Genomic DNA, 126831 nt, shown 5'->3' with positions numbered 1-126831 from the left:
GTTATTGGAGCGAACTAGACTGAAGCAGAGGCAGACCCGGAGAGTTTCCACAGCTCCCACAGGACCAAATCTAACTCCAAAAAATGCGTGTTGAGGGGCAAATGTGTCATGTCATCCCTGATGCTGCTGTGCTGGTGCTCACTGTGGTGACCAGCAGGGAGGAAACTCCTGTTGCTTTGCCGTGGGACCTACAGCAAGAGTTTATCAGACAGTGTTTACACACCAAAACGTGCAGGGAACATTTATACAGGGCAGTTCCTCTGGAAGCACACAATGGCACAAACTAAGACAGAGAAAATGTCTGGCTAGATCTGTCCCACGCGTTTCTGACCATTTCCAGTGCTCGCTTGTGCAGCTGTGGGCAGCCCGCAGGACGGCCCTCAGCCCGAGAGGGTTCTGCAGGGTGCAGCTGCCCAAGGACACGGACCAAACTGCTCCCGGGATGCTTTATGCCATGCCAAGTCTGGGACTATACCTGCACTGCAGAAAACCAGTGAGCTGTAACTGCCTGCTAACCCACGGGCGGTCACTGACCAAAGGTGACGACTGGCTTGAGGTCTGGTCTCTCATCTGTGGGTGAGGGACCCAGGGCTTGCCATGGTACAGCACTTGCATCCCCTCATTGCCAGAGCCTGTATGGGCGCGTTGCACGCTTGTGAACACTTGCACAGCCTCGGGCAAGCCCCTGTCTCCGCCTTTCCCTAAAGAATGATTTAAATTCTGAAGCGATATTTCTTAGTTTCCAAGACATTGCATCAATGCAACTCCGATACATCCTTTTTTTATTGTATTAGCGATGGTGAGGCTTTGAACAGCTGTGAACGACTGAGGGGGAGGCAGAGGCAATCCTGGAAAGCACTATGCTTTGGAGATGCTTCTCAAATCCAATCCCACCTCCTCAGTCTGGGAAAAGAAAAAAAAAGACCATAGGCCTGATAGAGGCATGTGGTCATGTCACAACAAATCACAGTATTCCACTGCACCACCTGGGCAATGCTTTTTGTTGTATTTATCTCTTCTCCAGGGGAAATAAGAAAGGCAGAGGAAATAAAAAATACGGACACCCTGGATTAGGAGACTAAAGAAACAGGCAATCAAAGAACAGGTTAATCCTGTATTTTATTTTTTTTCGCTTTGTAAAGAATCTTGAACATGACAGCGGGAATATTTTTTTTTTTTACATAAACTAACGCTGAACCTTAATGAATCTTGGAGCTTTTAAATGTTCTTTTCAACAGTTACCCAGGTTCCGCCGCTTCGTCCCCAGTGTCCGTGCAGCAGCTCAGTTAATGCAGTCAGTGTCCTGCCTGGTGGCACTCAAGGGGGTGACTTGGCTGCCGTTTCTTTCAAGTTTCCAACTCTAGCCTGAATGACCGGTATTATTTTACTCTTGTGCTGGATTTTGGCCAAAGTCCTGAATTGCTCTTGAACTTGGATTTTTTGAATTGCGGTTGAGGGAGTAAGATCAGGACTTGGCGAGAAGTGCCCGTGGGACGGCGCTTGGCTGGTTGGCATTAGGACTTTGTGTTGCAGGATTTCTTCGGTTGCTTGTCTTATCCTTGTTTTTTTCTTTATAGTTACATTAACAGTTCCTTAGAGAGTAAGGTAGGTTTATAGATTTCCTTCTTAAAAGGGTAATTGAGGGAAGGGTTCAAAGAAGATGGTTTATTGAAGAGCTGCTTGGCTGATGGATTCAGGAGGATGCTAAAGGTACAGAAGAACATGTGGAAAGAGCTACTGAAATGGGAGCAAGAAGGTAAAAAAGGGATTGTGAGCAGAACTGGGTGAGTCCGGAGAGGTGATGCTCATTACCAGTGAGGGGACCTGTCCTTCCCTCCTATAAATTAATGGTAGGGTGAAGTTGTCTTTATTAAATCAAACTTAAAGGATGGATCATAAATATCCAACTTCCACTAGAAAGAGGTGATGAAAATTACCTGAAAGAATTCCAGTAGAATTCTCATTTACTGGGAGGCTTGTACATGGAGGAGGCTTGGATGGGGGTTTACATAGATAATTTTAATATAAGTAAGTACTGCATTCCTGCATTTTGCCATTCCTGTGCCCAGAGAGTCAGCGGGAAATAGGGTCAGTCTGCAGAACTTTGAATTCACGCCTTGGGGTGAAAAAGGATGAGGAAAAAAAATGGGGGGAAAAAAAAAATCAACAGCTGGAATGGTCTCCGTCAAGTAAAGAATCAATTACTAGCGAGGATAAGAACAATATTCTGTAGTTTAAATGAGTGCAGTTATTCGAACACCAGCAAATACTCTAAAAACTAAAGACAGTAAATGTTCGCTTTCTGCAGGTGGCCAATAAAATAATTTCATCAAAGTATCTTTTAAATTAATTTCTTTTGTTATAAATCTTGCTAAATAATAAATGCGGCCAAACAACCCTTCTCATAAATGAGTGCCTTACGCCGTAGATCTTCAGCTTGCCATTGTCCATTACTGGTATCATTATTATGTTTCAAAAGAGAAGTATATTAAATACATGCAAAATGTTTGCCAGGTCTCAGTTACTGGCGGTCATTTAGAACAGTGATGATGGACTACTACATAAATTATTCAATAATTTGGTATACTGTAAATGCTGTCATATTTAACTTAGTCGTATGGACTACATCTGGAAACAATTTAAACAATGTTATTACTGGTTTTTTCTAAAGTAAAACAAGTCTTCATGCTTTAAACTTAGTTTAGCAGCATTTCGTTCAGATTTTCTTCAACATAAAAGCGCATCAGTTGTAACAAATGGAAGATGCCCTAAATCCTCTCCAGAGGAAAAAAAAAAACTGATTAAAAACTCAGAGGAAAAATCTTGATCTAAAAATATGAAAAGAGCCAATAATTTTTAAGAGAAAAGGACTATGAGGAAGTGAGAGAAGGGAGTAGTTAAAAGGGAAAGAGCAACCAATATATGGGGGAAGGGAGCAAAGGAAAAGTGAAACATTAGAAAAATGAAAGAAAAATTAATGCTGAGGCAGGAGCTGAAGGACGGCAATGGGAGCTATGTAAGAAAAGACTAACAGCTTGGGGTTGGCAGTGCGTGCGTTTGTACGTGCTAATGTAGCCCCTGACAGTTATTCCAGGAGCTCTGTAAGTTTATGCGAGAGGTTGCTTTGGGAAAATGCATTTTCCTGTTTTATGCTGCTAGGCAGGCCTGCGGTAGGTAATGCCTTTCCTTGAATTCCAGACTGTTCTTTGAAACAGAGTATAAAAAAATAAATAAATAATAATAATGAAAAGCAGTCAGAGCAAAAGAGAAGCAGAATAGACCGGGGCTAATCTGCCAGCACTCAGAGGAAAAAAACATTTTTCCCTGCCACAAAGAGCCCTATTGTTCCTATGTTGAGTATTTAATTTTGCCTGCATTTAAACCGGGCTGTCTTAAAGTCTGTTTTCTTACAATGGTAAAGCATGTGCCAGTTACCATGGCGGAGTACGGTGGCACAGCTCCAGCGAGGGGATGGATGACCTCTGCCTTTCCCAGGGCTGTTTGGTTTTTCTCAGCCTGCTTACGTTGATTTCGGTGGAGGGGACCATGACCAGCCCTTCGCAGTTGGGAGATCTCACCACGTGAGAGCTGATGGGAAATAAGCCTGTGATAAATCTGAGCACTTTGGGAAATGTTGGATATTAACGACTGATATCTACATTTGTCCTTCTGGTAAATCTTATTAATGAATCTTCAGTATATACACTTTCATATAGGCCTTGTCTCTTAAGCGTTGAAACTCAAAACTTCATTTTTCTTTGAGTTAGGAAACTTTTGTGTCCGTGGCTTTCTTTTCATAGCTAACGCAAGTTAGGGAAGTATCACTATGCGGTGTATTTCCCTGGTTGGGCATCAAGTCAGGGAGATGCTCTCTACAAATATTAGGAGAATTTCTCCTTTATTTAGCAGAAATGAAGCTGTTATTAATATAAGCAAGCTGTTATTAACAGAGAACTGCTCACACAGTACTTTAAATTATTTCCTTCTACAGACACACTCACACACTTGCACTCGTCACCCAGTGAGGAGATGGAGAGGGCTGGGATGCTACTATGCTTTGCTTCAGCAGACCAGCTTGGCATATTTATAAGAGAAGAAACCAAAAGAGGAACACGGGAGGGACTGTCAGTACAAAAATAGGATTTAACAGGACCAAGCAATGTGGATTTTTGACCCCATAACACTCTTGCTGAGATCACTTTTGCCTGTGACTAAAGCCTGAGGACTTGAAGTTACGAGGCATGTACCAACAAACATGGGACTCTGGAGAAATTACTGCCTTCTTCAGTTCAGGCTCAAACTGTCACTTGGGATTTCTGCTCTTAATATTGCAAATTAAATTTTTAACGGTGGATTCTTGTCTTGAAAGCAAGTAGAAAACTCTGTTTTCATTGAGTCAAGCTCAGTTCGTAAAGATGGTGTGCTTAAAGTTCCTGTACATCTTTGCATGTCTGCGATTTTCTTTGGTCATATGGAGTACAAATCTGGAAAAGAAAAAAAACCCAAATTGTTCCAAAGGAACATAGTTTAACAGTACTTCAGTTTAGCCCATAAGAGGATAAAACATCTGAAATCTCCAAAGCGTACTGACCTGGTATATTTTTACACTGTGTGGTATTGTTGCTTGGAGAAGTTCCTTGATGCTAAAAATAATCATTTCTACACTGTTTTTTATCTCCAAGGTTACGAAATCTTTGTAACCTAGGCATAATTAAGATTACACCTATGAGATATTTTTAGCATGTTAGATTTTTGTGTGATGTAGCGTTGTTCCAGTAGACACAGCTGAGTTCAAAGGAAGTCTGTTCCACGTAAGAGTGATGAGTAGAAGTGAAATCAACAGGCAGTTGTTCCCTTTTGCAGCTTTCAGCGTTGGCCCAAAAATTTTGCTTAATGACCCCCAGGTCTTTAAAGACCAGCTATCAATTTAAAGAAAGAAGCTCCATGTAAACATTAAATAAGAAATTTGAAATCTGAGTTAAGACGTTGGAAATTTGATGTTCCCTACCAGGTTTGAAACTAGAATTATTCCTCAACTTAGGGTTTTAGACTATTTTCTTTCTTCAAAGTCTTTTTAGTAGACTGAAAACCATAAAATGAATGGAACTGATGTGCCTCTCAGTTCAGATAGTTTCACAGAAGGCTAAAAACGTGAGGGTTTTTTTTTCTTTTTTGGCATGTTGTACTTTAACGTTTAACTACTTAATTCCATAAAGGCTAGGTCACAGGAAGGCCTGCTGAAAGCCTCTCATCCAGATAACAAAACCGCTACCCTGAAAGTATGACGGTAAGACCGTGGCACCTGTCAGATGGCTGTTCTGCAGGGTTTTTAAATCAGTGTCTGCTCGCAAATGACTCTCTTGTCCGTCAGCAGTCACCCACCCCTCGCCGGGTGCAGCGGTGCTCGGGCTGAGCTGGGAGGCAGCGGCTGATGTTCTGCCTCCCGCTCTGCAGCCCTTCCCGAGTGGGGACGCTCCGGTCCTGCTCCAGCCGAGTGTCACCCTCCTCACCCAAGTGTCACCCAGGGCTGCCGATGACGGCACAAGCTTTTTTGCTTCGTGAATGCAGTTACTGCCATAGAATGAAGTATCTGCTGGAAATACCACCAGCAGGATCTGAATAGGTTGTGAATTCCATATTCCAGGTGTAGCAAGCGTGCTTGGGAAAGGCTGGCACTGTACAAATAGGGTCTTGTCTGCGAATGAGAACTGATTTCAGAGCCTGATAATTTGTAAATAAGCTAGTTAAGGTACCTAATTTGTGAGTGCCAGAAAGCAGGTTGCGCGGGAGCATTTGGAATGTGGTAGTTTCCATGTAAAAGAAACTCTCAAAAGACAGTCAAGCATGTTTGTCTAGTCCTTCATGAATCTTTTTGGTTGGGAATATTTTTCAGACCGAAATCTTTCCTTCTGCATACCCATCTGCAGAATTTCATCTCCCTTGTAACTTCCTTTTTGCAAAGGATGCTTGGGGGAAATACTGAAACAACTATTTCATATATACTGAAATAATACTGAAATAACTGAAAAACTGAAAGAACTATTGTAGAAAATAGTTTGTTAAATAAACCAAATTCTATTAAATCAATTATCTATTGGTGCTTTCATAGTCAGACAGGTTGAAGATCTGAAGAGTTCGTGATTTAATGACAGAATGAGGGATACTGAGAAATTTAACTTCACGAAGAAATACTTCCAATTTGAAAATACTCAGCCATATGATGATGCCGAGAGATGTAGAAAGGCTATTCCTAGAACCAAGACTGTTGGAGAAGAATATACTTACACGTTTAAGTAGGTGAAGACACTGTTGAGATTATACAGGAAAACACTGGCAATACAAATGACAGTTTAAACTGGATGCCAAGTGGGAGATGTGTTCATGGAAAAAGCGGATGAAGGATGCTTCCTGAGTGCCGAATGATTAAAGCATACGTTTCACTCTATAGAACAGCTCAAGGAGAAAAAGGTAAATGTGATTTGAATTTATATAGGTTTATTTAGTAAGGGGGCAGATCTGTACCTTCATTACAGATACAGGCTGTATAAAGAATGTAGTGTTGGAGTTAATCACTTGGAGTCGGTGGTGGAAAAGGCAAGTCCACTGAGAGAAACGAAGGATTGGAAAGCCGTGTCTGTGATGCAGTGGCTACACATGAATCTGTGGAGCCCAAACTGATTCTCCTTTGTTAATATATGCACAAATTCCGTATTTCGTAAAATTACAAGTCAGCTTCCCAATTTAGGATTGATGCAGCTGGAAATAATCAGACTTAGCCTTTTTCCCAAATTTATAAATCAATTCAAGTACAGAAAAAATTTGTTTTGCTTTAAACTTAATTAGTTACTTAATTCTTTCTGCTAATTTGAAGAGAACTGAAATGGGGTGAGGAAGACTTTATATAAAGCAAAAATACTACAGCCTGTGGAAGTAATTAATGTCAATCACCAGTAAATGGAGATATACCACTTTCCAAAATTCAGGATGACTCTGAAGTCTCTGTCCTTTCTCTCCCCATTTTTGTCAGTCTACTGAGGAGCAAAACTAAAAAAGAGAACACAAAACCAGAGACTAAATAAAGGCGACCACACTGAAATGGTTGTATCCAAGTCACGTAAGGCATACACAAACTCACACGGAGGAAAATCTCAGTGAGAACTGGAAAGCAAGTCTGGAAATATCTGAGAACTCCCATCTCTGTAGATAGTCCTCCGCGGTGCTCGTGGATGTACGTAAACTCGGCGCAGGCATGGACTGAAATGAGGTGGGGTGTAAAGAGGGCAGCAGGTTTTTACAGTTATAAAGATCTAGTGGTTTCCCTTTTGGTAAAGGGTTTCCCTTTTGGTAAAGCACACAAAGTGGTGCTTAGTTATTTCCCAAAGCAAAGCCTACCTTCTGTAGCTCTGTTGGAAGGGAGAACATGTTATGCTTCTAGGAGATAGCAAAGCAGGTGGGCTGAATTATCGTGGGTATATTTATGGCTATGGGTAACAAACATATGCAAATTAGAGATGCTTGGGATTTTTGAGAGATCTCCCTTTTTGCCACTGTCTTCAGACAGTCCCTCTGGAGGGATGCAGTCAACGTCTCCCCTGCTATTGACTGAGTGACATCTGATGGACAATGTGCCTATGCGCTGCCACCGGTTTTCCTCTGCGGATGCTCACTTATTAAAGAACAAATCGCTTAACAGAGGGTGAGTGGGTAGTGGGTAGTCAGGCTGAATTCAGACATTGCAAAAAGTATTTATTTTAAAGTAATTCTTTTTCATTTTATGCATATTTTCCGCATTCTGTCTAGTTTTATCCTTTTGAAGAAATATTAAAATTGAGTGACTTAATCTGATCTAAATATGTACAGTTCTTTTTTGAAAGTGGCTGCTTTGGGGTGATTGTATATTTATTTTTGTCTTAGCTACCAATGTGTTGCATGATAAATTAAGATTTAACAGGATAAAAATTAATTTTGGTCATAAATCCCTACAGAGGAGCTAGTAATAAAACTGTCTCCTTTCTTCAGCGTTAAGATAACAGTTATCCAAGGCCTGTATGCATGTTGCTAATTTATTTTTCTTATTTTCTTTCTCTAATTTACTAAGTCTGGGAGGTATTTTGAAATTCTGTTTGTTAGACAGGGCAACTGGTACTCACTGTCTTCCTTTATCAATTCATGGTGTATTTACTACTGACTTTTCTAATAATTCTATTATTTTTTTTCTTGTTATATCCTCTTAGGGCTTTGAGGTTATTTTTTTCTGTGTTTTTCTTCATTTTTATTTTTTCATTCTTTTAGCAGAATCCCTTTTTGTAAGCCTCGCCCATTTCACTTTACAGGGCTCCTTTCTTTGCTTGTTGGAATTGGTGGCCCCTTAACAGGAAAAGTGAGATGCAAGAGACAAAGGTGGCCATTGGCTGCTGCTGAGAGCTCTGTCCTGTGTAGCCTGCTCTGCGGGAGCATCAGAAAGTTGGGAATTTTGCTTTGGTAAGCCATTATTAGGGGACTGTCTGCCGCTCCTGCCAGGTAAAACAATAGAGAGATACTGAAAGATGCAAACCATAAGAATAAAAGATCAAAGGAATCAGAAATACCACCAACACTAGTGTATTTGCCGCAAACCAATAATGATAGTTATGCCTAGCTCTATTCCCAGTTGCTTGGAAGGAAAAAAAAAAAGGGGTTTTTTTTGCCAGCAGGGGAGTACCAATGTGCTGTATAAATATGGTGACTAACGATCTGAGAAGCAGGCTTACAGGGCAGGGTGTTGCCTATTTTCGGGATTGTGACGGTTTCATTAATATTACCAAACAAAGTGAATAGCCTCTGGAGTTTGGTTTCGAATATTTACAGCTGACATGGGTAAAATATCAGGTGCATGAAATAACCCTCAGCAGAAGGAGCCACTGGTGTTTTATTAACTAGGTACTTGGATAACGAACAATATGAAATGTTTCAGGATATGCTTTTTTTTTTTTTAACACTGACTTGTAGAGCTTATGAAGACTATTTGGGTTTACTTTTAGTATATTAATGTATCTCTTAAAGATAATTAAACATAGTAATAGAATCTTTAAGGGTATTACAAGGTAATAGCATTGAAAGTATGTTGAACCTATAGAATATGGTATTGAAATCCTGTTACGGAGTTACACCTAATAGAAAATTTGCTAACAAATATGTAAACTAGGTTGGCATTTTAAGGTGTTAGAGGCTGGGCCTGTGGTACGGCTCCTTTCTAGTGACATTGCAGTGCCCATCATTCATGTTGCGTCTGTTATTCTGAGGCTGAGCGTGGGAACTTGTTTGCATGTTTTGCTGAAGCTTTGTGGATTTTTAACAATAAGGTTGTTAACTTTGATTCATTTATTTTGTAAAAATACAATTTATCTTCAAGAGCTGTGGGTGTTCAGAGGAACAAATCTAACAAATTAGCTAGAAAACTGATTCACCTCTACAAATAAAAACAGGAACTCTTCTTTTTTTCTTCTTTTTGCCAGTTTCAATGAACTTCCTTGCCTCTGTGTTATCAGTTTTGTAGTGATCACACAAAACCATTAAATGACTAATTAACAGGTTGGTCTGCAAATGGGTCATCCAAGCACTATGATCCCTATAATCACAAAAATAATAAACAGAGATGGGCAAGGACTATGAAACTTGGCTGTGACTGGAGAAGAAAACAGCTGGCAGAGATGATGACAGGGTAGTGGCCGAGTAACAGACAAGCTACATGGTTTTCTCTACATGGTTTTTCTCTGTTTTGCTTCAAAGCAAAATAGCATCAGGATCTGTGAGGAAATTACGTCACAATGGAAGAGGAACCAGCAATATAGACACGGTCTGATGCAAGAAGCAGCAAAGAAATGAAAGGGACGTGTACTGGGGCTGAACAATAGAGGATACAGACGTTTTTACTGATGACTAAAAAAAGGTGGAGAAGAAATGCAGTAAAAAAAAAAGGTGTTATCTTAGAGATTATACACAGGTCTGGGGTGACGAGATCTGTGAATATCAGTATAAAGACAGCATAGTGGCATCCTCTGAGAAAAGGGTTACAAATATTTAAACGAAGACAAGGAACTAAGATGAAGGAAAGAAACTTCAGTAATTTTTATCAATAATGCATAAGTTTAAGGCTAAGGAGCAATACTTGTTTGCAGCAAAATGAAGCTGAAGATCATCTCATCTTTTTACCTAAATACCAAAAGTAATTTTTCCTCTCTCAGCAAATTGCACTCTTTAAAAATAATGCTCAGTGCACACAGAAAAATATTGTATAGCTTGTTGCTTTTTTGTCTGCTTCTTCAGGAGTCATCCAAGAGGCTTCCTTTTCGTAAAGGAAGTGTTTTGGGTGTCTAAATTAAGCATTTGAACTTCAGCTATTGCAGAGGATCCTGGAGGTGTGGGGAGGACTTGGCCTACTGTGTTGTGAAAGCTGTGAAGTCTGAGGTGATGGCAATGTGGGATGAGAGGGCCAAGGTGCCAGGAGCTGTTAAAAAAAAAAAAAAAAAAAAAAATCTTGGCACCATTAGTGCTTTTGGTTATTTGCCTTTTTCTAATGCCTGGCCCCTCTTCTCTGCCTTCCTTTCCAGAAGGAAGCTATCCTAATCGCTTGGATCAGCCTCTCTTTGTAGGGAATTCTGCTCCCTCTGGTCCCATTTAACGTGTCTTTCTGGAGACCTTCACTGTTTATCGTCTGCTGCAGAGATGCTGGGGATGGAGGGCTGGGTACCTGCTGCTCCCCTTCCGAGGGCTGCCGGCGGGTAGGTGGTGACATGAACCAGCGCACTGGGACTAAAATGTCTAGGAAAGCCTGAGGAATATTCAGCCTGCCTCTGCTAAGGCCAATGTTTACACACAAAGTTTTTTGAAGCTGCCACTCCACTCTGTTGCTTAAACATACAGAGAGTGATCTGTCGTCATCTAAATACATCCCACCAGGCCATGCCCCTAAGCAAACACAGACATGGATGACTTTGATTTTGTTCTTCAGATCGGTGATGGGATGGCCTGTTTCTTTTTAAAATATTTCAGATGTTTTCATACCAATTCTTCCTGTCGAAACAAGCTACTCGTGTTTCTAATGCCTGTAGGTTTGTTCCCAGGCCCCCTGACTCTCTTTTCTATGGCTGTTTCCTTCCCTCATCCCAAAGCCCAAAGGTTCTGGCCCTGGATTCCAGCGTTATCGCCTTGGTTCCTTCTGTCTCCTGTTTGGAAATGGAGCTAACGTGTGCCAGTGCTTGCTCACTCTTGCTCCTTTTCCCAGTCCCAAAGGCATTCATCTGCAAAACAGCAAATTCTAGATGTCTATAAAGTTTCACGGTTTTAGACACATGCAAACACACACACACAACTTGTGTAAACTTAAAGGAACAAGATGACTGAGATTAAGCTCTTACTATGGCTAGGAAGAAGATGGATTTTTTTAAGATATATTTTGTTCCTTCAAAGTTGCACGGGATGCTTGTTTTTGTCCTAGGAGTAGGAGAGTGGCACTCCTCTGTTGTTTTGCTATTCTTACCCCCAGCTCAAGATGTGTGGAAACTACATCCTGAGCTCTCTGGTTTCCTCTTTTTTTATTTCTGTGTTTTCAAGCTTCCTCCTCTCACTGTCTGGAGCCTTATCTGAGTACAAATGTCTGCCTCCGGGACTGCTTTTTTTTTTTTTTTTCCCCTCGTTTTGTTTTCTTATGGAAATGACTGCGACACAGAAGCTGCTGTTGCCTTTTGCTGGTTTGTGGATTGGAGTGAGAGGTTTGCCCCAAGGCAGAAGGACCAGCAGGCAGAACCAAACTGCTCCGGATCTGCAAATCTGGATCTGACCCTCTGTGGAAGAGGAAGTCTGCATCTCATGTCACATGAGGCAGGCGACAAAGTCCACCCTTCCCCTCTTCTGTCACAGCCAAAGGGGGAAGGTTTGTCTCATCACTTTCTCTTACATCTAAACTGAGCGGCTGCGAAATAGCGTGCAACGTTGTTCTCTGCTCCTGTAGCTGTGAGTACTACACACGTGTTTATCAGTCCATCACTTAAAAGTAGATAATCTTCAACTCAAAAACCTCTTTCCCGCAGCTCTGTGAAGGACCTGGATGTTTTTAGGTGTAGAAAACCACAACTGTCTGTCACAGTTCACAGCAGCTCTTCCCCACGGGGCTCTTACGCTCCAGGTGACAACTTCCTCTCGTGTGAGAACGCCGCTGCGTGTTTCACGGTCACCGACTGATGAAGGCCCGTCCTTCTCCATAAAGGCTTCATCTGTCTCAGTCTGAAGCTGAACTTCCTCAGACAAAAAAAACCAACCCTGTCACTGGCCAACTTATATAAAAGGGCTTATGGTAGATTTTCAGTTACATGTATGATTTTAAAGGATATGAAGTAGGTCAATTTGAGCACCCATAAGAGGTAGTAGATGTGGCTTGGAGTCATGTCTATTGGTCTTCTATTGGTCTTGGCGGGGGGGCGCTGTATATATCTTCCACTTGTTAAATTTGGACTCCTCAGCCTTGGGTGAGCTCTTTGATACATTCATCTGACTGATCTTCTTGAGTTTCTAGCTGTTGAGACAGTGGGTCTAAACACAGCCATCTGAAAATCAGTCCTAAATTCCAACTGTATGTTTTTAAAAACTACCTTTCAGTGGGAATTAATTCATTTAAGGGGTGGCATTTTTTTATATAACTGTTTTATTTCCTGTGATGACACTCTATCAGCAGGTATTCTTTGAAGAAGTCAGTGTGTGACTGGTACACAAGTGCTGGTACTTTTATGAGTCAATCTTGTTTAAAAAAAAAAAAAAGTCAATAGCATTTCTTAATTATAAATCTGTACAGTTGCTATTTATTACATTCAACACTTTCAAAGTTGTATTTATCAACTGCACTCTTATTTTCACAAGAACTGGTGTCTGGGTGACCAACACAATTACTTCTGCTATGCTAAACTCTTTAAAAATGTTGGCCTGTTGTCACTGGAGGTAAGGTCAGTTCGCCCTTACTTGGGCTGCCCAGGCCAATTTTTCTGAGTAAGATGACAAACACTTAACAGTGTTTGAACCAAAGCTGACAATAATTCAGAAAGAATTTAACTCACTAAAGCCTTAATTAGGTAGATTGTTTTATTTTGTAGATCCCTATTTTCCTGTTCCCAGTAAGATTATAAACAGGAGCGCTGTCTTACCAGATTGCAGTAATACAGGCTAGGTCAATGTTTGTGGAAGAGAAAGAACTGGTCTTTGTGATGGGGCTGCAGTAATGAAAGGGATTTGAAATCCATGTCCAGATGTGGTTCTCCAGGTCCTACCACCAGCCTGCAGGACCCTGCTCTTCCTGCCTCCCCTCAGGGCAAGATCTTTGGAAGCTGGTGGTGGGCACAGAGCTGGATGGTGTCCAGCTGCAGGGCAGCGTGTCCCCTTGTCTGGCTGCAGAGAGAAGCCCCAGGAGCAGGAGGGTGAACTGGTAAAAGTGATGCCTCTGAAAGAAGACTGGGCTTTGGCACAGGCAGAGCATGGAAGCTGGATGTAGGTGGTGGTGGCCTGTGTTCCAGTGACTTCATCCTCTGGGTGACCAGTGGGAAAGGCTCATGGGGAGGGGGAAGAGCCCCAGGGGCTGGGAAGCTGGTGGCCACCACTCTGAGAAGGAAGTGAAAGAGCCAACTTCCTTTGGAGTGGGAGGCTGACAGATCCGTAGGCAGGAGCATGGGGGATGCATGGTGCCTGGAAATGTTAGAGGCTATACAGAAAAGTTGCTGAGACTCCTCCACTGCTGTCCTGTATTTCTTATTTGCGTGGAGTCAACCTGGGAGGTGTGCAGGGGCTCAGCAGGGATAAAAGGTGGGAGGTGGGGGTATCCCTTCAGACCTTCCTGGTAAGTAGCCAAAAATTGGCTCTTTCCTGAAGTTCCCCAAGAGACGCAGCCAGATGTGCGAGCTCTTTCATGGGGCAGGCAGGTGCAGGAGGTGACTTGTCAGCAGTTACTGCAAATTTATCTCCTTTCATGGTTTGGGGTTTCTTTTGTGGGCTGGACCTCATATCTGGAAACAAAGAAGGTCATCTTTTCTCAGGACAGTTCTTCTCTTTGTGTACCTCAGTGGTGCAAAGAGTATCTGCTCAGTCTTATGCAACCTAAAATAATAATAATAACAAACAATAACAACCCAAAAACCTAACAAAACACTTTCTCTCTGCAGCCAAAATGACATCTCCCCCGCGGAGCCAGCGATGTAACCCTGCTTCACGCCACGGCCCCAGCAGTGGTCCTTCCCTGGGGTAGCCCCCCGGGTCCCCCCCACCCCCGGCCGTGCGGGACCCTGCGACCCGGTGGAGGAGCCCAAGGCGCTGGTAACGGCAAGCGTGAGGTAATCTGCGCTTAGAGGAAAGCAGGAGGTCAGCCTGCAAGTTAGATGGATTGAGTCATGTAGAGTTAAACTAACCCCTCCCACAGCCATGGACCACTAAAGCGCCCATTTTCATGAGCACCTCTCACTAAGGCGGCTCGGAGCCGGCAGAGGCTGAGAAAGGAAGAGGGGGAGAGAGAGAAGAAGGAGGAGGGAGCGAGCACCGGCACTGATGGACGAGCCAAAGGGTGAGGAGAGAAGCGAACCGCCGGTCACCAAAAGCGGCCGGGACCCCCGGCGAGCGGGCTGGGGGTTGGGGCAGGGTCGGGGGTGGGGTACGGGGGGGGAGGCAGGGCTCGGCGGGGCACCCCCGGGCTGACGGCATCCCCAATTCATGAGGAGCTCCTTCAGATGTTGCCGGCTGCGGCATCCCCGGGCGGGCGCGTCCCTCCCTCCGCGCCCGCGGAGCGCTGCCGGCGGTGGGCGACGGCTCGGCGGCGGGGGCTCGCCTGGGGTGGGCGCAGCCTTGCCGCAGTCCTCCCCCCTCCCCGCGGGCGGACATCAGCTTTCAAGCCTTTGGACCCCTGGCCCGTTTCCGAAGGGACAATGTCAACTTGTGGCTGGGGTGGCCGGGAGGAGAGGGGGCGGCGGGCCGGCGGGTCCCCGGGCGGTGCGGGGGCGGCGCGGGGGCGAGAGGAGGTTCCGCGCCAGCGTCTGCCAGAAGTTTGGCCGCGTCAGTGCGAGGGATTCCCTTCCCTGGCCGGGCAGGGGAAGAGCCGGCGGTGAGTCCCCGGCTCCAGCCCCCGGGGCCGGTGCCGAGCTCCCCCGGCGCCCGTGAACCGCACTCAAAGGACGAAGAGGCGGTGGGGGGCGGACGGGACACACCAAAAAACAACCTCCCAAACTCGTTGGGAGTGCTGGCTATTAGGAAACGGCGGTGGGAAGCGATAGCTGTGGGGTTGGGAGAATTGCTGTGGTGGGTAACGGGGGGCTCGGGGCCAGACCTGGCCCGGGAGATCCCAAGGGAAAGGGGGATTCCCCCTTGGCAGCCGGCGAGCCCGCTCCCCTTCACTGCGGTCCGAGGGACCGGGGGAGGGACTCGGCGTGGGCTGGAGATGCTTATTGCACAGCAGTTCTCCTACGAGATATGGCTTGTACCAGGGTTTGCCTTTTATAATCAGCTGGCGTGCGGTGCACGTAGCAGCACTAGTCATCCTCAACGTTTGGCAGAAACATTTCCTAGTTTAGTATCAGCTTTTGTCTATCTGTGTGTCTTACCCGCTGTTCACAGCAACTTCTGCAATACGGTCCGTCTTCTCTACAGCTGACAGTGTGCGGGGCTCTAAAACACAAAGCAGGAACTTGGACAAATAGGCAAGAAGCAGTAAACTGGAAAAAGACCTGGGCAGAAACTTAGCCATTAAATTGACTGAGCATCTTAGGAATTCCCGCTATTTTCCCACTACTTTGATTTTTTTCTCGTTCAGGATCAGGTGGAAGTCTCTCATTTATCATTATTATGACAACAGGGAATCAAAATGTGATTCTTTTTTTTTTTCTTGGAATAAATAAAATGGTAAGCTACACCTCTCCATGTTTTTAACTTCATAGAATGTAACAAATGGCATTTGAGTGGAATAAGCATTTTCTCAGTCTGACGTACATCAAAATTGAAAGCGAAGACTGGCAGAAGGAGAAGGTTAGCTCATTAGTTTATGCAGTCATGTGTGAAGCTGGAAATTTAGAAATAATTTGCCTCTGCTGAGGAGGGAGATAAGAATAGCTTTGAAACCAGTCTTTAAAAAGTTTCATTCCAAAAATGAAATGTAATGCATGAACAGAGATGCTTTTCTAGTGAGGTGTGGAATCACAGGGAAGAAACTTAGATGATGAGAACTGATTTAGCAAAGAGGACCAAATGAGCCTTCTTTTAGAAAGTGGGATTTTAAAAAGACAGAAGGAAACTGAAGAAAACAGACAGTTAGCGCTCGAGCTGATTGCAGAAGAGGTGGTGGTGGTGCCAGAACAGGCTGACCTGCAGAAAATGCAAGTCGTCTTGCAAGTGCCTAATGAAAATTGGTGCAATGAATAGCAAGAAACCGCATTTCGTGTGTGTGGGAGAAGAAAACACGAGGCAGTGTTTTTGAAAACGCCTCTCGCAGTATGTCTTCCAGAGGCAGCAATCAATAGTTTCAACACGGGGGAGTCCAGGACGGGCAGCATCTCTCAGCTGCTGGGAAAGTCTCCACCTTGAGATGAGGCACGAATGCACACAGAGGGCATGTCCTTTCATCAGAAAGGAATTATTAGGGAGTGTTGCAGTGTCCTGGGAGTCTTGCCCACAGGGGCTGTAACAAACAGGTTTGAAATGCGACTCTTCAGTTTTAAGAAGCCAGTATTTTGAATATTGATACTGTCAGCTCTACCTTGAAATTTGGATTAATATGCTAACACAGCCAAGGAAGAAATTCTGCTTGGGGTGCTACAGAGCAACAGATTGTATCAGCGATCAGTACAAACGCCTTCTTGGGCAGAAAGTGTGGAAGTCTGAAAAAGATGGAGGGGGGGCTTCAGTCTAGGGAAAGCATGATACTGATCTCATGCAGACAGCAGTAAAAAGCAGTAAACCTTCTAAAACATATCAATTTTAACATAAAATATAGTGAACTGAACAAGAGGTAATAACTCTGGTTTGGAGCTCTATATACATGGCGAATTAATCACAGCTGTCAGACGACTGCTCTCTTCGGACCAGTGATTGTTCCAGTATAGAAGGGTAATAAAGCAAAATCTAATTGGGAAAAAAAAAAAAGGGAATGTGAATGAAGATTGCAAATTTAAAGAATACATACCGACCAGCGCTCCAAAAACAAGAATGAGGATGACGGGCTAGTTCATTCAGGCGGTGAAGGCGACAAATAGAAGTTAACACAAATAAATGGAAAGGAAATGGAGAAAGAGGAAATGGAGAACATCTGATAGAAAATGCAGGCTGTGAGTTGCAGAAGATTATTTAGAGATGGTAAAGATGTCAGGAGAAAGTCTAAAGTTAGCAGGACCAAGCACAATTCAAAGGAGACATTCTGTGTGCCTTAGGAACAAAATGATGCATATCTAGCAATTGCATAATCATTATGGAGGTGGAGAGGGTAAGATTTTAATGATGATGCAGAAAAAAACCCCACAAAAGTGCTGGTTAAATAATTTTCAACATTTGGGGGAAAAATAAATTCTGATATGAAGGAATATTTCATGGAAGTATTATCATGAAGTAGCCCGTTTTGTAGATTTATGGTTTTTTGGTGAAAAAAGTTTTATAACAATTTGAAATTAAATGTGCCAAATACTTAGTGAGAAGACCTATGCTCAACAATGTTAATTTTCAACAAACCAGAGAAGAACACGAGGGATAGCCCAGGCAATGGGAAGGATGTTTTTGTTGACCCAATATCCCAGCAGTATGATGGTCGGTAGCCTGGAGAACTGTTGCCAGTTTAGTTTGACATCAGTTCTATCTAAATTACTGGATAGATCTCCCCAGTAATCAAGCCTTAATAGCCAGTTTGATCATATTCTTTTGTTTTTGTAGAGGATAAGACTTAACAAAGTAGCTTTCAGAACAATGTTGTTGTAGAAATGGATAGTACTGCCTAAACAGGTAATGGGAACAAATACATCAAAAAGGAAATCCCAGATGGAAGCAAGCCTGTGAGTTCATGCGGTCCCCTCAAGCGAGTTTATTAATCTGCATCCTAGAACGGAGATAGTCCCACCTGCAAGAGTCTGCAGCAAGAACTTCAAGGAATGTGTTCCTTATGGTTTTGGAACTCGGCTAGAGAATGCATTAATAAGGGAGGGGCAGGGGTGAATATTTCAAGTACTGACGGACCTCTTCATGTGTCCTTGCTTTCTTGAAGGCTTTTTCTGTTTACAAAGTCAGTCAGCTGACTTAACAAAACAGATGTCAGACAAGCCTGACGTGATTCTCATTTGGGAAAAAACAGGCTGCATTTTGTCTTATGCGTGTTATCACTATTAACGTGCTCTTCTTGATTTATTTCTTCAAATGAGGCTGGAGGCTCATCAAAGTTTGGGGCGGGTGGGGGGGGGGATGATGACTATTCTTAAAAATTGAGTGAATATTGAATAAATCTGGGCTGTAAGTTAAGGGACTCCTAAAGCCTGACTTCCCTGATGGTTAGGAACCACCTCACAAAAGGGGAACTGGAAGAACTAATCTCCCTGTTTGGTACTTGATAGCCACGGGGTGGATTACGAGTGTAGGACTGGGAAGGCAACAGGTCCTTTATCTGATCTGTTTTCCAGCTCATTATTTGCACTTGTTTTATTTTTCAGAGATGACAAATGTGGTTGAAAACAGTAAATATTCATATCTCCCATGTTTAAACTTCTCCACAGCAATAGATGCGTTACAGCTGTTGTTCTGATTACAGAAGCCTCCCTATGACTCTCCGGCATCCACTAATGGATTAAGACCTGGATAACAACAGACCTCAAAAATAGTTATCAAAGGAAACAATCATTAAACAGCTGTGTTTTCAGAGGTATTCTGGAAGAGGCCTGATGGCATTAGGCAGTTTCAATAATGATCTAAAAAGTATAAAATCATTGCTGATTTACAGATGGAGTTTGTCAGCGCTAGGAGGACCAGTACAAATACCAATTAAGTCAGAGGAAAAAGTCTAAGGAAGCCAAGAGTGGTTGGAAACATAAAGAGCAAATAATAGGCTTCAAGCCAAGCTTGTAAAAGCACAGCTAATGCAGCTTCGGGAGGAAAATTGGACATTCAAATCCTGAATAGGCTAGAAAAATGTCCAGAAAAAATATGCAGAGAGGTATGCGTGTGTGTATGTATGTGACAACCGTAACTCATAGTTTGTTTGCTTTATAAAGCAAACTTTTTTTTGTTTGGGAGAAAGTTGTCTTCTAGTCAACCCTATTGTGACCACTGCAACCTGTGTGTGCTTCTTGACTTGTAATTACCAGAAATACATATAAAACCCTCAAGGAATTTTTCAAGGAGAAAGAATGAACGTAAGAGGCTGGACACCTGAAAAGGGGAAGGGTTACAAAAGCTGTAATAATGGCTAATCCTTTCGGCCTTTCCTAAGTTGTATAATTGGCTTAGTATGGTGCAAAAATATCAAGCTTGGTCACACTTCTTCTTTTCCTAAGACGTCTTTGCACCTTTAGCACCTGTGGAGTTGGGAGCAACTAGCAAACCCTATTGCGGGGTTAACCACCCCCGGGCTGGGTATTTTGTACCTTCTTATTAGCCCAGTGTTTAGTGACAGTGTTCCATGGAGCTGGATCTGGTTTGAAATGCGAGATAAGAACCAGGTCCTCAGCTTGGAAATGATCTGTTCAGGGTGGCTAGGATGTGGTTACTGACAGAAGTGTTTAGGCTGAACTTTGGGGTGACGTGAATGATACTGAGGTGACTTTGGAGAGTCAACCCATAAGGGATTAGGATTGCTTGAGACCGATCAAACTTAAACTTGTAAAATTCCAGATCATCTTCACAAGAGAAGCACCCCTGTTGGTTTTCTGAAAGAGGAGTTAGGTGGGACCATTTCTTAAATTGTGTTTTCTTATGGTATCGTCAGCTAGATGTGAGAAGTGGCTTCATCTCTCAGCTCAGTGGAAACTTCCCTTCCCTGAGGAGAGCTGGAGTTTTATCTATCGCAGGTGCTTCCATCAGCATTTCTTAGCCACAGAGCTGCTGCCAGTATGCTTGCATGGAGAGCAGCAGAGCCTAAGGGTGTGCTGCTACAGCCGGTGTAATTTCACATAAATCTGTGCTGCTGAAAGAGAAGAGAAAAGGCGCCTGTCCTTGTCCCCAGCCTTGTTCTTTTTTTTTTGCGGTAACTTTCAGCTTGTCTGGCTTGAAAGCCAACACCAGCCCAAGTGAGAGAACAGAAGGAGGAGAGGGTAAAAGTCACTCGGATTAAAGTTATTGGGGAGGGCTTCACTGTAAGGCAAGGAAAGACACAAAAACAGCCCTGTGCTCTGAAACAGTGCTGCATTAGCAGTACAAATGAAGAAATGAGTTAAGGGAAAAAGTGTGAGAGACCAGATGGGAGGGAACAGAGTCGGCTAAGTGCACACTGAACAAATTCATCTGCTCACGTCCTCTCGTGCGTTCGCTCCCCCCAAATGCGGCTGGAAAGATCTGTTTCCCAGCCTGCTCTTTGGGCTCCTCGTCCCTCTGTCCCTTGTGCAGCGCTGGCTGTTCTCGTTCAAGGGCGGTGTAGGCAGTGTAGCGGTCACTGCTGTCACTACTCTGTCCGTGCTCAGCCACCACCAGCAATGCTACAGCTCTGCCTGTTACAGTTCGTGTCTGAACCCTTTTGGGCTCTTCACTGTTCCCTTCCAGCTTGGGAAGAGCTTCCCGTGAGGATCTGCACGGGATCTGCAGAGATCACTCTCTGCCTTCACACCGCCTTTCGAATTCCCCTTGTAATGTCAACATCCTTTGTAGGCAGTGATTAATCTTCTGGTATGAGGAGACACGTGCCCATCAGTCTGACCCGCACTGTCCCATGCTCCCTTGTGACCTTCATCCAGCTGTACGCGACGTCTCTTCTGCCCAAGAAGTAACCCGTACGGGGTGGCTGGATGGTTTACAGGCTGGCACTCGCACCTCTGAGCGAGCGTTTCCATTTTGCATAAGTAGAAGTCAAAGGCTCCTAGTTCGGTTTGTATTCTCCCCTCTGTTTCTCGTCCTCCTGAGAATGCTTGCCCTGATCGTATAGGGTGGTGAATGCCAGATTGTTCCTGGGGAGGAGGATAAAAAGAAAACAGACCTATTTTTACAAGGGAATGAGAATTAGCTTGTTTGGGGTTTTTTTTCATTAACTATCTGCAATCTCTCAGCCAAAGCTCAAACTGGAACTGGCCTTTGAGCTGCCTGAAAAGGTGAATCAGCAGCTCAGGACACAGAAACCACTTCAACCCCTCAGTCAGCTCTCAGCGCTTTTGCACTGGGCTCGGCGGGCTCTTGAGACAGCGGTGGAGCGGCAGGAACTGCCACTACAGCTGCTGTGGTTTCTAACGTTCACTAATGGTGACACTGCAGCTGGGGGCAGGGGAGGCACCAGACTCTGTACCTTCCTGCCCGGGCTGTTGCGAGAAGGGGGAAGATTTCTCCCAAAAGTGAGGGGTGGAGGGAATTTGGAGACCCTGCAGCACAGCCGATGGGAGGGGAGCATCCCTGGTGGATGGCAAAGCCCAGGGAGCAGGCATGCAGAAGATGGAGCTCCTATACGGAGCGTGGGCTTGGTGGTGGGGACAGGTAATGGAGCGGGATGTGTTCCTCTGCTGAAAACTGTCCCTTCCTCCTACCTGCTCCTTGCCAGAATGGCCAGCTCTTGCCAGGGAGCACATCTGCTCTTGGCCAGCCTGTAGCTGCCGGCTCCAGCTGCTTTGTGGGAAACACACTGGAAATCTGCAATTTTGCCTTGTATTGAGTGTGCCCAGTAAGTTGATCTACAGCTTCTATAGATTTTAGTCTTGCTTTCCTGAAATAGTATAGGAAGCTTGCTGTTTGTCAGCTTTGTCTGCGACTGCAGTAAACGCAATACCAGCTGAAGCTGAAAAGAACTTTATTCTGGTAAATCTAGCGGTCAGGTTCTTGTTTACAAGACCTAGAAATACTGTTGTGACAAAAAGCATGAAAGCCATAAAGAAAACAAGAAAAGAATGTTCCAGCAGTGTTGTTTAGGATTTATTCTGTCATTAGCCAGAGACAATTAAGACCTAATTTTGAAATGAATCAGTCGCAAGTTTAATTTAGCAAGTGGTTTTAACACATGAAGCCGGGTTGAGCTACATCTGCCCTGCCTGGTGAAAAGGACAGTCAGTCCTTTCCCACACTGCACTCGTGATTGTGTCAGCCTGACCAGAGAACTTAACCCATCAAATGTAGCCCGGTTAAAAAAAAAAAAAAAAAGAAGAAGAAGAAAAAAATATATATATAAAAATTAGAAAAGGAATCTGCATTTGTACAAGCTCAAGGTAGAACTATGGCAAAAGACAGAGAGACAAAGTTAGGATAGTCCCTTTTTGTGGCAGAGCAAACAGAGTTAAGCCAACCGGGAAGCTAAACCTTTGCACTTCATCTTAAAAATAGTGGTTTACAACAGAAGCTGGCCCCATGCTATGAACTCCTTGTTAAAGACAGTAATTTTGCAGTTGCTTTTTAGGTTACAAATCATGTCTCAGCTCCAGAGACTAGTAATTTCTCTACCAATTTAAGGACCTTCTAGTGTTGCGGCCACTTGGTGTCTCTGAGAATGCTAACTGCATCCTATAAGCCTTGCTGGGAATAGATGCCCTTCTCTAAATAGGGATCTCAGAGAGCCTCTTCTGCCCATTTACTTCTGGGGAGACTGCAAGCGTAAATTTACATTGTAATCTACTCTAAATCGCATCTCTCAATTTTTGTGTGGTGTAGCAGTTAGTCTTTATGTTTACTGGCATTTCATAGAGATTATATATAACGCAGCAGGACTGCTGTTAGGTAATTCCTAGCTCCTTCATAAAAAGTAGGAAACTCTTACTTTACTGGTTTCTCCTACCTCCACCCCTGAAGTCAGACTGCAGGGAGGAAACACAAGGAATGCCTTCTTTCCTGCTACGGAGCTCCGCTGCCTCTGTTCCTCTTTTCCAGCATGTTTCTCCTAACCTAAATGACATTTTCCATTTTTCCCACATTTTTAAAGTGGTAGCAGAACTGGATGGATCTTGTAGTATGAGTTGCGTGTGTACTTTACTAGACCAATAATCTCCAAGTTGCTATGAGTCTGGCAGAACATGAGAAAACATAACAAAATGACGAAAGATGCATTTAAGAGTAGTTGTAGCCAAAGCATGCTGCTTTTTCCTTGGACCCTGGGAACGCTGCCTCTCTGCGGGAGGGAACGTGCTGCGGGCCCTGGTTCCTGAGAGCTTCCCAGGCGAGCGGATGAGGTGGTCCAGGGGACAGAGCATCAGGCTGGCTATTTGCTGCTGTCTTGTGCTTTTCCATCACCTGGGGAAACGGGGCTGATGGTGCTGACCTCTGTAAACTGCTTGGCAGTACATGGCGGGGGAAAGCACTGTGACAAATATAAACGTTACGATTTGTTATTAGGGAAAGGCTGATGTTCAACAGACAGAAAAGTATGATGGTTGGCTCCAGCATTACCTGTTTGGTATGAGCTCCCCGTATGTTGTGGGCAGACAGCGCTGCTGGGAGCTGGAGTCAGCTGTGAAAGCCACAGAGTCGCGGGGAGCCTGGGAGTAGCGGGGAAGTGGTGAGACGGTCCTGGCCTTGCTCGGTGTCTGTGTGCTGAGAGGAGGCTGCCACATAAACATGGGAAAATGCGTGCGCACAAAAGCCTCCTTGTGCGTCTTGTGGTTCTGCTGTGGGATAATCGCAGCGCTCCTGTCTCACCAGGAGCTTCATGGGGGAAGCTGAGGTTAATGCCAGCCTTGCCCTGCGAGCCTGGGTGTACGAATGCTACCAGGTCTGCACTACACTGGTGACAGTGGTCTCAGCCCCTGCTGTGACAGGGAGCTGCTCAGCACGTGACAGGCTGAAAACAGCTCCAGCTCTAACATTGTCACAGAGATCTTGGGTGTAAACTGTTTAAAGTCCCTCGTGGTGAGTCTGGTAGTGACACCCAGGGACAGGCTGCATTGTTCCTCTCTGGGACATCAGCATCCTCTCATTGCCAGCAGACGGCTGCTGGTGCTGCGCTCGTGTGTGATGTGCCCAGAGCTCTCTGCAGGAGACCCGGCTGCATCCAAGCAGCAGAGCTGCATGCAGGAGCAGACCCCAGACCAGCCCTAAAATCTGCTTTCTTTGCCGTTGTTAGGGTCCCCCGTAACCTAACCAAGCCACCTAACCTAACCTTTTCACAGCCACAGTGACAGCCCGTGAAACAAAGGGCCATGAACACTGTGCCCGTGGCAGGCATGCAGCTGAAGAAGCAGAAACACTACAATTGGCCTGAAGGAAATACGGATGGAAGTGTGTGTGTGTGAGAGAGAGAGAGAGAGGACTAGAAGAAGCAACAGAGCAAGTGTTAAAAGAAATGGTCTGTATTGATAACCAAGGATGTGACCAACCACACTAAAACTGAGTAAACGCTGACAAATGTGGTGTTTGTGACAAGCCAGTCAGCCTGCGCCCTGATAAGCCTCACCCGGATGGCTTGTCAGAAGAAGGCATGGGTGCTGATAAAGCCCCTGTGCAGATGACTCCTTGGGGAAAAAACTGTGCTCCAATAACAGAAGGATGACAGCGAGGTCGCAGCACATCCCGTGTGCAAGTCTTCCTCCTCCTCCTCTCCCAGCAGGAAGGCAGGCCGTGGGAACTAAGGCACTCAAAATGAGGAGAAAAAAAAGGAACTGAGCAGCCACCTGTCTTAGGGCTCTTGGGGGACGAGGTAAGAGAGGTTTCAAGGCAAAGGAATCATGCTGTAGTAACTGCTAGCTCCTAAAGATGGCAAAAGACTTGCTCAAAAATTGATAGCTTGCCATTGAAGGGGAACCCAAGAGATGCGATGAGGACTTGGCATCTGGCACCCGTGGTCCCACCTCACACAGGATCCTGCCGGAGCACCTGGGCGAGCTCGGTGCCTGTGAGTATGAGGGGAGTGAGCGTGGGTGAGAAAATGAGTGCAATGAAACACTTACTACCTTCCTGTTGCATAAGGTCTTGCGCTGTTGCTACATTAATTTCCGGTATCATAGCTACGTTACAAGCTACTCCATTCTTAAATGAGAAAAAGATGCGAAACCTTTGTTTATAACTGGTAAGCTCAGCAGAGTTTAAGAAGTTTTTGCGTTGGCATCATCAGTGGTACAAAAATGTAATGGGGTCCAAATCGAGCTGCAGGAGCTGTGTGAAAATTATTGGGCAAAAGTATCGGACAAAACAAAACAGGAGGGCTAGGAAAGTTGTTGGATGCCTTCAGTGATGGAAAGTGCAAAGCAGAAACTACTCACCAGCCTTGTGCCTTTGCCGTTGCCACCCAAAATAAGTTGACTTCCCGTGTGTCTGTGTAAAGGGTGAGCAGATCGTGGCCCGGGAGGAGACCCACTGATGAGAGTCATCTGAACAAGAGGGATGTGGGAGCCCAGCCAGTTTATAAATGGATTTTAAAGCTAGGGCTGCCACATCTGCTCTGAGGAGACAGCCCCACAGATTTCTCTCTGCAGATTTACTGTACAGCTCCTATTTCTCCTTCAGCCTGCTAAGCCCTCACTTCCATACTTCACATCTCTTTAAGTGAGCCCCCACCTCTTTGGGATCAAATCCTGCTTTCAATTAGCGTTATTGTCCTTACGAGTATCTGAAGTTTCAGTTATTTTTCTCATGTTTGTCTTTTTCCAAATTTTATTGTTTCCTGTGTAGGATGGTGGTTTCCATAGATACCCTGGACATTATTTATCTATCCTCCCTGGATGTGCAGTTCCTCCCAATGAATTACAGTGCAGTTTGCCACTTCTGCGTGAGGCCTTTGCTCCTTCGTCCTTATCAGTGCAACACTGAGCATTTTAATGCTGCTGTTCTAACATGTCTTGTCATCTTGATATGTTGCCTTGTGCTCTTATATGGCTTTCAGTCCACATGATAGAGCTCCTATCCCAGCCAGTTTTAAATTAAAAAACGGTACATTGCGTGTCTATTTTAGGATTTTGTACTGATAATTGTTGGAAACTTTAGCTCAGCTTTTCTCTGCTATGGGTAACTGTTAAACAGAACAGCGTTTTGTTATTTTTGTTCTCCTTCCCCCCTTGAGAAATGTTATCAAAGGAAAAAGTCTGGCAAAGTATTCAGGATTGGTATGGTCCTGCCTGAGAGGTCAGCTAGCACCGACTGGTATTGTTTGAGACAGCTCTTGCATGAGTTTTCTCTTTATCCTGTTTCTACCTTCTCCCAGAGGAAAACATATGTCCTGGATTGTAGAGGTGGATGCTAATGTGAGTCACTGTTTGGTATTTAGTGGTGAGAAAGTTCACCACTATCACTCTTCCCAAATCCTAGCAGAAGCCAAGAAAAATCTGGCCGCAGCGTAAGTTAGAGCTTTCTTCTTCAGGGCTATTCTGCCCTTATCAGGCTATTTACTGCACAAGTGGGGCTGTTCAGCTGATTCAGCATCAGAAGCAGCAATGCCAGGCCACACTTAAGGAATTACAAAGGAGACTATTAGAGTCACAAGTTTTCTCTTTAGCTGATTTATAAATGGATTTGTTTTCTTTCTTGCTCCTTTGTCCCAGAGCTGTTAATAAATAACCTTTTCAATGCCCAGCTCCTGCAGGAGACATGAGGAAAGAAGCCTGTGCTCGTGCGAACTCGCTGCAAGCGCCGCAGCTGGGCTGGGGATCCTGCGGTTGGAAGGTGGGCTCTGGCTTGAACTTGGGACCTCCTGTAGCCAGAGGGAGAACGGCGCTCAGAGAGGCCGGGAAATGCTGCAGTGGCAGGGAAGCAGCAGAACCTGTAGCTGCTTTTTGCCTGGGCCCAGGTTTGCTGCCCATTCCTGCTGCTGAGGGGCTGTGCTCATCTTAACAGAGACAGCCGGCGGCTCTTTTCCATGCGAGAAATCCATCCCCTTTGCTGGAGTGGCTGTATCACAAGCTTGTCACTTCTTCAGCTGAAGTCGGCTTTTGTTGGCTTTTGACAGTGGAGGGTGATTTCTGTGACCCGGTAAGCCTCTTTGGACACACGGGTTAGAGCCTGGAGCAGAAGGCTGGAGGCAAGCGTTATAGAAGAGCTTGGGACTTCCGTGCTTGCACCTCCGTGCTGGGAAGGGAGAGCAGCTCCTGCTCTTGCTCCTCTGGGGGAGATCTGTAATGTCCCTGGGCTGGGTCCAGTCCTGGGTGCAGCCTCTGCAGATGCCTGGGGGCTGCTCGGTCACCCAGGAATGACGGTGGTTTAATGCCTCCGCAGCAGCCCCATGTGCACACAGACGGGGTGGCTCGGGCACTTGACAGGAGGACAGGTTGCTGTAACCATCCCTTGTCCTTGTTACCACTCTGTGCTACCGCTTCCCGCAGCAGCTTGCCGTGGATTTCAAGTTGTAGGAACTGCAGCTGTAACTGCGACTCTTATACTGGAGGCTGTGTTTTGATACTGTATTTTTCTACCAGTTTTTGAGAAGTATTGGTAAAGAGTTTCCTTTTTTATATATGTATAAAAGCTGCCTTATCGAAAATGTTTTGTGTTTGTATTTTGAACTATTTGAGGCAAGGACTTTTGGGGGGGTGGAAGGGGGCAGAGAGTAATGAAGACGTACAAATCGAAGGCCAAACTACAGTTTGATTATAAATGGGTTTCCTTTTCTGAGCTTAATTCTCCCCGGGATTCACTGCACGTCCTGGTAATAAGTAATGTGAACTTTAGAGATTAATAACATGCTGTGCCAGCCCATTCATCCAGCAAAACTCCTTTGCTCTTTTGTTCCATGTCCGCATGAGGCTCCAGCCTTTGCAAGGTGATCTTCTGACCGTGCAAATTTATATTCCTATTTAACTTATTACCTTTGTAACCTCCAAGAAGTATTTCTTCTCTTACACTCGGGAACTTTGTCAAGGCCTGTGCCCCGCGACAGGCTTTGGTCCCATGTTCCTTCCCATTGGTTGTCCCGAAAAATACCACAGGGTAATTTGTTTCCTGCTATTTGAAATGGAAATTGTAGCAGCATGAGGAACAGAGCGTGATATTCATGCCAAATATCATGAGCTGAATTCTCCTCATGGTTTGTGGGAATCCTGGTTATGAAAGCTGACCTCTGAGAAATCAGTATATTTTTCCGCAAAGCCTAGACAGTGGATGCGCTCCTCAGCAGGAGACAGAAACCATTCCAGCTCTTCCTTGTCCAGTGCTCTGCAGTGAGGAAGGGAGACATCGGTGCTGACAGCTGGAGGTACGGGGGCAGATCTGGAAACGTTTTAACTAGAGAGCTATCTTTTTTATACATGCAGTCTTAACCTTGGCTTACTGAAAGGAGGCAGCGGGGCTGCTGCCCTGCCTAGATAGCAAGAGGCCCTTCGCTTCAGCTGCTAGAATTAGTTGCAAAGGGAAGGTCCCTACAGTTTTCTCTGCGGCAAGTGGGTGCTATGCATGTTAAGGGAAGAAAAACTCACTGGGCATCTTGCAGGCCTGAGATACGCTCCTTTAAAAGAGCAAACACCGGGGCTGGAAATCATATTTGCAAGGGGTGTCAAAATCCAGGTGCGGGCAAAATCCCAGGCACAGGTGAGCACCGCGGCGGTCCCCAGCATACGTGCTCGCACGGGGGGCTGCCGGGGAATGGGCATCTCCTCTCCCTCCGCATCCATGGCCTCGTCGTCCGGGGGCTTTGCCTGTGGCTTCGCTGATGCTGCACCAGCCCGGGACAGTGTTTGTGCTTCTGCAGTCGGTCTCCAATGGGAAGTGAAACTTCAGGAGAAAAGCTGGTTGCTTTGCTGTGCAGAAATAGGCAGGAAGGTCGGGTTCCCCCTGGCCACGGCAGCGCGGGCGGATGCTCTGTTTGCTCACATGCGGCCCTTTGGGCAGCCATGTTGTAATGTGGAAGCTGGGGAAGTGAGCCCCTGAAAGCAGCAGTGTTGCTCAACGTACAAGGCAATCCCAGGAATCTACGATTCAGAGAAAAATGTCCTTGAGACATGGCAAGGGGCTTGCCGCCTCCTTCAAGGCAGGAGATGTCAGCGGAGAGGGCATATGGGGATGAAGGGATTGAAAGCAGCCCTGCTGAGAAGGACTTGAGGGTACTGGTGGATGAGAAGCTCAACATGAGACAACAACATGTACTCGCAGCCCAGAAAGCCAACCGTATCCCAGCCTGCATCGAAAGCAGTGTGGCCAGCAGGTCGAGGGAGGTGATTCTCCCCCTCTGCTCCGCTCTGGTGAGATCCAGCCTGGAGTACTGCATCCAGCTCTGGAGCTCTCAGCACAGGAAAGACATGGACCTGTTGGAGCGAGTCCAGAGGAAGGCCACGAAGATGATCAGAGGGCTGGAGCACTTCTGCTATGAGGACAGGCTGAGAGAGCTGGGGTTTTTCAGCCTGGAGAAGGGAAGGCTCCAGGGAGGCCTTGTTGTGGCCTTTCATCACTTAAAGGGGGCTTATAAGAAAGATGGGGACAGACATTTTAGCAGGGCCTGTTGTGATACAACGAGGGGTAATGGTTTTAAACTGAAAGAGAGTGGATTTAGAGTAGATATAAGGAAGGCATTTTTTACAATGAGGGTGGTGAAGCACTGGAACAGGTTGCCCAGAGAGGTGGCAGATGCCCCATCCCTGGAAGCACTCAAGGTCAGGTTGGACGGGGCTCTGAGCAACCTGGTCTAGTTGAAAATGTCCCTGCTTATTGCAGGGGGGTTGGACTAGGTGTCCCTTCCAACCTGAAGCATTCTGTGATTCCGTGACGCTGCTGTAAGCGCCAGGCACAGGGCGCGCTGTGGGTGGCGAGGGGTTGGGATGTGTTTTCTCTGTGGTTGTTCCCCCTGCCAGAACCTCCTGTTGGGGGGTAGCAGTATTTACAGTGCTCAGAACTTTGTGTTTTCCAGGAAGTTTCTGAACTTGCTGACCCAACATGGGTGTTGAAGGAGGGAACAGCTGTTGTGGAGGCTATTTCCTCTCTTTTTTGCCATGGCAATTTCTGCATCCCCCTGGTGCGGGTGGCCGATGGGCCACAGGGAAGGGTGGGCTGTACTGGGTTTGTGATGTGACTCACACATCACCAATCTTCCTATTAAAGCAGTGCCCCTGCTGTATTTAACAGCAACAATAATTAAGCAGTCGTACACAACAGCTGCCTGGGGCTGAACTGGGAACAAGCGACCAAAGCTGTAAAGGTTAGTGCCCATTACCAGCCAGGATGCCGCCAGCAGAGAAGGGTGTGACTGTCTGTACAGGGATGAGGAAAGATGATATGATGGTGGATTTTAGTGAATGACAGGGTAATGCCTCAAAACCGAGGGTGACCATCTCATAATTTGCAATGCATTACTTCCAGCACAAGGGAGATGTATATTGGCCCCAATCCTGATAGAGAAAAAAACATTGCTATGACAGTTACAAATTATTATACAAGTAATGTACACTTACTCTTTTTCAACAAATAACATCTAGTAGCTCTTAAAAGAAGTGATTTCCCAAACTTAAAAATACTTGAGGTGAGTCAGCTAAAATATGCAGATAGGAATGCTAATCGGAAGCAGCCTATTCAGTTCTTATTTTATTTCCCAAAAGCCTTAATCCAACAGTCGAGAGTTATGCTAATTTGAAAAATAATAACATCTCTAAAAGATGCATATTTAGGGGGAAAAGGGAAGCTGCAATTAATGCAAATTTAAAGTTGGAAAGCATAGAAGATGGTCAAAAGAAGCATAAGGAAAAAATTATGTCTAGACATTTAAGAAGAGCAAAGTAGAATTTAAAGATATTAAGTACTAAAGGAAGCCTAGCAGCGCCATTGGCCCATTGCAAGTCAGCCTATTAGAACTGTCAACAATAACAAAACTGAAAAGGTGTCAGTGCTTGATGCTGCTTTTATTTTTTTTTCATCTGATGTGAAAGCAAATGTCTTCCCATCATGTGATAGCCAAATATATTCAAGCAATAACTTAGGTGATAAGCTGGGGTGGGGGGGGAGCCGTCTTGAACTCACTGGATATTTTCTGATGAATCATCAAGCTTTGTGGGTAATGGCAATAAATCTTCTCCAGTTAAAATATAGCTTTGATGGGCTGATAGCAAATTAGTACCAGAAGTTGCCTGGTAGGAGACTGATGTAACTAATACAGTTGTGTCTTCTGATTTGAAAATCTCTTTGATGTGTGAATCCTAAAGAAATGAGTACAAATAGGATACAGGCTTAGAAGCCCAGTAAACATCACAGAAATGTGAAAATTAACTGTCTAAAGGTCAGTGTGTCAGTGGGATCCTGCCACTTGTTGGTTGTATTTGAGGATACTGAGTATGTTGGTCTGACTCCTGGGATGTAAGTGAGAAGAATATCTTCCGATAGACTATTTAATGAACAGGCATTGGGAAAGTTTTGGCGGGGATGGCGTGTAATGACAGGGAGAAGGGCTGTGATGCAGGGATGGGAGGGGGTGGGATTGCCTTGCAGAGCAGCCGGGGAGGCTGAGCAGCGCACCCAGCGCTGCCGGGCACCGTGGGAAGGTCCCTGACAGGGGAATCGGCTTTGTGCACAGGGTGAATGGGGGATTTGTTGGTGGGGCAGCCCGTGTTGCAGGGACTCCTGCCCAGAACCCCCCGGACATCACCCCTCCAGCAGTAAATCCACGCCACAGGGCCATGGGACTGCCCCAAGCACAAAGCCCCTCTGTGCTGCCCACTCCTTTGTGTCCCTCTCTTGCTGCTGCTGCTGCTCGGCTTTTGCAGCCTCTAGCACCCTCCAGCTCTTCAGGATTGCCACATGCTTTTTCTTTTTCCCAGGAAAACAGGGCTTCTCCAATGTTTCCTGGGTCGTATCCAAGTCATGACTCTAAAAGCAGCAAAAGGATGAGGTGCTCCCACCCCAAGTGATGTTGTGCATCTGGATAGCATATAGCAGGGTGGTTGCCATGGCTGAATTAGGTCTGGATGCAACCTGAAGCATTGCGGGGGGAAAGGAGAGAACAGATATATTCAAATGCAGCTCTGTCCCGTGAGGGGAGCGTACGCATTGCTTTGGCCTTTGCTAACAGCATGGCTTATGACTGCATCGCCCTTTTCTTGCTAACTCCTTGCCTTCTGACCCGAGGAAACAGCTGGGAGAAAGTCCAGGAGCCATCCCTGCCCTGAGGCAGCTTCAGCTACGGCAGCGCTGGCAGATAGAGACTTGATTTGGCTGAAGACAGCTAACGTGTCTCCCTTGCTCTTCTCTTTCTAAACTAAACAACCCAATTCCTTCAATCTTTCCTCATAGGTCAAGTTTTTCAGACTTCTCATCTTTCTTCTTGTTCTCTTCTGGAGTTTCTCCAAGTGGCCTATATCTTTTCTAAAAGGCAGCATCCAAAATTGGTCATAGAACTTCCTAGGAGGCTTTACCAGAGTTAGATGGAGGGAAGGATTACTGCAAACTGCTGTAGCTGCAAAAATGTTTTCTCTGGAAGTGCTACTTAACCGATTGCTCACCATGCCCTCTTTGGGTGGTGGCTATTTTATAAATGGCATATTTGCTTTTGTCCTTACTGAAGCGAGTTGGATGTTTTCCCTAGGCTCTCCCCTATTTATCAAATTTATTTTAAATTCCAGTCCTATGTGTCAGTGTGCTTTTGCTCCCAACTTGGTATTGTCGCAGATATAACAGGCGCACTCTTTACTCCATCTTCCGGCTCACTAACACGTGGCACGGACTAGTTCAAGGCCTCTGCCCGGCTGCATAGTCTGGGGTCCGCTGGGGTTTGAGATGTGTAGGGCTGTGTGATTTCAAAGTATCAAATGTCTCTGAAAGGCAGCATCCAAAAAAAAAAACGTATTACATTGTTTGGATTGTCAATCTCGCTGACATTTCAGTGTTTGTACTTCAGCACTTCTAAGTATTTAATCTGGAAAAACATAATCCGGTAAATGCATATTTATAACTGTGTATAGCGCCACAAGGAGGGCCAGAGATCACGCCAGTATTTAGGCCATGATCTTTCCCATATAAATAATTAAAACTTGGAGCAGAGCCTGACACACTTTTCCACCTAACAGCTGTAAAAACTGATGTAAAATCCTGATCTAGAGCTTGAATTCTAATTTCAACATGTTCGGTGTCTTTCTCTGATATTTTGAAGTAAAATCTTTAAACCAAATCAACTCAGTTATTGCATATGTGCCTGTATGTATATTCTAAGACAAAGCTGAGCATCTCACCAGCCTAAGAAAAAGCTGTTACAGTATTTTGGCCTGAAACAGGTGGTTTACGTTATTTTGCAGCAAAATATTAGGTAATTTGGACAAGAGCATGTTTGAATGGTGGGTTTAAGGAGGACGGAGCCAGGCTCTTTTCAATGGTTCCCAGCGACAGGACAAGGGGCAATGGGCACAAGCTGGAACATAGGAAGTTCCGTTCAAATACATGGAAAAACTTCTTTACGGTGAGGGTGACAGAGCACTGGAACAGGCTGCCCAGGGAGGTTGTGGAGTCCCCTTCTCTGGAGATTTTCAAGACCCGCCTGGATGCAGCCCTGAGGGATGTGCTTTAGGCAGTCCTGCTCTAGCAGGGGAGTTGGACTAGATGATCTCTAGAGGTCCCTTCCAACTCTGAAGATTCCGTGATTCCGTGATTCCGTGAATGAAAAGGGCGGGTGAAGAATGAGTAAGCAGTCAGATAGGGACAGAGAAAGTTTCAGAAGAGGGCTGACAAATGAAGCCGTGTGGCTCTTTTGAGTGTTTATGGGCTCAGATGCGTGGTTGCGGTGAGTGCGAGGGCAGGCGTGCCTCTTAGCCAGCGGGCCTCAAAACCTGCTGCAAGTTCAGCAACCTCCCCGAGCGTGCAGTTCAGCTTGACAAACTTCATCACTACCAAAAGCTCATTTTCCCTCAGCAGGAGGTTAATGTGTGTCCCCCCGCATCCACCTTGAACAGCAGCACTGACCGCCCCCATCCCCTTTCCCTGCGGTCAGAACTTCACAGGCACGAGTTCTTGCAGTGAACAAAGGTGCACAGGCTGCACGTTGGGCTCCCTGCTGACCCGGATCATGTTCAGCTGCAGGCACTTGCCCTGAGGGATGCTCCTTCTGCCCAAGCTGCCCACCCTGTGCCACAGAGGCGGTCACAGGCACTGGATGTGTTCAGGCTGCTGAGGGACTCAGGCACCCTTCAGCCATGGGCTCCTCCGCTATTCCAGCTGGCAGGCAGGCAGGCAAGTCATTGCTCCTTGCTTTAAAAATACGGTGGCATCTGACTCATTTCGATCCATACTGTTCCCAGTTTCTCAGTCTTTAAGCACGCCTGTTTCCCTTTGTGATGGGTCACAATTCAGTGGCTTCTCAGCACTGCGCTGCATCTCTCTGATATGTTTAGGTTCAGGAGCTCCACAGACTACATTCCCATTTGCTTGGGTATGTGATAGCGTGAGCATCCAGCAGCCCTCCCCCAAAGCCTGGACGTGTGCTTCGGAAACGAGAGATTGGAGAGACTCCCAACAGACTGCAGCAGCAACGTGGGTGATCAGCAGCAGAGGTAGCTGCCAGCTGATGGGCAGGATTCGTAAGGCGCCGGCTTATTCTCTGTCGTCACTCCAAGCCTCGTGGGCAGCAGGCAATGTGTCTTGGAACTCCCTTTGCTTACAGCATGCAGCAGGGCTAGTTTAATGAAATGTGATGAAGTGTGGGTTTGCTGGGATTGCATAGGAGAGGTGCTGGGTTGACTTAGCACTGGCCGTGATGGCAGAGCATCGTGTGTCTGAGGTAGGACGTGAGGTAGAGCGATGGCCTTGCAGTACAGCCTCTGGCGGTCCCTTCGGTAACAGGCTGAGCGTGAGCATCCAAAGGAAAGAGCAAACATCAACTGTAGCTGTTGTGCTAAGCCAGAGCGTACAACAGTATTTGTGTTTATTAGAGATGATGTGTCTGAGCTGAGCATGGCTTTGGACTATGCACGGCATCTCTCCTCTTCTGCTTGACAGTCCTAATTTCAGTCCTTAAGCCAGCCTTAGCCTCTTCTTATTGCATCTCTAAAAGCAGCTGGTTGCCTGATTCCTGCTAACATTTGTTGCCAAGTCTTGTTTGGTGAGAAGGGAGTTGGGAGGTGGGCAGCCTTGGCTGTGAGTGACATCTCCTGGCGTGCAGAGCTGCCAGTGACTTAGCGTGATGTTGGCTGGAAGAGTAGTTTCCTATTTGTCTTGAGGCTCTGGAAGACACTGAGGACAATCCTGCTTCCTCGCCTTCACGCAGAGCTGCCTCCCACGCTGGTGTGGTCCTTCCTGGGCAATTCACCGAGAGCAACAGGGTTTCTGCAGCAAAAGTGCTGTTAGCTGGAGCGGCTGCCAGCGTCGTTCTCAGTCGATAGCTAACTCAGAGGCAGAAGGGATATTAAAGCTGTTTATGTTCTGGGATCTGCACCAATCACGGGATGGAACCAGTGGTAGCCCCGACAAAAAAAAGGCCAAGGAGACCAAAATTAGAAAGAGGGCGAGCTGCCTGAGCAGCTGGGCGGTGCTCCAGCATCTGGAGAGTCCTTAATGCCTGCGCAGCCAGGCAGGGCTCCCGCACCAGGCACCTCTGAGCTCTGGGTGGGCAAGAAGAAAAGCGGCATCATTTCTATGCCTACTTACAGCCTTACATGATGTTTTTAAGAGTGGGAAGTATGGGAGAAAGAGTGGAGATCTGTCTCTGTTGGGGTTCCGGCTGGGCGCAGAGGCAGAAGATCACGCCTGCCTAAACTTTAGCTGAGGGAAACGGCTGATGGAAGAAAAGTCCTGGCAATCAGAAGTGCTGGGTGTCGAGTACTGCCCCGCTTGGTGGAGACTGAGGAGTGTTTGCATGGCATTCAGCGACATGAACGTGGGGTGCAAAGGAACTGGAGGAGTCTAGGGAATAAGTTAAATTTTTAGCCACTGCAGAACTTGTAATTATGCCTAGAGCTGATGGAGGTAACCGAGTGTGCAGAAAAGGGAACTTGTTCAAATACCCCACCTTTCTGAGTAAATGGCAGGTGAGTTTTATTTTAATTACATTGAATTCTTTATCTGGATTTGCAATGTTGTGGTCTGGGTTTGGGTTTTTTTTTAAATAATCAAGGATTCAAGTCTGTTTGGAAGGTTATTGCTTTGCTGGGATACCTTCTGGATTGTGCTTATAATTTTGTACCTTTTCTTGTATGAAACATTTAAATAAAATGCTGCTTGGTAGCATTAGAGATCACACAGATGGATGCTCCGGTATGGGATACAGCAATGAAATCACATATCTATAACCCCCAGAGGCCTGAAAAGTGCTCATGATACTGAGCTAAAATTCAAGCAAAAGTCATGTTCAGTGTTAAGGAAATAATGTGCCTTGGAAAAAAATGACTAATCTCAGGTTGCAGGTGGGATGCAGACAATTATCGTTATGCCTCTGCCTACAGACAAGGGATTTCTACAGCTCTTGATTGGGGTGGTCCATCACAGTGAGAAAATCGTTCCTGCTTTGCTGCTAATGCTGCTACTTTCAGAGTGTGGCTGCTGCAAAGATACAGCAGGCAGAGAACACGCATCACAACAGGAAGTCTGAAAATCTTAGAAATGATGCAAAGTCACCCATGCTTCATTCCTATGACGGTAAACACCCAACAAAGCCGTTAGTGGCTGCCTCTAGGCGAGATGTTAGAGTGAGGGTGGCAATAATTACGTGGATGTGCTGCGCAACTGTCAGCAGCAGTTTCAGTTTTCAAGCCTGCTTAGCTTCAGATCTATAGTGTGCAGCTGATTTTACATTACAGCATCTGGTTTTATTCATTTTTCTAGTGCTAAAATAATTTTTGTTCGACAGACGTGCTCAGTGCTATCATAACCTGAGCCAACTGCTCTCTCCAATAAGAAGAAAGTCTCCCAGGCGTCATGCTTTTGCTGTTTCTAATCACTTCAGGCCATGAGTTCTGGGGCCTTTTTGAATAAAGCTGTATAAAATGCATTCTTACCTCCTACTGTCTGGTATGTGCACTAGACTATTTTTTTAAGCTGCATTCTTGGAGATATTGGCAAGCGTGCTGTGCCTCCAACGGGCACTCACAAAATGCGAGCGTAACAAGCTTCCAAATCTCAGAGTTAGCCGCAGCAGATTTACACATGAGCGCGACGAGAGGGAGCACAGAGCTCCGGGTCAGCATTTAGGCTTCCAATAGAAGCCTGCCTGGAGATCTTCAAAACAAGTTCTCTTGGCACTCTTAGGTTCCATTTTCTCTAGGTAGGTGGGAAGACATTATCTGTCTACAGATTTCCAGAGATGAATTGCTTCTTTTCAGTTGGGCTAACTTCTGAAAATAACGCTAGGATTTGGGGTCATTTGTAAGGTTGGGTAACGCTTGGTATAGTTCTGGCGCCTGGGACCACCTTTCACCTTTCCACCAAAGCAGGAACATATAAAATAGCATCATGCTAGCCACTAACCAATGCAGGTATACATATATTGGTTCTGAAAGCTCAAATGACATATTGGTTGTGAATTATTTCTGTCAGCCGTAAGTGGCCTTTTTTACAGAATTCTCCTGCTAACCATGTATTTCAAGCCACAAAAATCTGAGTTTGTTGGATGGGTCATGCCAAATATATCAGCAGTAGTTAAGGAATCAGATTGGTACATGTTTTGCAAAGTGTGTGGGTTTTAACCATATTATGCCAATTGTGCAATTGCGGGCTATTCATAATTTACTGGTCTTGTGAGAAGTGGCATCAAAAATCTCCATATGAAATCTTACATACCCAGTGGGGTGCAGATCATATTTTCTATATAGCATTGCCAAGGCGCGGGACAGCATTGCTTGGGCTGACTAAATGCGTTACCAGTGACAAGGATGTTGTAAATTGTTATAAGCGTTGTAAAAAAACTGAAGCACAAAGTATACTAGGACAAAATGTCACAGGGGTTAAAGCTTTGGGTTCCCCAAGGTTACGCCGTTTATATATTAGGAGTCAGTTCTTTCAGCGTCTCAGGGATTATTAAGCCAAATGCAGAGCTATAGAAGAAGTTGGTGTTTGCCCCATACAGATGCTTTTGCTATATGGTTGCTCAGTCACCTGCAGGTAGCTCAAGGACAGGCTAACTATAAGCTGAAGTCCTTCTCTTGAAGTCCTCCGTCATCACCACCTGGCACAGGGCAGCCCATGGAGAAGTGGCACAGCCCGTGAGAGCAGGTCTGCAGGACACCAGGGCTGAGCTCGGCCTCTAAAAAATTGCGCATGAGGACACGGAGCAGGAGATTGGAGTAGTGATGGGCAAAGGCAGATGCTTCACAGTGGAAAGGGATTGCAGGAATGTGCCTGAAGAGCTTTGGCGTGTGAGGTAAGATGGGCTACTGGGATACTAACATCCTTTCTCTGCTCTAGTCACAGGTACCAAACCAAAGATGTCCCAGACTAGAAAGATTCTACTCATCCTGGGTTTCCTCTCCACTTTGGCTGTAATTGCTTTAATTGCTGTAGCAGTGACCCAAAACAAGCCACTTCCGAAGAATATTAAGGTATTACGAGCTGGGACTCTTACGGGAAAATAAGCCAAGCTGGGTGCTTAGGCGTGCATAGTCCTCCAGGATGTGTTGCTGCCCTTGCTGGGCCTGGCTAACCTCTCTTTCTGGCTCCATGCACCTCAACATCTCATTTTACATCTTCATGGTAAAGACAGATATGGCTTTTTTTTTTATAGAAAGGGGATCATTTCCTAAGTAAACAGGCCCAGTTTTGCTGCTTCTCTGCTCTTATATCCTTTGATGGAAACTTTGCACTGAAGCCCTGCTGAGAAGAGTAATGACACAGCATGTTCCCAGAGCGGCTGTTCGTTTCTGGTCCCCCCATGTGTGGGGACCAGCGCGCACTGTGTCTGGTTCGGTGCCTTGGGTGCAATGACGGCTCTGTTTTGCCCACAGTATGGGATTGTGCTGGATGCGGGGTCGTCCCACACTAACCTGTACGTGTACGAGTGGCCAGCAGAGAAGGAGAATGACACTGGGGTGGTGCAGCAGGTGGAGGTGTGTAAAGTCGAAGGTAAGAGCAAAGGGAGCTGTGGAAGGGGCATGGGATGAAGAAGAGATAATGCAATCAAAGGTTGGCGGGGGAGAGACCAGGAGGAAGAGGCCAACAGTGAAAGCAGTGTTAGATTTGTGAGCTAATCTATATCCCACCGCTTCCCACGGGGAGCTGTATGTGCCTGACCTCCCTGGGAGGAAAGCTGGATCCACTTCTTCCCTTGTTTTTAGGATGCTTGGAAATAAGTACTTTTTGGAAAGAGCTACACCAAAGAATGTACTTAAATAAATAAAATGTCTGTATGCACCCTTGCTGAAGTGGTCAGGCAGCGAGTGCGGAGGGCACGATTTGCTCTTTTTCAAGGCTTCTGGGCAAGCTAAGCACTGGGCTTGTGGGCCAAGGATGCTCAACTTATGCATGTCATGGTTTATTTTTTATTCTGTTTAATTGCTGTGTAGATATTGTATGGTTTAGGAAGGCATAACTGAAGCCCAGAGATGCACATGAGAAGGAAAAGAATAGACCATCATGGATCGCGGCACACTGCGGGGAGGAGAGGTGTTGTCAGAGGCTGCCTGGCATCTTTTCAGGCCTGTCTGCAGCACAGGGGAGAGCCATGCTGTTACTGAGCTGCTGCGATGGCTGCTCGGTGCCTGGAGCATGCCGTGCCACGAGCAGCACGCTGAGCATACGGCGACCTGGAGCAAACGTAGACTGGGTTTCCCTGCTGCCCATGCAGGCCCTGGTGTCCTGGGGCAGTCCATTGACCAGGGGACACATGGCAGGGAGGAACAATGAATTTTTCTTTGGGTTAGCACAAAAGGGGATAGCTGCAAAACACTTAGTGCTGTCATGTGTGCATACAAAACAGAAACAAATGACAGCATCTTCCCCCGGAGGACCCAGCCTAGTGAAGGATGCGGATCCAGGGTACACCTAGGCAGAAGCAGAGATGAGTCTGCAGATGTCCAGGACGTGCTAAGCAGATAGTCTGTCTCACTGCATCCCTCAGCACTAGTTCATAACCTGCTTTTCGGAGAGCAGGTGGCAGATGCTGGGCACTGTGGCTGTCCCTGCGTGCATCAGGCTTAGTTGGTGCTGTAGGGTTTCTAAAACTCCTTAAAAATGGGGGGGTTGAATCTGTTGTTGCTGCCTGTGATAGCAGTATGGTTTAACATGACTGCTCGTGATGGCACTCTGGGGTTACGCTTAACTTTGAGCAATGAAGCGTCCTTATTTCTTGCAGGCCCTGGGATCTCAGGTTACGCCCATGCCACGGAGAAGGCAGGTCCCTCTCTGGCACAGTGCCTACGACAAGCAGAAGAGGTGATTCCCTCAAAGCAGCACCAAGAGACACCCGTCTACCTCGGAGCAACCGCCGGCATGCGGCTTCTCAGGTACTGCAGGGCTTGTCCCCTTCTCCTGCAGCACTGCGCCTGGGACCGCCATGGATGCTCAGTGGGGGCCTCTTGGGCCAAGTCCTTGGAAATGCTGCCAGCTCACACTCTGCCCAGACACTGTCTTCTGCCACTGGCCTCTCTGAGCCCCGAGTCTCCCTGGGCTCCTCCCCTACTTGCCCAGCAGGTCCATTTCCACTCACTCCAACCTTCCATCATCTCCAGCACCCACATGCAGTGCAGAGACAACGATTGCCCAAGCTGATGCTCAGGGGATGCTCAGACATCCCCCATATCAAGGGGATGCTCAGACATCCCCACAGTCTGGTATTAAGCCTGACACATTTTTGAGCCCAACCATGTTGTGACTCCCCACCTACCTTGACTCAGCCCAAGACCATCAGAGCTAAGGTCACTTCACAGTCATATCCTCCTTTAATTCCAATTTGTGATTTTCATGGGGGTGCCCCAGATCTCTTGCCTGGTTGGGACAGGGAGCTGATCTTGTGTATGTATTGCCTGGGAAATCTCCCTGGGGATACCAGAGGGCATGGATTTCTTCTGTAATGGTGATGGTGAAGTGTGAGAGAAATCTCCATCGTGCAATCCCTAATCCCTACCAGGGCATGTGCCCCAGGAGAACGAGAGCTGTGGTCTCTGCTCCAGGTACCGCTCTCAGCTGCGGGGTCTGTTAGTGTCAGAGCTGGTGGCAGCTGTGATGTTGAGGTGTAACAGAGAGGGACGTGGCCAGTTAGAGCGGGATGTACCCATATGAATGACTGTTGTATAACAATTAACGCTTGGTGGGGAGTTGCAGCCTGCCTGCACAGCATAAAGCACATAGGCTGCAGAGAGCTGTCAGCCAGAGTCACTCCATCCTTTCTTCCATTCATCCAGCTTGGAGAATAGAAGTGCAGCTGAAAAGGTCTTGTCTTCAGTAGAGAAGACGCTACGCTCAGCTCCCTTCAACTTCCAGGGTGCCAGAATCATCAGTGGTCAGGAAGAAGGAGCCTACGGGTGGATCACCATTAACTACCTGCTGGGCAATTTCAAGCAGGTACTGTATCAAGGGCAAGTCCATATTTGAATCACCAGCTTGCAGCACTTTGTAAATCATGCCTTGCAGGAGGATGTCGCAGGCACTGTCTTCCCTCGTAAGCCATTTAGCAGAGGTCAGGAAGCTGCACGTCTTGCCTCAGCAACTACTGCGCGTACATCCTGATACCAGTAAGTATCAGCATGTACCGCTGTAGTCAGGTTTAAAGCATTGAAATAAAACATCCCATCTTTGATAATTTCACTTGGGTACAGCGTCCTCCTCACTTCTGATCTAAAATATTTCTGTGCCTGCAAGGTTTGACAATGATTCTTTACTATTGAGGTTATAAATCAGCTGGGAGGTGAAACAGTAATTTGACTGTTTTTTCTCATAACAATTATATTAGGTTTCATATTCTTAGCCCCCCTGCAAACACTCAGGCGTGATCCATCTTCTGCTTTTCTGAACCTCCATCTTTCTTGTGTCTTGTTCCAGTTCTCATCTCATGCCACCCTCCAGGTGTTCCTGCCTTTCCTGTGTTCTGCCTTTCTTGTGTTCTTTGTGTTCTGTGCTTCTGCTTCTCTCCTCACAGGTCTTTCTCTTTTCTTTCTTTTTTTTTTGTTTGTTTTTTTTTTTTCTCCCAAATAAATCTTCCCCGTGCCTGATGTATCTGCTTTACTTTAAATTTTATTTTTTTTTTTAAGTCTGGCTGGACAAAACTTCTACATTCCCTGAAATCCATAAGTGAGACATCAGGAGCACTAGACCTCGGAGGAGCCTCAACACAGATTACCTTTGTACCAAATGAGGACTCTCGTGAGTCCCCAGAGAACCTGCTCTACTTCCGTCTCTACGGCAAGGATTACCTGGTGTACACGCACAGCTTTCTCTGCTACGGGAAGGACCAGGCTCTGCAACAGAAACTAGCCGAGGACCTACAGGCGAGTACATCTGTAATTACAGGTGGAGATCCTGGACCCTACCAGCTTTCACATACTGGTGCTGTAAAAGTCCCAGCTAAATGTGTCATCCCTTAGTCTGGGTTTGGGAAACATCATTATCCTCCATAAAGGCTGGGCAGATGCCCAAAGAGATCGCAGTCAACATTTTCAAAAGCACTGCCAATTTGAGGTGCTTTGATTCTTGGGAATGGGATAGCACGCGTACTGTGCTTAACTGAATTCCTCGGGAGAGGTGATGTTTCACCGTCTCTGAGAATCCCAAACCAACAGCAGCTTCACAAAATGTGGCTGAAAGTAATTTGCTCAGAGTCCTACAGGGAGGCTGTGGCAGCACCCACATCTTCCAAATCACAGCCAATACCTTAAACCATCCTCGTCACTTTGCCCCGATGTGTCTGCCTTGGTGTGAGGTACTGTGACAAGTGCCTTGTGGCCACCCTTCCTTGTGGCCCTTTGCCAGGGTGTTACTCTAGAGTGAAGTGTAACAGCTTGAGTTGATTTTACTTTCAGACGCTGGACAACAGCAGCCTCCTTGATCCGTGCTTTCACCAGGGGTATCAGAGGACTATAGATATAAGCGACCTCTTCAAAAACCCTTGCACATCAGCCAAGAAAAAGCAATTCCCTTTCAGACAGCTGTACATACAGGGAGAGGGGGATTATCAAAAGTGCCGAAGAAACATCCAGAAACTCTTTGACAAAACCCATTGTCCTTACTCCAGTTGCTCTTTCAATGGGATATACCTACCTCCATTACAAGGGGATTTTGGGGTAAGTCTTCACATTCTTCAACTCTCCATAAACCAGAATATCAGAAGAGCAGAAACTCAGAGTAATGCTAGAGTATATATATATTTTTTTTTTTTCTCCATGGTTGGAGCAAGAGAACATTTAGAAGGTGGCTTTTTGGACACGTAAGTACAAAAGTAGTGCTGTGCTTGCTGTGAGGAAAGTACATGTAAGAGTTACTGCAGTAAATACTGGCCTACCAGTACTGCATTGTTCCCATTCTAACCCATCTCTTGTAGGCATCTCCTTGGGGTGCTCCATTTACTGATTAATTTTTCAAGCAGTCCTTCCTGGTGGCCAGCACTAGAGGCAGGAGAGCCTGCTGCAGGCTGTGCACGATACGCTGCTCCTGCAAACCTTGTCACCTGAGATCAGTGGTGGTACCAGGTCTGAAATTCATCCAGAAGTGAGTGAACACTACTGAAACCAATCAGTCATGTCACCTGTCTGCATCCCAGACACGATGAAGCGACAGTGCACACTCTGAACACGTCATGTGTGACACCACACTGAATGTCAGTCCAAGAGCTGCAAGACTCCAGTGGCTGCGAGGTTCTCTGGGGGAACTGTTAATGCTCCCTCGCCCTGTTCATAAACTCCTCCCTACCTATCAGCAATTGGCCGTGGTCAAAGATGGGCAATCTGGATTTTGGATGATATGCTGGGGCTGTGTACAGTCCTTTCAGACCATCACCTCTGCTGTTGGTGGCGATATTGGCTGCACGTTCATCCCATTCAGTTGCCAAAATGGGATCACAGATGTGGTGGCAGGCAGTTTGACAGGTGCCACTCTGTCACCAGTGCGTAGAGGAGAGGGATTTACTGAAGTTCTTCAGGATGCTGTGGTCAGTGAAGTTTCTACCTCCACCTTCCTTTTGGGGTCCTTAGCTCTCATCAGCTCTGAGAGGTGTGTCTTGAAAATACACCTACTTTTGTGTGTGTGATGTTACTTCTTATATTTCTCCATCTGTAAATAAAACCACTTCCTTTTGTAGGATTTCTGCTGTCTTGCTCCTGCTGAGGCCCAGCCAGGTTAAAATATTCTTTCTCCTTCAGGCTTTTTCGGCTTTCTACTTTGTGATGAACTTTTTGAACCTGACCAGTGAACAAAGCCCCGTTGCCCTGGACAAAGTGACCAGCGCCATTGAGAGCTTCTGCGCCCGGCCGTGGCACGAGGTGAGCAGTGCTTGTGGCAGTGGGCTGGGGCTGCCGGGTGGCAAGAGATGCTGTTTTTTTTCCCGTAGGATAAATGGTTGGCGGTAACTTCCAAGGGGGTAGATCCCCCCCAGCACCTGCAGTGGATGCTCAGGCGCAAGCTGGAGCAGCAGGAAGCTGCATTTAACAGCCTGGTGCCTTCCTCCTTCCCTAGGTGAAGCCAGCGTACCACCAAATAAAAGAAAAGTACCTGAGCGAATATTGCTTCTCGGGAGCCTACATCCTCTCCCTCCTGGAAAATGGCTATGAATTCACCGAAAAGAACTGGCAAAGGATCCACTTCCTCGGCAAGGTGTGTTTTGTGGTGGAGAGGGCTCTGCCTCGGTAACTAATTGCAAGCTCTGCTGCGCAGCCGGGGCAGTGGCGCCCCTGGGAATGCCGCAGGCAGCCCTGCACCTCCCAGCACTGATCCTGCTCCTCTCCCGTTTCAGATCGGCAGCAGCGATGCGGGCTGGACCCTGGGCTACATGCTGAACCTGACCAACATGATCCCCGCAGAGGAGCCCGCCGTGCCCCCTCTCTCCCACGGCAGCTACGTGGGGCTGATGGTGCTGTGCTCCCTCGTGCTGGTGGCCGTGATCCTGTTTGCCTGGCTTCTCTTCCACAAGCCCAAGTGCCTGCAGAAGGGGATTGTTTAGGAAGAGCCTTGAGGGGAGAGGGGCCACGTCACCCCGGCCGCTCGGGGCTAGGAGACCCCTGCAGAGCAGGCTGTACTGCAGAGCCCCTCTCCCCTCTCACTGAAGCTACTGACTGTGTACAACAAGGGCATTTATTTCTTCTGACTCACACTTGCACTGACGGACGTTGGGACATCAGGCTCGCCACCTCTCTCTGCCAAGGACAGACAAGCGGGTGTCCCCTCCTTGAATGGGTCGTACTTTCATTCAGTGAAACTTTGCTGCTTGTTGGTTTTTTTGCCTTGTGCACAGCATTATAAAGAGAAATGCGGCAGCAATCTTTGGGAGCCGGTGCTCCTGCAAGGGTAATCTCAGGGTCACACATCCCACCGAGCTCTTGGGAGCGATCACGCACCGGGTGATCCTGCTCCTTCTCCGCTGAAGCCGTTCCCGAGAGCCCTTCCCGCACCAGCACACCTCCGCTTGCCTCCCCGCGCCCTGAGCCCTCGCAGCCCAGCAGCCAGCTATGGCCAGCTGCACCTGGCTGGCCCCTGAAGGCTGGCCAGGCTCCCAAATGCCACTCTGGGAAAAGAAGGGATGAGGGTGAAGAAACCGAGTGTGCTGGTGGTCATCGGCCCTTAGCTGGGCTCTGGTGGCTGGCTGCTGCTTTCGCAGGTGGCAAGAAGCCTCTTTCCCACGTCTTCCTGATGTTGTTGCTGGACCAAAGCTGGCTCACTCTTACCCTGAGCCATTCCCATGTCCCTAAGGTACATAAAGACACGAGTTCCCAGCCAGGCGTTGCAGATTTTTGTAGGAACAGCTCATACTGGCTGAGGATCCTTGACCTGGAGCGAGTGCTTATGCCTACAGGGGCTCTGGTGTGATCAGCGTGCCTACAGGTATGCACCCACTAAAGCAATCCAGTGTCACTGTGCTGATCATACAGCAGCCTCCGATCTAGGGAAAATGTTTATTAGGTCATGTTCCTTTATAAATAGACAGCTGGCAGCAGTTAACCAGCATGAGCATGCACAGATTGAACCACTCTTTCCACCAGAAAAATCGGTGAAAATTTTCCTTTCCTCATGGCTTAGGCTTATCCCATGACCATAAGACCCAGGGTTTACATGTGCGCGTACTGCAGCTCATCTTCTACCACACAACTGGGGCGATGCCACTGATCAGGTTCATGAATCACTTTCTTCCATTTTCCATTCCTTGGTCCAAAAAACAAGAGAGAGGTAAGTCAGAAATCCTTTTTGATAAAAACACTTGGAAACCACTGGTGCCTGTCTGCCTCCCGTGAAATCTCAGAAATCTCTTCTGCTGATGACCTCTAAGTGCTGGAGGCTAAAAGCAGATACTGTGGAGAGAAAGGTGTGGCAAACACACGCCTTCACCTGTTTCCCTGAGCAAAACTGCAGAAGGCAGGGAGGGGATCAGGATGTGCAACCCCGATAAAGCCTTCTCCTTTAGGCAAGCACAGACACGGAGCTCGCGGTTTTCATGCTCTCCAGCCTGTCCCTCTGCACAGTGCAGGCTGGAAAACGTCCCCCAGTTATTTCTACTTTGTGCCTGGAAGTAGGAGCTGCAACGTATTGAAGGACCTAGAGGTAAGGGAAAAATCTACCCTGTCTTGTGGTAAGATTTTTGGGCGGTTTGTTTTTCTTCCAAAAATCTGTGTCTTATTTTTGCTCTGAATTATCTGGCTTCAGCTTCTGTTGGATCTTGTTCTGCCCATTTCCGAGAGACTGAGTAACTCTCTGCTATCAAAATCCCTTTTTCCTTGTTGGTGCTTGCAAGTTGTCATTGTATCATATTAAATAGATCGATCTTCACTCTGTGAAGTGCTCTGTGATGACCTCACTTGTAGCTCTTGACTCCACGTCTTTGAAAATTTTAACATCTTTCTGAAATTTGGATACCAAAGTTTTCAGCAGTGAGTGGTGGTAGAGTTGCTAATGGTGTTTTTGATCTGGTTTTGATCTATTCTCTATGTTCCCCATTCGCATCTCTCAGGGCCAGGTCTGCTCACTTAAGAGAAAGTTTTGGGGCTGTTTTGTTCTGTTGGACTAGTGCAACTTGGCCTTTCTTCCAGTCATTACATTCCAGAACGGCCGCTGTCTCACACCATACATCACTGCCTCTTAACGTGAGCTGCTTTGCCTTCCACACGGCTCCACTGAAACATGTACTATTCCAAGAATATTACCTCAAGCAAGCGATCCAGATCAACCCACAAATGCTACTTCTCCACAGTTTGTCCGTTGTCCAGTTTTTGGTTTATCTGCAAATGTGTTGAGGTGTTGGAATTCATCTAAAGGTGGAGTCTTCCTTCTGTTGTTTTCAGCAAAGATAGTGAGAGGAGAGATGAACGGTAGTTTTTGGCCACGGCTGGAAGGCATGCAGGAGGAGCGTGGGATCGGAGCTGCTTTAGTTTCCCAGTCAAGTCCCATTTGCAACACAGCCCATCCTGTGCCACTTTCCTTGCTTACAGAGGCTTCATAGCAGAGCAGGTGCCCTGGAGAAGCTCCCTGCAGGAGCTGGTGCATCCTTCCTCCCTATCAACAGTGTTGGAAACACGTAGGATGGTAATTCCTCTCCTGACACCTCCTTGGGGATCTAGCAGCTGCTTAGTGGTGTCCATGATGCTGGAACTGGAGGGTCCACTGGGACATTTCAGAAATTGATGCAGAAACTCTATGTGGAAGCTGGTGTGGAAAGAGGGCCTGTGCCAGTCTGCTCTTCTGGTCCTTGCTGAGGGTTTGTGCCAAAGGAAAAGGTGAAATACAGAGCCTGGGAGAAGAGATTTAGCGATGTTTTGTGTTGTTATTGCAAGTCCAGTAGTGTTAATATTGTTAGCTCTTGATTCTGGAGTCAGGTGATCAGCTGGTATCTTCACTTACTCCCTCCTGCCTTCCTTCTCTTGTTTTTTGGTTTGGGTTTTGTGGTTTTTAAAGCTGTAAATGTGACTTGAGTGCAACCTCAAGGCCACAAACTAAGATAAATACAAAATATGTTGCATTATTTTTAAACCTTATGACTTTTAGACCACATTTATGAGCCAGTCTCTCCAGAACTAGAATGTTGAAGGTGACACCAGAGGTGCCATTTAAAAAATCACTTGAGCAGGCTGAAGCTCCAGGAACTGGTTGACTGAAAGCATCCTATCAGGGTGAGACCCTTGCATATCACTGGCTGTGCTTGAACCTTCCTAGAAAAGCTTTTTTTTTTTTTTCTACCCATTTTTCCTGCTATTGCAGGACTTTATCCATGGAGGCTACTCAAAATCCTTGGTCAAAGAGTTCGAGTTTAATGAACATCCATTTCTTTGCTTTACGCTGCATCTGACCCAGTTGTATTCAGCTCAAATGTGTGTTCCAGAGCCACCCAATGTGTACGTGAAGACCATTAATGATAACGGGGGGAATTTCCAAATATGCCAGTAGTAATATGGTATCAATTCTCTTGTTAATGCAGTTAATCTGCCTCACTGATAATTATCTGTGCCTTATTTCTAATTTGACAGCTTCTGGCTTTAATTTCCAGCCACTGGCTCCTGTACAGTTTTGCTCTTCTGGGTTAAAGCATCTTTTAACACCACATGTTCTTGTCTTGCAAATATTTATTCACTGATCAGCTCTGCTGGGCTGCCGAGGCTCCAGACCTCGGTCTCTCCCGTTTTGCCACAGGAAGCCCTGAGACGTGCTGCAGCAACATGGAACGCGTGTCTCTGGTTTGGGTTCAGATGTTGAGTGGTCCATTTTTGGGAAGGTTCCTTGCGGAGGGGGATTTGATAGCTTTGCAGGGGGCGGGAGCAGCCTGGTCTCTCCGGGACTGATGAATTCCACAAGCTCTCTTGGGTTCACCCAAGTGTCAGGTCTGAAGCAAAACTATCAGCAAGGCTGAGATTTTCGGGGCCCAGAAGAGAAAGCCTGGGTGCCTGCAGCGCGCTCACCTCTTGCAGAAAACCAGTGCCCACCGCAGGCTCTAAGCACCCTTCGCTCGGCTCTAAGCACCCTTCGCTCCCCGCCCCGACACAGCCAGCTCTCCCCTGCACCTGGGCTACAGCTGATTTCTCTGGCCCTGGAGCAAACCACAGTGCACCCTCCACTTGGAAGCAAGCTCTGGGAAGTGGGGCCACCGCCTCTGCGGTGAGAGGCTGACTGGCAATGTTGATGCTGGCTGGGGCTCCCCAGCTTCTCCAAGAGCAGCTCTCAGCGGGACGCGTGTCCCCTCCTCGTCCGTCCCAGCTCTTCCCGTGCTCTCTGCAAGGAGTGGGGACATGCAGGCTCTGTGGGGCTGCCGGCTGCCTCACGGGATTCAACAGCCGGTTCAGGAGGGGCTGGGGGGGGGGAATGGCACACACCAGGGACAACCGTGTCTGCCTCCTGGGCCCATATGCTTTCTTTTTGCAGTTCAGCCCTGATGAAAATGGATCTTTGTTTTGATGCACGCACAAATCTCTAAATCTCTGTATGCTTATCACAATAAAGACTTCTGAACTGATGCCAGCGAAGTTTTCACGCTGTTTTCCAGGAGATGGGAACTCGCCAATAGTGGAATAGAGCTTCTGGCACTAAACATGGAAAAGTCCTGAGATGGGATTTCCTCTCTTGCCAGTTCCCTGCTGTTCTCCTGGGTCAGATCTGAAGTTCCCAGTGGATGGGCAGCATCCCCTCCTGGCAAGGAAAGGCACTGTGGTCCTTCCCAGGCTCCGGGCACCTCATATGGGTGGCCCAGTTGCCAGGAAGGCTGCTTGTGCCCAAACCCCATCTTTCCTTCCTTTAGCTTCACCCTGACCTCCCCAAAGCAGCTTGTTCTCCCCTGCCGTGCACTGGACGCCTGCAGTCCTCTGTCCTCGTTTTCCCTCTCCCTCCCCTAGGCAGCACCACTGACATTATGCTGCTGCTACAACACCCCCCAGACTGGTGAAGGATGGGGGGGCCTGTGCCTCTGGTTTGGGGGGCGATGCGGCTGCATGCCTCTGCGTGCAGCCACAGCTGCAGCTCCACCAAGGCAAACGTGCCTGTCACAGTTCATCATTCTTCTTTCGGCACACGCTCTTCCTAGTTTGCTCATTCGCGTGGCTCTTAGCTTGAACTTTCCTCAAATTTTCCAGTCTTCCTCTGGTAACAACAACATGGCCAGAATTAAAACAAACGGACCAGGTGGAGTCTCGCCACGGCCGGCTCTGGCGGGATCAGCTCTTTGCTGCCTGTGACCCTCAGCCACGGAGCGATGCAGGGGGACGGGGCTCGCATTCGCATTCCTCTCGCTCTCGCTGCTGTGGCATGGCGCGCTCCTGCTCGCCCTCCTTCTCCCACTGCCTCAAGGTCTCTCCGTCTTCGAACATCTGGGGGGGCGGGGGGGGTGGTGGTGGATGATCCATCCCAGATGTATTAGCTGCATTTTCCAAATCAAGTCTTTGTTTACTTCCTGCACTGTTTCTAAGAGCTATGTCCTCTATTGTTTGTTTCTGCTTTCATCAGTGTTTTTTAACATGTCCTAACTTTTTATTGGCTTAAAGCTTCGTTAGCATGCTGTTTTCCTAGAATGTTATAAAAGCCACACTAGGTCAGATCAAGAAGGCATCACATTGGCACTCGGCTCCAGCTGCGCGGTGAGTGAGGATTTAGATGGACGGTTAGGGAATGGGCACGATCCTTCTCTTCCAGCCATCAGGGGAGTAGGAAATCTGTGATCAAGCGATTGCTCTGGATCTGCATAATTAATAGCTGTGGATGCCCCAGTTGTCTACGAATTCACCCTATCCTCTTTTGCACTCATTTAACTTTCGGCTTTGATGAGGTGATTTCATTGTGCCTTGTGTGCAAAACTATTTCCTTTTGTTTGGTTTAAACCTGCTGCCTGATAACAGGCTGCCTCCATCCCTTATGCCACGGACCACGCTGACTAATTCTCCAGACCTAGCAGTGCGTGAGATGAGTTCTCCGCCCACCCCAGGTTTTGCTCGTGGCTCCTTTTTAGGATCTAACGGTCTGGCATTTCTCTTTTTTTTTTTTTTTTTCCCCTGTTGTTTCTCACGTCAGTGTTGCTTGTCTCCACAGGAAAGTGAGTGCTTTCCTTACGCGTCCCTTGGCAGCTCTGCAGCTCCAACTCTGCCAGTGCTGTCGCAGGCCACTGGAAACAGGCTGGGAAGGGAAAGGGGAGGGGGGAGACAGACCAAACATGGGGTTTGTGCTATTTTACTATAGCCCTGTCTAGAGCTCTCTGGCTGCCAAGTAACACCAGCTAGCACTGGAAACCTGCCCACCTCCTTCGCATCGCCTCAGTGGCTGAAAGCCGGGGAGAGAGCAGCTCCACGGGAACCCAGCAGCCCCGTAAGCAGCGATATGAAGGACGAGAGGCATTTCCCACTGCTATACGTGAGCCACCAGCTCCACAAAATACCACCAGACATGGCTTGCTGTAGAGATATGAGCTGCCCTGCCATACCCACACTCGCCATGCCCTGACACAATCTCAGCTACTTTTCCGACAAATGCTGGGAGAAGCCGACACCTCCAGCACTGCTTCTTGTTACCTCATGGAAGACACGTGTGACACCATTCCCACTCCTGAATGCGTGTTGCTCTGCCACTGGCTGACAAGCGAGGATGTGATGGAATGTAGCTTAACTGGGACAAGGTATTAATGTGGTTACTGCTATCTTTATAAATGTATAATATTCCTTTTTTTTTCTGGTCATGTCTTCAAAAGATATTTGTTCAAAAACAGGACTTTTACAACCCTTTTTTTTTTTTTTGGAAGGGCCATAAATGAGAGGAGGACACCGTGCAGATGGGGCAGGAGACCAAGGAGGCCCAAGGACAAGGAGAGAAAGGACTGGTACGGTGGGGCTGGAGCAAGCTGGAAGTAGGAAGGTCTGAGTAAGCCGAGCCAGGAGCAGACAGGCTGTGTGCTTTGCCCACCAGCCTGCACTGTTTGCGTTAGAGGCTACACACAGGGGCTCCCTCATTTTACCACTGCTCTTCCTGGGAAATTGGGGCAGAAAGGCAATCGGAACTCAAGTGGATGTGGAGGAGAGGTAGGAAAGCAGCGGTGCTGGGCAGCACCGGTAGAGGATGCTTTGCTGGGGGAAGAGGTAACTAGCGCAACCCTCGTCACAGGGGTTAGAGCAATGCAGCATGGATCCACCTCAAGGTTGAAGGGAAAGCAGATGTTCATCATGGCTCTGAGTATCCCGAGAAGCCCATTGCAGGCAGGAGGAGCTCCTTTCCAGGCTGGCCTGGACAGAGCGGTATGGCACGCTCACGTTAGCAAAGGGAGCCTTTCTCCTGACACGTCCAGGCATGGTGGTAAATCTTTTGGCTATTCATACTGACATTTGGGCTCTGTGTCAGGGATGTCCTAATAAAGATCTCCATCAGAGCCACCAAGCTGCTGGAGTTTTAGCCCCACGGGATAGGGCTGTGAAGCAAAGCTGCCTCCCACAAATGCGCCCGTCCGTGGGCAGAGCACAGGGACCCTGAGGTGGCTGCTGCCCACTGGGACAAGGGTGTGTGTGGCAGAGGGGTGGAGAGGAACCAGCTTCCCCAAATCCAGAAACGCTCTACAACTCTGTTTATTAACCGACAGTGGGGCATTTCCATCTGCCTTTTGGCTGCCGAGCTCTCTTCTGATGCCAGTTTTGCCCGGTGCCCGTCGGAGATCATCACCGCGCCCAGTTCCAGTGCACAGCAGGGTGACGCCAGGCCTCTGCGCAGAGCTCTCCTCGCTGGTACCTGCTCAGCAGACGATTCCAGCATCAGACCCCAACGTCGCCCTGTCTTCCCCCTGCCACTTCCAAGCCGGGCAGCTGTAGGGAGGGCGATGCGGTCCCTCTCCCCCTTTATCCCGGGAGCAGCGGGACCGCCGGGCGGGCAGGGGCCGGGGCGGAGGGGCCGGCGGATCCGCGGAGCCTGAGGCGATGTCTCCCTCAGTTTCCCCAGGAGATGGGGCAGGAGAGCAGGAGCGGCTCCGAGCTGGCGGCCGGGCCCCGGGGGGGAGCGGCGGCAGCCGCCGGCTTCGGGCGGGCAGGGACCGGGCAGGGCTGCGGTAGCTGTGGGGGCAACCGGGGCCGCCCCGGCTCCATCCCCACCCCGCTCGGCCCTTGCCCCACGGAAAGGCTCGGCCGACGGGCATCCCCCCCGCCCGCCGCCCCCTTCTCCTCTCCCCCGCCCCGCCGCTCGCTTGGCAGCCCCGACGCCCTCCGCAGCCAGTTTTCCAGCCCTGCGCTTCTTCTGCAGTGACAGCCAGTGGCTGCGGGGGCCTGTTTACTGTCCGGTTAATAAGTGAGCTGGAGCCGGGAAGGGGAGGGGGGGGAAACTTCTCCGACGGCGACGGCGGGCGGGCGGGCGGGCGGGGGGGAGCATTCCTGCGCCGCGGGGCCCCGGCGCCCCCCGCTCCCGCCGCCCCCCGCCCGCAGGTGCAAGGGGCTGGCACTCGGCAACTGGAAAGAGCTGGTTGGAGTTTGCACTTTAAGCTCCCGGCAGGGAGGGAGCCGGGGGCTGGGAGCCGGTGCGGGCGCCCGGCGGCGCGGAAGGATGGCTGGGTGGCTGCGGTCCCTCCTGGGAGCCCTGCTCCTGCTGGAGGTGGCGGCCGCCCTCAGCTTTCTCCACCATCGCTACGAGGAGATGGTGCAGGCCCTGTTCCACGTCCAGAGCCAGTGCCCCTACGTCACCCGCATCTACAGCATCGGCCGCAGCGTCGAGGGCCGACACCTCTACGTGCTGGAGTTCAGCGACTACCCCGGCATCCATGAGCCCCGTAAGTATGGAGGGGGATGGGGACACCAGTTCGTAGAGGATGGGCTTCGTCGCTGGGCTCTCTGCCACGCAGCACCCCTGGGGCGTGGGGTGGGTGAGGGTACCTCTCTTTCGAGGTAGGACTCCCAGCGATGCCTGGGTGTCAGGCAGTGCCGGCTCCGGCAGGGACCCCGCAGCCAGCCCCAGGGACACGCACTCAAAACCCGCCTGCATGCACCGTGCTTGCATGGGCTGCATCGTGGCCCCGGCGCGTACTTTGGACGGAGCTCTGATTTTTCAGCGCAGGCTGATGTGAGAACCCGGGCGAGTCCATCCCCACCTGCCCTGCCACCCTCTCCCTGACCAAAACACAGCGCTGTGCAGGCAGGGAGAGGCTGAGCCCACCCTCCACCCTTTGCTGCTGGATAGTGGGCAGGAGGGAAGAGTTCAGCCTTTCTACCTCCAGACCCCAAAGCAAGGGGGACAGCAAGCAAGGGACCTCGGCAGAGCAGGCGCTGGGCTCCCACAGCCCTGCTGGCCCCGTGGGCTGTGCAGCCCCTGTGACAGGAGGGTCTCAGGGATCTCTACCTGCTGCCACGTGGCCCTGCGGAGCCTTGGCAGCAGTGGCCCCTCAGCTGCTGCCTGTGCAGCATGGAGAGGCCGCCGAGCCAGACGTTGCTGGCAGCCAGGTGTCCCTGGGGGGCTGAGGGGACCAGCCGTCTCTCCGGGCTGGGGGTGTGCACGCAGAGCTCCTTTGCTTCCCCGCCTTGTGCCGCTGGGCTGCAGATGGGGACAGGGCTCTGCCTACTTTTTCCAGGATCTTTTTGCCTTTTCAAATCCTGGCTTGCTCGATGGTGTTGTTAAACGCAGGGGCTGACAAGTCCAGGCAGCCTAGAACTGCTGGCAGCACTGCAGGGGTGAGCAGAACCCCTACGTGCAGCGTCCCACCCCAGAAAAGCAGCCCCCCCAAACTCCACTGTACCCACTGCTCCCCTCCTGCAGCCCAGAGCATCGCCTTCAGGGGTGCCGGGAGGCAGGATTCCCACCCCTGATCTCCTCTGTGCCAGCCCCATTTGGTACAGGGAAACCTGTACAGGGAATCCTGCATGGCGCTGAGGCACCCCCACAGCTTGATTCAAAGCAAGGAGTGAGCAAAGGGCACTGGCAATGCACCAGTGGATTTTATACCTGCAGAACTCCCAAGAGAGCTGCTGGAAGGGGCACAGGAGGTGACCGAGATCTCCCCTGCCTGAGGCGGCAGCAGGGACCTGTGTCCCTGCTTGTAGCATGGGCCACTCTCAGGCTGGCACTTCCAGCACGTAGCATGAGGACTTTGGGAATCTGTGGACTCCCTTGAAGGCCACAGAAAGTAACTCTAAAAAGTAAGCCTAGAGCTAATGGGCTTACGTGCAGTAATTAGGGCTTGTGTGGCCACGTGGATAATGTTTAGGGCTCTGCATATTGAAAAAGGCTGACAAGTCCTGCTGCAGACTCAAACAAAGCAGAGAAGGAGAATCCCTGCTGAGGCCTTATTTTGTTAAATAATGGCTGCACATATCCCCAGGACATTTTTATAGTTTTTATAAACTAATTAAATCAGTTCTCATGTCTCCTGAAATCTAACCAGGTCAATACACATTGCCCACCTCTGGTGTCCTGTGGCAGTGGGGCCACACGCTGGCACTGTGAGTCTGCCCACTGCTGGTGGCTGGAAACCTCACGGTGCAATGGGACTCTCAAGCTCTAGCGAGCCGACGGCGTTTTTCATGACACCCTGTTTTTCCCTGACCTCTTCATGTGAAAGCCGGCCTCCCTTTTTAACCCAATTCCCCATGTATCTCTTATCCTACCCGTGCTGACTCCAGCCTGCAATGGGACATTTTTATTTTTCCAGAAGTAACTACTTTAAAAGCCCGTCTGGGAAAGTGTAACCCATCCCTCACGTGTGCTGCCTCTCCTTCATCAAAGCAGTGAGTCCTGCTCCAGGCACTGTCTGCCTGCAGTCTCTAAATCTGTATCTTGAGACCTCATTTTAGAAAAGTCAGTGGCAAGAGATGTTTTTGCTCATAGCGAAGATGCCCAAGGGACAATTTGATCCGTATTCAACTCAGCCACTGAGGGTTTCTCTAGGCTCTTGTCTCTGTCCCTTGAGGGTGAGGAAGCCCCTAAACCTTTTCCTTGGAGGCAGATGAAGGGGAGAGAAAGGAAAAACTGCTCATGCCTCCCATCAGCACGGGAGTCAGGGCTGAAGGCAGCAGCCAGAGGCGACTGTACCCTTCCAGTGAAAGAGCACGGCTCACCCCAAGCCAGGGATTGATTTTATCCTGCAGAGCAGTGAAAAACTCCTTAAAGCATGCAGAGCCAGGAATGTGCCACACTGGTGAGAGGCACTGAGAGCAAACTGTGAAGGGCGGAGGTGGGAGAAAGGACCTGTCCTCTCCACTGCCACCCACCGCAGAGCTGGGAGGCCCCGCCATCCCAAGGCTTGGGGGGGCAGCAATCCTGCTGGTGCTCCCTGGTCCCTCTGTGCTGCCTCTTCCCAGCCTGAGACCAAACCGCCTGGAAATGCATCCTCTTGTTCTCTCGGAAGGCAAGCAGCAACCTGGTGGAGAGCCTGAGCTGCTCCTACGGATGCTGTGGCAAAACGGAGGGGAGCCCATATGATAACTGAGCCACCCATCCTTGCTGAGAGTTGCATTTTCCAAGGGAAGTGGCCATTTCACACCATTTATTGGGGGGTCCTTTGCGCTCCCTGCAGTAGGAATTGGCTCTTCCCCCCTGTCCCAGCCCTGGCTGATGGTCTCACTCTCTGCTGCTCTCTCCAGTGGAGCCGGAGTTCAAGTATGTCGGGAACATGCATGGCAACGAGGTGCTGGGCCGTGAGCTGCTGCTGCAGCTCTCTGAGTTCCTGTGTGAGGAGTACCGCCGGGGCAACGAGAGGATCACCCGCCTCATCCACGACACACGCATCCACATCATGCCTTCCATGAACCCCGACGGGTACGAAGTGGCTGCCAAGCAGGTACCAGGCAGCGATCGCCTCCTCCAGCCGGGTAGGGGCAGAAAGCCCTTCAAATCCCTGCGGGATCCCCTTCACTGCGCCTATGGAGAGGGGTCATCCTTCCTCTCCATGCCCTGCCAAACCCGGCCCCCTCAGCTGGCATCGTTGCTCCTCATCTCCTGTGCCAAGGTGGCCCTGGCAGGTGATGGAGAAGGCTTTCTACACATGTCTTGCCCTCCTCAGAAGTTATTTGTCACAGGAGGGTCACTGCAAACCCCCTGCCCCAGGCTGTGGAAGAGACAGCTGAACACACCACTGCCATGAGCAGACAGGGACAAGAGGGATGGGGCAGGGGGAAGCCCTCTAGTCCTCCCCCAAAACCTCACCCATTCCTTTGTACCCCTAGACCTCAGGGAGATCATCGAATCATAGAATGTGTTGGGTTGGAAGGGACCTTTAAAGGTCATCTAGTCCAACCCCCCTGCAGTAAGCAGGGACATCTTCAACTAGATCAGATTGCTCAGAGCCTCATCAAGCCTGGCCTTGAATGTCTCCAGGGATGGGGCCACCACTACCTCTCTGGGCAACCTGTTCCAGTGTCTCACCACCTCATTGTAAAGAACTTCATCCTAATGGCTAATCTAAACCTACCCTGCTCTAGTTTAAAACCATCACCCCTCGTCCTATTGCTACATGTCCTTGCAAACAGCCCCTCCCCAGCTTTCTTGTAGGCTCCCTTCAGGTACTGGAAGGATATTGTTCATGATATTTTATTCATAGCTCATTCAGTTGAGGCAAATTGTTTATTTGGCTTGTGCCTTTCTCTGTGACCCTGGAAAATGAAGATATTGTTATTGACTTTCCCTGTCAGTACCAATACAGTTTATTCTCCTGCCAGCAATAACACACGTGTTGCAACGGCCGGTCGCTGCTGCCCTGACACCCAGCCTGCCTGCACCCACCCTGTACTCACCCCCATGATGCACCTTTGCCCTGCAGGGCCCAGACAGCAACGGGTACTTGACGGGGAGGAACAACGCCAACGGAGTGGACTTGAACCGCAACTTCCCTGACCTCAACACGTTCATGTACTACAGCGGGGAAATCAGCGGGCCAAATCACCACATCCCACTGCCCGACAACTGGAAAAGCCAGGTACCGGTCTGGGGTGCTGCGAGGGCTGCATCATCCTCTTAGCGTGGCCCAGCACTCAAGCAAATGTACTGTCCTTTGGCTTGCATGGTGCTTGTCTCCTTCCCTGTGCTTCCTGCGTGCAGAGAAACGATGTCACCCTGCCCTCTATCACAACTTGCACCTCCGCCAGGAGAGGTCGGCATCACAGCTGGCTTGGGGAGGAGGCTGCAATGCCAGGGCAGAAGAGGTAGCACATGCTAGCTGACGCCTGTGCCCCGGGTTTTGGGGCTGTGCTGGGAGAGCTGTGGCAGAGTATGTGCTGGAGGAGCCAGCTCTGCGCACTGGGGTGGGTGGTGGACAATGGAGGAAGCTGCAAGGGCTGAAGCAGGGGCATTACGGGGCAGGGTCTGACCTGAATGATCACACCACAGCCTGGCGTGGAGCAGCAGCCAGCCCAGAGGTGCCTGAGCTCTTCTCTCTGTCCCCATCCCTCTTCTCCTCACAGGTGGAACCGGAGACGTTGGCTGTGATCCAGTGGATCAGCAGCTACAACTTTGTGCTCTCGGCCAACCTGCACGGTGGAGCGGTGGTGGCAAATTACCCCTATGACAAGTCCCAGGATCAGCGGTTCCGAAGCCACCGGCGCACGGTTAACACACCTACCCCTGACGACAAGTTGTTTCAGAAGGTGAGCACAGCTTCAGCGGGCGAGGACATTCCCGCAGCCCTGGCAAGGTGCAGCGTGCGAGAGCTGGCCGGGAGTCCCTGGGTCACTGCCTCGTGCAGGAGCCGAGCCAAGAAACGTGTTGGAAATAACCATTAGCAGACTACGGTGTTCCTGCCAACCACCGGCTCGTGAGCCACGTCAGGGCAGTCCCATCGTGAGCCAGTCCCACCACACGGACAGGCCAGTCTTAACCCTTGGGAGCCCCAGTACCCCAGCTACTTAACCCCATAACCCCAGTGTCACCAGTGTCTTCAGTACCACCCTGCTCTTCCAGAGCTGGAACCTGACCCCAGCTTTGCTGCACCATTGTGGCATGTGTATGGGGTTTTTTCCTAGAGAGGTGGCAGGGTCTGGCTGGGGGTCTGCTGAGAGCAGGATAAGGGAGGTGAGTGCCCATCAGGGGCTTGCAGATGGCAAAGAATAAGGAATACAATGAAAAGAGCACCAGGAGCATAGTCAGACATCAAGGAATATATCCGTATGTGCTGCTGATCCTGCTAGCACCAGCTGAAGCCTGTGGTTTTTCTCCATTGTTAAAATGCCCCAGAAAACAGTGCCTTCAGTCACTGCTTCCATCAGGAAATAGCCGGCACAAGAAAAAGCAAGTCTGCGTTAGAACAGTTAATGAGAAAAATAAGTCTGAGCTGGAGTTCAGCCTCCTCTGGAAGCAGAGGCCGTGCAGGGGCTTGCCAGGACCTGCTGGGATCAGGGCTGCGCTCGGACCCAGATGCAGAGAGGCTGCAGTCTGGGGCGTAGGCTAACGATACCCACATAGCCTCAGAAGTCAGAAATGTAGTGAAGTAACTGTTTTCCTCCTGACAGAAGGACTTATTACACCAGCATCTGAACCATAATACAAGAGTATAGAGTTTGCATTAGAAAACGCAAACAATGGTCTCTCTTAAACCGTGTCTTACGCAAAGGACAGGCTTTGGATGCAGCGTCCCAATTTCTGCCTTGTCTTCGTATCTAAAAATAAGCTATAATCTTAATAAGGGCAATAAACAATTGGTTGCCAGAAGCAGAAGTTACCCAAACTCTTTCCTAACACAAATTTCCCTGATATATGTGGTATTTGCATCAGGACTGATACTGGTTCCTTTTCCTTGCGTATCCGCTCCCCTTGTTAGTGGCATTTGCTGTGTGGGGACCGGCACCGATGGGGCTGAGTGCCCCTGCGTGGGCCCGCTGGCCCCCGCTCCCCCTCGTCTCAGCAGGAGCAGGGAAGGAGCCGCCTGTGCCATCAGCAAGCCCACGGCTTGCCAGATTTCTGCTCTTCCTCCTCCGCCTTCATCTGCCTACATTTCGTAGAGGTCCTGGCCACTTCGTGTTGTATTTCACGGCAGTAAAATGCAGGAGCTGTCTCCTGTCTGACTTCCCTCCCACGCTCCCCAGCAAAGCCTGTGGAAGAGGGGGATGTTTTGCCCAGAGCCGGGCAGGGTCCCCACGCTGGAGCGGTGGCCGATGGCTGCCCTCTCTCTCTCTCTAGCTGGCCAAGACCTACTCGTACGCCCACGGCTGGATGCACCGTGGCTGGAACTGTGGGGACTACTTCGCCGATGGCATCACGAATGGGGCATCCTGGTACTCGCTCAGCAAAGGTAAGGGCTGGGGAGGTGAGCACCACCCGCAGCAAGGGGTTGAGCTGAAGAGAGGTAAAGGGATAGAGGAGAAACCTCAGGACAGGATGGGCTGGGGAAGGGCCATGGCAATAGCGCTATTACTAGACACCATTCTGGTGTCTGCATCTCAGACTGGGAAATGGCTTGGGAAGACTGGAAGTGGCTTGAGAAAGAGCCACAGAAGTTAGCCGAGGTCTGCCGAGTCCTGCTGTGTGCTGCTGGGTGAAGAAAGCATTAATCTGTTAGTGAATTTAAAAATGCTATGGCATAACTCCATCAAGACCAAAAACTTTGACCAAAGGGAAGACATTTCTCATAGCTGCTGTCTCCTGAAAGATCTGATTTAAAAAGGCACAATGAAGAATCAGAAAATCAGCAAATTAGGCTAGAAAAAAGACTGGAGAGCAACTGGGAAGGCATATAATACAGCCCCTGCGGTACCAAGCCTTCCTGAGCTTCTGAAGGCAGAGTGGTGAATGATCCGGCTGAGTTGGGCAGCCACGAGGGGAGGGGATTGCATGGGGGGAGAAGGCTCTAGTCACACTGTCATGGAGGGAGGAGGCTGCACCTGCGGAGCAAGGAGGGAGAGCAAGATGGCTGTGGTAGAAGATCAGCACGGGCCAGGATGCCTGGGACACAGGAGTGGGGAGGGAAGGGGGCCTCACATTCCCCTGGCCATGGGCTCTTCTTCTCCTCCAGGCATGCAGGACTTCAATTACCTCTACACCAATTGCTTTGAAATCACCCTGGAGCTGAGCTGCAATAAGTTCCCCCCTGAGGAGGACCTGGAGCGGCAGTGGATGGCCAACCGGGAGGCCCTTGTTGCTTTCATTGAAGAGGTAAGGGGGCAGTCCTAAGACCTACACCCTTCTCCTGCAGGCCCCCATGGGCCCCAGCCCTGATGGTAGGGGACCAAGAGGACCTGGGAGCACGAGGGTGGAAAGGAGGCGGTCATGGAGCTTGCTGGGTGCTCTAGTTGGTAAGCTTTGGGAAGGCTGTTGTGTCCTAGACTGGCTCTGCTGGGGACAACCAGGAGATCCAAGGGTTTGGGAAAGGTGGGGTTGTTCCCAGAGCTCCACCCTCCTCCAGTGCTCAGCAATACCCTCTTGAGCCAAAGGAGGGCCGTTGATCCAGCAGTCTGTCTCCCTCCTGGCAGGTTCACCAGGGCATCAAAGGGATGGTGTCAGACGAGAACAACAACGGCATTGCAGGAGCCGTGATTTCTGTCCAGGGAATCAGCCATGACGTCACCTCGGGTGGGTTGCTGGTCCCCTTGCGTGCTGTCCCTTTTGGATACAGCCTCTCAGAGGCTGGCGGGGGTGTGGGAGGAGGTCAGCAGGCGAGGCTATAATATGTGCGGCCAGCATGGTTTGCTTCCAAAAAACACGAGCTGTGAGAAATGTGCCTGTGCATGCTGGACCAGGGAGGGCTTCAGAAAGCTTAGGAAAGAAAGAGGTGAGAACTGGAATGCAAACCTTATCGTGAAGGACTTCAGGAAGTCAGCTCCAATTTTAGCTGAGAGAAAGGAGAAAATGCATTTGCATAGAAACGAAGAGAAGATTGAGGGAATAATCTACTCAAGTATCTACACAGAGCTGAAAAAGTTGATAGCAAAGGACACGATGGCAGAACAAGATGAAAGGCTGAAAGTTCAAGCCAGACAAATTTAGACTGAGCATGAAGTGCCACTGCAGTTTATCCAAGTTGTGGTGGTTTCTCCTTTGCTGGCCGATTTTAACCTCCCTTTCATAAACACCCTTCTCCAACTGGACCAGCCATTACAGACTGGCTGCAGAAAATAGCTGATATTCCACCTCTCCAGAGGCTGGACTATGAAATCATCAAAATTCCTTTTGGCTCTAGGTCTGTGACTCAGTGACACTCTTAACGTTTGGCACTTGTTATGGCAACCTGCATAGGAAAGGGGAGTGTGCAAGAGATCACAGAGTCACGGAGCTGCTGACTGGAAGAGCCCTCTGGGATCTCCTGTCCAACCTCCTGCTGGGAGCAGGATTGTCCCCAACATTGGCTCTGATCAGCTGCCGCTCCCTCCAGCCAATTCTCTCTGACGCCCAAGGATGGAGATTTCAGAGCCTCTCTGCTGTGCTGTGCCAGGGCTGCACCACCTTCCCAGTGAAGCTGTCCTCCCTGATCCACCCTGAAGCTCCCAAGCTGCCAGCTCTGGCTGCTGCCCCTCGTTGTATTGCCTGGCGCTGCTCAGAGGAGTTTGGCTCCATCACCATTGTAGCTGCCCTTGAAGTAGCTGCTGGCTGTGAGCAGACCCCCCTCCGCCTTCTCCCAGCCCGGCTGAGCTCTCCCGGCTGCCCCAGCTCTCACTGTGGGAGCTGAGCTCTCCCTGTGGGTCAGGGGCTCTGGTTCTCTGACATCCCTCTTGACCTGGGGGCACCAAAACTGGGCACAGTATCCAAGTGCAGCCTCCCTGGGACTGAACAGAGAGAGAAAATTATCCCCTTTGACCTGCCAGCCAACCTCTCTGTTTTCCCTTGGAAGCCCCTGACTCACGTGTGTCTCACTCATACCAATTAGCCCCACTGAAGCCAAAGTGACACAGGCTGCCTGTAATGATTACTCAAATTCGCAATACCCATCCAGTTCCATAGATGGGAATATAATCAAATTGTCTAAGTAATCCATAATGTGCTGCTGCCTCTCTGTTGGCCATCCCCTGACCACACCAGTACAGCATCAAAGTGCTCCTGGGGCTTCCTTATCCAGGGAGAATCAGGTGGAGGAGCAGCTGAGCTGACGAGCAATTAAAACCCTGCTGATAACCCAAATGTGGCAAAATTGTATATATGTGAATCCAGCCTCACAGTAGCCAGCAGTTTTAGAAGCAAGGTCAAAAATTGCCTGGGTTTTGAAGGCTATGCATCCTTGAGGAAGTGTGCTCAGCAAGAGCTCCTGGAATAGCTTTTGCTCTGCTCTCTGTGCAACCTGAGTGCTTTCTCTTCCCATCATGTGTTCCAGGTGATATGGGGGATTATTTCCGGCTGCTGCTGCCTGGCACTTACACTGTCACAGCCTCTGCAGAGGGGTACCAGCCCCAGACAGTGACAACAACAGTGGGCCCAGCTGCACCTTCATTGGTGAGTCAGGCTGCATAGCCACAAGGGTGTCTCCAAATGTCTTCACCCCAGGGAGAAAGAAATGCAGTGGGGGATGTCTAGTGAGCAGTAGAGAAAGAAGATGGGATGTAGAGTGTTGCCAGTGGCTACAGGCTGTCTGCTTTGGGAGACACAGGGCTCCCTGCAGCTCACAGAGAGGAACAGGGTGAAGGCAATGCCATGTACGTATCGATTCCTTACTGGGCTGCTGTGCCAGCTCCTGTGTCCCTCTGCCTCTTGGCCGTGGGGAGAGCCCCTGGCTGTCTGGGGCTGCTGCTCTTTAGCTCTCCCTCCATCCTCCCCACTCTCCAGGATGTGATAATGTGGAAGCAGCGTCTGTTCCCTGGGGCTCCCTTTTCCCCCTGGCTCTGTGGGTTTCAGTGCTCTGCTGTCATCTCCACCCTGCCTGGAACCAAACACCTTGTGAAACTCACAGCAAGAGGCTGAGGTCTGCCCTTCTTTCTGCCGAGAGCACCCAAGACAGATGGGGACTGGGTGCCAACAAAGAAGAGCCAAGCACCTTTGGGAGATGAAGCAAAACCAGGTGGTCTTGACAGCACTGTGGCCCCTACAGTGCCCTTCCGCGGGCAGGCTGGACAACTAGAAATTGGTTGTAAAAACAGCAGGTGGTGATCTCTGTCCCTGCTGTTGCCTTGTGAACACAGTGGTACTGCAGATGCAGCCTCCTCTGAGGACTGGTAAGAGCCCCCCCAGCTGCAGCATCCTGGCACATCGTTTGCCTCACTGCGTGTACGCTGGTCAGGCTCTGCTGTAAATACACTGCGGTGGCTCTCCCACCCTCCGTCCCTTCATCCCACCCTAGCCAGCCTCTGAAGTTCTTCCAGAGCTGCCCTTTTCTCAGGATTAGAAACCTTCTAATTTTCGTCCTAAATTTATTTATGGTCAGTTTATCCCTATTTGTTCTTTTGCCAATGCTGTGCTTTAAATAGCCCCTCTTCTTCTCTGGTATTTATTCACTGATGTATTTATAGAGAGTTGTCAAGCCCAGTCCCAGCCTTTGTTTTGCTAGGTTAAGCACCCAGCTCTTTGGCTTTCCTTCTAAAATAGATTTTTCCTTTTACCGTGCTAGTGTAGAAGACCGATTTGTTCCCGGATGGTCTGATTTTTGCAGATCTCCCCTCACAGCAGCCCTCCTGTCCCCATTTCCCTCCGCCGCTGCGGCACCTCCCCTACCCACCGTTCACCCCATCCCTCCCCCGGGAAGCCCACACAGCCCCGTTCCAGTTTCACCTTTCTGTATGGCCTCCCCATTCCCCGTTTATCTGATGCTGTGTCCTACGTGCTCCTTGTCCTCTTCTCCCTCTCATAACTGCTTGCATGGCTGTAGTTGATGAAGGTTTCTTCCTTGGAATTCTTTTGCCTGCATCTGCTAGAAGCACTAGTTGCTGAAAGACTGATTAAGCAGGATTCAGCTAATGAGATGCAATTGAAAAAGGACTGTCTGTCCTGAAGTATTCTGTGTATTAAGTATTAACAGAGATGCAAAGCAATGCTATTTCTCTATTCTCTGCTAAGAAAAGATGAAGAAAGAGCACAGCTCAGTCCCCTGCCTTTCACAGCTCATCTTCCAAACCATCCTAGGACATCGCATCGCCATAGGAGCAACTCTCTGCGTAAGATATGTAGCTGATTGTCAGTACAACATTTTCCACAGGGGAAAAAAAAAAAAAAGTTTCCAGTTGGTTTAAGCACTGAGTTCCCATTGTCTCGTAACACTGGCTGAGGCCGCTTATTGCTTGTCTTGGCCCAAGAGTCAGCTTCGAAGGCTGGTGGCAGAGGCAGGTGCTGCAGACCCCTGAGCCAGCAGAGCACGCATATGGTGTTACATGGTTATTTTTGTTCTTCAGGTGCATTTCCAGCTCAAACAAGATGTGGTGAGGAAGCCCCTGGAGCGTAAAGCCTCAGGCACACGTGCGAACAACAAAGCCCTTCCGAAGAAGGTAGTGCCAAGAGCCACCCGCCGGGGGACCCAAAGATGAGGACAGCTGACTTGGCTGAGAGCTGGGGGAAGCCGTTTGTACGAGGCCTGGCTGATGACTCCAGCCAGTGAACTTTCCAACAGTCCAGCATGAAACTAGCCCAAAGTATTAGGTTATTAAACGAGGAAGTATTTAATCCCTGACCAAATCGTGAAGTCATTCACAACACCATGTGCCTGAGCTGCAGTTCCCCAGGCTGAGGGCTTCTCCTGCATTCCTCCTATCCAGGAGAGCTCTGCTCCCTTTAGTCCTGGACTCAGTTCCTACAGCCCGCATGAGATGCCCAGACACTGGTGGGTGCATAACAGGGAGAATGAATCCAGGCCCTGGTCTTAGATGGCTGCACTCACAAGCTGGGCACGTGAATCCTGGCACTAGTCCTCTGAGTGCGAGTGCCATGCTTCTCCCTCAGGTAAGGATGGTTGCTGACCAACCCGAAGTTAGGGGGAGGTCAGTTTTAAAGCAGTCAGTGATGCGACCAGCTCTGAATGCAGTTTGTCCCACACGTAGCACAGCCCTTGCTGGTCGGCAGTGCCACACACAGGAATGCAGCACTGGGAGGTGGTGGTCCAAGGTCATCATCCGGCTAGTGATGTCACATTTATCTTGATGTGCAGCTGGGGTTTTCTGGTAGCTGGTTTGGATTATTTGTAGTCAGACAGGCTGAAGCGATACAAGCTGGCAAAAGCAAAGGATTATCCTGTCTCCTTATGTCTTCAGATCCAAACCAGATGGCTCGCTGAAGGGTCTGCTCTAGCCAACACAAACTATTAGTCTGAGCACAGGAGCAACTACGTGAGGTCTGACAGCCGGTGATGCGTAGGAGTGTAAGACAGGTGATTTGATATTCCTTTGAGACAAATTCCCTGAACATTAGTCCTCTCAACGTGCAACAGGGAAGTGTGGATGCTTGATGCCAGCAGTGTGCCGTGCAGGTACAGCACAAGCCATGTGAGTTGTAATTGGGTTGGGGAAGACACGATCCATAGTTCAGTGAGGTGGGGTTCTACAGGCTGGGCCTTAAAATGCTGCTTAGGCTGTCTGGGCAGGTTTGGAGTGGAAGCAAGAGTAGAAACAAAGCTGGTTATTTCCATGGTAAAAATATCTGAAGCAGGCAAAACCTTTCTAGCATTCTTCATACAAAAATAAGTAACTCCAGAGGAATAAACAGTCCCACCCATGTGCTGCAGCGCATGGTGGGGCTGGTTATCCCAGTCTCCCCCACAGAGCCCTCTGCACTGGCTCTCTCCGTGTCTCAGGCCTGTCCAAAAAGCATCCCCCAGACATCCCCTTGCTCCTTCTCTTTTGCAAACGTCTCTTCATCTCTTGTGAGCAACCCCTACCACCCTACTGCATAGGCAATATTCTGCACTTCATCCCTCACCGTCACCTCCTCCTCTGTCTCTGCTACAAGATGTTACTAGCATTTTCAGCCCTAGCAGCACACACGCTCATGTAGCTCTGCCTGCTAACAGAAGCTCTTCCTCTGTCATGTCTGTTCCTGGAAAAGCAGAGCAAACTGTCCCTCGGAGGGTATCTATCCAGGCTATTGCAAAAACCTGCAGAAATGGTACTGCACTTAAACATGGCCATGAGTGGTTTTGGTCTGCAGAGTCCAGTCCCACATTCACAGCCAAAGCTGAATTCAAATTCTCCTATTTTTTATCTTTTGGTGGTGGAAGGAAGTGAAAAAGGCTGGTGAGGCTGAGATCTTCAAACTCCTGTGTGGTTTAACACCTCTTCCCCTGGCCAAGCCCAGCAGCATTACTCCAGATGGTGGACCCTTGTGTCAGTGCACATTCACCCAAAAGATTTCCTGGTGGACGCGCAGGCGGGATGAAGGAGCCCAGCCTGCATCCCACAGCCGGGCCCCATGCAGCATGCAGAAGGGTCTGTTGTCACCACATGTCCAACCCATGTGCAGGAAGATGTTGCTGCCCCCAACCATGGCATTAGCTCAGCTGGCTGAGGACATGTATGAAGCTGAGAGCAAGGAAAGGGCTCCCAGGGAGCAGCCTTCAGGTGGCTAATTCAGCTGGGTGGTCCCTGGACAGGGTGATGCTCAGCCTGCACAGAGCTGCCCATGTCGACCCAGTCCCAGCAGCGTCGCCTTGCTGAGCCTACTGGCTGCAGGGTGCTCTCATGTTGCCCTCTTGTGGTCCTAAAAAATGTAGGACCATCTCAATTCCCTTTTTTTTCCAGGGCAGAGTCAGAGGAGGGGGATTTCTTCTCTGGGACAGGACGGCCAGCCCAGGAGGCCACATCACACATCCTCGCAGGCTGCTGTGGAATTGGCAGTGCAGCAGCAAAATTAGAATTTCAGTCACAAGCTTTTTCCCCCACAAGAGGTCTCCTATGAGATAAAACCTTCTGGAGGACTCTCTGTCTCTGGGCTGGGATTTGTCCAGCTCATTCTCCTCCCAGCTCTGAATATTTTTGCATTGAACAGTTTGGTAAAGCTCCACTTGGCCATGGCCGAGCTTTCCACGTGAAAACAGGGTTACAAAATGTTTCCGAGGCAGCACTCTCTTAAGCACGCCTCTGAAAGGCTTGCCATGAACTTAGCCCCCAGTGTCGCAAGAAGCGTGGGCTAAAAACGGTGTTAAACCTTTGGACACAACATCTGCAGCGCAGTGGTTTCCCGTTCTTTTGAGGCTCCAGTCAAGACAAAAGCAGTTGACAGGTTTGTGTCAGAAGACACAGCGAACAGTTGATCCTCCCCATCCTCTCTGGGCCACTCATGATTTTGTAGACCTCTTCCTCCACCCTATGTCCTTCTTCCAAGCTAAAGTGTCCCAGCCCACACAACTGTTCACTGTAAAGTCTGTTCCCATACCTCTGAGCATCCTTCGTGCCTGCCTCCGAACCTGCTTCCATTCTCATTTACCCTTTCTGAGATGAGGGGACCAGAATTGGATGCAGACACTGGAGAAACGTAAAAAAGGTGAAGCCAGGCCCAGAAGAATGAACCAAAACTCTTACAAGCAAGACTGTGAGGATCCTGGGATGAGCAGGAGCCCCGGTAGGGAGGGCAGATGGGGCTCTGTGCACGCGATGCATGCTGGTGTGTGGCTGGCATAAAGGTGGCAGAAAAACGGGAAAATACAAATAGCTGAACTCAAAGAAAAGTGAGGCAGCTTTGCTGGGGATGTCAACAGAGGTGGGTTTGTCATGGCGGTGACCTGAAAGGCTGAAAGGAGGGATGAGAATGACGAAAAAAGCTCAAAACCTGTCTCGGCAGGCAAGAACAGCAGGACTTTTGGGCCCAGAAGATAACATCTGAAACCCTGTGGCAGGGGCTATCAGCCGTTCTTCAGCTCCAACAAAGTGTATACAAGCAACCATACTGGGGGGGCAGAGAGCCCCCAGCTCCCTGTGCAGCCCCGAGCCCCATGACGATGGCATCGAGCCGTGCCAGCTGTGCGGGTCCCTGCCTCAGGAGCGGGTAGGGAGTCAGCGGCCAGCCTGTCTGTCCCCAGACCAACACGACTCCGACAGCGGTGCCTGCATACCCCGCTCCCGGCTGGTGGCAAGCCAAGCTGGGATCTGGGTGGTTGCTATGGAGAAGTGTAGCTAAATGCACAAACAAGTGCCAAACGGCGAAAACTGCTCCGGAGGCTTTACAGCGTGTTGCTGAGGGATGGTATCCCTTGGGGCATGGAGGCTTTTTTTGGCCTGCCAGGAAAACCAGTGGAGGACCTACTGTACTTGGTGTGCCTGACCCCTGCATGATGCACAAACTTGCCCTCCCTGTCACGTGGGTAGTTTTTTTTAAATTTGTTTTTCTTCATGTTGGTGCTCTGGTGTGGTCTTACGGTGTATCTAAACAGCCAAAGCCAGCTCCTAGCAGCAAAACTGAGACTGCACCAGATCAACAGCACAGACCCACTCGTCAGCTGCTGCCAAAGCTGAAGCCCACAAGACAGCAAGAGACTCCCAGGAGAAGGCAACAGCGGGGAAGGGGAGCCCCGGCGCTGCTCGTGTCTGCAAGGCAGCAGCATTTTGGGGGGAAGAAGCTGAAGCCACCTGTCTTGCTCTGCGCCAAGCTCCTGGGTGCCCTGACAGCACGCTAGCACGGGCACATAGTGTGCGCACCCCTGTTATGGTTGCAAATGTCGGACACTGCAAGTGCTGCGGCTTTGGGAGGAAGGGAAGGGCTCAGGGGTCCGGCACTGGGGCACAAAGTTCTCAGGATGACAGCCATCAAGGGAGAGAAAGCACTCCTCAGCAAACTTTCTAATTTATATCGAATGTGACGTTCCTGGTATGAAATTATCCTGTTGCCAGCTTGGGTCAAGTGCCAAGGCCTCGCTCCTCCTCATCCCCGCACCTGGCAAACCTTGAAAACACCAAGACCTTGAAACCCGGATCCCATAGCTGGCTAGAAAGTAAGTATTTTCACAAAATCAGACACTAGAGTCTTCTAAAAGTGAAGTTTTCCCTAGCAGAGACCTTACCGAAAAGTAAAATTACTGAAAGATAAATTAGTCCTGTGTCGCTCAAACCAGGACAACTCCACGTCCCCACGCCTGGCACCCACGTTGGGCAGCGCGTCCCAGGTCGGGGTGTCCCCGTGTGCCGCCGGGGGGCCTGCCTCGCAGTCTGGGGCCCAGCGGGGCCGCCAAGGGGCATGTCCCCACGTCACCCGAGGTGCCCAGGCTGCGCGCCAGGCCCCGCGGAGCACCTCCGGCCCGGCCCGCCGGCCCTGGCCGCGGCCTCCTGGCGGAGGCAGGCGGTCGGCGGGGCGGGCCGCGGGGCCGGGCGGGGCCCTGCGAGGCCGGGCGGGCGCTGGGGGCCGGGCCGGCCGGGGCCCGGGCGGGGCTGGGCGGCCGCTGGGGGCGGAGGCGGGAGCGGGACCCGCAGGGCCGGAGCGGCCGCGGCGCCCGGAGCGGGCCGGGAGAAGGTAGGGATCCCCCCGCAGCGGTCGAGGCGGGGAGCCGGGCGCTCCCTGCCCGCCGCCGCCCGGCGTAGCCGCCTCCCCCCCGCCCTGCGCGCCCCCGCGGCCGCCCGGCCTGCGCCTCCGCCGGGCCCCCGGTGCGGCCCGGCCCCCCGCCTCTACCGCGGCCCCCGCTTCAGCCCGCCGCCTCCTGCCCTCGCACTCCGTACCGGCACCTTCTCCCCCGCCGAGGCCCGGCCGGCCCTGGGGGCTGCCCTGGGCCGCTCTGGTCGGCGCGGGGGTGGCGGGTGGCCCTGGCTGGGGTGCTGCTAGCCCGGGTGGGTGCCGCTGTCCCGGATGAGTGCTCTCCCCTCCCACCAGCAGCCGGGGCTGTGTCAGCGTGTGGCCCTCCAGCCCTGTATGCCCAGCTGGGCGCTTGCCGTGCCCTGTGGCTCCATCGCACAGAGCCCACCATGCCCCGGGGGCACCTTGTCAGCGTGGAGCAGCCGTGGGGTACAGTGGGAGCTGCCCGTCTACTCCCCATGTTGCACGTCCGTTGGGATTTTTGGTCTCTTAAGCCACGTCTGTGCAGCCAGTGGTAACTTGGAGTGGTCACCCACCAGGCAGACATGCAGCTGGTGGGAACTGGCATTGCCTGGGCAACTTGTTGTTGGACCTGTAGAAGCAGCGTGGGCATGCGGGGCCTGGAGCAGTTTGTCACCGAGGGGCTGGAGCGGTGGCACTGGTGAAGGCTGGCACAGGTGGTTGCACCCAGGGAGCAGCAGCTCCGGGCTGCAGCGCGGTGCCTTCCCAGGGTGCTCCTCTGAGAGCATCCATTCGGCTCGCGCCGGCCTGAGAGGAGAAACTCCCGAGGGTTCCCTCCCGTTCTCACTCCAGCAAATGCAAACCCCTCTGCGCTGCTGCCAGCCCGACGCGGGCACCTTGTACTTTAACGGAGATGAACTGGAGGTGCCACCTCCAGTGGCCTCGCCAGGGGATGGCAGCTTGGCTCACCCTCGACACCTCCTGCAAGGCGGCTGCTGCTCCTGTACTGACCCTTTTGCTGACCCTGGGCGGTGCCTCGGCTGATCCCGTCCTTGACACAATTTGGCCTCTGAGTTCAAACATTTCTGCTGCTGGTCCTGGCGTTTGAAATACTCCCCCCACCTCCTTCCTTTGACGTCTCGTTCTCCTTGCCATAGTACCTAGGAAGCCTCTAGTTGTGTCGTAAGCATTAACCTCTGTTTTGAGGTTTGTCGTGTTTCCATGACTTTCAGTTTCTTCTGAAAAGGCTCTCTCTCCCCTTGCCTATGCCGTTCTCTCCTTTGCTTCTGTCTTTTCCTCCACAAAAGGCCTGAAAGAGTTTGTAGATGCAGAATTTGCAGTTTTGCAGATGCTTTGCCAAATACAGCCTCTGTGCTATGAGACGTCACCATCATCCCCCTCATCTTGACTCACTCCTCTGGCTGCGAGTCGTGCTGGGCATTGTGTCTAAATGTGTCCCGCTTGTTTGTGAGGTCCTCCATAGCGCCGATAATGCCCGCATCTCGGAGCTGGCGTCTGCGGCTGCTCTGTTCTTGAAATCCTCTGCTCTACCAAGGCCAAAGGTTTCAGTTCTCTCTCCAGCTGCTCCACTTAGGATTAGCAGTGACATATAATGATTTTAAGAGAAACGTGAACTTGGCGATGGGGTGGGAGGAACTGAGCAGTAGGGGAGAGGAAAGGAGTGACGCTCGGAGCCTTGCAGAGCACCGGCTCTGCTAGCCATCGTGGGAAGCATGGCTGTGTGATGTCTCAGGGTTCAGCATGCGGTTGAGGTGTCCCTGCAGTGGGTGACTATTCAGATGGACTTTGTGATGGTGATGATGTTATCTTGGGCGGGACAGCCTGAGCTGTACTTACCTTAGCACTTCACTACCTTAATTGATAATTTCCCCTCAACCTCCAGCAAAAGTATTTTTCTAATCACGTTCTCAGGATTGCTCAACCCCACTTCTGAGCTTTTACTTTGTCTTATTTTTAGAACCTTTCTGTTAGGAAATAAAATGTATTGCTTTCTTCTCGGGAGCACCTAGGGGCTCTGAAAGGAAGAGGGCCATGTGAGGCCAGGTATCAGCAGAGTCCCTGCTGGGGATTTAGGTTCTTTGGAGATAACGAGCAGCACAGAAGAGGAGTGAAGGCAGGCAAAGAGCAGAGCTTCTGAGTCAAACTCGAGTAATTTCCATATTTCTGGACTCCCTGCCCAGCAAGCCAAGCATTGTAAAGGGCTTCTGTCCAAAAGCTATCTTGCAAAATATGTTAAGGGTGCAAAGTCAAGTGCTCCAGCATTAAGGGCTGTCCTTGTAGCCCCAGTTCAACCTGTTTTGGATATGTACTCAAGGTGTAATGACCAATTTTGTGATTGTATACTACTTCCCCTAGTCACCCAGCCACAGGTACCGCATGGCAGAAGTGGTGCTGCTTTTGGGGTTTTCTCTGTTCCCTATTCTAAGTTGTATCATTTCAGCCTGACTGCAAAAACGTCAAGAGAGACAGCTGCGTGCCTCTGGGTGGGAGAAGACAGGATGCAGTAATGGGGTCTGCAAAGTGCGTGCAGCCACTCCGTAGAGAATTTGGGAAACTCTTGTCTCCTAAGCTGGCGTTCTGGCCTTTGCATGCTTAGGTCCCCAGTGCCAAAGATTAAATATCCATCGCAGTCTCCTTGCTCACGTGTTGTGGCAAGGTGTTCTGCTTTTGCATTAAAAATTGATGCTGTGCTCTAGTTTCCAGATGACTTTCCTTTGCTCGCTGTCTGGTCCAGCACAAGCTCCTTTCCTCCCCAAGCTACCCTTACCCCACACAAATGCCACCAGCCTGCCCTCAGCCACATACTGCAGCGGAGCAGGTGAGAACATTGTGACAGCCAGGGCTCAGCTGGAGAGAAGAAATGGTGGTTTGAATGACTTGTGTGGGACGTGGCAGAGCTCCTGTGGCAAATAGCCCAAACTGTCACACATGTGTGGCGGGGAGGCCAGAGCTTGCTTAAGCAGCCTTTGTCCTTGGCAGTCCTGGTTCTGGAGGGCCTGATGATCCAACCTAGATGGATTCATTTCAATGATTTTTGGTATATCAGGTCACAGACAAAGCAAAAGCAGCTATTTCTTTTTAAAGTGAGATCCCTCTTCCTCCTGGGAGCCATATGGGGTTAGAAAGTGGAGTGCAGAAAAGATTTCATGTTTCCCACTGTGTGAAGCTCAGAGGGAGGGCTCTTTGGGATCTGCTGAGACAAGCAGCAGATCCTAATGAGAAGCTGCAGTCCTCAGCATTTCCCTGGTGGGAGAAGGCTCCTCTTTTCCACACCATTAGTTGGGGTTTTGCCCTGCTTGCTGCATTGTCCATTCTGTTGGGATTCACAGGGTCAGCTCTGCAGTTTGCCAGAGTTGCCGTCCCTGCATTGGCACTATCTCCAGCCGGGGCCCAGGCAGTCTGGCTCAACGGGGTATTGTTTATCCCACCCAGGAATGTGCAGGCGAGCAAGGACCTCCGGGAGCTTACAGAGCAACATGTTCTGCTCTGAGCAGGGGGAGTGTCTGCGGGTGGCTGCAGCTCTGAAGGCTGGCGTGAGCAGTCGGGGTGTGCCGGTGTGCAGACGGTGTCCTACCCTTGAAGTGTTGGATGAGGACTGTGCCGCTGTGCAGATGCAGTGGGGTAAGGAGGAGGGAAGGAGGGCTGTCCAGATTTGGCGACCACGGGGAGGAACAGAAGAGAAGGGTAGGAATGCCTTGGCATGTAGTTAGTAAGCTTCTGTTCTTGACACAAGGATGTGAGAAGCCAGCCATCACTCTTGGTTTCCTCCTGCTGCATGTTAGGTACCGATCCTGCAGTCTAAAGCGCAGCAAGAGCTGCAGCAGATCTCTCGTTGAAGCCAGATCCAGCAGCTGGAGGGTGCACTGAATGGGGCAGAGGGGCATCTCTGTCTCTGCGGGTGCATTGTGTTTTCAGTGAACGGGCATTGAGCTATAATCAGTGGAAGGAGGCATGAAAAGACAGAGTTGAAATGCATTGCGTTTTTCCATTGTAAAAAAAGATCGCTGGCAGTATTGGTTTAATATTTTTAATATCAATTTCTGTAATCGTTCTGCGTTTTCTACATTTCTGGAAATCTGACTTCTTCCTGGTCTACTGCTCAGACAGGCTATAAGGCTTTTATAGAGACTGAGACATCTGCTCCGCTACAATCCACTTGTCCTTGTGCAAACCAAGTGTGCCTGTGGAAGCCCACACCACATTTTTTGGTCTGTTTGGTGAAATGTTGGTTTTCCAGTTATGGTGCTGTCATGCTGACCATAGCCAGTTCTTACAGCGCTGTGAGTGAGAGTCTGAAAAGTATTATTTAGAAGGAAACAAGTGGTGATAGTGCCTGGGAAGTCTGATTTTCTTGCTTCTGAATTTGTGGCATCCATCCGTTACTGCTTTTTATCTCATGATCTGATCAGCGCTTTGGGTATAACACCGGATTAGCTGTCTGCAAACCCTTTGGGCCTCTCCCTTTACTGGGGCTGTTAATACTTTTTGTAATCAGCCTAAAATGGTCTCTTCGTTTTGCTGCCTTATCTCTTAAGTGCTTGAAATCCTTGCTTCACATTTTTCAGCAAAAACAGGGATGACAGAACTCCTGTTTCTAAGGTACAGAAACTCATCGGAGAATAGTTTCCTCAACTTTACCATCAAAAAGATGCAAAAAGGGCATTTATGTCACCATCTTCAGTAGGTCTGGTTCCATCTAAGTGATGGCACTTTGAGCCAAGTGCCTGACAATTATTTGTGGTGCTGGTGAGTCTATTACATGACACTTCTTACCCTGCCTGATTTCAGCTGCAAAAAGAAAGGAGGGACACAAGAAGTTATCAGAGTCAGGGTGTAAATGCCTTCTCTTGGCTGCTGCAGCTTCATCCAGTCTGTGCTGAAGGTCTCAAAACAATATTGTAACAGAGTTAATAGCCGTCATTCCATTCTGGGCCCTCCTTTCATCAGCCCACGCTGGACCAGACACGCTCCAGAGCTCATGGCAAAATGGAATAGGCAATCTTCCATGGAGGTAATGTTAATGTGTGCTGAGCATGCATGCAGGCAGGCTGGGGGGAGTGATTAATGCCCTGGGAATCCACTCTCTGCCGTGCTGCACAATGCTGTTGTGTCAGGCTGGAAGCTTGGCACCGGGCGGGCTGCAGTCGGGCGCCAGGGACACGTTACCTAGTTTGTGCAGGATCGGGCAGCGAGACAGAGACAGCGTGTTCTCAGTGGGGCGAGTTCGCCGCTGCGCTGCAGCTTCATACTTGCACAGTGAGGCTCTTTTTGGATGCGGGTCTGCTGCTAGGCGGGGGCAGGAGTCCTGCAATCCGCAGCCCTGACCTCCGCCAGCGTGAAATCCCAGTGTTTGCTCAGTTGCGGAGGAGCCCTCCCTCCTTCCCCCTGGCAGGCAGGGATCACCCATCCTTGAGGTGAGAGGGGACCGTGCTTGGCCAGCCGTCAGGAGCCGTGACTCACTGGGGATCGCAGGCGGAGCCCAGCTCTCCCTGCAATCTGCTCTTCCTGCTGGAGCCTCTGCGCGAGCTGCTGCTGGATGTTTGTTTTCACAGGATCTAGGGTGGATCTGGAAGAAGTTCGGGTCCACCATTAAGCCTGAAGAGTTGGACTTAGTAAGTTTCTGGTCTGGAAGATGTTGGAAGACTTCCTTCTCTAGGTGGGGGTTTGGAGAAAACGTTGGCAGGCAGCGCTCCATGGAGTAAGACAAGGCCGAAGTCCTGTAAAACATAATATTTTGTGTTCAGTTCATGTTATGGAGCAGGCAAACCCCACAAGACTGACTCGCTGCTTTCAAATGCAGGGGCATGTTGTCTGGACTCAGATGGAGTCAGGGAGTGATCCTGCTCTTCTTGGTACTGACAGGGGAACATGAGCTTGTTGGGATTCTTTTTTTGGCAGTTTCAGAAGTTACTTCACGCTTTCTTACCTCATGGGCTGACTCTCAGGGGGTGCTTTTCACATGAATATGTTAGTGCCTGTGTTTTATTATAACTGCAGTTAATATATACATGGCGTAACAGTTGCAATCCTGCCTGCCCCTCTCGATTTTCTGTCTCATTGGCAAATCTTGTACATTTTAATGAATGAGTCCCCAGAGCTGCAGGTGAGTTAAGGAAGAGACATTGCTCTTTTCAGGGGCAGGATCTGAGCCCCGGGCAGTGGGAGAGCCGTATCAGCCCCAGTGACTGCAGCAAAGCCAGGGTTTGGGTCTGCAGCACACATGCTGTAATCCTTGCGCTCCTCAGCCCACTCTTACGTTACACCTTTGACAGAAGAAATGCAAGAAGTCTCACTTGTACTACAGTACTTTTTTTGCCACTTTGTCCAGTGTGGCTGTGAAGTTTGCATATTCAGAGTATGGCGAGGATTCCTGGGACCCTGAGCTCGGTCGGCAGCCTGTCCGTGGGGTGGAGGGCAGCACCGAGTCCCTGCAAGGGGCTGCTGCTGCTGCGCCTGTCGCTGCTGCTTTTCTCTTCCCATCAGAGCATGCAGCAGCATGCCCCAGCCACCCCACCTCAGACAGCGCAAGGCTCCTTCCTTGTCTTGAGTATTTCTAAGCTAACTGATGGCTCTTCCATCTTTTTCCCTGCTCCACATGGTCATGTTTTTAATACTGTTACTCCTTCTGCCTCAGTAGGTTCCTGCTACCCCGAACTGCAGCTCTTTGTGCTCCTGATTCACTCCAGTCCATTCATCTCTTTTTGGTGGCAAAGTGCTGTCGGCTGCTGGATATTGGGCTCTTTGTTTGTACAGCCAGCACAACGCTGGTGACAAAGGGACAGCCTGTGCCCCAAGAAGCCCACGTGCTACAGGGAAGGCAGTGGAGAGCAATGGGAGTGATGGACGGGACGGCAGAGGTGAGGGTGGCCAGGGGCTGGCTGCGGCAAGGGCACGGCTGGGGGTGGGGAGGGACGTGATGAGGAAGCTGTTCCTGCCGAGTACAAACCCGCTTTGTTCCCGGGAGGTGAGTCGGACTGGATAAACAGAGCGGTCCCGTCAGCAGAAAGTCTTTCCCTGGCTAGATCCCCCGCTGGCACTCTCGCTGGAAGCTGGCTGCACCTCGTCAGCGGGGAGGTTTTTCTCTTCCCTGTGTTAGCGTTCCCTCTTCCTGACTCTCGGGCTCAGGTGGGCTGTGTGCGTCTGTATGGAGAAATGGGGGCCCCAGGGGCCCCGTGTGTTCGCTGTGGGTGGTGGCATGTGTCGTCACTGTGATCTTTCTGCTGTGAGCTGGGCGGGTGTTGGACATGCCATGCTGAGTACGGGACGGGAATCACCGGCTGGGCAGCACTGGGAGGGTGACTGTTCACTGTGCACGTAGAGGCGCTTTGGGAGGGGAGGAGGTTGCGTCCCGTTGCAGGGAAGTTGTGTCCAACTGGACAGAGCAGGGACTCTGCTTGTGATGTGGGAGGAAAGCAATCTGTGTCAGGGGGGCTGGTGGGGTGGATGCTGACGTCCCGGCGTCGCAGAGGACAGGACTCTGAAAACACCCTGCAGAGGTGTCAGCAGTGCCATGCTCTGCCCATAATTGCAGTGGGACAGGAAGATGAAGGGAAGCACTCACCGGTCTGAGGTGCAGGTGTTGAGGAATAATCTTAGGGTTCCTGGTTGCCGTGGATGGATGCACCTTTCAGTTCCTCTTCCGAGGGATCTGGGAAGAGGGAAAGGAGCAGCTGAAGCTGCAGGATTGCTGCTGCCTTGGTGCGGCGAAGTGCCTTGATGTTGAGGCTGCTTGGTACAAAGCAGGTGGTACAGAAAAGTATCCCAGCTCAGCAGTGACTTCTAGAGGAAGGGGGAATCTAGGACGTAGCCCTTGATGACGACATCTTTACTTGCCTTCAGGTCCCCTGCCAGGGTGGATTTCAACCTTGGCTCCCAGAGCCTTGGACAGGGTCTGCGCCCTCATCTCAGCCTGGGTCCTGCCAGGAGCCATCACGAAGCCTCCCAGGGCATGGCTGAGCCTGGTACCTAAAGGGTGGAAGGGGCATTTCCTGCCAGGTCTGAGGATGCCCAAGCTGGGTCAGCCAAGGCAGAGGCGGGAGGAGCTCCCCTTGCTGGTGTGGGGAAGGGGATGGTGCTGTGAGGTCGCCTGGGACGACTTTGTGCCTCTTCTCTCACTGGGCAGAAGTGGGACACTGTTCCAGCACGCAGTTCCTGTGGCCCTGAGTGGTGGCGTGGGGAGGGGGATGCCTGTGCCCATCCCACCAGAACATGCGTGGTGGGACCGTGCAAGTGAGTGGTGCTGTCTGCCCACCCGGCCATGGCGGGCTCGGGGCCCTGCCCTGCATGTCAGGGAAGTGCTGAACTTCCTCCCCACCTCTTGCTTCCTTCCTGACGGGAATTCACTTCCAATTTTCTTGCTGCTTCTCCCCCCGTTGCAGCACAAACACGTGTCCCCGCAGAGATAGCCAGAGGGGCTGGACAAAGCAGGTTAGACCATGGGGGCTGCATTGTTGGAGACTCTTGGCTCCTGCGGCATGCTTCATGTGGTGAGGCGTTTCAGGGAGCTCAGGACAGGACCCTCTCGCACTGTTCTTGCCTCTTGTGCTCAGGAAGGGTTTTACTTTCTGAGTGTATGTGTGATAATTTCAGGTGTTTCTGGCTGCTGACAAACTTCCCGCTGTGTCTCAGCCTTAGGTACTGATCCACCTTCAGACCCCGTGCAATGGAGGCTGGCTCCGTGGTACGAGCAGTCTTTGATTTCTGTCCCAGCGTCTCTGAAGAGCTGCCCCTCTTTGTGGGAGATGTCATCGAGGTGCTGGCTGTGGTGGATGAGTTCTGGCTCCTTGGCAAGAAGGAAGGTGTCACAGGTAAGAGCTGTAAATGCCTGCACCGGGATGCACAGATGTGCCAGCTAAACCTACACTCCGTGAGCACACCGTGACCACTGCTGTGCAGGACCAGATTTGATTTACTAAATCTTTCACGGGATGTTGCTTAGGACTGAGGGTACAGGTTGCCCACCACTTGTCTCCTGCCAGCTTTGCTGTTCAGACAGCTCATTTGTTATTTTTTGAGAGAGATTACCGGAGAGTCAATTCTCGAGGAGATGAGAGCTTCACGAAACTAGTTGCTCTGTCCTCTGTGGTGAGACAGCCCATTTCCTGGCTACTTTATGTGCTGACCTGCTGTGGCAGTGGAAGGGGAGAGAGGAAACAGATGCACTGAGAGTGGAAATGCATCCATGTCCAAGTGACCTCGTCAGGTCGAGTCAGTGGGAGACGCAGTGACAGAGTCCGTGTGTCCCTCCAAGCCCTCTGACTCAGCCCCACTTCCTCCTTTCCGCTTTAAAGCATTTTCCTGCACAAGCTGCCATCAATATCGGGGTGCCTGAAATAGTGTGCAAGTCTCTCAAACTTTTGGAGGGGTGTGAGAAACTTCAGAAGCAGCAAAATGGTCTTAGTGAAATACTTCTCATAGTCCCTGTTTAAACAGCTCTTTCTCATCTTAATACTGACGTTTAGAGGGTGTTTGAGCTCTCAGGGAGGTGAAAACCAGGCCACTTTAAAGTGTAAGCCTGACTCTGTCTTCAGCATGAGACGGGGACTGGAGTTTCATCCCTGGCCATGGAGATGGGGCTGCTATTGCAGCAGCGGTCTGGTGCTGCTAACAGCCACAAGCTGTCTCCTGGCTAAAACAAAGATGGACAGGAGCAAAGGTGGAGAAGAGGACTTCTCTTCTGTGCTCCATGTAGCTGTTAAATGGCATTGAGTGAACGCGTGCCTGATCCTGCTGCTGCTGCTGAAGTCACTGGGAACAAATTACTTCTGCAGAAATCACCAGTATCTACTTCACCACAGTTTTGTCTCCCAGCATAACCAGTGCGCTTGTTCTCAAGATGATGAAGCTATTAAGGAATATTAAACAGATGTGTGTCATAGCTCAAAGATAAAGAAACATGCTGAAGTCAAACCGAATGGGTTTTAATGACCTTTAACTCAAAACCCACTTGCATTCCTGCTTTCCCTTGGAACAGCTGTTGTAGTTTTCAGCCCAGTTTTCTAAGCTAAAGCTGTAGGGAATTGAAAAAGCACTTTTGAATAGGATCTATGGAGGTGCTGCAGCCTACCAATTCTAATACTCTGTGGGGAATAATTAATGTAGCTCCATGACTTCCTTTCTAGCATCATTAGATTGTTTCCATGTACAGAGCAGGAAACTAAGACGTGAAAAAAGAGGTAGAGTTGGTTAAAACTATGAAGGAAGTCACTGAGGCTGGCAGCCTGTGGGCTCCTGGTTGCACCTCAGGTTAATAACAGCAGATGCCAAACCGCCTAAACCAGGGCAAAGTTCTTGGTGTCTAGGATATGGTGTCTCCAAGTTTTATTGGAGAACATGGGTGCCATATTGGGTCATCGAGAGTGAATGCTGGAAGTACTACTAGCCCATACTCCATCATATGTCCTTGCCACAAATTATAAAAGATAGGAATGACATTTTTAGTGGCCTTTGCAGTGGGCTTTACCATGTCCTGTGCTCCTGGGACTGAAATTAGTAGCTGAGTGGTATCTTGTGATGGCCAACAAGTGTGCGCTGCCCCATCTGGCTGTGGCCTGTTCAGAATAGCTGGGCATCCAGCAATGTGTGCCATGGTGAAATAGGTGCACAGTGTGACAAAGTGGGCAAGGTCCCTGGAGCCTCACCTGGAGGTCCCTGGAGCCTCTGACTTCTGGGCTGAGGCCGTGCAGGGGCCAAGCCTTACAGAGTGAGGAGCACCAGGTGGATGTGCCCAGTCACAAAACACTGGTCTAGTGGTCCAGCACTACTGGATGTCTCAGTCCTCATCGTGGCTCTGAGTTGGGAAGCAAGCAATGAAAGCAGAGAAAACTTAGTATGTCTGTTGCCAGAAACCCCATGCTGATGGCACAGTCCCAGTAACGAACACAGCCTATTGGTTGCCTGAGTGAGCCAAGGGCACAAAGCTTTTTGTTCTCTGTTAGCTCTTAAGCATTTAAAACCTCAGGAATTCCTGACTCCCAAACTTGCTCCTCTTCCACCATGCTATTGAAGCACCCTGGGTAGCTGGTTATTTTCCTTTAGCAAGAGCTGAAATCTGGAAAGATTTCTTCCAAAATCTGGAAGAAGGGTGGAGGAAGTGGTGGTGGGCTACAGGAAAGACTAATTGCTGATGTCTGCTTCTCATTTTAGGGCAGTTTCCTAGCAGCTTTGTGGAACCTGTGGATATTCCTCCTTTGAAGCAGGGAGAAAAACTCTTTGTTTGTACCAGCGACTTCACATCTCAAGAGCCAGGGAGCTTGTCATTGCAGAGAGGTAATCTCCATTCCCTTCCTTTGCTTTGCGTCTCATAGCCCTCATCTGTCCTTCCAGAAGCATGTCCTTCCATAGCATCCTGCCTAGAGTGGCAGGAGAGACAGGGAACTTCCTAATACCTCATGACGTGGGTCATGGCAAATCCACCATGAACCTTTGGGCTTCTGCCACTCTGATACCAGTTTCTCATGATCTATCATTACTCTTGAAACTCTGAATATTGGAGTCGTGTGATCATAGTAAACTTACAGCGGCCTTTTAATGGCTCTCCAATCCTCAAACCGTAGACTTGCATTTGGGAGAGAAATCAAAGCTTTGGTGCACCTTCATGGCTTAACAGCCAAAACTGTGTATCTTAGACATGTGCATAGAAGAGGCTGCCCATGCTTCATGCCTTACCTCCATTCTGTGCTCTTGTGCATTGCCAGCACACACTGTGCTCTGTGTAGAGTGTCTGACCTTGCCCACAGTCAGGAAGGACACAGGGAGGCAGGAATAAGAAGTGGGAAGCAATCGTGAGGGCAGCTTTGAACTGGTGTGTCTCATTCCCTGCAGGAGACCTGGTGATCTTGGGAGGGTCCCTGGCCTCCAGCTGGCTCCAGGGCCGAAGCAGCTGGGGTTCCAAGGGCTTTTTCCCCTCATCATGTGTACGGGAGCTGTGCCTTTCAGTTCGGAGCCGTCAGCTGTCCCAGAGTGCTCTCCTGGAGGTGCCTGCCTACTCACTGGGCCAAGCCCGGGCCCTGATGGACCTGTCTGCTCAGCTGGAGGAGGAACTGGACTTCAGGGAAGGGGATGTCATCAACATTGTTGGTGTCCCAGAGCCTGGATGGTTCGAAGGTGAGCTCAGAGGCCGCAGGGGCATCTTTCCAGAGGGTTTTGTGGAACTGCTTACTCCTCTGCGAGCACCAGGAACCTCAGTGGATCCAGAGCCCGCAGGGACTTGTGACACCAATGGGACAGTGGAGATGTCCCCCAAGGAGGAGGAGGAGCCAGGGAGCACCTATGGTGTAGCCCTCTATCAGTTCCAAGCCCTGGAGTCCAAGGAACTGGATTTTGATGTGGGTGACAAGATTCGGATCATAGGCATTCTGGAGGATGGATGGCTGGAGGGGGAGCTGAGGGGGAAACGTGGCATCTTTCCACACAGATTTGTGAGGCTGGAAGCCTCTGAGCCTTGCAGGGAAAAAGTGGCTGCTGAGGATCCCCAAGCTGGAGGCAGCTGTGGAGTCACTGTCCATCAAGACCCGGTAAGCACCTTCTCTGAAGCTCTTCCTTTGCCAGGAGAAGATGGCAGGGAAAAGGAGGATGACTTGGCTGCACACCCTGAGCCTGACACTGTTTTGTCTCACGTGGCGGGGAAGACAGAGGGTCATCTCGGCACAGATTTGAAACAGCATCAGGCCTTTCCTGGCACAGAACACCAAGGGCCACGTCCCAAAGGCACAGCAGACTCCTTCCCCTTTGACCACACAAAGACAGTCAATGGCCTTCTCCCCGCTGCTCAGCTGCCTCCCCATCAGGGCAACAGGCCTGGCCAAGCAGGTGAGTTGGAGTCTGGGGGAACCATTTCAGCCTCCCCAGGAAACTCAGAAACTCACACCCTGCCTGAGCACGATAGAGACAGCCCCAGTGTACCCCCACAGGCTCCCCACTCCCCCTCAGATCCTTGCAAGAGCCAGGTGATTTCTTCTCCTAACAGCTGGGCAGCATCTGAGCCCCAGGAGAGCCAAAGCAGTGCCCAGGACCTGGACAATTGGGTGGAGGGTCAGCAGGAGAAGTCCAAACCTTGTCCCTCCAGCCTGGGAGGTGCCCAGGACACATGGGCTGGGAGCTGGGGAGAATGCTGCCCTCTCACAGCGCAGGGGGACAGCTGCACGGACCTGGACTCCAAACTGACAGAGCAGCTGGTACAGTTTGAGAAGAGTCTGTCAAGTACTGGCGCTGAGCAGGACAAGGTCTCCCGCCACTTCTCTATCTTGGACTACAGCTCTGAGAGGGACATTGTCCGTGGGTCTCCTGAGTGTGCCCCCCACGCCAGGCAGCCAGAGAGGAGGAAAGCCCTGAGGCCACCCCCTCCTCGGCCCAGCAGCCTTGTGACAACCCCTGTGCACACGCGGGGCGGCCAGGTGCCCAAAGGCAGGTCTCTGTCCTTCTCGGTCAAGCCCTCCCGACCTGCACCCCGGCCTCCATCAAGCAACCAGAGGAAAAATGTGGGCCCTGCACAGCTTCAGCCCAGTCCCCAGGAGCAGCGGGTGGAGGAGGGACGTGAGGACTTGACACGGGCAGGATCAGCTTCCCCCCGCTCCATTCTGCTGATGAGGATCGGAGAGGTGGAGCGAGACCTGGAGGCTTATGGCAAGACCCGTGCTGAGCTAAGCCTGATGCTGGAGGAGCAGCAGGATGAGCTGGTGAGAACAGAGACCCTGGAAAACCTTGATTTCTGTGACTCCAACATCGAGAGCCTCAGTGTGGAGCTACAGGAGCTGAGAGGTGAGTCTGCAGTGGCATGGGATAGGGGTGCTTCAGGGGGACAGTTTGCCCTTGCTTTTATTTCCTTCTTGAATTCATTATTTTGGTCATTTTGTAAGCGTTGTTGCAGTGCAAATCATCATGATTTTGCCTCATAGAACCACAGTGTCATTCTTGGGACATCCCTCTGCCCTGGCCTTCACCACCTCCTTTTCCTTCTAACTCTCCCATGTCCTTTTCCAGCCCTATCGTACGTCCAGAGCCCTCATCTGATCCATTCCCAGTGCGTCCTGGCTGTCAAGCAAAACCACAGATGCTGCAGGTTCAACCTCCCTGCCTCATCCCCTCTTAGCTGTAGAGGAGTGAGCAGCAGCTTCAGAGTGGCTTTGCTAGTGGTCCTGCAGTTGAGATTTGAGTTGATGTCTGTGGCATGATTCCCTCAGCCTGTCAGGGCGCTGGGTTTCCTGCAGTTTTTGGTCTGGTGGTGATACAGATCTCTGGGGACTTGTCACTCAAATCAGAGAGGCTGCACAGGAGGGCACTGAACCTGGCCTGGGAGTGGGGAGGGTTAGTGGGCAAAAAATAATGCCCCTGTGCTCCTGTTGTCCATGGAGTCCAGAATTTCAAGACAGGAAAATGATGCTGTACTGTCGGTAATAGCAACAAAGAGCTTTAAATTGCAGCATGTCAGTAGCCAAAAAGATGACTTTTGTCCTTGCAGCCCAGAAAAATTCCTCGGGGAGGAGAAATTTGCCCTCAGCAAAATCAGCACATTAGGGCTCCAAAACTCAAAGATGCCATATAAAGATCAGTGCTGTGAATTGCGTTATACTTGATATTACAGCCAGACAGAGTGGAAAGACGGGACCACGTACATCTCCCACAGCTTCTCCCGGGAGCTCTGACACTGCAGTTCTGCTACCAAAACCCACGATGTGCAGGAAATGTGGGCACTGCACGCGGGAGGTGGAGTGAAATGCCAACTCCTGCCTGGGAATTACTCACTCTGACTTCACTGCCTCCGTCCTCCCACTGCTTAATCAGCACTGGGGAGCCCAGGCACTTTGCTGCAGGATCGTGTCTGATGGCAGAGCGCACGGGAATGAAGGCTGATATGGGTGCACCAGGGAAACTGGGTGACAAGCATCCTCCACATCAGTGGCGTGCAAGAGGGATGCTTGGAAGGAGGCTTAGGGGATTTGCAGCTAGATTAAATAACTTGAAGGGGGGAAGAGGAATATCTAGGCTGGATCAAGGGAAATTTTCTTATGGGATAGATCTTGCTGGGAAACGTCTCCGACTGTCCCAGTGCTTCCAGACAGAGGACGGGTCCTGCAGAACCTGTGTCCTGTTGATTACTGTAAGTTTTAGGCAGGACCTAACACGCCATCCTGCAACATCTTACCTGTCAAGTTATCCCCTTGGTAGTCTTAGGACATTTTTTACTACTTCAAGAAACCTGAGAATTTAAGAGTAGCCTCTCTGGTCCTATGATAAAGATGTGCCCTGCCCAAGCTCTGTTGCATCCCTCCTTTCACATCTGAGTGTGGCCAGAGAGCATGTCTCAGGCTTGCTAGCCCAGCTTCAGTGCAGCAGGCCAGATCAGTAATGTGGTGTTGCGTCGGCTCAGCAAAATGTGTTTGCACCCTGCCTCAGGCGTGGCCTCTGCCTTGCTGCCATTAGGGGAACACGGAGGCACACAGGCGGGAGAAAAGCTTTCACTAAGCATTGACCAGCAAGCAGAGTAGGACTGGCGTAGTCTTGGGGGGGAACCCAGACCTTTGGTGTGTCCTTTGGGGAGCCAAAGGCAGAGCAGAAAGTATATGGTTTTCTAAAATATGTGTTTAAAATCTGCAGATTGCTTCTTTGATGCGTCTTGTGTGTATACCGAGGGTTTCACTGATCACCAGGCTTGGGCAGGATTAGTGCTTGCCCTCCTGCAGTTGGAGTAGGAGGCTCCATTGGTTTTATTTTTGTCTTCTACCAGCCGGGAGCATTGGCTGTGCATACCTAGCAAGTGTTGCAAGAACCCGAGACATAGATGACATCCATGAACTTTCCCGTTTTCTGCCTAGGGCATGTTGTGGTCATGTCTTGGTTTCTTATAGGAGTTCCTGCCTTTGGCATGGAAAACTGGGAATATGTTGCACCCTGCAATAAGAGGCATTACTGGAATGCGTGTTTCTATAGCCTCCTGGAAACTTCTATTGTGTGTTGGCACTGGGGTCCGTAACCCAGATAGTCCCTTCAATCCCGTTTCTATCAGTGGGGGGGGTACCAGCTGTTCAACCTGGAACAGGGAACTGGGCAGCTGTGGCTGCGTGGCGCTGCATAGGCACTGCTCGGGGATGCTCTGTCATGCAGGGAGCTGCGCATCTCCTTGCTCTTCCCAGGACCTGTGGGTGAGGGCTGGGAAAAGGATGGGCTCAGCATCAGGTTTGAGCCATGGGCAGCCTGAAGGCCTCAGTTTCCCCCAGTAAGGTGTGGAGCAGAGCCCATCCTCCGCTAGACCACGTCGTTTAGCCCCGGTGCCGGCGGGAACGTGAGGGCAGGGGAAGGAGATGTGGTATCCCATCTCTGGTCTGTGGCTTCCCACGGTCTCACACACAGTCTGTTTCCCTTCCCTGAGGACGCTGGTCTTGGGGCAGGGCCTCCGCATGCTCCAGTGCCCTCCTTTTCCCTGCCTCTGAGACGCCTGCGGAGAGGCTTTGGCAAAGCCGCGGAGCCGGTTTGGGCGGTGAGAGCCTGCCCAGCCCCGGCCTCCCTCCTCGGGGCTGGTTACTGATTACTTTGGGCAGCAGGTGGAGGAGGCCGGGGCTGGCAGCGATTGGGCCCGCACCTCTTCGTATCCTCGCTGGCTGGTTTCAGGAAGCGACACCTGCGTTTCACTTGGGACGGGAGCGCTGGAGCAGAGCGGAGAAGCGGCGTCAGCCCGGCCTTGGGCTTGGGGAGCAGGTAGCAAAGGGAGTCAGCACCCGCGCCGCACTCCAACAGGACTATGTGCACTTATCCAGGGGCGAAACACGGTGTGGAGGATCCGAGGCAGGAGCCGTGGCTCCTCGGCTGGGAATATGAGGACTGCTGTGACGCGCGGAGAGAGGACATGGCTGGGGTGGCCGTGCTGCGTGGTGAGGCTCGCTGCGGTGACAGACCCAGGGCAAGCAGGCAGTACCCGGGCTGCCGGAGGGCAGAGAGCGGCTGGGACAATTACAGGAGAGGGGAGGGCATCTCCGTGGACGGACAGAGTGTGAATGGAGACTGTGGAGGCTTTTGGAAGGAAGATATCCAGTACATGGACTGCAGGACAGCAGACAGTGCTTGGGAAGGCAAAAGCTGGGATACAGAGGGTAGAAACTATAAAGTGTGTGAGAGGGAGGGCGTTCAATACAGAGACTGCAGTTCTGAGATAAGAGAAGGGCGGTACAGAGAGGACAGAGTACCTGGGCAGTACAGGGAGGGGGAAAGGCAGTATGGAGAGGATAGAGTCCCTCGAGACTATAGGGAGGGGGGAAAGTGGTGTCAGGGGGACAGAGCTCATAGGGACTACAGTGAGGGCGAAAGACACTATGGGAAAAGGGAAAGGTGGTATAGGCAGGAGAGGGACTCTGGGGAGTATAGAGGGGGGAGAAGGCAGTCTAGAGAGGATGTAGGCAATCAAGTATATAAGGAAAGGGAAAAGTGGTATAGAGAGGATGGAGACTCTGGGGCATATAGACAGAAGGAAAGGCGATATATAGGTGTTAGGGACCAAGTAGACCAAGAAGACATTGAGCAGCGCAGGCAGCCCAAAGGCCATATCATGGACCACAGCAGTCTGGACAGAGATTGTGAAGCGCCTGCATTTGCTGCCAGGTCCTCAGGAGACAGTAATTCAGGCACCTGCTACACACAGTCCAAGACACGGGACATGGACTACGACAGCCATGGGGAGCTGGAAGGAGCAGCCCCAGAGCCCGAGATGGCAGCCAGGAGCAGCGGCGGAATGGCACGCTCGAGGGTACGCACAGGCCGGCCAGACTGGAGCCAGGTCTGGGAGCAGGAGGCTGAGGAAGCAAACAGGGTGGGCTCCGTGCTGCAGCGAAACAGCTTCTACAGACGGACGGCTCCCAGCGCCCTGCGGCACTCGGAGTTTGTGCAGACCAGGAAGGAGAAGCGAGGTACGCAGGGAAATGCTGGGCAGTTGCTTTCGGTGTGCCTTCACCCTGCCTTGGCACTGGGGCAGCACTGGGACTCTGGCACAGGCAGGGGTGGCCAGCATAGCTGGGCTCTTGTGGGAAACGCTGGAGCTTGTTGAAATGAGTGTCATTATTGTTACCCCTCTGTAGAGTCACCTACAGGTCCTGCAAGGGTTCTTGCCCGCCTTTTGCAGGGGCCCAGGTGGGAGGGAAGCCCAGGCAGCACAGAGCCACGGCTCACTCTTGTCCTTTCAGTCACTTTTCCATCTGTGCCCTGAGTACTTTGGGTACACCCTAAAACCTGTGGCCCTGCTTTGTCTGCTCTCTCAGGGCTCCAAGGACCCGCAGGGGGGAAAGGGTGAGGCGCTGGGGTTATTCCCACTGCCTGTTTTACTTTTATAACCCATTGCGAACAGATTCTGTGTGTAGGAACCAAATCCTAACCCTGCGGAGGGCGAGTGTGGCAGCTGTTTCTAGGCAGCACAAAGCAGAAAACAGGGGAAGTTGCTGTAGCACTGGGACAGACGCACAGGGCAAGTACTTGTGTGATTACACATGGGCAGGACACCAGGGCATCTACGCCCTGGGGGGCTGCCGCAGATGGGAATGGTACCTCCTGCATCGCCAGCCCCTCAGTACCGAAGTCGTCCCTTGCCTGTGCTACAGCAGTTGTGTGCCCTGGTGTCCTGGGTCCCTAAGCCATCCCTGGGTCTCCAGTCCCATCAGCCAGCAGCCTGGAGCTGGAGAGATGGCAAAGCTGGAGGGCTCAGGCTGTGTTGGCATGGGCAGAATCGTCCCATTGACACTGTGTCTGGAACAGAGTTGGCTGCAGGCAGCTTTGTCAGGCTTAGCCCAATGTTGCAAGGATATTAGTGTGTGTTGGGGAGGGGGCAGCAAGGTGGTAGGATCTGGGCGGAGGAAGTAAAAGAGCACTTCTTGGTGGACTGGCCTCCCCATTGGGCAGCCATGTGCATGAAAAGCTGGTCGCTTCTGCACCCTTTCTGCCAGCGTGTCTCAGGCGTGTGTGTGATTTCTCCATGAAGGGGGATTGAAACGCAGAGGAAAACAGCACCACAGTGCAGCGGCCGAAGAGGCGGCAGAGCTGGAGGCTGTGGCTGCCTGTTGGCTTAAACAGCATGAAATCTGTCCTCTGGAGGTATTTGATTAAGCAGGCTCCGCCGGCTGCATTTCTGCACTGTCTGCCGCCCTGGCAGGGTGGGACTTTGCTCAGCTGTGTCCCCAGGGCGAGGGAAGGGAGAGGCTTTGCAGTGCCAGGACGTCCAAAGGGCAGCGGAGGAGCCTGGAGCAGGCTGGGGAGGGCAATGGGGCCATAAAGCCTTAGGAGGCTGGAGCAGTGCTGGCCTGACCAGCTTTTGCAAAGGGAAGGGGGGACAGACTGCCATGGCAGGGGAGAGTCTTTGCTCCTCTGATGTTAAATGAGACGCCGCGTACACCCACGCTTGCGCTGGGAGGGGGCGTTGGATGTTTTCCCCACTGTGGCAGGCTCAGGGGCACAGGAGTGGCTGTGGGAGGTGCGGGGCAGGGTGCCCTCACCATCAGGGCCTGTGTCCCACAGCGGGAAAGGAGGGAGGAGGGCTCCAGGTATTTTGAAACATTGTCCGTCCTGCGGCCTGTTTCTGGCTGCAATTCTCTGTTATGCTCCTCCACCTGCCCTGCTGGGGCACAGCCCTGCACCAGCAGCAGCCCTCCTTGGCATATGTGCTTTGCTGCTGTAGCTGCCTCAATGTAGGACCTCACCAGCACACATGAGCCTCCCCAAAAGCCCTACCGTCGTGCATGGCAGCAGACATCCTCCTGCCCAGCTGGTAGGAAAAAGTCGGCTCTGTTTTTCCCTCTGTGTGCGCTCCAGGCGACTTTTCTAATGCTGTCTACTTCTCTTCCCAGGTTCCTCCTCCTGTCCACAGAGTAACAGAATTTAGGACTTGAAAGCCCCAGTAGAGATGGCATGGCCAGATCTTTTCCATAAGCAGGGTTTTTACACTTCTTACAGATTTCTCTGCGGTGCAGCCCGGTGATGGCTACTTGGTTAGAGCATCCCTTCTGGGATGAGACTCAGATGTGTCTGCCTGCCACATCAACAGAAGGAGAACTCGCCTGCCATTGCTTTGCTGCTTAGTCACCATCACTCTTAAAGGTTTTGCATGCTAATGTATTGCATTTCATCTCTGAACCCCAACCTTTTTCTTCTAAATTAGAGCTTTTTAGTTGATGGATTTTCTTCTGAGGCAGGTACTGTAATTAAGTAATTTTTCAGTCTTCAGTTATTTGTAGTGAAAAGAGTCTTAAAATACTCATGGCAAAGACTCACAGGAAGACCCTTCAGTCTTTATTCTTTCAGATGCTCACTCATTTTTCAGTTCTGGCTCCCTTAAAATAGTGGATTTAAGACCTGCATGAGGCATTCTAGGTGGGTGTCAGCACTTACTTGCACAGCGGTTTACCTTGCTGCGCTCCTGTGCCCTTGTCCAAGGACCCCAGTCTGCTTCTGCAGCACTCGGAGAACTCCTGCTGAGTTTTGGCCGACCAAGCAGAATCATTAGTCCCCAGAACAGTCCTGCGTGTGGTTGCATTTCTTGTCCCCATTAATGCGTTCATCTGCATTAAACCTGCTTGGTTTGAATAATTCCATCTTATTCAGGATACCTCGGGTCACTCAGTGGCTCGTACACCTCATCTTTGTTTGCGAACCTGTTGAATTGATGTTCCGTTCTTGACAGCGGTGATTTTCCATTTACTTTAAAAATACTATATAGTATCAACTCTAAATACTGTCCCTGGAGAACCTGATTAGGAATGCCCTTTTTTCTGGATATTTTCCACTGGCAATGTGTTTTTGAGGTACCAGTTAGCGAGGTCTTAGTTTTCCTTTTCAGATGGAAAGAAACAGACTATTTATTGTATAATTCTGCCTTTTAGCCAAACTTACCAAAAATTTTACTATCTCTGCTCGTGGGATTGCGTCATTGCAAGGGTTTCTTTTTTCCTGGATGGAAATAAAAGTCTATTATAAAATAGCATTTTATTTCCTCTGTTAAAAAATGAAAACTGAATTCTTAGTTCTACCATCCATGAATTTTTCTTAATATCTCTCTTTTCTCATTTTTCTGTACTTCAGAGTTTCTTGTGTGTCTATTGTCTATTATTTGGTGTTCTATATTCATTCATTTATTTATATTTGCTGCCTTTATTGAAGCACAGACCCAGGACAGATTTTTCGTCAATATTGTTCTCTTGATTGCATAACCATGTTTTTTGGATTATCTGTTTAAAACATCCTTTTAAAGAACTTCCAACTTTCATTCTTTTTTCCATCAATGCTTTTGCTCACAATCACTTTTGTTGATGGTCTGCCTCAGCTTTGGAATGTTAACTCTTTGCATACCATCATATTACTTCACTTTTTTTTGCGTCACGGCTTGGGACCATTCCGTGTTCAAGCTGAACGTTGGTGGGGTTGTGTTGGGATGATGGTTGTCATCTTACCTGGCCTAGAGACATCCCCACCAAGCAGGCTCTAGATGAGACATCTTTGAGAAGTCAAGCCATTCCAGTGGCCCTGGAGAAGTGTCCCCAGTCTGTTCCTGTTCAGCTCAATTTTGTGGTTTGTCTGGATTTATCTCCTGCTCCTTGGTCTCGGGACTCTGCTAAGGCCAGTGGCTGAATTCAGTTCTGTGGACTGAAGTCCGCTTTTGCCATGGCATCTGTCTGCTGCACCCCCTGCTTCCTCCTAAGGAGCCATGAGACACTGAATATATCCAGTACGTTGTTTTCAGAGCAGTGGATATCTTCTGTTACGGGCTTATTACCAATGTCCAGAGTGAGAGTTTTCACCCCGGCCAGATCCTGCTCCTGGCAGCGAGTTTAGCCTTTCGCTCAGATTAATTATTCCCTGCCCTAGTTTCATCCCCTCTCTTCTCATGGCAGGCAGTGGCTCCTCCCCTCCTGGCGTCCACATACTTCGAATATTTGCAGCTGGTTTGTTTTGTCCTGAGTCACTGCTTGACTCTGCTGAGCTGTGAGCCTGGGGCCGGGCTCACCTCACCTCCTGGGTGGCTGCAGCTCCCATCCGAGATTCCTGCTTACGGAGCCCGTGCAAAGGCTTGTCCTCGGCGCTGGTGGGCAGCATGTCCCTCTTCAGATCGCGTTAGCAGCCTGGGCACCCTGCGAGGCTGCCCCACACCACGGGGGATGCTGGCAGGTGAGCCCCGATGGGGAGGAGTTGGGGGGCGATGCAGCCCTTTGGGGGAGCCCCCCAGCCTGTGCATGATGGGCGTGCATCCTGTTGGATCTGGTCTTCATGGGCCAACTTTGCTTCCAGAATGGGGCAGGGAGGAAACCTCTATTTGCGTGTGTTACTCCCGCCAGGAGGTTGGGTAATAAGAATTAGAAGTTTTTGTTAATTGGAAGAAAGTCGGTGGCAGTGGTATTTCTGAGGTGAGCGGGATGAGCCGTGTGATTGCAATATTAAATCATGGCCTCCACAGGAAGGGCAGAGGTGGGAGCGTGCTCCATCTTGACACTTCGCTGCCACGGGCTGGGTTACGAGTCAGTGTTGAATCTCCCATGCATCAGCAGGCGAACTAGCAAAGCTCAAAAGCAGGCGCTCCTGGGAGGCTGTTGCTGACCGTCAAACCAATCCAGAGAGCCGGGGATTTGTCACAAATACGCCAAAGGGGATAGAGAAAACAGTTTAGTTAGAGGTTTTAATTTAGAGAGGCAGATTGTGGAGCTCGCTCCACCTACGAGAGAACAAATTTTGAGTCTCTGAAAATTGTGATTGCGAATATTGTTATTGGAAATGTATTTCTGAATGCCGGTTTTGCATCTATGTCATGGGTAAACACGAATTTGTCACTGGATTGGAATTTGGTGGCTTCATTAGAAATAGCAGTCACATTCCTGCAGGCTAACGGAGCCAGTACCAGCTGCGGTGTATGTCTTTTGCCTCCAAAGTTGATGGGCATGGTGACTCGGATTGAAAGGTAGCATTTAAACAGAAAATCTGTTTAAAAAGCATTTACTAGATGACCAAAACCCACAGCTGTGAAATGGGTGGGTTTAGTTAAATGCTTAATAAGCCTCATTTAGGGAAAGCTGCTATTAGACATACAAGAATGTGACAAACAGGAAAAAAGAAATTGACAGAAATCAACAGAGATGGTATGAAATACAAAAAGTGAGAGTTTTTAAATGTATCAGAGACAAATCTAAGTATTATATGTATTGGTCAGATAGAAGGGCCAAATATTAAAAACAAATTCTGTATCTGAATTTTTTGAACTGCGAGTGTTTGGAAAGAGGCAGGAGGATGACTTTTGAGTTCATTGCTGAAGGAGGGTGCTGGGCTTGGGATAAACAGCAAGAGTCCTAAGAGACTTGACTGCAGCATAGCCTTTTTTTTTTTTTTTAAACGAATCTTGAAATATTCAGAAAGAGCAAGAAGGCCAGAGGAGAACTAATTTGTATGAGTTTTCAAAATAACGCAAATACTGATATGGTGTAAGCGTGTAGAACTGGTGGCCAGCATCGTGCCAGGTCAAGCAAGCTGAGCTGATGACTACTAAGGGCTTAAAACCTGTGCAGGGAAGGTTTTAATTTTCCTTCCACAGGCTGCGATTTGAGTGTCGTGGAGCTGGCAATCCCACGAGTGTCAGTGGAATCCTCGCCTCAGGGCACTCTCTGAAATGGCCTGACCTAGTCTTCCTTGCCTGGGGTTTTGCTTGGTGGAACGTGGGGAGCTGCTGCATTCGCTGGCGGCGCCCGGCTCCCTTCTGGTGAGCTGGAGCCAGACACATCGTGTGGCTGCAGTTTAGCTATGGCTAAAGCTGGCAACACAGAAGGGTTGGTTGGTGGTGCAGTTAAACTCCTGAGATGGCCTGCCCAAAGCTTCATCTGGTGGCATTTTGCCTGGGGATAAATGCAAAATCCTAATCTTTGACCAAGGCAGATAGACTGTTTTCCATTTGTCTTCCCAGATGCTGCTGCATGGGTCATTTCTGGCTGTTGTTCTGGCTGGTCTTCATTTTCAAGATTCTTCCAGGCCACCCCATGCCGCAGTATCAGCTCACCCGCCCACCTCCTCTGGGTTTCACACACCTGTTTGCATTGCAGATTAACACCTTCTTGCTTCTTCCAGGTTGCCTTCCCGCTTGAGCAAAATAAATGCCATTCCTTTAAAAAAAAAATCCTTTTTTAGATTAACTCATTTGTTGTTAACTTCCTTAACTCTTTGAGCTGCAGAGACCTGCTGACTGTATTGGTGGGGTTTTTGTCCCTCCTGTACATTTTTCTGTCACGTGTCCTGTTCAGGCTCCAAGCGCTGTGTCTCAGACAGGATATCCCTGTTGGGTGTTGTAGAGGACCTTGCATGGCAGGGCCTGGTCTGCTACCGAGATGCTTTGCAGACGCTGTGGAAATGCAAACAGCAAATGTTAAACCCAGCAGCGGCTCCCAGGCCTTCTTTGCGGGCTTGTGCTGTGTTTGAGTTGATAAAGTTGTTCATCAGGGACTTACCTGATGGCGAGCCAAGACAGCTATTGCCTTAGCTGAAATCAGCCTTTTCCCTTGTGCAGGGTGGCTGTGATGGGAGTAGTTTTAAGGATACTTGCCAGTAGGAATCAGTGAAGCCTGCTCTTCCCAATAATTGCTTACTAAATGTAGTGCTGGTTGTGTCGCTAAATCCTCCTGCACAGAGCTGGCCCTTTTGGCTCTCCCGGGGCTCAATTTCAAGGCAGGGCAGCAGAGGCGCCTGCTTAGAGAGACGGGTATCTTCCCTCCCACGTCAAGGGCATCGTCTGAGCAGGGTTTCATCTGGGTTTCCGATTTGCTGCGGTTGGGGGGGTGCCTGGGACTAATTTGGAAGTTGCTCTTTCTGCAAGAGGCACAGCGGTTTGTCCTCAGCCCAGGTAGCCGCGGGAAGTCGCTGTTTGACGCCGATGCTGCTGGTTTCTGTTTGTCGCTGCTGCTCTGCAATGGGGAGGGCTGGAAGGGCTGGCGTTTCAGCGAGTTACGGGCTGAGTCAGTGTCTCATCTCGGCCACATTTCTTTTCTTTCCTGGGTCATTTCAGTGCAGAACCCCCAGCCTGGCAGGGCAGGATGCTTGGGCTGAGGCAGCGATTTCCCATCCCAGGTTTCACGCTGCTGCTGGCGACTGCTGTCACCCGGCGGAGCAAGGCTGGGGACCGCCTGCAGGTGGGCAGGGCCTGGGCAGAGGTGGCTGGGAGCCCAGGGGTCTCTTGGGGCTGTGGACAGTGGGTGCCAGGGTACCAGCATAGGTCCCAAGCCCTGCTGAGTGTCCCCAGGAGTCCCCCAGGCTGAGCCGCTGTTGCCTGTGGCTGTAACGGGAGAGGTCAGGGAGGTGGAGAGCTGGAATTGCCTCTCCTGCAAAAATATTTTTACAAACGTCTGAGCTGGGGCATGTCCGCAGCTCTAATAAAATCCCATTGAGGGAGAGCGGCTGGGGATCCGTGGGAGGCGGCAGGAGCGGATGGGCATTTGTCAAACCAGCAGCTGGCCTTAAATCCCGTTCCTGAGGCGGGCTGGGGTGCTGCAAGGGGCGCGGGGGCGGGGGGGGCTGGGCCTCGGTTCTGCAAAGCAGCTGTAAAATGGGGGAGACCCGAGTGTTTCTGGGCCAGACCCTGCCCCTGAGGGGTGTCCCGGGGAGGAGCTGGAGAGCGGTCTCCTGAATTTGGGCGGGGGGGTGGGCTGGTTTACTGTTGCTGTGCTTTTTGCCCGGAGGGCATTTGCTTTCAGGAGCAGGCAGGTAGGGCAGAAAGTGGCTGAGGCCCAGGAATCTGCTGAGGGATAAAATGTCTCAATGAAAACTGGAGGGGGCTGGGCTGGCCTGGGAGCCGCAGGTGGGACAGAAAACCAGGAGGAAAACCGGCGGCCGGGGGCCTGGGGCAGGGAGGAGGAGGAGGGTGGGCGGCTGCCCGCTCCCCCCGGCGCCCTGCAGGCAGGGCAGCCATGCTGCCTGTGCCGAGCACCCCGGCACCCGCTGGTAAGGCCGGGAGGCTGCTGCGGGGGGGTAGGGTGCCCTGGGGACAAAGCAGGGCCCTGGGCTGTGCTGGGGGCCTGGGGGTCTCCCCACCCTGGGGCTGCCCGCCGGGGCAGCGCGGCCGCCCACGGGGTGCAACTGGCCACCGCAGGCCTCGGGTGCCCACCCCGGCCTCCCACCGGCGGCTGCCGCCGCCACCCTGGCCTTCCCGGCCCTGCGTGGCGCTAGTCGCCGTGGTCCAGCTCCAGGCTTTGCCGCCGGCAGCCCCATTGTGGGTGCCCGAGGCCTTTTCGACTATTCAGATGGAAATGCCCCGGGGCTGGAGAATGGAGACCCTGTTCCCAGCCTGAGGGGAGGGGGCGGCCGCCATTACTCGTCGGGAAAGAGGAGCGGGACTCCTCTCCCGTCTGCTCGGCCCCACGGAGTTTCCTGGAGCCGCAGAGAGGGGGTCTGGACCCGGCCGGCGTCAGGGGGGAGGGTCTGGAGCAGGTTTGTGCTGCTTGGTGCCCGGCACCGGGGTGGCATTGCAGCGTTACTGGCGCTGCGAGGTCACCAGGGGAGCAAACTGGGTCTCCCCGCTGCCCTGGGCTGGGGAGTGCCGGGACTGGCCGCTCTGGAAAGGCTGTTGGATGGACAGTCTTGCTCTCTAACAGTTGTGTTTGGTAGTCTCATAGGTTGTGTGTGGCACAGTTCAGGTGCTGCTTGTTTCCTGTCCTTGCATCCTTGCTGAATGATGCTGATCTCGCTTGTCTGTCTTGCAGAGATGACTCTCCTGTCCTCCCAGACACCGTCCCTGGAGACGTCCTCGGCTGCCACTGAGAGCCCAGAGCAAAGGATGCTGGAGAAGAGGTCCAAGGTTATTGAGGAACTGCTCCAGACAGAGCGGGACTATATCAGAGACCTGGAGATGTGTGTGGAGAGGATCATGGTGCCCCTGCAGCAGGCACAGGTAGGAGCAGGGGAGGCCAAGCTGTAGTGCAGCATTGGTGGGATAGGGTGAGGATACTGAGTCCACTTTGATTTCAGAGGTGGCCAAGCAGCAGCACAAGAACCCTCAGAGGAAATTCAGCTATGCTGAGGGGAACAGGATGGTTCTCGCTGCTCCCTGCACTCATAGCAATAGCCCATCTGTTTTGGGATCCTGCTGAGATCTCACCATTGCTGAGGGCAAGAGACCTGGCAGAAAGTGTCACAGATTCGTTTCCTGAGGCAGGAAATGTTCCTCTTCATTTGGTTTTTAGGTTAAATTCATTGTCAAGAAAAAGCAAATATGCAGTCTTGGCATGGGGACAGAGTTGGTGGGAGGAGAGGGAGAATAACAGGTGAACAGAGGCATGGATGAAATTCCTGGGAAAGAGGAAGACACTGTGGTATGACATGAGGAGTGAGAGTTTCAGTGCACTGGGGATGAGGGAGTGAGTACAGAGGTCACCGTGATGGCAGGAGGTCACACCAGGTGGCTTCTGTGAAGCTGAGGACTGATGGGTTGCAGGAGGGCAAGCAGGGGATGTTGGGTCTGACTGGGACATATTCTCCCATCCATGACATCTCTCTTCCCATTCCCTAGATGCAGAACATAGACTTTGAGGGTCTTTTTGGAAACATCCATATGGTGATTAGCTTCTCCAAGCAACTGCTGTCCACCTTGGAGGCTTCAGATGCCATCGGTATGAATTTTCCTGTTAACTTTTCTCAGCAGGCTGGGATGGCCTTTGCTAGTGGCACGGCAGAACAGTTTAAATGGTGGGAGAGGATCACTGGGGCTGGGCTTTCTCCCCACTGATCCCTGTCACCACTCATCAGTCCAGCAACGAAGCCAAGGAGATCTGTGTTGCCCCATGGGTCACTATGCTGAGAAATACAGTGCCTGTGGCCCTCTGTGGCCCCTTGCCCTGAAGCGAGCCCCACTCCTCACTGCTGCACTGCCAGCTTTTGCTGCTCAGGCCTTGGGCAGCCTGTGCCTTTGCTCTCTGTGCGGCTCCAGTGACCAGTGTCCCCACTTTCACCCCTGCGAGACTTGGATCAATTGATCTCCCTGTGTTAGTGGGTGATGAGGAGGCGTACTGGGTGCTGTGGTAGCACTGTTGTCTTGAGCTGTGTTTGTGGAAAGGGGACACTGGGCATCTCAACATGAGACACACCGGCGTTGTTGGAGGCAGATGAGGACTAGGAGACACTGAAGTCCTGCTTTGCTGCTGTCTGCAGGGCCAGTGTTCCTGACACAGCGTGCAGAGCTGGAGAGCGTCTACAGGGTGTATTGCCAGAACCATGATGAGGCCATCGCACTGCTGGAAACCTATGAGAAGGATGAGAAGATGCAGAAACTACTCCTGGACCTGCTGGATAGCCTCAGGTTGGAGCCTCTGGCTGTGGTGGCCACCAGGCTGGAGTAGGGGGGTCAGTCTCCAACATCCCTGCCCCTCTGCCAGCAGTGCTTGGACAGTTCAGGTGGTTGGCTGGAGAGGAGCTGGCTATGTCACTGCATAGTTGACGAGGCTCTGGGTTCAAATGGCTCCCTGCCCCAGTGCACAAGTGCTGGAACACCTGTAGGCCCCCTTTAACTCTGAGCAGAAGCCACCAAGGTACAGAGAAGGGGGCATGTCTTGGATTGAGGGCTCCTGTTCCCCAAGCCCTGCCCCACCATGGCTGGTGAGGAAGGAGCCACTTTGCCTAGCTCAACGACTGCCAGGGGTCCAGCTTGTGGAGGTTAATACCCCAGGAGCCGGCAGCACCAGCTGGTGCTCTGGGGGGACAGGGTTGCCTGCTGCCCTGGCAGCGTCACTGTAGGACAGGGTGAAGGCGCTGGCTGCGGGATTGCACACCTGCCGCCCCATTAACCCATTGCTTTTCTTTGCTTTTTGGCACTCTCTGGGCCGGCAGGAGCCTATACAGTGAGTGGTAAGTGCATCCTTCCTGTTAGCCCCCGCCTGTCTGTCTGTCTTGCCCTGGCTGCTCCTTTGTAACTAACCTGCCACCAGCTGGGTGCATGTTGGGGGGCCCTAACAGTGCCTTGTGGAGGCACGTCTGGGAGGAGTGGGGTGTCTGTGGCGTGATCGCAGCAGAGGCAATGGGTGGGCTACACAGGCAGGCAGCACAGGTGATGAGGCGGGGGGAGGCCTTGGGCAGGAAACAGGCTTTGAGAGCCGTCATCTCCAAGGAGCCAGGAGAGGAGCCCTGCACTGACTCCGGTTCCTGAGCACAATCAGTCTGTCCTGCACTGGGGGACAGACCTGGGCAGCTGGGTGGTGGGACAGAGTCTGAAGCAAGTGTGAGGCTGTGCCTATGTGGGATTTCATGGTGGGTCTGGTGATAGAGAGGATCCTGGCTGGGAAGGGTCACCTGGTGTGAGTGAGGTCTGCAAACCTGGGCTTGGTCTGAGAGCTTCAGGAGTGCAGTGAGTTTGGAAATGAGGGTGGCGTGACTTAGGGAGTACAGTGGATTTAGAGGTGTTGGTGTTCTGGGTCTGGTTTGCATTGGATTGAAAGGGCAGAATTTGTGTGGCAGAGCTGGACTGAAACCTGGCGCATCTCCTTTGTCAACTTCCCAGGGGCTGCACAAACTACATTAACCTGGGCTCCTTCCTCATCAAGCCAGTGCAAAGGGTGATGCGATACCCGCTGCTGCTGATGGAGCTGCTGAATGCCACCCCCGAGGCTCACCCTGACAAGGCACCGCTCACAGCTGCTGTCCTAGCAGTCAAAGAAATCAACGTCAACATCAACGAATACAAGCGCCGGAAGGACTTGGGTGAGTAGCGGGGTAGCACTGGGGAGCAAGGGACAGTGTGTTGAGGTTGGTGTCTGTCAGCTCCTGAACGTTATCTGGCAACCACAGTCATGGGTCGAATCTGCCCCCAGTACACTATGCCCTCGCAGCAGGGCAGTAGAAGAGCTGCATTTAAAAATCTGAGCATGAGATACAATTCATAGAATAATGCTGTACACATCTGACTTTAGCTATTTCTTGTGATACAGGGACACAAAATATATGCAGTTGCTGACCCCATGGCTATTAAATGAAAACAATAATAATGATAAGAAAAAAGAATATATACTTAAAGTTAAAAAAATGCAGTTTTAAGCAACACAAATAGGGAATTAATCTGCTAGGGCAGTCTGTCTTACCGAGATTTGAAGAATAAGTTTGAAGGTATATCTGTAGACAGGACAGAATCACACAGGCGCTGGCTGGAAGAGCCCTCTGGGATCTCCTGTCCAACCTCCTGCTGGGAGCAGGATTGTCCCCAACATTGGCTCTGATCAGCTGCCGCTCCCTCCAGCCAATTCTCTCTGACACCCAAGGATGGAGATTTCAGAGCCTCTCTGCTGTGCTGTGCCAGGGCTGCACCACCTTCACGGTGAAGCTGTCCTCCCTGATCCACCCTGAAGCTCCCAAGCTGCCAGCTCTGGCTGCTGCCCCTCGTTGTATTGCCTGGCGTTGCTCAGAGGAGTTTGGCTCCATCACCATTGTAGCTGCCCTTGAAGTAGCTGCTGGCTGTGAGCAGATCCCCCTCCGCCTCCTCCCAGCCCGGCTGAGCTCTCCCGGCTGCCCCAGCTCTCACTGTGGGACCTGAGCTCTCCCTGTGGGTCAGGGGCTCTGGTTCTCTGACATCCCTCTTGACCTGGGGGCACCAAAACTGGGCACAGTATCCAAGTGCAGCCTCCCTGGGACTGAACAGAGAGAGAAAATTTTTCCCTTTGACCTGCCAGCCAACCTCTCTGTTTTCCCTTGGAAGACCCTGACTCATGCAAGTCTTACACTTTACTCTTTCCACATAGCCCCACTGAAGCTGAGATGCCATAGGCTGCCTGTAACGATTGCTCATATTTGCTAAAGAAGCAATATAAACACTTTCTATATGTCAAGTGATTATTGTACACCATCTCCTGTGTCATCTTATGCTAATGCTATTCATAATCCTATGGAAGAGTTTGAATGGTGGGTCTACAAAGCATAGGGCCTGTCAAGAGCCAAATAGGGGATTACAGATGGCACAGTGATGGATTTCAAAATGAGGCGAGGCATGGCATGGCGTGATGGGCACTTGGGACTGCAGAGGCTTAGGGAAGGGGAGAGCCAGCAAGGCAATTGTTGATTCGGCACTGTAAGACATGGGCATTGTGCTGACAAGGGTTCTGATTTCTACATCAATCTCTTTAGTGTTAAAGTACCGGAAAGGGGATGAGGATAGCCTCATGGAGAAGATCTCCAAGCTGAACATCCACTCTATCATCAAGAAATCCAACCGTGTGAGCAGTCACCTCAAGCATCTCACAGGCTTTGCGCCCCAGGTAATACACATCAGCTGCCAGGTGCACTTACATCCTTTGCTGCTTGAGAAGGTGGTGGTACCTGCTGTCCCCTCGCACCTCTTCCCCAATGAGTATCTCTGATCCAGGCCAGCAAGGCAGAATGAGCTTAGGATCTGAAGCACCCATCTCTGCTGTCCAGGTTGTGGGCAGGAGGCCCCATATCCCACACTCTGGGAGTTGCTGCGTTGCCTCACTTGAGACATTTTCTCTCACAGATGAAGGATGAAGCCTTTGAAGAGACAGAGAAAAATTTCCGGATGCAGGAGCGGCTGATCAAGTCCTTCATCCGGGACCTTTCCCTCTACCTGCAGCACGTCCGGGTGAGTCAATCTGGGTGTTGTGCCTGACCCATGGGGTTCGCTGTGTGCTGCGTCTCCTGCCTGCAGGTTGTGAACCTGCTCCTGCCCTCAGCCGTGCCGGGGGGGTGGTCCCTGGGGCTCTGGGCTGCCCTGGGAGGCCTCTCCTGGGCAGCAAGCATGGCTGTGCTGACTGCGTGTCCCTGGTGCAGGAGTCAGCCTGCATGAAGGCGCTGGCAGCAGTGAGCATGTGGGACCTGTGCACGGAGAAGGGTAGTGGGGACTTGGACCAGTTCCAGAAAGTGAATCGGCTCATCAGCGACCAGCTCTTCTCCAACTTCGTGAGTGAGGCTATGCTCTCGCATGTTCGGGGCACCCCTATGAGGCTGCAGGGAGGGTGACACATTCTGGGAGAGGTGTGAGCACTCCTGTTTGGCTCTTCCCTCCCAAGAGCTTTGGTGGCTGTGGATTTATGATGTGTATTGAGCGTGCATGTTTAGATACACATTTTTTTTCAGCCCTACCTGAAATGTTACAGCTCTCTGTTTGGGTAGTTCGGGTGCTTCCATAGCATTGCCCATGCTGGCACAGTTACGTAAGATTGTAGAATAATTCCTGTTGGAAGGGACCTCTGCTGGGTGGCATCGGAAGGACAGACCCTATGTGGTCCTGAGGAAGTTGTGTGCTGGAGGGTGAGCTGCTGGTGTTAACCACACCATGTAAGAGAGCTCCTCATCTCACCTGCTTCCTGCATCTCTGCCCACCAGAAAGAGCGGACAGAGCGGCTGGTGAGCTCGCCCCTGAACCAGTTGCTGAGCATGTTTGCGGGGCCCCACAAGCTGGTGCAGAAACGCTTCGACAAGCTCCTCGACTTCCACAACTGCACCGAGCGAGCAGAGAAGCTGAAGGACAAGCGAACACTGGAGGAGCTGCAGTCAGCCCGCAACAACTACGAGGCCCTCAATGCCCAGCTGCTGGACGAGCTGCCCCAGTTCCTGCGCTTCGCCAAGGAGCTCTTTGCCAGCTGCGTGCGGGGCTATGCCGAGGCACACTGTGACTTTGTGCGCCTGGCCCTGGAGGAGCTGAGACCCCTGTTGTCGGTGGGTTCCCGGAGCACAGCCAAGGCTCTGGGCTCAGTGCAGTGCTAATTTCTGCACAGGGCTTGTCCCCGAGCCTCTATGGGACCCGTCCCGTTGCGGGGGAAGCTGCTGCTGCAGTTTCTGGCCCCAGGTACATCAGGGAGGATTCCTGTGGGATGCTGTCAGGTCAGGGATTGCGGAGTCACGACACAATTGTGTGTAGAGATGGTGGAGGCTCTAGCCGCTCCTGGAGCAGTGGCAGGAGAGCATTTGCCTGGGAGACTCTTGGGTCGTGAGTTTGGGGACTACTCAGAGGTGGGTCCAGACAGGACTGCAAATCTGGGCCTGATGCAAGTCACGGGCAGGGCTCAGAGCCCTGCTTGGCCTGGGACCAGGCATGGTCTCTGCTGTAGTTCTTGGCCACTTTTCCCAGGAGCTGTCACCTAACCATGACCCCCCAACCCTACTCTGATTCCAGTTGCTGAAGGTGTCTGGCAAGGAGGGAAACCTCATTGCCATCTTCCAGGATGAGCACAGTCGAGTCCTCCAGCAGCTCCAGGCCTTCACCTTCTTCCCAGAGTCCCAGGCAGCTCCGAAGAAGCCTTTCGAAAGGAAGAGTGTGGAGCGGCAGTCTGCCCGGCGGCAGCCTCTTGTAGGCTTGGTGAGTTCCCTCTGCCCTGTGTCGGGGCTTGTGTGGAAGCCCAGGACAGTTGCTCACACGTGACTTGTTCCTCTGCAGCCTAGCTACCTCCTGCAGTCGGATGACGTCCGAGCTGCCCTCCTGGCCCGGTATCCCCCAGAGAGTCTATTCCAGGCAGACCGCAATTTCAATGCTGCCCAAGACCTGGATGTCTCGCTGCTGGAAGGAGACATCGTGGGTGTCATCAAGAAGAAGGACCCCATGGGCAGCCAGAATCGCTGGCTCATAGACAATGGGGGTAGGTGGCTTCTCCCTGCCCTCAGCACCTGCTGCGACTCCCCTCCTCTGGTCCCCCGAGTCTCCAGTCTGAGCTTCCTTCCTCTCCCTCTCTGCAGTGACCAAGGGCTTTGTGTACAGCTCCTTTCTGAAGCCCTACAACCCGCGCCGCAGCCAGTCGGACGTCTCTGTGGGCAGCCACTCTTCCAACGAGTCAGAGCACAGCAGCTCCTCTCCCCACAGCAACACCACGCTGACCTTCAGCCCCAGTGGGGCAGCCGTCACCTTCACTCAGAAACCCCTGCAGGACTCTGCCTCCCCAGCAGACCCGTACCAGTCCCCGCAGCCCCCCTCAGAGACAGACTCCCCCTCTGTGCCCCAGCTTGGCTCTAGTGACAGGACGGTGCCACTGGAGGCTGGTACAGTGACATCTCAGCGCCGCTACAGCCGCCCCGAGCTGGGCTGCAGCCCCAGCTCTCGCAACGGGCACCCCACCAAAGCGCATCTCAGGCCCACGCCCGCGGTGGAGGACAGAGACTCTGGGCTGGAGAGCAGCGAGTCAGAGGGAAACCAGGTGAGCCTTCAGCCACCCCCCACGTGGGGATGCCAAGGGTTGACTCCGTCACTTGAGTGGCGGCTGAATCATCCTCCTCCCTCGCAGTGACTAGGGCGAAGTGGGAGGCAGACGCTGCTTTGTCTCACACAGCTGAGGTTTAGGATGAGATTTTTTTCTCCCAACAGCGGAGGTGCAGAGGCAGAGAATTAGGCTGCAAACAGGGGTGGGCAGGTGGGGACAGCTCTGGCAGAGGCTAGGATGGGGATGGGGCTGTCACCGTTTGGGGAGAGGGGGGAGAGGCGCAAAAGTGCACGCATCCTGTGCAATGTGACAGCAAAGCTGTGTGGCGTGACCATCCAGCTGACAGTCCCCTTCTGTCCCTCTGGCAGGTCTATTATGCTCTCTACACCTTCAAAGGCCGAAACAGCAACGAACTGAGCGTGTCAGCTAACCAGAGACTCAGGATCCTGCAATTTGAGGACATCACGGGCAATCGCGAGTGGTGGCTGGCCGAGGCGCACGGGAAGCAGGGCTATGTGCCCTCCAGTTACATCCGGAAGACAGAGTACACGTGAGGCAGTGGGCAGGAGCCTGCACCCCGTGCCTTGTTCCTGCAGGGACTGCCAGGGGCCTCGAGGAGGCTGGCCAGCCCTACAGCTCCCACTGCTCACCCTGAGTCTGTGTCCCTCGCAGCCATGCAGTGCTCCTGGGCCCCACCATGCTGGCTGCCACCTCCCCTTCTGGGGAGGAAGGAGGGTGGGCTGGCAAGGCAGGCAGGAGCAGGCAGCTTGTGTGAGGGCAGGGGTGAGTTGCCTTCACCCTGTGCTGTTTGAGCCTCCTGTGTCAAGGCGGGAGCAGGGGAGCAACGTGTGGGGCTGTGGCCTGGGAGGGAACAGCTTGACAGAGGCTGAGAACCTGGTGTGGGTTTAATTGTGGGAGGCCACTGCTGAGTTTCTGGAGTCCAGCTTTAGCCAAATGGTGTTAAAAGCAACCTGGGCCCTGTGAACGTGCTCCCTGTGCCATCTCAGCAGCAGTAGAAGCCTGGTCTTGCCTCTATGTGCAGGACCTCAGGGTGGGACATCCACATGCTGCCTGGGGAAGTGGCTCTGAGGTTCACTGGGAGTAGTTGAGCTCTGGGACTGGGACGGGCCCCCACAACAGATGCTTTGTCCCTGTGCTTTGTCTCCCAGGAGCTGGGGCCTCTCCAAGCTCTGCTGCTAGCAGCAGCTATTGGGGTCTCCTCTCCCAGATGAGATGCAGAACACCACTTTCCCTCGTCAGTGCAGTGTCTCTAGTGCCCAAGACCCAGCTTTGTGCTGACATGCCCACCTGGCTACTTTGGGCTGGGGCAGGGCAGCACAGCCTCTTCTCCAGCCTGATTTTTGGGGGGCTCTGACCAGGACTGCCTCACCTGTGCTTTTCTGCAGGGCACCGGCAACAGTGCTGACATTCTGGGAGGGCAAGGCAATCTCTGGGAGGGATGTGGTGCCCTTTGCCGGGGGGGCATGTGTCTTACCTGCTGCTGCCGTGCCCTGAAGGAGAGAAGCTCCTGTCTCCTTGGGGTGATGTTTGTGTCCCCTGTACTGCTGCTCTGTAAATAAAGATTTGCCCTTGTGTATAGGAGGCGCCTGTGGAAGCGTTGGGAGAGCTGGGAGGAGTGTGTGGCCACTGGTGGGCTGGCAAGCAGAGCCCACAGACTTCACGCAGACCCTGCAGGGACAGGAAGAACATTTGCCTTCCGGTGGGGTCCAGCATGCGTCTGCCTTTGTCTTTGTGCCAGCTGCAGCTTAGGCACTAGGAAACCCTCACGGGAAAGTTCTTCATTAAGATGAAGTGATTGCGCTGCCCTCTCCCCCCACCACTGGGACTGATGGTGGCTTGCGTCCTTCCTGCCACCAGCCGGGATGAAGGGGTTTGCTCTGCTCTGGGTGGGTTTGGCAGCAGTGGCATGCACATGGGCCTGCCAGCAGCCAAGGTCAGTGCTGCAGCTCCTGGCTTTCATGCCCAAGAGCAAAGAAGGGTCAAGAGTTTTGTCACCGGTAACCACCGGGTTCTGTGTGCACCTCTCCAGCTTGTCTCCACCACAGGCAGGTTTGCAGTCTGGAGCCACAGCCCAAAATCTGCCCCACTAGTGGTGATGATGGCCCCAGGGACCGCCTCGTTAATTTGCACTACACTCGGAGGGAGCTGCAGCCATAGGGAAGGGAGGCCCTGGCTTCTTCACTGCCAGAGCGTCGTGGTCATGCCTGGGTACAGCTGTGCCGCTCCATTAGGACTCCCCACCCACGTGCGTCTGCATAACCTGCGTTACCAACTTCCCCCAAACACTAGCCAGGTTTAAAGGTAAACCGAGGCTTATTTAGCGTGCCTTAAAGTCAAACTTTTAGTTGGAAGACAACAAACAGTTACAAAAAGTAAATATAAATTATAACATTCAGTCTTAGATTAAACTAAATTTCATTCCATAGTGCTACAGCATCTCTCAGCTAGGCTCCCGTGGCACGGCAAAGTACAAAAACTAAGACCCCCCCCCCCAACAGATACATTTTCCCCTCTATACTGGAATAAATTATGCAGCTCCAGACCCTCGTGTGCACAGCAGGCAGGGTCTGGGAGCAAGGTTGATCCCTCGTTCAAGTCCAGATCTGTTCTCCCTGGCAGCCAGAGAAGCCACCCTCTCCGCTTCCCAGCTGCAGAGACAAATTCCTGGGCAGCCCGGCTGCAGGGAGATGCCGGTGCCAGCTTGGTGAGTGCCAGCAGGCAGGAGCTGCCCCCGCACACGGCTCCGCTCCTCCTACAGCATGGTGCTTTCTGTATTCGTGATGCCGGCGTCCTTTGCCATGGCGGAGAAGATGCCCTGCTTCTTGAGCAGCTCCTCAGGGCTGTCGTATTCCACAATCCTCCCGGCCTGCAGCACCATGACCCTGCAGCAGGGAACGAGAAGGTCTGAGCTCCCGGGATCCGAGTCCGTAGCGCTGCTGGCGCCAGCACTAACAGCCCCAGCGACGCTCACTCCTCCTACGGCCACGTTGTGTGGTTCACCTCTCCACACAGAGGTGAGGGCAGAGCTCTCCTCCCTGTACTGCTGGGACAACACACATAGGGTGTCAACAGCTCCTCTATGGCCTGTCACTGTAAAGATAGATCCCAAAAAATGTTCTCCCCACAAAGACGTAATTACTGCATGGCCACCCTTCCCACCCCTCTGTTCTACTCTCCTGGAAGCTCTGTATATTGCTGTCCCAGGCACTGCATTCACCGCTGCCCCTCTAGCTGCATCCTTGCTTCTGCTGCTGGCCACCTCTCGCCCCATCCTAGGAGCCCAGAGCCCCATTCCCCTTGCCCCACGGTACCTGCTGCTGTCCATGATGGTGTGGAGGCGGTGGGCAATGGTAAGGACGGTGCAGTCAGCAAACTCGCTCCGGATCGTTGTCTGGATTAAATGATCAGTTTCCAGGTCTACTGCTGCTGTTGCTTCATCCAGGATGAGGATCTTGGCTTTGCGGAGAAGGGCCCGGGCCAGGCACACGAGCTGCCGCTGCCCAACACTGGGATGAGGTGGGGAACACGAGTTACCAGGTAGACACCAGCATGGCTTCTGCAAGCCTACTGCCACACGCTGCCCTGACCCCGACACCGTGCCTGCCCAGCCCTCCCTGGCCTTGCCACAGCTGGTAATCTGCCACCCTGAGCACCGAGTTCCTCAGCCCTCCTCTCGGGGCCACCATGGAGGGGTTGGCTCGTGCTGGCTCCCTGACAGCTCTGACTCCTGGACCATTTTCTCCCACCTTCACTCCCAGAAGCTTGTGCGCCCTCATCCCTGGACAGCTGCTCTGCTGGCAGCGGCTGTTCCCTGGGACCAGGGGAAGGGAGGGGACCTGGGTATGTCTCCACTCACCTGAGGTTCTCCCCTCCCTCGCTCACAAGATGCAGCAGCCCCTCGGGCAGGGCTTGCACATATGTCTTCAGGTGGGCCAGCTCCAGGGCCTTCCAGACCTCCTCGTCTGTGTACTGGTCAAAGGGGTCCAGGTTCATCCGCAGGGTGCCAGTAAAGAGCACGGGGTCCTGCCAGGGACAGCACTGTTTACAGCCACACCGTGGCCCCAGGCCCCCAAGTTTGGCCATACCCTGCCCACCCCACTGGCACACTCACAGGCCCTTGGACTCCCCGCAGCACCCACCAAGGGCAATGCGTCGCCCAGGGAACAGAGCCTGGGGAGGCCATGCAGCAGTGGGACATGGGAAGGTGGGGTCAGCTCACCTGGGGGATGATGGTGAGGTTCTGGCGCAGGTCATGGAGGCCGATCGTCGCTATATCCACCTCGTCGATGATGATCTTCCCTTCAGCGGCCTCCAGCACCCGGAAGAGGCAGTTGGTGAGGGAGGACTTTCCAGCCCCGGTCCGTCCCACAACCCCAACCTGTGGAAGCAGCTATTTAGACCAGCTGGCAGGGTTGAAGAAAACAGGGCAGATGCTCTCTGTCTTGGTCTGGTGAGCCTTCCTGCCCTGCATCTGCAATCACCATCTCCCAGACTGTCTCCTTTGGTCCTTGCCCCACTGCTCAAGTCCCCACCATCCTGTCACCATCCCTTCCCAGCCCACAGACCAAAGCTAAGAGGACAGAAACAACCTTAACATCATGTCACTACAGAAGGGGTGTAGTGAGGGTAGAGGCAGAGAGGTCCTCACTTTCTCGGTGCTCCCAATATTGCAGGTGATCCCCTGAAGAACCAGCTCCAGTTCAGGTCGGTAACGAACTTTGTAGTCAACGAACTGGATCTCGCCTTTGCTGGGCCAGCCACGGGGTGGACGCTTTTCTGTCACCCACGGAGCCTGGGGGCACAGGAGCGTTAGGGGGTTGCACCCTGCGATGCTGGCTTGCACCAAGCTGTGCAGCAGATGTTTGCCCAGACTCTGGTCTCCTCACCTCATTCTTCACCTTCGTGTACTCGTGTACCCGCTCCACAGCCACAATGTTTGTCTCCAGCTCCGAAGAGGTTCGCACCAGCCAGTTCAGTGTCTGGGTCACCTGCGGGACAGAGCCCAGAAGATGCAGAGCTCAGTGGGATCCAGGAACAGCCACCTCCCACCCCAGCTCAGGGACTCAGCCTGGGCTCAGCTCGAGCATCCCTGGCCTGGCCCCCAACTCTCCACTCCCCAGCCGCAGCCCCCTCTCCCCAGCCTTTAAAAAGCTTTGCTGCAGCATCTCTGGTCCACAGCGGGACCCTCGCCTCCCCACGGCAGCAAGTACCCCCCTCACACTGGGATGTGTGCTCCCCTGGCTCCATTGCAGCTCCCCAGGTGATGGGACACCCCAGCTAATCCCCTCTCCATGGATCAGAGCTGGAGGCAGGGCAGCATCCTGCAGCCAGCCCAGAGCTCCCAGGAACAGCCCCGTCCCAGAATAAGAAAAAGCTTTCATTGACTCACGTTGAGGGCGGAGGAGACAGAAAGACCCACGATGCCGCCCTCCAAAGTGCCCTTTGAAATCACTGCCAGAAGCGCAGAGAAGAAGACCACCAGGCTCCCAACGAACTCCAGACGGATGGCCAGCCACCTGCGCCGGGAGAAGATGGCTGAGGGGTGGTGGGAGAGGCATCTGCCTGTGCCCAACACAGGGGCCACCAGTAAGACCAGCACCCCACCAGCATCCCTGCGCACCCAGCCCTGAGCCCAGCGCTGTACACATGGTACCTCCACCTACGCAGCGTGTGATTTGTGGCCAGTTCTCCTGGCAGCTTCATTTTACCTGTCAGTCCCTGGGTCTCACATGTAACCTCTGGTGCTGGTAATGCCATGTTATCAGAGGAGCTCCAACTGCACAACCCTCACAATGCATCTACCAGTAACACATCAACACTAGACAGTGCTCCCATCGCACTCCCACCTGGCCTGGAGCATCAGCCTCTCCCCAGAACCCACCAAGAGCATCTCGGCCCTTGACAGAGCGTCTCACCCTGCCCAGGCTCTGGGCACTTCGTAGGAGGCCACACTCTGGCTTTCAAAATCACCCTAAAATGTCTCCTTCCCACAGATGGTCTCACTATCCCGAGCTCCCCCAGTTCCTACACAAACCCTCGGTCCTGAGATCAAGAGAGAGGACTGCAGTATCTCAGGGACCTCCCTCAGGACCCAGAAGCCCCTGGGCAGAGGGGCTGCAGGCTGCGCTGTGGCCTAAGGAGTAAAACTCACCTATTTGAGATTATCCAGGAGTAAACAGTTTTCTGATTGATGTCCATGGTGCTCTCATTTTGCTGCAGGAACCTCTCTTGGTGTCCATAAGCACGGATCACAGAAAGGCCTGACACTGTCTCACCAAAGTGGGAGTAGATGGGAGACCTAGTTACAGAGTCCAGACGCCGTAGCTGGCGTGATGTGGAGACATAGAAGCGCTGAAATGAAGGACACAGCTTGGTTACCAACACAAAGCCCAGCAGTGGCAAAGATACCGCTCCAAGCAGGGCAGAAGCTTCCCTTGCACCCCGGTTACTCACCAGCACAAAATAGTAGAAGATGCTCAAGGGAATGATAACGAGCACGAAGAATGGGGTGGCCAAGGAGATCATGAGCAATGTGCTAATGATGCCCATGAAACAGGAGAGCCAGCTGCGGAAGGACATGGGAATGGTCTCATCTATTGTGAAGATGTCCTGGAGCACACAGATAAGTGGGGAGAAGCAGTCAGTGACCCCAGAGAGAGGGAGAAGCCCAAAGGCTCCCCACATATAGGGTTCCTACACACTCTTGTAGCAACACAGTGCTGGACACTTGCAAAAATATTGGATGACACTGAATTGGTGTTAGGGTCACAACTCCATTTAGGGCCATGGCTCTTAGCTTGGGAACAGCTGATTTAACATAAAAGTCTTCTATAATATTCCCCTGTAGCACAGACCAGCTTTGGGAACTGCATCTTCATCTGGACCCAGGATGCGGTGGGACGAATTGAGGCAGAAAGAGGGACAGGGCTGACCCCAGGTTCCATCATCCATCCAGCTGGTCACCATCCCTCTCCTAGCTGGGTACCACATACTTCCTCGTCTCAGAGTAAAACCAGCAGGCCCATAGGCTTGATCTCAAGAGAGATTTTTATTCCCAAAAATCAAGAGATGCCACCAAAGGAAGAAGTGGAGTTGCTGCACAATTGAAACTACCTGTCTGTATTCTCCCTCCTTTCTCATTTTTTTCTTTGTTTTATGAATCTCATTTACGTAGCAAAGACTATATTTTGCTGAGGGTCCACAACCAGAAGGACTCCCATTGGGAACACAAGCAGAAGGACTCTCAACTCATTACAGGACACGAACTCTGGGCTCCTGCCTCTCAGGTAATCTACTCTGGACCCTCTTCAATTTCTCCATGTCCCTCTTGACCAGGTGGCCCCAAAACAGGACACAGTATCCAGGTGTGGCCTCCCTAGCACTGAGGAGAGGAGATAATAACTTGCTGTGACCTGCTGGCCACTCTTCTCCTAGTACAGCCCAGGCTGTGGTTTGCCTCACACCCACCATGCCCTTCAGGTCCCTTCCGGGCCCGGAGCTGGGTTGACCTGTGCAGTGCTGAACAGCAACAGGGTTGTGCCACCACCCAACGCTCTCCAGACCTGCCAGAACAAACACCTTCTCCGCGCTGGGGCTGTTCTCTTACCTTGGCAAACCTATTCACAATGCGGCCACTTGGGGTCGTGTCAAAAAAGCTCATGGGCACACGCAGGATGTTGCTGAGCAGTTGCTGATGCATGACCCGGGAGGCTCGCACGGCACCCCGAGCAGACAGGATGGTTGCAAAGAGCAGGAAGAGAGCTGCAAGGAGAGCACAGGGCAGTCACCACCAGCTCACGTGTGACACTGGCTCCAGGCACCCTTTGGGTCACAGGAAGCAACTCCAAGCCAGCAGCTCTGCAGAGAGCCACTGTGATAGTCCTGCATCCCACCTTCTTGGGAGGCCCCAGTAACTGTGTCCCACCACAGGGGAAGAACATTAACCGTTTTGCAAAGCCTTGGGCCCTGGCACTATCTCCAGGCTGGTTAAGGACAGTGATCTTCAACCTAACGGGGCAACACAGACTTCTTGGGGCAATTTATACTGGCTTCACATTGATGTCTGTCCCCAGTTGAGCCAGGAGCAGGATGGAAGGCAGCAGCAGGCAGATGGACACAATGCTGGGCCCCTTGCTCCTCGCTGCACTGCTGGCTGCGGGCCTCGCAAGCCATATCCCTTCTGGACCACACAGCTGAGGTGAGCAGGATGCCCTGTGCTCCCACGCTCACCTTGTGACACCCCCAGCGCCCCAAAGACACCGATCCGCAGGTCTCGCTGCTCCACGGGGTAGGTCTGGTTCAGGTAGCGCTGCGCATCATCAGTCCAGGCACTTAGCCACAGGTTGGTCCCCACGAAGGCGACGTACTGTCCGACGTAGCCCATGGCAACGCAGAAAGAATACCACAAGCCAACAGCACGCAGGTACCGCAGGTACATGGAGAACTTCACCTGTGGACCAATTCAGTCCATCAAAACGCTGCCCAGCAAACCGTGTCCATTGACACCCAGCACAGCCTTGGGACAACCACCTTGCCGCCCACAGGGCTCCCCTCCACCATTTGCCCACCAGCCCCAGGCAGCTCTGTCTCCTTCAATGCCTCTTGGCTGCAATGGGGCCACAGAACGCCAGCATTGGCTTCTCTGAGCCACAGTCAGGGTCTTGTAGCAGTGAGCCAGGGCAGCACAGTGCCCACTCCATCCATCCTCCTCACCTTGCCAGTTTCCACAGTTTCTTTCTCGATCAGTTGCTGGCCCTTCAGCTTCTTGGGGGGGTTCTCCTGGGCTTTCTCCAAGGAATTGGTGCTGCTTTTACTAAGGCTGCAGGGAGGTGATGGGCAGTGTTAGTCCCAAGGTGCTGGATGGGTCCTTCTCTCCTGGGAGTCCATCCCCACGCTGCTCTGAGATTCCAGAGCTGGAGCCCTCTGGGAAATAATGTCCTAACTGGGCAGCGTTGAATGAGTCCTGTGGAAGCCCTAGCCTTTTGCAGCCATGAAATCATAGCCCTTGTCCCCAAAAGCAGAACCAGCCAGTGGCAGGAGTTTCAGGGAAGAGCACAGGGTAAGGCTGGGACACACTAATGTGAGTAAAGGCAAGATCAGTTGCTCCTGACCCAGCCCAGCTGGTGGTAGGAGCAGGTAGGGGGGCTCCCAGCCTCTTCTCTGCAGGAGTCAGGCCCAACTGTGCAGGGGCCGTGGGAGAGAGCTGAGAGCCCAGGCCGAGTCCCCCACCTGCGACTGAAGTCTCTCTGGCGGATGCTGGCCTCTCGCTTCAGGGTCATGGTCACCACATCATCAGGGCCTTCCTCCATGCAAGGCTCACCGTCTTCATCACCCTGCTTTTCATCCCCAGCTAAAGCAACAGCTACAAGGACAGGGATGAGGGAAGGGAGGGTCAGGCACTGAGAAGAGAGCAGATCCCATGCACCACACCTCTGCTGCACTCAGCCCCACCGTGCACCCTAGGCTCTGTCCTACCATCACACACCACACCTTCTCCAACCCTGCCCCAAGCCCAGTACAGCAGGAGGAGGAAAAAATCCATTGTGCTGGAGGGAGAACTGACAGGGCACGTAGGACTAAAGGCCTGCACGGAGGCAGTCCCTGCTGCTGGCTTATGCCAGTACCACTGGTGGGACCACAAGCAGTGATTTGTGCTAGTTTAGTAGGTGCAAGATCTAGTAGGTCATGTCACTCCAGTTCAGGAGCATCTCTTTAAGCAGGTGGAGATGGGTCCTGTGGGGACATACTGGGAATAGCCAGGTTCCAGCTGGACAACTGGTCTGAGTCCAGGCAGGCTGAGCATCCACCTGACCTGACACCACTCCTCCACATAGCACCGAGGGACATGATAAAGATGAAATGTTATCCAACGGCATGTTTGGAATACACCAAAGGATCTCTCTCACCCCAGCATCACTAAGGCGCGGAGCCTGTTGCCACATAAGATTATGGGACCCATAAACATCAACGAACTGAAAAAGGAGTGACAAAATCAGAGAGGTCCTTTGCTGGCTGTTCAACACAATGCCTGGATGCCAATCTTAGGCAGAAAGTCCTCGTGCTGCCGATTGCCAGAAGCTGTGAAGGATTGACAGCGGCCACCGATGGGGCCTGTGCTGGGTAGAGCCAGGACAGACTGACGGATCAGGTCTTGGGGTTTTCATAAGCCCAAGCCACAATCACAGGCCCTCTAACTGCCGCAGCCCCGTTGCGTTCCCAGTACCTGTGGTATTTTTCTCTGAAGCATTCTCCTCCTGGCTGCCGTACAAGTTCAGGAACTGGGCGAAGGCCCCCCTGTTTGCAAGCAGGGTGCTGTAGGAGCCGTGCTCAGACACTGCTCCCGCCACCAGCACCACGATGTTATCGACCTGGGGCAGGAAACTGATACTGTGCGTCACCAAGATCCGCGTCTGCAACAAAGTGGTTGCAGGGTAGTGAGCATCAGAGCACCCCTTGCCCCCCAGCCATGCGCCTGCAGGCTCTCCATCCCCTACTTGGGGACCTCTCTGCTTATCACTGCCTGGCTATGGGGGCACGGGGCACCCCTCTGGGGACCCATGAAGCCTCTCCTGCCTCCTGCAGCCCCACATGAAAGCCACAGAACCCTTCTCTGTCCCAAGCAAGCAACTTCAGAGTTCCCTGGATGCCAGTGCCATCCCTGCCTGGCTGGGTGGTAGGGAGGAGGGCACGGGTGCTCACCTTCTTTTGCAGCAGCCCTTTTGGCCCCAGCACATGCTCGAAGAGGTACTTGCCGACGTGAGCATCCACAGCAGACAACGGGTCATCCAGGACGTAGATGTCTGCGTTGCTGTACACCGCCCGGGCCAGGCTGACTCGCTGCTTCTGGCCCCCGCTCAGGTTAATGCCCTGGGAGGGAAGGGACATCCCTGAGCCCTGGGCTGGCGCAGGACAACAGCTCTGTCCTCTGCTGCAGGTGCTATGGGAAACCCATGGTGCCCAGGGCTGATACCTTCTCTCCAATCTCTGTCTGGTCACCTGCAGGCAGCAGTTCCAGGTCTGGAAGGAGGGCACAGGCTTTGATAACCTGCTGATACCTTGCTTCATCCAGTTCTGACCCAAAAAGGATGTTGTCTTTCAGTGTGGCATTCTGGATCCAGGCCTGCTGGGGGACGTAGGCCAGCGAGCCCTGCAAAGAGGGACACAAGAACACTGCCATCTCCTGCAGCCTGTCCTTGCCCCGAGCCACCACTCCAGGACCAGTCCTGCCCTGCTGCCTCCCCGCTGAGCTCCCGGGCAGCCCCACAGCCCCCTGCGCCGGCCGGCTCCTCTCACCTGGATGTTGATGTGTCCCTTGATATTCTCCATCTCCCCCAGCATGGCTGACACCAGTGAAGATTTGCCTGAGCCCACAGCCCCCACCACGGCCACCAAGCTCCCAGGCGCAATGTCCAGGGTGACACTGCAAAGACACGAGGGCTGAGGAAGCAGCACTGCCAGGTCCCCCACCAGCACCTGCACGGGCACAGCACAGAGCAGCATCCCTGGGGCAGTAGCTTCTAGCAGCACTGTGAGAGGTGACAGCCGTCCCCAACTAACAGTGTAGTTGTTGGACTCCTTCTCCCCACCCATCTGTCCCCAACATGGCGCAGAGCACTCACTCTCTTATCGCAGCATTGCCGTCCTGCTCCCAGGCAAACGTGGCCTCCGAGAAGCGCACAGCACTGCCTGTCAGCAGAGAGATGTCCCTCAGGGCTGGGAAAGCCCAGGGTCAGGCCAGCCTGTGACCCACAGGGACTAACCTGGAGGTTCACCTACCTGCAATAGGGTTGTGGTGGATAGCTGAGGTGTCCAGGTCTTCTCCGCCCAGGTAGCGCTCCAGCCTCACAGTCGACACATTGGTCTGCAGTGGCAGAAAGAGGATGGCATGTGGGCATGGGGCACTGCCGGGTGGGCTGGCAGGAGCCCCGGAAGCAGAGTACATCATACACACAGCCCCCACCCAAGTGCCAGCCCCAACCTCTGAGCCCCAAGCCTGTGTCACGCACGTGAGTCCTGTCCCACCCCACTGTCAGCAGAGTTCTGTGCACTGACCCCTGCCTGGGTGTCCAAGACCCAGGTCCACCACAAACCAGAGCCCCAGTTGCTGGTTTGGGCAGAGGTATCATGAGATCCCCCTGCACCCCCTGCCCTATGTGAGGGCTGACCTGCACCAGGGAAGAGAGGACCAAGGGCAGCATGGTCATGGGGAAGCGCAGCACGTTGAAAAGGGAGATGGCAGTAAAGGCCTTTTGTGCATCCAGGATGTTGTTCTCATCCACCAGGACATAGACAGCAAAGGTGGCCAAGGAGACCTAGGACAGACAGCAGGGAAAGTCACCATCCATGTGGTTGTGTGCAGCCCAGCCCCTCATGCTCCCCTAAGGACTCAGCAGTGCCTTCCTGCTGGAGATCTGTTCCTCTCCTGCTTCCCTTCTGCTCTGGGTCATGTTTCACCACTCTGATGGGACCCCTTTCCAGCACAGCTCTCCTGGCAGCAGCCAGGACCATACTCTGCATCCCAGGCATCTGTCAGCCAGCCCCCTCCTCCCTGCAGAAGCACTCCAGCCGAGGTTCCCAGTCTTTCCCATCCCCTTGGACACAGCCCAACCCCAGCTCTGAGGAAGGTGCAGCCCTCCCCGGACCCGCTGGCACTCACCAGGAAGGGGGCACACGTGAACACAAAGATAGAGATTGACTGCAGGTAACTGAAGTTCACCAAGCTCTTGAGCTCACGTGCCCGGATCTCATTGACTTGCTTCTCAAATGAGGGCTCCCAGGCAAAAAGCTTCAGGATCTGTGGTACAATCAGGGTGAGAGGGTGCTGGCCTCATCGTAATGCTCACCTCCACACTCAGCTTGATGGTGGCCAGCACCTCCACCACCAGCTCCTGGCTTGCTCAGAAGCCTGCTTGGCCACTGCATCTCCCCTCTCCTGTCCTGCCCCACGTCTTAGAGCACTTCCCTGCAGCATACCCACTCCCTCATCCTCGGCATACAGGTCACTGCCAGCCCCTCTGCCACCATGACAGCCTGCTCACCACCACAGCCGTCCAGGAAAGCCCTAGAAAACCCTCTCTTGGCTTCCAATTCTTGGCCCAGGTACCCAGAGCTCCTCCTCAGCCAACCTTTCAAAAGGTGGGGAAGCCAAGGGAATTGCAGAGACTGAGGCTTGGCTACGCCAGACACAGGAGCCCCAAGCTATACTATAACACTGGTGCTGTAAGGTTATAGAGGTGTGCTGCCTCCAGGCACAGTGCAGCAAGAAGAGGGGTGAGCAGCTGACCAGGGGGTCTCTACCAGGGGGTCTCTACTCCACTGCTCACCTTGATTCCGTTGAGGATTTCACCCATAATTTTCATGCGCTCATCCTTGTTCTTCATGTTCTTCACCTACAAACAGAAGAGCCAGAGGTCACCTAAACCGGACAGCAGCTCACCCTTGGAAATACATCTGTGTTGTCCCAGGGAAAGGAAGGGTGCGCTCCAGAGCCCAGAGAAGCCACCTCACAAAGCTGACCGTGGCTCCCTGGGGCTCTGGACAACCTGGGAAAAAAAGCACCCTGTTGTCAGCAAGAAGCTAGAGCTTTATTTTATGGTTGGTCATATCTCACTTTCAGTCCTCAAGGCCGCACCCAGCCCTGTTCAAGTTCAGCTGTGATGGTAGAACAGGTCTCTCAGGTCACAGCTGATCAGCTCCCAGCTCAGGCTAAAGACACCCCCAACCCAAGTCAGATGAGCTTCTTGGCTGGGAAAGATCCCCAGCATAATAGGGAAGGGTAGGGAAGTGTGGAAAATGAGTGAGGGGAGCAACAGTGGGCCTCAGGAGTGGGAAGCCAGGGAGGATCTTGCACCCACCACTGACCTGGATGGTTTTGGCCTTGGCAACCAGGAACGCATTTATGGGGACGAGTAGCACCATGACTGCAATGCCAGCCAGGACAGAGGGGCCCAGCTCTCCCCAGAGGAAGACAATGGACAGGATAATTTGCAGGGGGGATGACCACAGCTGGTGAACGAAGTTGGACATGTCCATGAACCTCTGGGCATCTGCTGACATCAGATTCACAGTCTCTCCCACCGTGGACTCCTTGCGGGTAGCGCTGGACATGGTGAGTGCCTGGAGAGAGAAAGCACAGTCACTGCAAGCTGCTCTGGGAGCAGCCTGGCTGCCAGCAGCATGGCACAGAGCAAGGAATTAGCCGGCCAGGCAGAAACTGCTCCTGGGTTTGCTCCTGGTGCCTCTCTGCTGGCCAGAGGTGCTGTCATCACTGCCTGCACACTGGGAGCCACTGGGTGCTGGGGGCAAAGAAACACATCCCCATGCAGGAATCCCAGTGGCAGCTGCCCGCAGTGTTGCACTGCTCTGAAGAGAAACCTCCCTCAGGCCCTGGTAGCTGTCAAACACATGGCTGCAGCACCCAGAGTCCCAGGCAGAACTAGCACCCACAGTGTCCCCAGCCCTGGGCGGGTGTCCCACAAGCCAAGCTCTCCCTGTGCCTTGCCGGGAAGTAAAGGGCATCCACCCCAGTCGCCCCAGGTTGACGGGGCAGGCAACAGATGCCGGTATCCCAGCTTGGAGGAAGTGAACGGGGGTGATGACAGGGTCACACCAACCTTCTTGTAGATGGCCGTAATGAGACTGGCACGCACATTTATGCCAAGCTTGAAGCACAAGGTGAAGTACTGCTGCAGGCAGAGGGACTGAATCATCGCCGTCAGGAAGAGCAGGATGGCATACAGATAGCCCTGCCAAGCGAAGGACTCCTCATCCAACACAAAGGCGATCAGCAGCCTGGAGGGCAGAGTGGCCCATGAGACCCCCACCCTACTGAGACAGACCCAGGCAGGGAGAGCATCCTCACAAGAGCGGCGACAGAGACCCTGCCCAGACAGCTGGCTCGACACTCAGCAAGCTGGGGACCCCCACCCAGGGGCACTGTATTTCACATAGAGCAGCTGGTCACTTGTGTCAGATCATCCACAGAGACTGTGAAGCTCTGCAAAACAAACCGGGCAGGTCCTGTTGGGCTGAGCTGGGCTGATTCATGAACAGCCCCAAATAAGAGCCAGGAGTGTCTCCAGGGAGGGAGCAGGACTGCCTAACAAAGGATATAGGGAGCAGGGAGCAAGATAACACCCATAAGAGCTAGCAGCCAGCTCAGATCAGTTCTTCATTAAACCGTAACCCAACACATTCTCACACCTTTGGTGAGGGCACAAAAATTCCCCCGGGGTGTGGGGCTGGGAGGGGTAAACGTATGGAGATGGTGGGGTTGGATGCAGTGCACACAGGGAGTTGGTGGGGCTGGGTGCAAAGCCAGGACAGGACAGGGACGGGGACAGAGAGAAAGGACTCACTTCAGCAGCTGGGGGCTGACAAACACAAGCGTGTCATGCACCAGCTTGAAAGCCACCGATAGCAGGAGGTTCTGCCAGAAGGTCTTGCACAAGGTTTTCATCAACCAGCCCCTGGGGAAATCCTTGCGAGGGCCAGAGTCCCCTTTGTTCCCCTTCTTCTTCTTCTTTGGCTGCTTCTCCTCCTAGAGAGAAGCCCACACAGAAGTAAAGGAGCTGGTCGTGCAGGCTCCTTGCACCCGGAAGGATGATTCCAGGGCAGTGCCGCAGCCCTCGGATCAGGTATCCTAAATGAAGCCTTAGCTTTAACTCTTCGTCATGTTCCCTCTCGCTGCTCTCTGCTCCTGTCATACACCCCCAATACTAACACACGTCTCTTGTGCAGATGCACTAAAGATAGCTGTTGCAAACCCCAGACCAGCCTGAACCCCTCAGGTGAAAAATCAGGCACGCCAGGAAGAATCTGAGGCTGTGGTGACCACAGAGTGATGCTCACTCTGACCTCACTGCTAGGAGGTAACAGGGTTGGGGAAAGACAGAGATAAGGGAGCTGCTTGTACTGCAGACTTGAGGGCGGCTCCTGTCCTTCTGTGGGGTAGAAGGATGGAGACTTTCTTGGTCTCTCAAAACGCAGGGATCTGCTGAGGACAGGGAAGACCTTGTCATGGGTTCCCCCATTCTTGCCTACGGCCCTGCAGAATCGAACAGGGGAAAACCCAGCAAAGGGGGCTGCAGGGAGGTGAGGTGACCCTGCTCCCCAAGGCTGGACCTGGATCTCTCAGTCCCACACAAGGCCAGGAGTGGGAAGGGATTTACCAGCACCAGGATGTCTTGGCTCTGGGCCTTGCTCATGTTCCCGTGGTCTGGGTCACCTTCCCGGCGTCTTTTCTTGCGTTTACGTTTTTCAAGTTCTGCTTGGGCCTTCCTCACCGCAGTCTTCATGTTCTTCTCGAAAACAGCATAAATAGCCTGCGTCTTGTCTTCACTTTTCAATTCCCAGATATCCTCTATCTCCAAGGGCTTGCGATAGCCCTTGAAAACTGTGCTGTGGAGCAGAGAAATCTCCGCTCAGCAAGTCCCCAACATTACACGTGAGGGAGAATCCCTGCTGCAAATGCAGAGCCTTCACACTCGGCTTGGCCCTGAGCTCAGGCTGCACAGACTGCATCAAATGTGGTGCCTCTCATGACTCATGTCAGTCTCATGACTGACTCCAAGCAGCCTGTGCTGCAGGCTCCCCCAGACAGCACTGGCCCAGCCTTAGAGCATCCCTGATTGCACCAGCCCAGCCTCCCGAGGAGCCCAGCTCACCTGGTGTACCACGCAAAGGTGACGGAGCTCAGGAAAGAGGCTGTCACCTCCGGGTTCTAGGGTACAAAACAAAGAGTTTGGGTACCAAGAGGTCGTTGACGCTGAGGGATGGCGGTGACAAGAGTTGACTTGGCACCCCCAGCCATTAAGGAACGCCAGAGGTTTCAAACCATGCTGGTTCCAGCTCCCGGAACCCCATCTTGCAGCCAGAAGCACACCACCCTTGGACATACGTGCAGATGCCCCAGGCTGCAGGCTCCAGCTCTCGCTGAGCCCCTCGTTGAAGTCCCCAGACCTGCCCTCCCACAGGGGCCAGGAAGAGTCTCTGCATGGGGCCCACCCTGCCCCACACAGCGCCAGCCAGGATGTGGTACCCCAAGCCCACTCCTGCATGGACCTCGCACCTTATTTGTGATTTCCTTTGTTTCTGGGGTGACATCTGAGAAGCCTGAGACAAGGAAGAGCAGCAGCTGGAGCCCGTAGGAGATGAAGAAAAGGACAAACCGTGGCACATCGGAGATTGGTGCCTGCAGGAATGGAGAGTCCAGGGTGACTGTTGGGGCTTGCCTCAAGGCCTCTTGGCCCTCAGAGACAAGACCTATCCCCAGGACAGTGAACATGGCTGAGCCCGACCAGGCAGTGCAAAACTTGCCCGGGGTCCTGGCTCAGCTTTCCTTCATCACCCCTCCCTGCTTCTCCCTGACATCCTCCCGTAAGTCCATAAGGGGAGAAATTGGTCCTGGAGAGCTTATGCCTCCCCACACTCAAAAAGCAATTCCTTCTCAGGTATCTTCTGGTTCCCCAAGGTCCCTAGGGCAGCTGGGACCTCAGTGATACCACTGAGAGCTTATCAAGAGATGACGTCTGAAGGGACTTTCTTTGGGGACAGAACAAGACCAGAGGGAAGCGCAGAGCTTCCTGCCAAACCCAACCTGTAGGGCTCTCCGGAGCAGTGACTGGAACGGAAATATCCCACAGAGCAGGGACAACACCCAGAAGCAGAAAAGTATCCTGGAGTCTCTGCACAAGCAGAAGCGTCGCACATCATGGATCAGCAGAACCAGGAGCTGGAGGAAGGAAAACCTGTCAGAGGTTCAGGTAAGGCTGCAGGACTAGGTCTGGGCTCTGAACATGCCTTTGGAGCATGTGTCGCGGGATGTCGGCACACGTGATCTGCTGGGATTCTCTGCCTTGAAGACACTGAGCTCCCAGTGACTGAAGTCGCTGCCAACTCTACATAAGCTTTGGAGTTAATTGCATGGGGCAAAGGTTTATTTCAGGAGGATCAGGCTCCTCATAGGAAAAGCAAGTCTGAAGACACCCTAACATTACAGCAGGGCACTATTTCTCTTTTTAGCTGTTCTCATCCCAGATTCTCAGATACGCCCAGCTGTGAGGAGTCACATCCTGTCTCCTGCATATTGCCTCCAGACCTGGAATTAAAGCCAGATCAGAGACCCAGCAGCGCAGCCTCTCCGGGCAGCCCCCTTGGCTCACAACCTCCCATGAACTCTGCACTTAAAACTAAATGACACGACAAAATCCGAAGGACAGCAAACAGCGGTATTGCTTTTGCTTTTAAGTGCAGCTCCTGAGAGTTGTGGCTTTCATAAGACTGTTAGAATATCCCATGTCTCATACAAGATATCGACAACTTCCACCAAGCTAATAGCCCCTACGTCCTCAGCTTTCCCCTCATCCTGTGGCACTTCTCAACTCTTCGCACAAAACTGAGCAGCAGCCCGTGGGAAGCTGTGAGACATCAGAGCAGCAACCCATGGTCTGATGTTCAGGCTGTGCCATCAGTCCTGTGAAACCCATACTGCTGCTACTAAGGCTTCTGCCAGAAAGCTCAGCTACGCTCACAGGCGTAGTATCTACCCCAGCTTTAAGGATAAAAGGACAGAGCACTGTACAACCAGACACCTGCTCTCAACTATTGCCCTTTTGCAGCACCCACACACGTTCAGGGATAGTCCCTACCCATTTTCCAGGATACGCTTCCAGGATGGCCTCCAGCTGATCTCTGTGCTATGGGAAGTTTTCTGCTGCTTGGCCCCACGGTCTCACGCCCTGTCTCTTTGGTGACACACGGCACGTTTGCCGGCTGGTCCCTTACCCAGGTGGCGATGTACAGGCTGGGGTTCATGTACTGGACAGCTGGCAGGCGGTCCTGCTCCGTGTCCTCTACAAACGCCAGGGCCAACTCCGCCACTGCTGTCAGCACCAGCAAGGTAGCCAGAACCTGCAGGGAGAGGGAAGCAGCCGTGAGGGGAGATTCAGCCCATCATGGGCACTGGGAACCGCTGGGAGATAACACAGTCGGCCATAAAAGCACTGTGTCCCATACACTGTTACACCCTTTCCAACCCAAACCCAGGAGAGCTTTCTAGGGTCCTGTGAACCTGCAGGACTTCCACAGGAGCACTGACATCATTTTAAGCTTGGAGAATAACAACCCACAAGATAAGAGGCCCCAGTACACAGCTCAGCCTTCCCTCCCAGTGCATCCCAGCCCCATTAACCCCTCTGTCACAGATATGCCTTGTCCTGGGCCCCCCTTTACATTTCTGTCCTAGGTGGTGCCCTAGCCCCTGATTCCTTCTCTCATACACTCCTCATCTCTCCGTCCCACACTTGACTGCAGCCAGAGGCTTTCCACTCACCACCTCTCCATCCCAGGCTGCTCCAGCCCGGCCTCTGTGCCCCTCAGCCCCACTCTACCTGCTTGATGATGTAGAGTTTGGTCACAGACGATTTCTTGGTTCTGGATTTGCACATGGGCAGGAGCTGCCATGGAGCCAAAATCCAGAAGAAGCCAAGGGGGACCCAGACCAGCACAGTCTGCTGGAAGCACACGGGCAGGTCAGCATCCGGACGAGTGAGGTAGGAGGCATTCTGGGGGGCAGCAAGGACAGACAGCCAAGTCACTCAGGATGTCACTCCTATAGCTCCTGCCCACCCTGCTCCACCCCATCACACACCCCCTCCTCAACACCAACCTTCCTGGCTGAGCATGTCAGTGCTCATCCGAGGTCCCGGGTGACGTCCCCCTACCCATCTATCTGCCTGAATCCAGGAGGGCCTCCCTCGCAGCCACCCCTTGCTGGAGCCAAGCCAGCGTCAGCAGCTGGACCCGAATGGTTCCCCGAGAGGTCCGTGCGTGGTGTCCTGTGTTCCCAGCTGGGCTGCAGGGCTAGACCAGGACAGGGCTCTCTCAGGGAACTGCCATTTGCATGGTTGTCTCATGGGTACCAGCCTTTGGATAAATAGCAGAACCTCGGCCGACCACTGGCCATTGGGTCCCATGGGCTGAACAGGCTGTGAGCCTTGGGATCTACTGTTCTCCCCGTCTGCTGAGCGTCCCACCCCAAGAACGGGTGATGGGGGTGATGCAGCCACTCACCCAAAAGACAGAGCCACAGAACTCGTCCAGGACTGCCGACATGGCTCAGGCGAGAAGAGATGGCAGCTCCTTCCCCTCACTCTGCCTGGTTGTGAGAGTCCTGGGTGGATCCTTGGGATAAAAGTCCCCACACACCCTCAAGCGGTGTTGGGACAAAAACCCTGATGACATGCAGTTAATTGTTAACTTGGTCCTGTTGCACAACACCACAGACCAAAGCAGTGACCAAAAGGGCTTTGTAAACTGCATGGGCTCTGGGGAAGGGAGGAGAGGAAGGCCCGAGAAAGAGATGTCAGGGGAGATGCTGGGAAGCCGCTGTCACAGTCACTGCAGGACACCACAGCCATTGCTCAGAAACCACAGCCACCACTCAGAAACCACAGCCTTCACCGGCACACACCAACCGAGACAAGCTCATATGGTCCCACTGAAGACAACCTACTTTGGTGTAACAGACCTTTCCTGACAGAATGAGCCTGCTGAATGTTGCCGAAAAGTCCAGCAAAGGCTAGTCCCTCAGGAGCCAAAGACAACAGCACCATTCTTCTCATGTACCACCCAGCACGGAGGCCCAGGGCAGCAGCAGTGCTCCAGGCTTGGGAGCTTGCAGCATCTGGCAGCTGAGCTGACTGCATGCTGCAATGGTCTTTCTGAGTCCCCAGCATCCGGGTTCCTTTTACCAACTACTTCTGGCCTGCAGAGCCCGGAGACTTTCCTGGCTCTTCCTTTTGCCTCTCCCTTTCCCACATCTCTGTGTTGTCTGCATGTTATAGCAGCTGACTGACCACAAAACCCCAAAGAGACTTTGAATATTCATTCTAAGGCAACTGTCAACGTCTGAGAAAGCCGGAGGACCATTCCCAAGGAGGATGACTGCCACTACGTCATCACCCTCAGCAAGTTTGCCAACAACACTAAACTGAGTAGTGCAGTTGATGTGCCAGAGGGACGGGATGTCATCCAGAGGGACCTGGACAAGCTACAGAGGTGGGCCCAAGCAAACCTTATGAAGTCCAACAAGGCCAAGTGCAAGGTCCTACACTGGGGTCGGGACAACCCTCATTATCAATACAGGCTGGGCGATGATGTGATAGAGAGCAGCCCTGTGGAAAAGGACTTGGGGGTACTCATGGATGAAAAGCTCGACATGAGCCAACAATGTGTGCTTGCAGCCCAGAAGGCCACCGCATCCTGGACTGCATCAAAAGAACCATGGCCAGCAGATCCAGAGAGGTGATTCTCCCCCTCTACTCTGCTCTCATGAGACCCGACCTGGAGTACTGTGTCCAGCTCTGAAGCCCTCAGCACAAGGAGGACATGGACCTGTTGGAGTGGGTCTAGAGGAGGGCCACGAAGATGATCAAAGGGCTGAAGCACCTCTCCTATGAAGACAGGCTGAGAAAATTGTGGTTCTTCAGCCTGGAGAAGAGAAGGCTCTGGGGAGACCTTATAGCAGCCTTCCTGTCCCTGAAGGGGGCCTACAAAAAAGCCAGGGAGGGGCTGTTTGCAAGGGTACGTAGCGACAGGATGAGGGGCAATGGTTTTAAACTAGAGCAGGGTAGGTTTAGATTAGACATTAGGATGAAGTTCTTTACAATGAGGGTGGTGAGACACTGGAACAGGTTGCCCAGAGAGGTGGTGGTGGTCCCATCCCTGGAGACATTCAAGGCCAGGCTTGATGAGGCTCTGAGCAATCTGATCTAATTGAAGATGTCCCTGCTTACTGCAGGGGGGTTGGACTAGATGACCTTTAAAGGTCCCTTCCAACCCAACACATTCTATGATCACCTGGCTGCTTAGAAAGGTGGAGGTGTAGGCACAGGTAGGGAAGGTGCTACTCTAAGGCTGGAACTGAATTTGCTTTATCATGCTTGCTCTTGGGGAACAGCAGGTAAAAGGAGACAGTAGGGTGACTGCAAGGATTCTGCTGTCTCACTGTTCATGCAGTTAGAGATAATTCATAAGTCACGGGTGATACAATGAGTAATGGCTCAGGAACAACCCCCTCACCATCAATAGCAGGGGAAAGTTCAACGTCCGACTCATTGGTTAATTATTATTGGCTTGCCTGATTAAATCCACATGTTTTTGTAAATAAAGCTACCCCTAGTGCTAGGTCCTCTAGGCCAGAGCCAATAGACTGCTGAGGAGAGCAGCAATCAGATGCAATGGGTAAGAAACAAGTGAATGGAGCAATCACTCCCTCAGCCCTTCTCCATTCAGAGTGCTGGTGTGATTCTTCTTTCTGCTTGCTGGCACAGGGAGCCTCTGCTCTTGCTCGTACCCACCTGGAGCACTGCTGCCAGGG

General features: G+C 51.7%; 4 protein-coding genes across 9 annotated transcripts; 3 read left to right on the top strand and 1 right to left on the bottom strand.

The window, feature by feature from the left end:
* Positions 1-13604: 13604 nt before the first annotated feature.
* On the top strand, positions 13605-49488 carry ENTPD1 (ectonucleoside triphosphate diphosphohydrolase 1). Its single transcript, XM_063338856.1, has 11 exons — positions 13605-13796; positions 14181-14575; positions 38368-38501; positions 38904-39021; positions 40250-40400; positions 41298-41457; positions 42144-42380; positions 42912-43172; positions 44247-44366; positions 44560-44697; positions 44837-49488. The coding sequence occupies exons 2-11, from the start codon at positions 14560-14562 to the stop codon at positions 45041-45043; spliced, it is 1542 nt and encodes a 513-aa protein (XP_063194926.1). The 5' UTR covers positions 13605-13796; positions 14181-14559; the 3' UTR covers positions 45044-49488.
* A 3844-nt stretch (positions 49489-53332) lies between these two features.
* CPN1 (carboxypeptidase N subunit 1) lies at positions 53333-65536 on the top strand. 2 transcript variants are annotated; one of them, XM_063339853.1, is made up of 9 exons: positions 53333-53794; positions 56598-56794; positions 57773-57928; positions 58413-58595; positions 60124-60235; positions 60956-61095; positions 61413-61512; positions 63245-63363; positions 65250-65536. In XM_063339853.1, exons 1-9 carry the CDS (start codon positions 53572-53574, stop codon positions 65379-65381), a joined length of 1362 nt encoding a protein of 453 aa, XP_063195923.1. In that variant the 5' UTR covers positions 53333-53571; the 3' UTR covers positions 65382-65536. The 2 variants fall into 2 exon arrangements, with proteins under 2 accessions (XP_063195923.1, XP_063195924.1); XM_063339854.1 differs by lacking the exon at positions 61413-61512 and having other exon boundaries at positions 65250-65390.
* A 4673-nt stretch (positions 65537-70209) lies between these two features.
* DNMBP (dynamin binding protein) lies at positions 70210-106029 on the top strand. 4 transcript variants are annotated; one of them, XM_063339124.1, is made up of 19 exons: positions 75601-75737; positions 75876-75935; positions 76958-77180; positions 78952-79130; positions 81469-81591; positions 82147-84081; positions 97014-97201; positions 97820-97919; positions 98458-98605; positions 99133-99150; positions 99800-99999; positions 101413-101543; positions 101780-101884; positions 102073-102201; positions 102628-102960; positions 103418-103600; positions 103679-103877; positions 103975-104429; positions 104801-106029. In XM_063339124.1, the coding sequence occupies exons 4-19, from the start codon at positions 78986-78988 to the stop codon at positions 104984-104986; spliced, it is 4578 nt and encodes a 1525-aa protein (XP_063195194.1). In that variant the 5' UTR covers positions 75601-75737; positions 75876-75935; positions 76958-77180; positions 78952-78985; the 3' UTR covers positions 104987-106029. The 4 variants fall into 4 exon arrangements, with proteins under 4 accessions (XP_063195195.1, XP_063195196.1, XP_063195194.1 ...); XM_063339126.1 differs by lacking the exons at positions 75601-75737; positions 75876-75935 and adding an exon at positions 70218-70284 and having other exon boundaries at positions 76961-77180; XM_063339125.1 differs by lacking the exons at positions 75601-75737; positions 75876-75935; positions 76958-77180 and adding an exon at positions 70210-70284.
* Positions 106030-106929: 900 nt separating this feature from the next.
* ABCC2 (ATP binding cassette subfamily C member 2) lies at positions 106930-124650 on the bottom strand. 2 transcript variants are annotated; one of them, XM_063339232.1, is made up of 32 exons: positions 124524-124650; positions 123842-124015; positions 123237-123362; positions 122050-122184; positions 121522-121644; positions 121118-121173; positions 120623-120851; positions 119810-119991; positions 119066-119243; positions 118314-118568; positions 117776-117841; positions 117109-117246; positions 116618-116764; positions 116229-116313; positions 116072-116138; positions 115746-115872; positions 115423-115599; positions 115152-115319; positions 114676-114862; positions 113682-113814; positions 113166-113271; positions 112683-112902; positions 112060-112214; positions 110907-111062; positions 110605-110804; positions 109843-109969; positions 109340-109441; positions 109102-109245; positions 108673-108831; positions 108310-108476; positions 107765-107959; positions 106930-107335 (listed from the first exon to the last, which is right to left on the bottom strand). In XM_063339232.1, the coding sequence occupies exons 1-32, from the start codon at positions 124563-124565 to the stop codon at positions 107206-107208; spliced, it is 4656 nt and encodes a 1551-aa protein (XP_063195302.1). In that variant the 5' UTR covers positions 124566-124650; the 3' UTR covers positions 106930-107205. The 2 variants fall into 2 exon arrangements, with proteins under 2 accessions (XP_063195302.1, XP_063195303.1); XM_063339233.1 differs by lacking the exons at positions 119066-119243; positions 120623-120851; positions 121118-121173; ... (3 more) ...; positions 123842-124015; positions 124524-124650 and having other exon boundaries at positions 106931-107335; positions 119810-119935.
* Positions 124651-126831: the final 2181 nt, after the last annotated feature.

This window comes from Chroicocephalus ridibundus, chromosome 6, assembly GCF_963924245.1.
Source record: "Chroicocephalus ridibundus chromosome 6, bChrRid1.1, whole genome shotgun sequence".
In the NCBI taxonomy this organism is placed as follows: domain Eukaryota; kingdom Metazoa; phylum Chordata; class Aves; order Charadriiformes; family Laridae; genus Chroicocephalus; species Chroicocephalus ridibundus.
This window is presented reverse-complemented; position numbering and strand designations above follow the sequence as displayed.

What these genes read in the sequence shown, in the direction of transcription:
- ENTPD1 (XM_063338856.1), top strand. An exon ending in CACTTCCGAAGAATATTAAG is followed by an intron (nt 38,502 to 38,903) that starts GTATTACGAGCT and finishes TTTTGCCCACAG; the next exon opens with TATGGGATTGTGCTGGATGC. An exon ending in GGATCCACTTCCTCGGCAAG is followed by an intron (nt 44,698 to 44,836) that starts GTGTGTTTTGTG and finishes CTCCCGTTTCAG; the next exon opens with ATCGGCAGCAGCGATGCGGG.
- CPN1 (XM_063339853.1), top strand. Translation starts at nt 53,572, where the DNA reads ATGGCTGGGTGGCTGCGGTCCCTCCTGGGAGCCCTGCTCCTGCTGGAG. An exon ending in ACGAAGTGGCTGCCAAGCAG is followed by an intron (nt 56,795 to 57,772) that starts GTACCAGGCAGC and finishes TTTGCCCTGCAG; the next exon opens with GGCCCAGACAGCAACGGGTA. An exon ending in TTGTTGCTTTCATTGAAGAG is followed by an intron (nt 61,096 to 61,412) that starts GTAAGGGGGCAG and finishes CCCTCCTGGCAG; the next exon opens with GTTCACCAGGGCATCAAAGG.
- DNMBP (XM_063339125.1), top strand. Translation starts at nt 78,986, where the DNA reads ATGGAGGCTGGCTCCGTGGTACGAGCAGTCTTTGATTTCTGTCCCAGC. An exon ending in CAAGAAGGAAGGTGTCACAG is followed by an intron (nt 79,131 to 81,468) that starts GTAAGAGCTGTA and finishes TTCTCATTTTAG; the next exon opens with GGCAGTTTCCTAGCAGCTTT. An exon ending in CAAGCGCCGGAAGGACTTGG is followed by an intron (nt 100,000 to 101,412) that starts GTGAGTAGCGGG and finishes CAATCTCTTTAG; the next exon opens with TGTTAAAGTACCGGAAAGGG.
- ABCC2 (XM_063339232.1), bottom strand. Translation starts at nt 124,565, where the DNA reads ATGTCGGCAGTCCTGGACGAGTTCTGTGGCTCTGTCTTTTGG. An exon ending in GCCTGTACATCGCCACCTGG is followed by an intron (nt 122,185 to 123,236) that starts GTAAGGGACCAG and finishes TCCTTCCTCCAG; the next exon opens with CTCCTGGTTCTGCTGATCCA. An exon ending in AGACAGAGATTGGAGAGAAG is followed by an intron (nt 115,320 to 115,422) that starts GTATCAGCCCTG and finishes CTTCCCTCCCAG; the next exon opens with GGCATTAACCTGAGCGGGGG.